The sequence below is a fragment of the Arvicola amphibius genome, chromosome 3 (genome assembly GCF_903992535.2).
Source record: "Arvicola amphibius chromosome 3, mArvAmp1.2, whole genome shotgun sequence".
NCBI lineage: Eukaryota > Metazoa > Chordata > Mammalia > Rodentia > Cricetidae > Arvicola > Arvicola amphibius.
The window spans coordinates 70,246,516-70,368,411 of NC_052049.1; the positions used below are offsets into that span (position 1 = coordinate 70,246,516).

The 121,896-nt window shown below is 41.2% G+C and overlaps 1 protein-coding gene and 2 pseudogenes across 1 annotated transcript; 2 read left to right on the forward strand and 1 right to left on the reverse strand.

The window, feature by feature from the left end:
• LOC119809245 overlaps positions 1 to 2,980 on the forward strand; it is an 11,564-nt pseudogene extending 8,584 nt beyond the window's left edge.
• Positions 2,981 to 34,540: 31,560 nt separating this feature from the next.
• Fam81b (family with sequence similarity 81 member B) lies at positions 34,541 to 120,714 on the forward strand. Its single transcript, XM_038323904.1, has 10 exons — positions 34,541 to 34,550; positions 34,954 to 35,051; positions 38,158 to 38,222; positions 58,461 to 58,704; positions 68,253 to 68,371; positions 75,210 to 75,339; positions 97,162 to 97,268; positions 114,346 to 114,481; positions 116,055 to 116,250; positions 120,581 to 120,714. The coding sequence occupies exons 1-10, from the start codon at positions 34,541 to 34,543 to the stop codon at positions 120,712 to 120,714; spliced, it is 1,239 nt and encodes a 412-aa protein (XP_038179832.1).
• LOC119810437 lies at positions 76,302 to 77,176 on the reverse strand (annotated as a pseudogene).
• Positions 120,715 to 121,896: the final 1,182 nt, after the last annotated feature.

Below are 121,896 nucleotides of genomic sequence, written 5' to 3' on the forward strand. Positions count from 1 at the left end.
TGTTCAACTATGTTCATAGTAGCATTATTTGTAATAGCCAGAACCTGGAAACAACCTAGATGCCCCTCAATGGAAGAATGGATAAAGAAAGTGTGGAACATATACACATTAGAGTACTACTCAGTGGCAAAAAGTAATGACATCTTGAATTTTGCATGCAAATAGATGGAAGTAGTAAACACTATCCTGAGTCAGATAACTTAGACCCAAAAATATGAATATAGTATGTACTCACTCATTAGTGAATTCTAGCCATAAACAAAGAACATTGAGCCTATAGTTTGCAATCCTAGAAAACCTAAGTAATAAGGTGAACTCAAACAGAAACATATATAGATCCTCCTGGAGGAAGCAGACAAGATTGCCAAGCAAAATTTGGGTGCATGGGGGTGGGGATGAGATGGGGGAAGGAGAGAAGGGGAGAGAGAAAGAAGAATGGGAAGGTTGGGGAGATCTTGGGGGAGTGGGATGGTTGAGATGGAGGAAGGGTAGATATGGGAGCAGGGAAGAAGATATCTTAATTAAGGGAGGCATTGTGGGGTTGGCAAGAGGCTGGACTCTAGAGTGGGTCCCAGATATCTACAGGGATGTTCCCTGCTAGAACCCTGAAAGTAGAGGAGAGGGCGCCTGAAGTGGCCTTGTCCCATAGTCAGACTGATGACTATCTTGAATTTCACCATAGAACCTTTGTCCGGTGACAGATGGAGAAAGACAGAATCCCACATTGGAGCACTGGCCTAAGTTCCCAAGGTCCAGTTGAAGAGCAGAAGGAGGGAGAATATGACTAAGGATGTCAGGACTATGAGGGGTTGATCCACCCACTGAGACAGTGTGCCTGAACTAATGGGAGCTCACCAAAGCCAGCTGGAATGGGACTGAATGAGCATGGGATCAAACTTAATGTGGCTGACAATTCGGGCAGACTGAGAAGACAATGATAATGGCACTGGGATTTGTCTCTATGGCATGTACTGACTTTTTGGGATCCTAGTCTATTTGGATGCACACCTTCCTAGGTCTGGATGGAGGCGGGGAGGCATTGGACTTCCCACAGGGCAGGGTACCCTGCCCTCTCTTAGTACTGGAGGCGGAGGGGAGGAGGGGGAGTGGAGGAGCGGGAGGGAAGTGGGTGGAGGGGAGGAAGTGAAAATTTTGACTCCTAGTGTTAATAAAGTAAAAAAAAAAAGAAAAATATAATACTCTCTATTGGTCAATATTGGAAATATGTATCAATATCTTCACAAATATTTCCAATTTTTAGACCATTATTTCCTTAGAAAGCAACCAGATACAGGTGAAATGGTTTGCCTTATGTTACTGCAGTATTTTTCTCATCACCCAAAAGTTGGCCATAATTCAAGTGTTCAAAAATGGAAAAGCAGTTAAACAACATTGTTATTCAGTGAGCATACTTAAAACATCATTAAAATGAGATCTAAAATATGTTAATAGCAGTCCAAAGGTCAGAATATGATATACATAATTCAAGTTGTATGTATATTCATATTTATAAATGTGTTTAGTTGTGTGTTTATAGAAAAGGGCTAGGAAGAAGCATATCAAATGTGTGCACCCTCTTCTGTATTCCAACACCCTCCCTCCACTAAGAGTCCCTCACCCCTGACAATGGCCCCTGTTCTGGTTTCCTGTCTTCTCCAACTATTCCAAATTAAATATACAAATCTAATAATTCAACATTAGTGTCCACATTCTAGTGAGAGAGCATAAAGTAGAAACTTCCTACCATGTCTCACTGAATGCCACAATAAACTGTTTTCCATACATTTACTTTCCAATTTCACTTTTCTTTACAGCTGAATAAAATTCCATTGTGTATATATGCCACATTTTCATTACATAATTTCAATTCTGATATGCTACTTCCTAATCTTTTTCTATAAACATGTGCATGCATAAATTTATAGTTTGGGTTATTTCATACATATAATTTGGGGCTTGGACCTTTTCTTAGTGGTATACCATATTATGAAGTTGTATATTGCCAAATAAAAATCCCAATGTCAAGTGTGGGCTATTTCTCCTCAGGTTGTTGATTGGAAGTTCCAAGAGACACAATAGAAATAAATCATAAAGCTGCAGAGAAACCCTGTCTCGAAAAACCAAAAAAAAAAAAAAGAAAAAAAAAGAAAGAAAGAAATCATGCATGTATATCATTTTAAGGAATAGTATAATAAAAAAGAGCACATAATTTTTTGAAAAGCTAATGTGTACAGTGCTTATCCCAAAGGAGATCATTTCAAAACTCAGAACAGTGCAGGCTATTGCTGGTGCTCTTGCTTGTCCACCATAACTCAATAGTAAGACCCTGTTGCTGAACTCATAGGACACAGAGAAATCAAGCATGTAATAAACCTGTAAGTCCTTCCTGCTGGCTCACTTTCATAACATCAAAAGGCATTATGCTGGCTGTGGAAGGAGAAAAATCATCAACAGCTCTACCCAGTTGTGAACCTTGCAAACTCCAATAGTGACTGGTGTGACACGACACGCCCATAGGTAAAATAGTGTCCATTCATTTTGTAATGTGATTGAAGGCCCACTGGACAGCAGGAAACTTGCTCCTGGTGCTATAAATCTGCCTGAGACCACGAGGTGGAGGAACCCATGGACCCAAGGGTGAACTTACTACTAAATGGACATGCTACCAAACTGCCTTCTAAATATGTCTTTGTACTCACAAATTATCACAACTCTCTGAACACAGTAGAGAACCACGTTTGTACGGTGAATCACAGTCAAGACAAGAGACTTGTGACTCATCAAAGTGAGAGAGTGTCAGCAGTGTGTTCAGTCATCATTAGGACAACTATATCTTACACTTTCACCCAAAGGGTCAGAGAAGACGTGGAAGAAGGAGCATGAGGACTGCAGCAGTCAGAAGCTGGGTACCTGGGCGAAGCAGTGCACTCAGGACCACTGTGCCCATGAACTTACAGCAGTTATGGTGGCCTGCACATGACCTACAGAAAATTAACCCAGTCAATATTGCAGCATGGGTAAAGGAGAGCACATAAGGCCCTATGCCGAGCTCTTGACAGCTCATAGAAATTCCTCAGTCAAAACGCCATAACACCTGAGCAGTGACAGATATTACCCAGTGTGAGAAAGGACACAAGATAAACAACAGAACCCACATTAGGAGTTTTATTAACAGAGAGAAAGGGGAACGAGGGGAGTGCACAGGCCTGTCTGAAAGTAATGTGGTGAGAGAGAGTGGAGTGGGCATATCTGCTTTTTTTTCTTTTTTTCCTTTTTTTGGTTTTTCAAGACAGGGTTTCTCTGTAGCTTTGGAGCCTGTCCTGGAACTAGCTCTTGTAGACCAGGCTGGTCTCGAACTCACAGAGATCCGCCTGCCTCTGCCTCCCGAGTGCTTTTTTAAAGGCCGTCTAGCACATGCACAGAGGGGCTCATGCAGCTACATCAGGCAAAGATTAAGGACCACACAGTGCATAGATTCAGTAGGGCCTAAGGCCGTGGGGTGACTAAGCATTCTGCCTGAATGCTGATGGCCATGGGACTCCAGATGTGATAGAAATAACAGCCCACCCTTTTGTTTATTATAAAAATTGGGGGGGGGGTTAAGGATAGCAGGTGGGCAAGAACGGGGTCTCTCAAAACTGCTTCAAGCTCACTTGTTGGGTGTTGGTCATGTCTGAGGACTTGTCCTGAGGTGGCTGAGTTTCCTCATTGTTTAAGCTCTGTGGAATCATCTGGCTGATTGCTTAGATCTGACAAGATGTTGCTGAAGCAGAAGATGAACTTTAGAAAATTTTCTTTAGATCCTGGTAACTGAGAGAGGAGGGTCCCAAGATGGAGGGGGTTTCCCCGGGGGTCTCAAGATGAAGGAAGGAAGTCCTAATACCAGGGAAGAGTTGAATGGTACTTACCTTGGGTGATTCTGATCTGTTCAGATGGGTCCAATTTGACTCCCTGAAGCTTATAAGAATTTTTAAGTTTGTAAAAGAGATAGGTTTTAGACATTAAGAAGCGAACAAAGGGAATTTAAAATTATGAGCTTATGGTTAGTGTTTAGTACTCTGCTAGAGTTGGGTGATTAGCTTATCAGAATTTTATTGGTTAGTGTTGAGGTCCTGGACAGTCACATAGTGAGAAAGAGAGGAGGAGGGGAGAGAAGGAGAGAAGGAGAGAGAGACGGATTATTAATTTAACCTTTTAATTTTCACCTGAAACAAACTTTAAGGCACCTGCTTTTTTTTCCCAACACCATGATATCACCTAATGTCCAGGAGACACAGGTGACTAATTGCTGAGGGCCTTCAATAATAAACATGTTATATTAAAATCTGTTTTGTGAGTCTCCCTTTTGAGACTGGGGTGTGAATGTCTCTGGAGTGTTACTGTTTCTTACCACCTGGGTATCTCTGATAGCCTTTGTTTCTCCGGCTCTGTGGCTAATGGTGGTCCCTGTAACAACAGCTGAATAATTAATTGGAAATTTGAATATGTCATTGGAGACATGGGGAAATTGGTAAAGCAGACAGGAGAAAGTGGAGGTGGGGATCAGGAAGGAAAACATATAGGGATCCCAATCCAGGAGAGTTGAGTACGGCTGTGGAGTTCATCCTTCTGGAACTGGAGACAGAGCAGTTGATCTTGGAGTCCTCTGGAACTTAAGGGAACAGGTTTGAGCTGCTGGATATGAAAAGAGATTATCCTGAGGTGGAGGATTAAAGGGTTTGAGGTGAGATAGGTGAGGGAGGCCCTCCAGTTTAGCAGCTGTGGGGGTTACAAGAATTACTTTAAAGGGGCCCTGTCATTTAGGGGGAAGGAGTCAGAACTGTTGTGGAGGAGAGAGAAGGACCTGATCTCCATGTTGACTGGAGATGGGCAAGGGTTGGCACATGGTTGAGGTACAGAGTGGTCGATAAAGTTCCATAGGAGGGGATGAAGGTGATACAATAATGAGATAATAAGTGATCAGGGAGGGGTGAGGGTTTAGATGAGGGGCCAGGGATCAGAACTAGATGCCCATACATGAGTATAAAGGGCAAAATGGAAAAGGATCTTTTGGGGAGAGCCTGGGGCCTGAAAAAAGCCAGAGGCAAGAGCTTTAACCAGTTAAGTTTAAGTTCCTGTGACATTTTAACAAGAATGTATTTTAAAGAGTGGTTAGCTCATTCTATGTTCCCTGAGAATTAAGGACGATATGGGATATGAAAATGCCAAGGGAAGTTTAGAGCTTTAGTTAGAATTTTAGAGATCTGAGAGGTGAATTCAGGACCATTGTCTGACTGAAAAGAGGCTGCAATTCCAAGTCAGGGAATAAATTTTCAGAGAAGGACGTCAGAAGCTGTGTGGGCCCTCTTGTTAGAGGTTGGAAAAGCTTCAACCTGTAGGAGGGAGAGAGGCTGCTTGTTGGTTCCCAGCTGCCCGGCTAGGTTAGACCCAAAATAATGGCACAGAAACTGTATTAATTAAATCACTGCTTAGCTCTATTTCTTATTGGCTAACTCTTATATTAATTTAACCCATTTTTACTAATCTGTATATCTCCACATTGCTCTGGCTTACCCAGTAAAGTTCCCAGTGTTTATCTCCAGCGGCTCCATGGCTTCTCTCTGACTCTGCCCTCCTTTCTCCCAGCGTACAGCCTAGCTTTTCCCACCTACTTCTGTTCTGCCCTTGCCATAAGCTCAAAGCAGTTCTTTATTGGTTAACCAATAAAAGCAACACATAGACAAAAGGACCTCCCACACCATCAACCCATCTGGACAGAGTATTTACTAAGGCCAGGAGATATTTAACCCATCTGATTATGGGAACATGAGTAAAATCAAGTACCAGAAAAAAAGGGAAGGGAAGGAAAGACAAAAATGAAATGGAAAGAGTCCATTGTAAAGACCTTGGTAAGGAAAGAGTATAGGTTCTTTTAGAATAAGGAATTTCTTCCCTTTGTTCCTATAAAATGGAACAATATGCATTTTGAACTGCTGTGAGGATTAATGAACTGTAAATACATTAATATGCACACATAAAATGATTTGCATACATTACTCATATTTGAAAATGTCAAAATGATATTCCAAAAAATATTTAAACAAAATCTTAGAAAGAAGTCAATCGAATTTCTAGGGAACAATACACTGACAAAATTTATAATTTATTTATAGTAATATAAACAAAATTTATTTATATTTATATATAAATAATATTTATATATTTAAATAATATTTATATATAAACATTACTTTATGATTCTATATTTATATTTTTACTGTGATTTTTTCCCTCATGGTTTATTTTTTTATATTTAAAAATTTCCATCTCCTCCCTTCCTCCTCCCCCTCTCCCTCTCCTCCGCCTCCCCCTTCCCTTCTCTCCTTTTCCCCCTTTCCTCCCCTCCCCTCCACCCATACCTCCCCTTCCTCACTCTCAAGGCCAAGGAGCTATCAGGGTTCCCTACTCTATGCTAAGACCAAGGTCCTCACAACTCCCCCCAGGTCCAGGAAGGTGATCGACCAAGCTGAGAAGGCTCCCACAGAGCCCGTCCATGCAGAAGAATCAGAGCCCAGCGCCATTGTCCTTTGCTTCTCAGTCAGCCCCCGCTGTTGGCCACATTCAGAGAGACGGGTTTGGTCGCATGATCCATCAGTCCCATTCCAACTGGAGTTGGTGATCTCCCATTAGTTCTGTCCCACCGTCTCCATGAGTGAACGCACCCCTCACGTTCCTGACTTTCTCCCTCATGTTCTCTCTCCTTCTGCTCCTCATCAGGACCTTGGGAGCTCAGTCCAGTGCTCCAATGTGGGGCTCAGTCATTTTCCCCATCTATCGCCAGATGGAGGTTCCCTCACAGTCCTGACTTTCTTTCTCATGTTCTCTCTCCTTCTGCTCCTTATCAGGACCTTGGGAGCTCAGTCCGGTGCTCCAATGTGGGGCTCTGTCATTTTCTTCATCTATCGTCAGGTGGAGGTTCTATGGTGATATGCAAGAAATTCATCAGTATGGCTATAGGAACTGGCCTTTTCAGGCTCCCTCTCCTCAGCTGCCCAATGAACTAACTGGGGGCGCGTCCCTGGAAACCTGGGAACCCCTCTAGGGTCAAGCCTCAGGTGGCTCCTAAAATTAAGATATATGCTTCCCTGCTCCCATATCCACCCTTCCTGTATCCCAAGCACCCCATTCCTCCGAGCTCCCCCCATTCTCCCCTTCACACTTTTCTCTCCCCATCTTCCCTTGGCCCAGTCTCGCCCAACCCTCAAGTTCCCAATTTTGCCTGGCGATCGTGTCTACTTCCAATATCCAGGAGGATTACTATATCTTTTTTTGGGAGTTTACCTTCTTATTATCTTCTCAAGGATCCCAAATTTATAGGCTCGATTTATAGGCCTTTAATTATGGCTAGAAACCGATTTGAGATATCATCTTACACCTATCAGATTGGCTAAAATCCAAAACACCAATAATAACCTTTGCTGGAGAGGTTGTGGGGTAAGGGGTACACTCATCCATTGCTGGTGGGAATGCACACTTGTGCAACCACTTTGGAAAGCAGTGTGGCGGTTTCTCAGGAAATTCGGGATCAACCTACCCCAGGACCCAGCAATTCCACTATTGGGAATCTACCCAAGAGATGCCCAATCATATTACAAAAGCATTTGCTCAACTATATTCATAGCAGCATTATTTGTAATAGCCAGATCCTGGAAACAACCTAGATGCCCTTCAGTGGAAGAATGGATGAAGAAACTGTGGAATATATACATGCTAGAATACTACTCAGCGGTAAAAAACAATGACATCTTGAATTTTGCAGGCAAATGGATGGAAATAAAAAACACTATTCTGAGTGAGGTAACCCAGACCCAAAAAGATGAACATGGGATGTACTCACTCATAATCGGTTTTTACTGTGATTTTTAAATAATGTGCCATGCTGAGGACAGCTGTACAAAAGTAATATGCTGAAACTCTTTTCATGTTTGTTTGGTTTTGGATTTTTGGTTTGCTTGGTTGGTTTTTTGTTTGTTTGTTTGTTTTTGTTTTGTTTTGAGACATGGTTTCTCTGTATATCTCTGGCTGTCTTGGAACTCACTCTGTAGACAAGAATGGTCTCAAACTCACAGAGATTCACCTGTAACTGTCTTCCAGGTGCTGGAATTGAAGACATGTGCCACCAGGCTGCTGAAATTCTTAAAAGGCTGGAAATCATGGGACTGGAGAGATTGCTCAGAGATTAATGTACTTGTTCTCACAGAAAACCTGTGTTTAGCTCCCAGCCTTATGTGATGGTTTACAATCCTCTGTAATCACATTTTAGAGGATCTTGTGCCTTCTTCCTTCCATGAACTGAGCATACACCGAATGCACAGATATACATACAGGCAAAATAATCATACACAAAGTAAAAATAAAAAGATCTTTTTAAAAAGATAAAAAAATGTGGCCATAAAGATATGTCCTGACAACTCTAAAAAAATTCTTAATAAAGTGGAAATTTTATTTATAAAGCAGTTTCTTCAGTTACATTAAAATGTCTTAAAGACTTGATAATTATTTGTCTCAAATTTTTTAAACATAGAAGTTGAACATGCTGTTGGCAAAAAATATGAAATAATTGAAAAGGCCTTAAGGAAATATTCTTTATCCTCATCCCATTTTCTACATTGCTTATACATTCTTCCATACATGTTTATACTCATAAAACATACAATGAAACAAATAATGGAATTATGATAAACAGATTTTACTATGCCTGATTATTTTTATTATCCATCTTAACAATCATTATCTTCTATTTTATTACTTTATGATTTTATTCTATTATTATTATCTCTTATTTTAAAATTAAATTATCTTCAGTAAAGAAGAGAAAGCTGTGTCCTGAAACCAGTCTCTTTTTGGAAGAGAGGGTTCTACAGGAATCCATTCTGTAGAGAATAAAATCTCATGAGTTTTAGTAATGGACACAAGGGTATCCCACTAGCACAAAACACTCTCCAGGGCTTTCATTGCCCTTCCTATTGATAAGACAGAGCACATAAAATATTAAAATCTGTCCTACAGGCATTTGGCTAAATGTATAGCTGTCTAGGGCCAAAAGTGCATTCATTGATTTCAAAATTAGAATCTATTTTTATGCTTTTCAACTTTCTGAGGTGACCTTGAAATACAAGTGTTTGATTTAAGCATAATGGTTGTGGCCACTGATCTCGTGATTCAACAAAAACAAGTTCCTCAACTCCTAAGAATAGCAAGTTGGGAAGGCCACCCACAACCAGCTAGCTTGTCCCTTGGGCTGCCACTGTTGGGGAGGGGCGGGGGACTAGTGATTTGAAGGTTCATCTAGAAGTATGCTTAGTGCATCTCTGATTCAGCAAGAAACCTGCACAAATGAAGAGATTTTTCCAGCTAGACACAGTCCTTCTGCAGCCAGTGTCATAAATATCTTATACACTAATTTAAAAACAAGCACGGGCTCAGTAATCACCGCAATAAAGGCCTGTGGGTCCTGTGGCTCATGGCAAAGTTGCTACTCTAGGTACTGAGTGATCTAGGACTGAGTCTGTAGTTTCCTAACCTTTATGCTGCATGGCCTTTCATGTGGCATTTGTCCTTTGTTTGGTGCTGTGTGCAAATTGAAATGTGACCAGTAATTTCTAGATCTATCTACAACATTAATTATAGTTCCCCTGAGAATGTTTTCCCCTTGGCACCTTTATTTCATCACAAGTTATCAAAATCCTATACTTTAGTGCATTCGTTAATCAAAAGGTTTAGCTGATGTTATAGTCAAAGCCTGTAGGGTCCAAGGAAACACTAAGAAAGACCCCAGACTCAAATAGTATACAAGAACAAAGTGATTAATATTACAGTATGCACATGTACAAAATGATGACAACTCTGAGAGGAACATGCAAGCTCCTCTGAAACACAGCTAAGGGAAGCTTAGTGGATAGAAGTTACATTTGTATATTTCTAATTGGCTGAGGTTATTCGTACCACTTTTGGATACATCTGCACAAGCTTGGACATGACTCAGAAGGGGGCTGCTGGGTTTCCTTGAAGTACTGTGAAGTTGGCTTAGGCCCTCTGTGTTTGTTCTTTTCCTCGACCCTAACTATAAGGGCCTTGTAGGTAAATGACGCTTTGTTGATATGGAAGCATTTAATTTCTTCAAACCAAGTAAAGTGTCTTGGAGACAGCAGAGACAGCAGTGGGGATTTGCCATAGCAGCTTCACTGCAACTAAGTGTTTGGAAGAGAAGTTCTTTGCTCAAAAAGAAAAAGAAAGAAAGAAAAGAAAAGAAGGGAGAAGAAAGGAAAGAAGAAAAAATAGAAAAGCAGAGAACAGAAAAAGAGCCCCAACAAAGGTTGGAAGAAAGAGAAAGAGCAGGGATAAACACATGATAGGATTAAAAGCAAATTGCTGGTTGGTCCCTGAGGGTGGATTTCTCAGAGGTTATGGCTTGACCCTGGGAGCAGGGCAGGATGTTTTGAAAGCAGAAAGTACCTCCAACTGTGGCCAGAGTGCTTGAACATTCAGTCAAATGCACAAAGGTGGGAGAGATGCTATTCCAGTAATATGTAACAATGTTAGGGGTACCAGAGTCATCCAATGACCAAATGAAGCTTGAGCAATGGAGGTTTTCAGTGTGTGACCCTTGGATCTCTGACAACAACCTTGTGCTGAAACTCCTGGGCTGAGCCAATGTCCCTATAGTTTAAAAAGTCCTCCGCACATTTGTGTTCTAATGTCTCAGATACCTGGACTACGATGCTGTCCCTTTTCATGTGCCAAGTATACTTAACAGATAGGAACTTTGTAATCAATAGCAGGATAAAGTCAGGCAGGAATAGAATGGGACAACCAAGTTGGTGGAGGAGGAGGAGGTCTTCTCTCTTCCTTATTGTCAATGGAAGAGGTTAAGCATTAAGAGCCCCAGCCCACACTCCATCCAACCAGTTCTTGGAGCTATTATGTTTTGTTGGAGAGAAAGGTCAGATAACATTGTGAGTGACACTCAGACATAGGGACTTCTAAGTCTCCATATTTTTGTTTGTAGGCTGAGGCTGCTCATTTGTTTCACAGCCACCAGACCCAAATAATAACACAGAAACTAATTACAACACTGTTTGACCTATAGCTCAGGCTTCTTATTAACTAACACATCTTAAATTAACCTGTTTCTATTCATATATGTATTACCCTAAGGCTGTGGCTTACTTGTAGAAGGAAGCGGCGGGCTGTGTCCCGCCACCCGGCCGCCGGCTAGCTTTACACCTGAAATAATTACATGGAAACTGTATTCTTTTAAACACTACCTGGCCCATTATCTGTAGCCTCTTATTGGCTAATTCTCACATCTTCCTTTAACCCATATTTAGTATCTGTATAGCACCACGAGATGTGGCTTACCAGGAGAGATCTTAACCTGCGTCCATCTCAGAGAGGAGAAGCATGGAGACTCACTATGGTGACTGAAGCGTCTCCCCACTCCTGCTACCCAGCATTCTGTTCTGTCTACTCCGCCTACCTAATTTTCTGTTCTCTTAAAGGGCCAAGGCAGTTCTTTATTAATAATGAAAGTAACACATAGATACTCCTCCATCATTTCCCCTTTTTCTGTTTAAACAAAAAAGAAAGGCTTCAACTTTAACATAGCAAAATTACATATAACAAAACAGTTATCAAGCAAGTATTACAGTTACAATATTTAAATATATTTTATCTTTTATCATAATTAAGGAAAGCTATAACTATCTATTTATTCTTCAACTCCATCAAAGACTCCAGAAGGATATAATGCTACCTAAGTAAACAAGAAATAAGTAACTTATAAAACTCTAGAAATGACAGAGACAACTCGCTGCCTGGACAGTCACCCAAAGTTCCTCTGTACCGTTGGGGCATCCATCTTCGGGCTTCAGGCCCACAGTATCCAGCAGACATTTCCATGAAGCAGAAAAATTCCAAAGACAGTTCAGTCACTTTCTGCTGTGTCCTGCAGAACGTCTCGCAGACTCTTTCACGAATCAGGAACCCTGAGAGACCATCTCACCTTTAGGCAAGTTCAGCAGTCCTCTCTCTGCGGGTTCTTTGTGTCCAGTTTATGCAACAGTCCAGGCAAGAGCAGTTTCTTGCCCAAATGGCTATTAAACTCCATAAGGAGCCTCTTCGATGCCCATCTTCCTCTTGAAGTAGATTGGTGCTTCCAGGAGCAGGCGTGTCTCATTGTCATGAAAAACCCTAAGTTATTAAAACATTAAATGCCATATTCTGCAGTCTTTGAAAGATATGAAGAATGTCTATCTGAAATATATCTATGCACATCTAGAAAATCTAACTAACATGACTACAAGTTTGACTATTATCAATGATTATCCATTAACAACCTATATTTCCTAATTATACATTACATTTTTAAATGAACTACACAATCACAATACCTTAATCAAGATCAGAAATACATATACATATAACAAATTGACCTTAAAATCCATACCATTGCAAATTATTCATCTCTATACCATATCCACCTTTAAATGTAAAAGAACATTTATAAACAATATTTGGGAAAATGGGCGCAGTTATTTCTCTCCAAACTGCTTCCTGCTGAATGGGGGCGCTGTTATTTAGGTCTTTCATGGTGTAACCTGTGTGCTAGGTTCCTCTCAGTTGGCAGTTGAGTGAAGTAATTTTTTGAAGATGGTCACAGCAACCTTTCAGGAGGGCGTGGTCTATCATACCATATTGGGATAGAAGCAATCCAGAGTCTCGTCCTCTGTGAAAACAAAAGAAGAAACTCTTTTCCAAAGCATCATGTTCTTAGATCCAAATCCTGAAGTCATACCGTTAAGATGTCCATTCTGGTCTAGCCTGGAAGCCCATATAATGAAATGTCTCTCTGTATTTAGCTCCTTTACAGTCAAAAATTTCAAAGAAAACACAATAAAATACATAATCCAGACTCTCTGTGAATTTTCCATTTTTACGTGGCTTATTTTCACTCTATCACTTTACTTTATTCTGTCTCTTTAAAGACTTTACCCTTTTTTTAGGCATTAACTTTATTTTTTATATTTTCTTCTTTTCTCTCTCTCAAGCCTACATAAATTCATCCAACATTGTGACTCATTTAAAAGTCTTTTATGTCTGAATCTGTCCTATTGTGAATCTGTAATTTTTCTACTGTCGAGAAACATGTTTGATTTGCGCCTTTACATCGCTAAGCACTTAAGACTCTAAGCTGTGACATTCCTAGGTCAAAAACAGGTACTGCGGGCTTGCCACGCCCAGTCCAACATGGCTGAGCCGCTTGTGACTTTTAATCGGTTGTACCTCTGAGCTGCAGAGCTGCTGGGCTGTTCTAGATGTTGGCTCCACCTCTCTCCAAATTCAAAATGGAGGATGTACCATTTTCTGCTAGCTCTGGGGCCTCCAGGTAGGAGCCACACTCAGCACTTTAACTCTGAGACTGAGCATGCGGCACAGAAACTCTTTTCATCCAAGTAACAGCCAAATCTGACGCACAGAGCACCGCGCAGCCTGGAAACATCTCTTTGTATGGAGACAGAAATCCGCCATGCTCTCCCACTCACCTAAGCCTGATTCCGCCATCTGCCCAGGTACAGGCAGGGAGCAGAGAGCCATCGGCATGGTCTCAGAGCATTCTCCTTCCGATCCCGAACACAAACATCCAGTCCATAAAAGCCATTGAAATGCTTTATAGCCAGAGTTTGCACTGGCGGCACAGCACCAGGAAGCCGCGTTTTAAAATGACTCAGCTTTTTCTCTGCCGCTATTGCCGAAACAGGAAATCTCTCTACAGCATGTCCAGGCAAACAGCAAAAAGCTGTGTTAAACTCTCTCTCTCCTTTATTTAAAGCTTTTTCAGGTTTTTACGTGGATTTAGTCAACACGTTGGAGCGCCAATCTGTAGAAGGAAGCAGCGGGCTGTGTCCCGCCACCCGGCCGCTGGCTAGCTTTACACCCGAAATAATTACATGGAAACTGTATTCTTTTAAACACTGCCTGGCCCATTATCTGTAGCCTCTTATTGGCTAAGTCTCACATCTTCCTTTAACCCATATTTAGTATCTGTATAGCACCACGAGGTGTGGCTTACCAGGAGAGATCTTAACCTGCGTCCATCTCAGAGAGGAGAAGCATGGAGACTCACTATGGTGACTGAAGCGTCTCCCCACTCCTGCTACCCAGCATTCTGTTCTGTCTACTCTGCCTACCTAATTTTCTGTTCTCTTAAAGGGCCAAGGCAGTTCTTTATTAATAATGAAAGTAACACATAGATACTCCTCCATCACTTACTGGTAAGGATCTGGCATCTGTCTCCTTTGGCAGTAACATGGCATCGCTTTGACTCTGCCTACTTTCTCTATACATCTCTGTTCAGATTTCCTGCCTGGTTTTACTCTACGAAGCCATTGGCCAAAACAGCTTATTTAATAACCAATGGTAATAAAACATATTCATAGCATAGAGGGGAATCATGTATAATTTGTTGTTCTTTTTAATTTAATGTAAAAAACTCATGAAATTTCTTAGAACTCAGTGACAAAAACACCAACTCAACAATTATATGACTGAAATTTAAAAATGAAATAAAAGTCATGATTCTTAGAGCTAATGCATGGTTCCTCTGCATTCCATAATCACTTGTATTTTCAGCATTGTCTATTAAATAATGAAGTTCCTAAAAATGTCTGAGCTTTTTCCCTCACAGATTATAAACTTTCTCTAAGGAAAGACTTTGTGTCATTTTTTTCAGTTAATTAAAATGTCAAAGCTTTCATAAGTCTCACCACCTTCACCTGCCTCCTGAACTTTGTGAGTCCTCAGTAGAATTCTCTCACTGTTTTCTGCTCTTAATTTATTCAGCTAAACATTCTTGAGAACCTGTGTATATAGCTCAATTTTGATTTATTGTTTAGTATGCCAATGTCTTTGGGTTTCATTCTCAATACTACAAATATAATTATTTAGTTTAACATATTGAACCAGGCAGTGGTGACACACATCTTCAATCCCAGCACTTGGTAGGCAGAGGCAGGTGGATCTCAATGAGTTCAAGGACAGGCTGGTCTACAAAGTGAGTTCCAGGACAGCCAGGACTGTTACACAGAGAAACCCTGTCTTGAAAGAAAACATATTGAGAGAGCACCTACCATGTGCTAAATACCACTTGAGGCTCTGAAGCAAGGTAGTAAACCAAAGAGAAAAATCATTTTATCCTATAGAGCTTAGATTATTATACAAAATATTCAGTATATGCTAAAAGATAAGTAGATGGCAGATAAATAATAGATAGATAGATATATAGATAGATAGATAGGTAGATAAATAGATAGATGCCATTTCTAACAAGAAACAATAATAGGAAGTGTTTATATGGAGAAAACTATGATTTTAGATAGTTAGGAAAGTGACATTCAATACATACCAGAAGAAAGTGACATTTAATACATACCAGAAAAAGACCCAAGGCTAAACAGGGAGTTTATCTAGTCAAATTGCATTTAAGAGGCAAGTGAAGGTTAAAGGCCCTGTTGATATAGTCAAAAGTCATGAGGTAACAATGGTGGCTGGCGGAAGGTAATCCACAGGCAGAGCTGAGAACCACGGGCAGACCTGTGGCACAGCCTCATAGGCTTCAGAGTCTAGGATAGTTCCAGCCTTTTCTCTAAGCAGCATGAGAAACTATTGAAGTAGATAATTTTCATGACCAGTGTTTTAGTTAGGGTTTCTCTTGCTGTGAAGAGACACCATAACCACAACAACTCTTACAAAGGAAAACATTTAAATGGGGCTTGCTTGTAGTTCAGAGGTTTAGTCCATTATCATCATGGCAGCATGTAGGCAGATATGGTGCCAGAGAAGAAGCTGAGAGTTTTATAACTTGATATGTAGGTAACAGAAAGTGAACTATCTCACTGCTTGTAGCTTGAGCATGGGAGACTTCAAAACCCACACCAACAGTGACACACTTCCTCCAACAAGACCACACCTTCTCCAACAAGACCACACCTGCTTCAACAAGGCCACACCTACTCCAACAAGGCCACACCTACTCCAACAAGACCACACCCACTCCAACAAGACCACACCTGCTTCAACAAGACCACACCTATTCCAACAAGATCTCACCTATTCCACCAAGACCACACCTATTCCAACAAGGCCACACCTATTCCACCAAGACCACACTTACTCCAACAAGATCACACCTACTCCAACAAGACCACACCTACTCCAAGGCCACACCTACTCCAACAAGGCCACACCTACTCCAACAAGACCACACCTACTCCAACAAGGCCACACCCACTCCATCAAGGCCACACCTACTCCATCAAGGCCACACCTACCCCAACAAGACCACCCCTACTCCAACAAGGACACCCCTACTCCAACAAGGAAACCCCTACTCCAACAAGACCACACCTACTCCAACAAGACCACACCCACTCCAACAAGACCACACCTCCCATTAGTGTCACTCCTTTTGGGGACCATTTTCTTTCAAACCACTCCATTCTACTCCCTAGCCCCCAAAGACTTGAAGTCATATCATAATGCAAAAATTCATTCAGTATAACTTCAAAAGTTCCCTTAGTCTATAATAGTCTCCAACCTATTTATAAATCTTAATTCAACGTATCTTCTGAGATGCATGCAATTCCATAACTGCAATCTCCTGTAAAATTAAAATTAAAAAGATCATATACTTCTAACATATAACGGAATGGGATATACATTACCATTCAAAAACATAGGAAGGTTTAGGAAGCCTTTTAGGTTTTCACCTTTAAGACTCCCTTTCTGGTTTAATTAAAGACACTACAGATAGCTAAAGGGGGCTAGAAATCTGAGGGTAAAGAGCTGAGGGGTAAGAAATCTACTCACAATGGGAATCCTCTGTCCATGTTTTTTATTCTTCTCTTTAATCTCTTTTACAATATATTCCTGGTAATATATATCATTAAAACTAGTAATTCCCCAACTCTAACAGGTTCCAGAACTAGAATTCTTTTGCCCCATAGAAAATCAGATAAGGGTTTCTACACACACACACACACACACACACACACACACACACACACACACAAGTCCCGTGAACTCCTTAGCAGAGAAAGTTAAGAAAGGAATTAAATCATCAGGGAATCCTAGAGGGGAGGTTAGTGTGCTACGCCGCATTTCAGGTGGTTAGTAAGGAGCTAAAATGCTTATTTCTAGCGCGCTGCTCTTTTCCTCTCCCAGCATGCATGGAATCAGGTCACCAAGCAATCCATGTGAATAGTCAGGTAGAACCATGGCTCTTGATCAGACAACACGTATACCAGACACAGCAGTTTCTATGGGCCTACAGATGTGGAGTACACATCTAAATGGTAAGGACAAGGGCGAGAGCCAGGCCTCTAAAATTATCAGTTCCAGGATATTCTGTTATCAGCCATTCTGGTCGGTAGGTGATTGTGTGTCTGTAGCACCAGCAGGAAAGAAATTTTTCTCTGGTAGTGGTTAATTATCTCTTCTGCTGTCCTTAAGAGGAAAACAGGAACTATATATTTCCTGAATTAAAATCATCAGTAAACTGAGATGAAAGTGAGCATAAGGAGTTAAGAATTTTTTAAGTGGGGTAAACCCGGAACAGAAACTTGGGCAGGTGGTAATTCTATGTCTTTGGATACCTGTGAGTGGGGTACTCTATGCCTGGATGCTAAACACTGACCAAATGCCTGCTGATAAAGATAATCGCAGGAAGGCAGATCTCTGCACTCTCCTAGGAGAGAGGAGCAAGGCCTGGCAGTAGGAAACTGTTTTCACTAAACAGTTCTGAACTGTGTGAATTAATTCTCGAATATGGAACAGAAAGGAAGTTAGCAACATCAAAAAATCTACAGCAAAGGACAGCCACATTATTCACAAAACAATAATGCCAAAAACCCATGCCTTTTGGTTTAACCTTTACCAGATCCCTTAGTTCTGATAAGTCACTTTTGAAAAGATGGCTGAGCAATTACTGTATAATGTTGCAGCTTGCTGCAGGAAGGGAACATAGGGAGGAAATACTGGACCAAAGCAAGACTGAAATCCAGCTGGGCAAACTCCAAACTCAGTATCTTTATGTCTGATGTCAAAACTTTTCAGATCTCCAACTCATTTCAGCTTTGCTGACTGCAACACACTTCTTGCTCCAGGGCTGGTTCCACTCCCTGTCAGCAGATCTTCTTGGCAGGTGTCCCAAAGCTCTGGCTTCTCCAACATCTTGGGGTCTCCAAGGCAGTCCAGGCCTCAACTTCACAGTTTCACACAATGGCCTCTCTAGGCCTCCATTCAGAGTCACCCCTAACACATGTCTAGCCTCAGTGACTTTCCATAATTGCAGAGGGAGAAACCTTAATTTTTTCCCTTTAGAGAACCATGGTCCAATCAAATGTGGATCTCACCATATAGCCTCACTCAACCCTAGTTCTCTCATGAAGACTATCTCCAAATGTCATCAACTTGGGGATTAGAGCTTCAACATGAGAATTTGGAGCAGAGAAAAGTATAATTCAAGCCATAGCAAAGAGTAGATTCCAAACAAAAAGAAAAAAAAAACTCAAAGAACTATCAACAACAGTTTCAGGGTTTTCCTGAGGAAGAAGAAATTGAGTGGTAGCTGGAAAGTGACAGAATGGAGAGAAGATTATTTGCTTCAAAATGAGCAGGAAGCACTAAAGATTTATTTATTTCCATGTAAATAATATGGTAAAGAAAGTGAAGATATCCCTGGTGTGATGTTCTCTAATATATGAATTTGTATGGGCAGTACAAACAGTTAGCTGATTGTCTTTACTGTGATCACAGATGTCTTAGCTACAGAAGCAGGCGGGGAGGCAGACAGGCACACAGAGGTATACTCATGTAGTAGAGGTAGTGGGGAGGGGAGCCTGACAAAATTTCTTTCTAATTGCTTCTGTTTTCCTGATGAAACAAACAGCAAACCGATCATTTCAGAGAGAAAGTGATGGCAGTTAAAGGCCAAAGAAAAGAGGACAGAAACCCTCCAGCAGATCAGTATAGTCTTTCCTACAGAGGAACTAAACTTTTTTTTAGCACAGTTGGCTTCTTTTCTTTTCCCATTCTTTTATTTCCAGTGATCCCAGAACAATTATTCCCTTATATACAAAGTATTCAGAATCCTAAACAGAGGATTCCAAAAGTACAAGAAGCTCTCAGAATGCTGTGGTACTTGGTAGCAGTCTGTGTGTAAATGATGGGACAGACCCTCTTATTCTGAAAAAACTTAGGGCATTTATGAGATGAACCATGCAGAAGAGTGATCCCATTCCTCACATAGCATCTCTCCAATTCTTAATGGCCTAAACACAAATTCCTTCATTCATTCAATCAACATATATTGAGGCTCTGAATAAGAAACTACACCTAGAAAAATCTATATAATTGGCAAAATTGAACCTAAGAAAACATGAACATTTTATTGAGTAATTACTGTGTTCAATGAACTATTTCCTAGAACTTAATATATCTGATTATTATATGAAAATTTCAATACTTTGCTATTATCTGATTTTGTAAGTAGAATGAAAAATTGCACAATTTACTCAGATTGTCTACTGTGGACATACTGCTGCACAATAAATGCAGTGTATATCCTACCTCCAGCATTTTGCTAAGCAGAAAAAAACTCAAAGCATTTCCCCTAATAACAGAAACAAAACAAGGTTATCCATCTTCCCTGTTCCTGTTCAATGTAATCCTTGAAGTCTTAGCAATAAGACTTCAATAAGACAAATGAGAGAGATAAGGATGTATGAAGAGGAAATGAAGTATCCATATTTGATGATGATATGTTTGGATATATAAAAGACACTAAAGACTCTGTCAGAAAACTCCTATAGTTTATAAACACATTTAGCAAAATAGCAGTATATAAAATTAACACCAAAAACTAGTAGCATTCACATATACACAGAACAAACATACAAAGAACGAAATCAGGGGACCAATAATCTTATACATGATAGCCTCAAATATATATTCATAGATATGCATGTATATATGTGTGTTTGTGTAGGTATATATATATATGTATATATAATATTGGAGTAAATATAACTAGGGAAGTGAAAGACTTGTGTAATAAAAATGTCAAGTCATTTAAGAAAGAAACTGGGGCCCAGGGAAGGTAGAAGTCCTCCGAGAGCAGTCAGGGCCCCTCAGGCCCATTGAGGGGTGAGTGCCACTATGATAAATAAGTCTGTGATTGAGAAAGACAGAAAAAAATGAGAGGTAGAACTGGAGACAGAATGGCATTAAAGCTGGAGACAGGATAGCAGTGGTAGCTGGAGACAGACAGGATGGCAGTGGCAGCTGGAGACAGGATGGCAGTGACAGCTGGAGACAGGATGGCAGTGACAGCTGGAGACAGGATAGCAGTGACAGCTGGAGACAGACAGGATAGCAGTGACAGCTGGAGACAGACAGGATAGCACTAGCAGCTGGAGACAGGATAGCAGTGACAGCTGGAGACAAGATAGCAGTGACAGCTAGAGACAGACAGGATAGCAGTGACAGCTGGAGACAGGATAGCAGTGACAGCTGGAGACAGGATGGTACTGACAGCTGGAGACAGACAGGATGGCAATGACAGCTGGAGACAGACAGGATAGCAGTGCCAGCTGGAGACAGGATAACAGTGACAGCTGGAGACAGACAGGATGGCAATGACAGCTGGAGACAGGATATCAGTGACAGCTGGAGACAGACAGGATAGCAGTGACAGCTGGAGACAGACAGGATAGCAATGACAGCTGGAGACAGGATAGCAGTGACAGCTGGAGACAGGATGGTAGTGACAGCTAGAGACAGACAGGATAGCACTGGCAGCTGGAGACAGGATAACAGTGACAGCTGGAGACAGACAGGATGGCACTGGCAGCTGGAGACAGGATAACAGTGACAGCTGGAGACAGACAGGATAGCAATGACAGCTGGAGACATACAGGATAGCAGTGACAGCTGGAGACAGGATGGCAATGACAGCTGGAGAAAGGATAGCAGTGGCAGCTGGAGACAGGATGGCAGTGACAGCTGGAGACAGACAGGATGGCAATGACAGCTGGAGACAGGATGGCAGTGACAGCTGGAGACAGGATGGTAGTGACAGCTGGAGACAGACAGGATGGCAATGACAGCTGGAGACAGACAGGATAGCAGTGCCAGCTGGAGACAGGATAGCAATGACAGCTGGAGACAGGATGGTAGTGACAGCTGGAGACAGGATGGCAGTGACAACTGGAGACAGGATGGCAGTGACAGCTAGAGCCAGACAGGATAGCACTGGCAGCTGGAGACAGGATAACAGTGACAGCTGGAGACAGACAGGATGGCACTGGCAGCTGGAGACAGGATGGCAGTGACAGCTGGAGACAGGATGGCAGTGGTAGCTGGAGACAGGATGGCAGTGACAGCTGGAGACAGGATGGCAGTGACAGCTGGAGACAGGATGGCAGTGGCAGCTGGACACAGGATGGCAGTGACAGCTGGAGACAGGATGGCAGTGACAGCTGGAGACAGGATGGCAGTGGCAGGTGAATAAGAGGGCTGAGGTCAGCATGTTGTTATTGAATAGTAAAGTCTGCTATACATCTGACAGATAGTATCTAGAATATGCAAAGAAAAAGTTGTGTATCAAGAAAACAACATAAAAATGGGGCATGGAACTAAACAGAGAATTCTCCATAAAAGAGATACAAAATGCAAATTCAAACTGCGTTTAGATTTTATCTTACCACAAATAGCAAGGCAAAGATTTTTTAAAGGGACAACAAATAATGGTGGATGTTGAGAAAAGGAAATACTCTATCCACTGCTGGTGGGAGTGAAACCTGAGGCAGATACTACTGAAATCAGCATGGGTGATCAAAATGCTAGAAATGTATCTACTATATACTACTATTGGACACAGACCCAAAAGATGATATCCTATTGCAAAGACACTTGTTCATCCATGTTCACTGTGCTCTGTTCACAATAGCCAAGAAAGGAAGTAGCCTACATGTCATTCAGCTGATGAGTGGATAGTGGAAATATGATGCACTTACACAGTAGAATATTAAAGGTAAGTAGATGGAACTGGAAAACTAATTCATCCTGAATTAGTGTGATGGTCTGAATTTAAATACTTGGTCCCCAATTGGTGGCATTGTTTGGGGAGGTATAGAAGGTGTGGTCTTGCTGGAGGTAGTATGTCACTAGGGGCAAGCTTTGAAGTTTAAAAGCCTTGTGCCATTCCCAGTGTGCTTTCTCAGTTTTCTGCTTCTGGTTCAAGATGTGAGCTCTCAGATGTTCCTGCTTGCATTTCTACCTGTAGCCATTCTTCCTACCACAATGGTGATAGACTCTTGTCCCTCTGGAACTCTGGAATCCCAAATAAGCACTTCCTTCTTGCCATAAGCTATCTTTGTCATTGTGTTTTACAGCAATAGAAAAGTAACAAAGTTCAGTAACCCAGATCCAGTAAGACAAGCAATTCAAATGTTTGTCACATGTGCATGCTATCTTTGAGACTTCAGACATGTGTGTTTCATTTGAAATACCCTTTGCAGTTAGGAAATTAGGAATGAGTCATGGGAGAGAAAGAAATTTTTTAAAGCAGGGGCAATAGAATACAATGACATAAAGAGGAAAGGGGGAACATGGGAAGGGATAGCTAATGCTAAAGACCTTTTTAAAAAGCCATATAGAAACCTACTACTGTAGAAATTTCCTAAAATATGTACATATACATACACAAGAGTTTGAGTAACCCTATAATAGGAGTATAAGACCCCAACTAGACACCACATGCTATCCTAGTACAAAGAATATGTTGCCTCTGCTGTTGAGTTGCTGGCCAGTGAGATTCAATAAACCCCAAAACATAACAGGGTACTGCTATTTCTCTTAGTTACCCTCTAGAACTTGCCAGTAAGGTCCTATTGCTAAAGACACCATATATTTGAGTGATAGAACATGAAGAAATCAAGCTTGTACTGTCCTAGAATGTCCATCGGTGATTAGCTTTCCTAGTGCTGGAAGGTGCTACACAAAGTACTAAAAGAGTAATGCAACCATTAACCTCACCCAGCTGCAAACTCAATGAGCTATAACAGTAAGTCTCCTGGAAAAACATGCCCACGGGTGCAGTAATGACATGGACATCTTGAAAGTAATCAACAACTTTCCAGTTAAATTTAAGACCTGCTCCATGAAATGGTATCAACACCTGGTATTATCGCTGCAGGCAAAAACTTGTGACTAGATAGTCATAGGTCTGAGAAAAGAACTGACTATTCTTATTCTGCTAAAAGGACATACCTGGAATCTGATTGCTATATACGTAGATTCAGTGCATTTCTCAACTCTCATTAGAGAAACTTCCTTTTGTAGTAGATGGCAATTAAAACAGAGATTCACAAGTGGTAACATGTAGAGAAAAAGAAACTGTGGAGTAGTCATCCCTAATTGGGACATAAAAGTCATACCCCTCCCCACAAGGCTCCTGGATGTTTGTAGGAGAGGGGGACAAAAAGACATAAGAGTCCAGAAGTATTGGATAACCAGAGGAAAAGTGTTTTCTAGACATACTCTGGCAGTTTTATATGTGAACACATAAATGATTGCGACAGTATGCACACCTGTGCAAGCTCAAGCTAAACAAAATTCCAACATATGGGGGTGGCTGGGCACAAAGTCCTACCCAAGCTAAAGGTCTGTTGGCATTTGGTAGCTTCGGGGAGTAGAGGAGTCAGTTTTCTTTAAGGGTGTGATCCTGGGTAGGGCAACCACAATCTAGGACAGGCCTGATACCCAAGAGTATTTGCACAGTAGAAATTGGACTTGGAGGATGGATATCAGAGGAGTTGAAAATTGGGGTGAATATGATCTAAATACATTGTGTTAAATTCTTAAAGGATTAATAAAAATAGTTTTTAAAAAGATTATCCTGTGATGAGTAGCCAAAAAGGGAGCCAAATGTGCTCATTCACCAAACACTCTGCTAGGTGATCCGTATGTTCTGAAACTAGAGGTCATTTCATTTCAGACATGTTATAGAATGAAACACAAGACTAAGGTTTAGAAACAAGAGTTAGTTGGCTTCATCATGAACTCACATGAGTCATGCAACATCTGAACTACTTTGTACTTTTACTTGTAGTGTTTGGATAGTTGTAATTAAACTACCTTCCTTATCAAATAGTCATGATGTGGACCATGAGAAATAATTTATAAATACTAAATGGTAAACACATCAGAGGTTATTATAAGACCAAAGCATGTAAAATCAGAATAGCAAAGAAAAGATACTAGACCCAAAGAAATACTCCAGATTCAAATGAGTCTCTCCAGGCGTGGTGGCCTAGAAGTGCTGAGACAACTGGTGGAGGCAAAAGGGAAAATATAGGGAAAAAAAGGAAAGTGAAGACTTTGCCAATAATAGCTTCCTGCTTAGGCCTAGGTTAGAGGCTAGTTCAGCTGAGGGCATAGAACCTGGCAGATAACTCAATCTGCCACTGCCCACATGCACTCCTTATGTGAGTTAAAAATACTTGTCTCTTTCCCAAGACTCTTTGATTCTACCCATCAGAAGATTTACTTTGTGTACCGGCGGTCTGAGGAGTTTGGAAATAACCAAAAATAGTCCTTTTATAATAAATCAGTTTTAATAAAAGGAGAAATAAGGGAACTTACAGAGCCAAGGGTCCAGCGAAGCAGAGGGTAACACGGGGGACAAAAACAGGGGAGTCCTTCTGGGACCCGGTCCTTTTTAAAGGACCTTACTCCCCTGGGGCAGCCACGCCCCTGAATGCAGGGATTGGGCCAGCTGCCCCAACATCTCCCCCTTTTGTCTAAATAAGGCAGATTCAGAAACCAAATACAACTATATACAATGGGAACAGATCATATAAAATTACAAGAAGTAAACAATATTAGGCGAGGAACATATAACAAAAAATTTTACTAGTCATTCTACTTTGGGAAGTCTAAATAATGTAGAAGGTAGCTACAATTATCTAATCTTCAACCCCATCAAAGATCTGAGAAGGAAAGTAATATTACTAAAGCAACCAGGAAGCACAAACGAGAAACTTCCAAAATGTTTCAGAGACAATTGACTACCTGGGCAACCACACGAAATCTTGATAGCAATGTTGAGGCAACCAACTTTGGCTGAGGCCTGATAAAACCTGACATACCATTATACAATGGCAAGGAACCTTTAGTAGAACTATCATTATCCTGTCTTGGCAAGATAAGACAATTCCGTTTTATCCACTTATGGATATTTCGTAGTTTAGTCAGTAATGGAGGTATGGGCTTTTCTTTGCCCAAAGGCCAGTTCTGCCAAGAAGAAGACAAACTCCCAGTGGAGTGTCTTTGGTGCTCAACGTTCTCTCGGGAGTAGAGCATTGTTGCCAGGAGTGATTGTGTCTCATAATTACAAAACTCTAGGTTAGATTAAAGGCCATGTTCTACAGCTCTTCAAAGAAGTTGAAGATTATGCTATCTATACTAAATACAACCTCTATGTGTCTAAAAAACCTGATTATCCTAAATATAAATATGACAAACATATAATTCTCAACACTTATCTAACTGTATGACTAATAGAATAGACAACTGTGCAATAAATGAAGACAATGATTTCCAAATGCAAACAGGGTCATTACATAAATAATATCTGAGGTAGAAATGTACATTGCAATATAGTAAACAATGTCATTACATAAATAATATCAGAGGTAGAGATGTACATTGCAATATGGTATACAATGTCAATATAACAATTGTTTTAAACAGAGGTAGTATCATACTCTCATACAATGTTCAATATATCAATATACAAGAATCAACACTCATATAGTTTTCAAAAAACAATAACTCACAAAAATCAAAAAACAGGCCAAATATTAGCACTACAAAAACATGACGTCATAATAACCAGTTGGAGTTGATGTTGCGGGGCCCCATCTTCATCCTGGAAACTGCAAAGATTACTGAAGAAAAAATTTGTCGTTTGTTGCGAGAAAGATAAGCATTATCTACAAAGACACATACAGACATATACATGCATATCTTCAATGAAAGGTGCATTAAAGACAAACATAGATATGAGGGAAGGCAAAGAAGGCAAATATATTGGTACCATTATCAACATATTGTTATTATTCTGTCTCATAACATGACTCCTAACCTGAGACAGAAACTCTGAGAAATCTTTTATAAACAAGCTTGGAATTGGAGAGGGACTGGGCCAGAGTCCAACTCCAAGAAACCAGCTCTAAATAACTATAAAGAAATGCATATTGACACACATTCAAAAAATTGTTTTTTATACTCACGGAGCTTACCCAGTGTTAATGTTGATCCTTGATGGGTTGCAACTGGTTTCCATCCATCAGAATTCAAGATATCCAGGGTCCCTCAGATCCTTTGAAGGTGAGCGTCTTCCTGTGGAGATAAGAAAAGAACCTTGCCCCCGAACTATAGGTCTCTTACCATCAGTATGTTCACCATCCTTGTGCATGAATTGTTATTTTTCTTTTCCAAGGGGCTTCTCCTCTTCAAACCGAACCTTTATTAACTTTGATGGTATCCACGATTTTTCTTCTCCTGTGGAGACAAGAGCAAAACCCCTTCCCCAACGCAGCACATCTCCTGGCTTCCATTGCGAGGTCAGCACATCCTTGAAATAAACTGGTTGATTTAATTCAGCAGACTTTTCCATTATCCAATGTCTTTCTGCAGCCGTTGTCCCCTTCTCATTAGCGTTGAGAAAATTCAAGGTTAGTAAAGCATTATGTAATCTATTTCTGGGGGTATTTTCCACCCCCTTTTGTTTGTTCAACATATCCTTTATAGTCCTATTTGATCTTTCAATGACTGTTTGACCTGTAGGATTGTAGGGTATACCTGTAGCATGCTTAATGTTGTAATAAGCAAAAAACCGTTTCATTTTCCTAGAGACATAAGCTGGACCATTATCCGTCTTTATTTGTGCAGGTATACCCATGATGGCCATAACTTCTAACAAGTGAGTGATTACTGAATCAGCCTTTTCTGAGCTTAAAGCAGTTGCCCATTGGAATCCTGAATAAGTGTCAATGGTATGGTGTACATATTTTAATTTTCCAAATTCTGCGAAGTGGAACACATCCATCTGCCAGATTTCATTCCTTTTAGTGCCCTTTGGGTTAGTCCCTGCAGGCAATGGTGCTTGGTTATAGAAAGAGCAAGTAGGGCATTTCTTTACAATCTCCTTAGCTTGTTGCCATGTAATAGAAAACTCTTTCTTCAAGCTTTTGCTATTGACATGATGCTTTTCATGAAATTCGGAAGCCTGCAGCACACTACCAATCAATAACTGATCAATATCTGCATTACCTTGTGCTAAAGGACCTGGCAGACCTGTATGGGATCTGATGTGTGTTATATACATAGGGCAAAGTCTGTTCCTGATCATTTCTTGTACCTGGATAAACAATAAGGTTAGTTCGATATCATCGGGTATGAATTCAGCAGTTTCAATATGTAAGATAACTCTTTCTGCATATTGTGAGTCAGTAATAATGTTAAGAGGTTCCTTAAAATCCCTTAGCACCATAAGAATGGCAAATAACTCTGCCTTTTGGACAGAATCGTAAGGACTTTGTTCCACCTTACTCAAGTCTTCTGATTTGTAGCCTGCCTTCCCTGATTTATTAGCATCAGTATAAAATGTGCAGGCTCCAGTTATTGGAGCATCACGGACGATTCGAGGAAGAATCCAAGAAGTTCTCTTTATAAAGTTAAGCCTTTTGCTTTTTGGATAGTTGCTATTAGTTTCTCCTAAAAAGTTAGCACAAGCTCTTTGCCATGGTTCATTATCTTCCCATAGTTTTCGTATCTCATCAGCGGTGAAAGGCACTATGATTTCTGCTGGGTCCGTGCCTGCTAGTTGACGAAGTCTCAATTTGCCTTTTATGATTAGTTCAGAAACCTTTTCCACATAGGTTTGTAATTTCTTACTTGGCTTATGAGGTAGAAAGATCCACTCTAAGATAATGTCATCTCTTTGCATTAAAATTCCTGTAGGAGAAATTTTTGAAGGCAATATAACGAGAATACAACTGAGTTCTGGATTCACCCTATCCACATGTGCTTCCTGCAATCTTTCTTCAACCACTGTCAGTTCTTTTTCTGCTTCAGCTGTTAATTCTCTGGAACTGTTTAGGTCTCTTTCCCCATCTAAGGTTTTGTTTAAGTGAATTATCATATCAGGTGTTATCCCAACAGCCGGTCGAAGGCTGGAAATGTCTCCCAACAACCTTTGAAAGTCATTAAGAGTTTGTAGTTGATCTCTCCTAATTTGTGCCTTTTGTGTCTTAATTTTTTGCAAGCCTATTCTATAACCTAGATAATCAACAGAATCTCCTCTCTGAATTTTTTCAGGAGCAATCTGTAATCCCCATTTAGGTAGAACTATTTTCACCTCTTCAAACAGACTTTCTAAGGTATCCACGTTTGAATCAGACAATAAAATGTCATCCACATAATGATAGATGATAGATTTGGGAAACATCTTGCGTATTATTTGTAATGGTTGATTTACAAAGTATTGGCACAGGGTGGGAGAGTTCAACATGCCCTGTGGGAGGACGGTCCACTGGTATCTCTTGGTAGGTTGAGAGTTATTATAAGTAGGCACTGTGAAGGCAAACTTTTCTCTATCTTTTTCTTGTAAAGTTATGGTGACGAAACAGTCCTTCAAATCAATAACTATGAGAGGCCACCCTTTTGGTAATAAATAAGGCAGAGGAAGTCCAGATTGCAGAGAGCCCATAGGCTGAATAACCTTGTTAATAGCTCTGAGATCCGTCACCATTCTCCATTTACCAGATTTTTTCTTAACCATAAATACAGGAGAATTCTAAGGGCTGGTAGATTCTTCTATATGCTGAGCATCCAATTGCTCTTGTACTAGCTGTTCTAAAGCTTGCAACTTTTCCTCAGATAAAGGCCATTGTTTTGTCCATATCGGTTTCTTAGTCAACCATTTTAGAGGTAGGGCCGTTGGTGATTCTGGAGGGGCATCCTTTGGTTTGTGTGCTTGTACAGCCCGAATGGCTCGTTTTCGCCATCTGTAATACCTTTTGATGTTTTCCTCAGAAATATATGCTCTAGAGGCAGCAGGAATGTTAATTTGAGTATTCCATTGCTGCAATAGGTCACGACCCCATAAATTTACTGCAATATTAGCTACATGTGGCCTTAATTTTCCTATTTGTCCTTCAGGACCAATGCAGTTAACCCATCTCATGCTTTGTCTTACTCGAGATAGGGTCCCAATTCCCAAGAGTCGAACATTTACATCCTGTAGAGGCCAATACGGATGCCAAGATTCTGGAGTAATGATACTAACATCCACTCCTGTGTCCAGCAGGCCAGTAATGAAAATGCCATTTACACACACTCTTAACTTCGGTCTTTGATCACTTATAGAAGTTTGCCAAAATACACGTAATTCATCTTTCTGGCTATTTTTGCTTCTAACAGCAGACATGGGGATTTCTAATTGTCCTGACAAGGCATGTTCTCCGTTGTAACAGGAAATGACTGGACCACATTCGCCATGGGGGCCTGCAAGAGGCCCCCCATGGCGTTTCCTGCTTGCAGCGGATTTCCTTGTCTATCTCTTGACTATCTGCATTCACTGTCCCAGTGTCTACCTTTCCCACATCTCCTACATAAACCTGAAGGCTGAGGCCTCCTATTCCTGTTAGTCCTGGAAAAGGCATTATTATTATTATTTCTGTAAATCCTTTGTCTGCAATTCTGTTTCATATATCCCATTCTGCCACAATTAAAACATTTGGTATTTTGATGTCTCCTTTTACCATTGGCAATGGCTTCTTCTACCCAGGTCTCCGTGTGAAACTCAGCCGATTCAATATTCATTGTATGTAAGACCCATTCCTCCAGAGGTGCTGATCTGATCTTTAGAGGCTTCAAAACCCTTTTGCACTCTACATTGGCCAAGGACTCAATTATTACCTGCCTTGCTTCTGGGTCAGATATCCCTATTTGTACAGCTTTAGTTAGTCTATGTAAAAAGTCAACAAATGGTTCTCTCGGACCCTGTTTAACTCTGATATATGATTCCGTTCTCTGTCTTGGGTCTTGAACCCTGTCCCAAGCCTTCAAGGCTGCGGTAGTACATATGGATAAAGTGTGTTCATCATAATTAGCTTGTTCTAGAGGATCAGAATAAAGTCCTTCACCCATAATTTGATCTAGGGTGATGTCAACTCCCTTTGATCTTTCCTGCTGTTCTAAAAGCCTAGCCTCTTGTCTGAACATACACTTCCAGCTCAATTGAGGTCCGTTCTCTAGAACTGCCGAGACTAGGTCCAACCAGTCCCTTGGTGTTGGGTTCATGGTTATGGACCAAGACTTTAGCATCTCCTTAATAAAGGAGCTATGTATCCCAAAATTCATAACAGCTTGTTTAATTTCTTTCAGATAATTCATACGGATGGGTTCCCATGTATATTCCTTGGTGACCTTAGGGTTTTTAGAACCAGTTACCTTTTCTGTAGTTATCACTGGGAATATAGGCAGAGTTCTGTTAAAGCTATCCCGGAGAGTTCTATTTATCGATGGGGTTGGGACATTCTTTTGTACTATTTGCTCCTGTTCATGAGAGTCCATAATTTCCTCGATCTTTTCAAATCTATTTACCATTGCCTTCTGCAATGCCTCAATCTCTTGCCCAGTATTATGTTCCAAGGCTTTCATAGAGGATTCAAAGGTATGAAGTTTGTTCCACACCGACCGATAACATCTCATCCTTGGACAGAATTTTTATGGCATGAATGGTGCCATCTTATATCGAAATTCTGTCCAGTAATCTTTCATAGCCCTTTGATAAAGTCTTGTTAATACATTCAACAGTTCAAATCTTCTCAGATAATGTTTCAGTTCCTACCGACAGGGATTGCAACTTATGATTCAAATCAGCTGTTCCTGCCTCCATATCTTGCATTTTCCTCTCAAGTGATAAAGCCATCTCAGAGAAAGATCTGTTATTCCTTTCCTCACGAGATTCAAACTTCTCCTCGAAAGCTTCAAACCGTTTACAAAACTCTTGCATATTTTTCTCAATTGACAAAGCCATCTCAGAGGAAACTCTACTATTCCTTTCCTCGAGAGCTGCAACCGTCTTTTCAAGCTGTTTATTGGTGTTTTCCAAACCAGTTATATCCTTGTTTAGTTTTTTTAACTCCTGCCTGTAAGGACTCTATCACTTTTCTATCTTCCAACCACGTTGTAATGAAAAAAAATAAAAATAAAGAAGATACCAAGCCCTGTAAATATCCAGCCAAAGGAAACCACATCTGTATCGCTCAAAAATTCAGTCATCGTGTAATTAAACAAATTATAGAATCCTTTAATAGTGATATTATCAGACATTTTCAATCTGAATGCTTAATTTCAATCAAATGAAAAATTACCTGTAATTACCGTTGTCTGCCAATAGATGGCACAGTGCACCTAGGTTCACGTGTTTTTGGGAAACCAAAGATGGCGTCCTGGACCAGGGCGCTCAGAGCAGAGCTCACAGCGGCTGGAGAAATGGCTGCGACAGGGAGGCTCGGGCAGGATGATCCACTAGCTTAAAATCAACGTTGAATCTCTGCAAAAGCTGCACAAACAGCTGGCAGGCGAGCGGGCAGCCGGGGCTGAGCGCGTTGGTGGCTACAGGGATGTGCCGGGAGCCGAGGGAAGGGGGGAGGGGAAATACAATCTCGGCTCGGCTCAGATCGGGGCGCCCGTGGTTGATTTCCCACACTAAGATGCAGGCAGCTCAAAGAAAAGGAAAAAGGAAAGGAAAAAACTGCCACGGAGGAACTCCCGCGTGGCTACGGGGACGCGTGGAGAGGCAGGAGGGCAGGAGCAGCAGCGCTGAATGAGGCCAGGGGTGTTGCGTGGAAATAAAAAAAAAATGTGTCGAGGTGCGCGCATGCGCGCCCCGGGGCTCCCAGGGGGCTGGACGGGGCTCTGGACCGGCGTGCGGTGACACTGTGGGGCAGGAACAGGTCTGAGTTCTCAGCCTAAGCAAACACGGGCAAACAGCTCCTGGGCAGAGCAAAGCGGCAGGCCGGGCACCGGCGATCGGCTTCGGACGGTCTCCGTATGGAGACGTGGAAATAAAAAAAAGTGCGTGCCCTGGCTCAATCCGCTGAATTAGAATTGAGCCGGTTCAGCCCGCCTGCGAAGGGTAAGAGTGGTCCCCAGCGGCTACTGCCCCCGGGGTTCTGCCCCACGTGGAGGGCGCCAAGTGTACCGGGGGTCTGAGGAGTTTGGAAATAACCAAAAATAGTCCTTTTATAATAAATCAGTTTTAATAAAAGGAGAAATAAGGGAATTTACAGAGCCAAGGGTCCAGCGAAGCAGAGGGTAACGCGGGGGACAAAAACAGGGGAGTCCTTCCGGGACCCGGTCCTTTTTAAAGGACCTTACTCCCCTGGGGCAGCCACGCCCCTGAACACAGGGATTGGGCCAGCTGCCCCAACAACTTTGTTAAAATATTCCCTGGCATGTACCTGAGAAATCGTAGTAAATACAAGAGATCTACAGACTGGCAATCCCTAAGGTGAGACATACACCATGGTTTTGTCTTGGAATATCCTAAATACTGATTACTCCAACTCAGGAGTATTTATGTGCTTATTGATGATCAGCATACAGTCATTTAAAAATATTTTTAGGTTGAGTTTGAGCATTTTGAAACTTTGTATTTTAAATTATATTTTACTAACTCTAAATAAACAAGAATCATAGATTATTGATGTCCAGGAAGGACTTCACATTCATAGGTCAAAGTCAATAGTATGCATGTGTGTGTGTGTGTGTGTGTGTGTGTGTACACACTCATTATTCATAGCTAGAATAACAAATCAGTTATTCATAGCTAGAGTCCAAAGCAGTTAAACTATCCGTATTTCCAGCATTACGGAGGCTGAGACAGAAGGATCACAAGTTGAAGGCCAGCCTGAGCTACATAGCAAATAGAGCCTATCTCAGAAAAAAAAATGAACTTAAGAAGGAAAATTATCCCAAAGGTTTGGTGAGCAAGATCAGATTTAGTTGTTTGTCCAAGAAAGACCTTGCTTGAATCCATTTCTTAGATAATTGTTGCCTTCTGAAATAACTAGTAATGGTTACCTTTTAGTAGCTTGATACTTGGATGAGAGATGTAAGTATATAACTGAATTTCGTATATGTTGCATTCAGTCAGCCATGTGGTAGAATCATTATTAATTCCTTTTATAGGAGAGAAAGCTAAAGCTTGAAGAAGTGATGCAATTTAATCCATAAAGAGTTGGTGTTTCCAGACACTCTCTTGGAATCTGAACCATCGAATTTCACTCAGTAACTGATTTCAATGTCAGCTGGTCCTGGATACGGGGATAACTGATTGATTGGGCTGGGAGTCACTCAGTAACTGATTTCAATGTCAGCTGGTCCTGGATACGGGGATAACCGATTGGGCTGGGAGTCATAGTCTGCTTGTAACCCAGACAAGACTCTAGTCTGAAGCTCTAAAGCTTAGCTTAGCGTTGCAGGACACAATATTGGAGTCAAATTCATGGGCCATCTTTATTTCTGGGTTGAGGTTTATCACTTACCACCACGAACATCCTAAGTCTTTGGAGCAGGCAAATCCAGAACCATTTCTAGCCAATAACTTCATTTCTACATATGAAAGCCAAGTGAATAATAACATATGCAAATTCTAATTTTAAAACTGAGAAAAAACATTTTTAAATTAAAATAATTCACTTCATTTTGCAATAATTTAATAAACTTTCTTCTAAGTAGAACCCTGGTATTGCCATCCTGACCCACGCCCTCTGCCACCACACCTGAACTCCAGTATTTCAGTCCTGACCCATGCTCCCTGCCACCGCTCCTGAGCTCCAGTATTTCAGTCCTGACCCGTGCCCTCTGCCATGGCTACTGATCTCTCCATGGTCCTCTAAAGGCAAAGAGCGAGCTTCCTCAACCAGTATACATGGACAAAGATTAAGGAATAAAGTGACTTTTTTCTTTTCTCTGTTTGTAACTTGATGAAAATTGTACTCTCATCAATCTTATCAATGAACTCTAGAGTAGGGTTTGAAGTACTGAGTCCCTTCTCCCTCGTTTAGACAAAGGGAATGAGCAATAAGAATCAAGGAAACCCACTATAGACTCATAAATCCGAGAGACTTAAGGACTGGAGGTGGGAGAGGGACCCCGCTCACATCACAGATCTCTCCTAGGTCACAATGCTCTTGAACTACCCTTGGAAAGATGCTTCAGGAGTGTGAGGAATGCAGTCTGGATGCAGTCAGGATGCCTTAGAATTTTGGCTTTTTAAGAAGGAAAGCCTATGTCTGTTCCCTTTGAAAGATAAAAAGCAAGTCAACAAAAGTCCTAATAATATAGCTGAGGAATCAGCTTTATGACTTCAGGTATTTACCCATGGACAATGCCTCAAAAATTTACATTTCTCATATTTCCCTTACATTTCTTAATTTATATAAACGAAGTAAAAAAATTCAAAGACCCTCAGCTCTTCTCTTTGGGCACAATAGGATGTATCTGCAATATTTGAGGACATTTTGACCTCAGTGACATTCCTGAATGCTTTTTAGAAGCACCTGTGGGGATGTGTTCTGCTCAGCAGCCGCAGATGTGCAGCTGGCAGGGGCAGGACCTGGGGTGGCAGAGGGAAGAGGCACGTATCGAGCACTTTGGAAGATTCTCTTGACATTTTGCCACCTGTACAGAAACTAGTTTCAATTTTTAAAATGCCATCATGCAAAAATTTACTTGCCCTAGTTCCTGATTGGATTCTACATTCTGGTTGCTTAGATACAGACGTAAACAAAAGTGCCTCCTTGCCTGCCGAAGAACAGCCAGAGCCTCCTGATGGCCCCCTTCCTGGCTCGGCCAGAGACCAAGAGAAGAAAGCAAGTACTTTCAAATATTTGTATTAAGAATGGGATAGTTGGTTCCGCTCCTCTGAAGCTCAGGGTTGTGCAGAGTTTGAAGGAATCCCAGAAGCATAGCTTTCTTTTGTGTTTGCTTGCAGTTCTCGTCTGCTCTGTCTTGATAAAGTGGCTGAGCACAGGAAAGCTGCCTTGAAAACAGATGATCTCGGCTTGTAAATATATTAACGGGATTGATTTTTAATATGGAGCTAAGTTTTTAAATTTGATAATGATTATTTATTGTGATAAAGATTCTTTAAGAAAAAGAATAGTTATATACAAGGTTCCTTTTCAGTACTTCTCATATTTTCCATTAATGACAGAGGCCATACAAAGCAAGTTGTGCTTTTGCATTTGGTGGTTCTAATAACATCTGAGCAATATATACAGTCTCTTCATAGAAAACAGGTACCAGAAAGTCAGAATGACATCAAGCACTGACTTTGAGTTTCTCTTTACTTTGGTGATTGTTTAACCACAATTCCCTCTTATATAACATAGGCTAGTTAGACCTTCCTTTTGCCATGGGTTTTGATGAACTATGTAAATAAAGTATTAGCAAGCAAAACAAACTTAGTTATATAATAATGCAGTTATTATTACATGACCCATTACTTCCCAATCCTTAAGTTCCTCATGTAAAATGATTCATCTTAAATTAGTTATTTAAAGGAACTTTTGTCATATATGATGAAGAAACAATGATACTGATCTAATAGAGCTATTAGAAAAATGAAATTATAATATATATGAAGAGATTCTATAGTATAAGAATTATCACATTTTAAAATGTTTTTGTGAGCAGATGAAAACTGACACGTGAAAAATCCCATAATAATAATTTGTGAAGTAGTTTTTACATATAATCCCATCTTAGCCTCTAAGTATATCCCCAAAGTAGAAGGGGTGAGAATATCCTAGTAATTTATTCTCTTTGGACACATTCATTCCACAAATATTCACACAGCATTATTAGTTGTCAAATGCATAAGGCAAATACCAGCCAGTTGATAAGGAAGTACCAAGCCCAGACGTTCCATGGAGAGGTGAAAAGGCAATATCTGGCCTGAAGTATTAAGTCCAGGACCCACAGCTTTTTTCCATTCAAAAATTTCCACTTTCTCCCCTCCTCTTATTCTCCTTCCACTCCCCCACTCCCCCTCTTCCCCCTCCAGTCTTGAGAGGGCTGGGTACCCTGCCCTGTTGGAAGTCCAAGCCCACCCCCTCCATCTGGGCCTAGGAAGGTGTGCATCCAAATAGACTAGGAGGACCCACAGCTTTTGCAGTAGGAAAGCGTAGAGAGAAGTGGTGCTAGGCTGACATCTGTTCAGGTCCTCTGGAGATAGAAAATGGTATCCAGAACACAAACACATGAATATCCAGTGGGGCTTTTCTCGGGCAGTGGTCCTCAGCCTTCCTAATGCTGTGACCCCTTAACATGGTTCCCCATGTTGTGGTGATGGCCAATCATGAAATTATTTCATTACAACTTCATAACTGTAATTTTGCTACTTTTATGAATTGTAATATAAATACCTAATATGTAGGATATCCCATATGGAACCCCAAGGATTTGAGACCCACAAGTTGAGAACCACTGATGAAGGGTAAGCCCAGGCATATCCAACCTTTTGCAGACTCTACTCCATAATATGCCCAGGGCCAATGCACTGACGCAAAAGTTCACTGCCCTCATCCTGACCAGTTGGGAGCTTGTTTTGACAGCCTCTTGCCAGCTAGACTGGGTCAAGCCAGCATGACCAGTATCAACTTCCTGGATAATAGAGTTGCTTGGTTTTCAGATTTTGTTCAGAGGAGATGTATTTGCAGGTAAGTGTCTTAGAATTTTGATGGAATCAACTATTTCTTCGTTGATTCCATTAAAACTTCTTTAAAAACTAATTTCTGAACAAAAATTTTAATGTTTAATCCCATTGTCTTAATTAGGGTTTCTACTGCTGTGAAGAGACATCACAGTCATGGTAACTCTTACAAAGGAAATCATTTGATTGGGTCTAGCTTAGAGTTTCAGAGGTTTAGTCCATTATCAACAAGGTGGGACATGGCAGCAGGCAGACATGGTATTGGAGAAAGGGCTGGGTGCTCTACATCTTAAACACAGGCAGCAGGAGTCTGTGTCCACACTGGCTGTATCTTGAGCATGAGACCTCAAAGCCCTCCCCTACAGTAACACAGTTCCTCCAAAAAGGCCACACCCCCTAATAGTGCCAGTCCCTAAGGAGGCCATTTTCTTTCAAACCGCCACACCCATCATTCTACTATGCAGTGGCATAACCCCCCCAAAAAAAGTCCAACAAATATATCTTGTTCAATGTGTTAACTTAGAATACAAGTTACATTCTCTCCCTTGAATCCAATTCAGTGATTGGCTATGAAAATTAAAATAAAACTTGCTTTGTTTTTAAGCTTTTAAAAAGACTTTGGTTGTTTTCAGTATATGGAAATAGTGAATGTATTTGACATCTTTTATCTCATAGGAATGTTACCAAATTATCGACCTTTATGGAAAAAGCACCTTCTAGAAGTAGCAAAATAGTGAATTTTGAGATTTTTCAGCTAAATGTTCATACAGATAACTTGTTGCATGCTACTAAATTAACATACAGTTGTTCTGTGCTTTTATTTCTCATCTATAATCTGACATCTAGGGTTTTTTAGAATTAAAAAGTATTGGATTGGTTAGCATTCTGGTTTGGGGCTGTTTTGAAAATAGCTGATTCCCCTAGGAAATGACTCTGTCAGGAGTAAATCGCTGTCGTTGGACTTCATTCAAAACTCAGCCAATAATCACTGGAGTCTCCATTTAGAAGCTTTTGTCTTGGATTGATGTATGGCTCTAACTTCTGACAAGCTTTTCCTGGTGTGTTATCAAACTCATGAAACAAGGTCTTTAGGAGTGTTCCAGGGCTTAACTTCAGTCTTAGTCACCAACAACACAAATGGCATGTGTAAGGTGCTATATATTTTGTTTAAAATAAAAGCATTGATTTAAGTACAAGATGGATAAAGAGTAGGCCACCTAAGCATCACATGATGCATTTTGAATCTCTCACCTCTGTTTTAGGTGAGATTATCTCCAGCCAAAATGTCAACCAAGAACTCTACAGATCTAGTTGAATATGTTGACAAGTAAGTACAAAAACTAATGGTCCTAACTATTTACTGCATTCAATGGCTCAGTAGTGGTTAGAGTGGCTGAATGAATAGTTCTCTGCTTCCAGAAAAGCCTGAAACTCAAGCCTCATTATCTCTAGATAGATGTTACTGCCTCCTCCTTAGGCAACTTCAATAAATTCCTGTAGATTTGTGGGGAAAATAATACAACTGGGGCAAAAGTTAACACATAATACAACGTAATATATAGATAACTATAACTTTAAAATTAAACCAAGTGGGTCTGTTGACACTATAGTAAAAACCCAGGGAAACTTGAAACACATTAATAATCAGAAAAAAATCTTACTTTTTGAAAAACTGAATTCCTCTACATTTCTACAATTACAGTGCTATACTTGGAGCCTGTTTGGGGTGGTCCACAGGCATGGGACCTTGGTGTCACAGCTCTGGTAATTAGAGCACAGTATTGGTAGATTCATTTTGCCCAAAGATCCCAGAATTCTAGATTTTGAAGGGTGGGTTTGGGATGTGATGCATATGTTTGGAGCTGTCTTCTGCTCAGCACACAAAAGGGGTGTTATCTGCACTCCTATAACTTCAAAGCAGTTGGGATTTGGTCTTAGTCCTTCCGCTGTTGCTGTCAACCCTGCATTTGGGGAATTTAGTTTTTTCTTTTCAATTGCAAAACAAGAAGGTTGGACTAGAAGTTTCTGGTGCCTTCTACAGCTTTAAAAATCATTCTAATTCTATAATACGCATCCTAACCACAGAAGAAATGTGGCCAAACAAATGAGTCAATGTGAAGAAAAACCATAAAGAGTAAGCTCATTTTGAAAGTAATCTTTGACAATGAAAATGATGAAATTTTAAATTCTGCCTTTTATTGCAATAGTTACAGCTAAGAATTTCCCTGTCCTCAGCCAAATGAATTTGTTCATTTCAGCAATCCAGAGATTCACTTCGTCTCGTGCTTTGCTTCTACAATTGCTTACATGGGTTTGGATTACAATTTACAGAAGCAGGGGAGGATCAAATCATGAGCAATGATTTTTCATTTAAAACTACCATTTACTGACTGAGCTGTTTAGCCCAGTTGGGCAGTAGTGGCGCACACCTTTAATCCCAGCACTCAGGAGGCAGAGACAGGTGGATTTCTGTGAGTTCGTCAGCCTAGTCTAAAGAGTGAGTTCCAAGACAGACTCCATAGCGTCAGAGAAACCCTGTCTTGAGAAATTAAATAAATAAATAGAAAATAAAAATGTACTAGATAAATAATTTTTCCTGAGTTAGGAACAATGAATGTAGACTGCCCCAAACTGATGAAGAAGGGCATATTAATTTACTTTAAGCATCCTAGGAGAAGGGAGAAATGTTTCCACCTGTGTGCATAGGACAAATGGAAATTAGAATTCATTTCTCTGACCTATTAAGAAAATTCCAGTTTGGAGCCAGAATTATCTACATTCCAGAGGACAAAAGAATAAACTCCTAAAGAACGATAATGAACATTACCTTGGACTTCAGCCCAATAAAGAGTCAGTTACATTGTTTATGTATTATGGACATTGTGCACATGTGAGGGCAGAGGACCACCTTTGGGAGCTGGTTCTGCCCTTGCCTGTGTGAGTTAGGCCATCAGGCATAGCAGCAAGCACTTTATTTGCTCAGCTATCTCATGCAGTTGGATTTTGGCAAAACGAAGTTAAGACAAAGATTGACTGGCCCTGGGATCCATTTCTTCCTTAGTTACACTCAAATCCCATCTCCCAAGGCCTAAGCCATGTGTCTATTTTATACAGCATTCTAGATGCTTAGATATACTGTGCTATTCACTTTGGTTCTCTCAGGTTGCAGCCCCAAAATGCAGGGGCTCTGTGCTAAGTATTTTCTTTCTTGGCCAACAAACCTCTCCACCAACACAAATAATCCCAGTCAAATGAAACTGAAAGATGCCCATGTTTAATAGATGACAATGCTCCTGGGTGGCCCTGGGAAAACATGGAGAGGGGAAGAGAGAGAAGGAAAGACCATCGGTAACCTAGATACCATTCTCTGGGGGTGGGGCACTTAAATAGCCTGCGGGAGTGGTTTTGACCTTCCCTGGGGAGGGTCACCATTTGGCGGGCTTTCTTGGAGATGAAGTTTGGACTGAGGCAACTCCCAAGGGAGAGAGCTTATGCCAGGAGCTGGGTGAAGCCCCCAGCAAAATATTCCAGACTTTTTATATAAAGGGGTGCCAGGGAGCTGAGATGTTGCTTCCAACCAAACATTCCTAACTTTCTTTGGATAAAGGGGCACCATCTCAAGTCTGGCTGCTTCCTGCAGGCATGGGGTGATGTGGGATGGGGAGAGCTGGGAGCTAGTGGGCTCCACTCAGTGAGTGGTGTGGCTGGAGCAGCATCTGGTTTACTGTCATCCTGGAGACCTCAACCAGCTGTTCCTTGAGGAAAATGAGAAGGCAGGTGGCTAGGAGAAAAAATATATTGTTATTATTGGCCCTATGAATGGGGCTAGCCATGGGAAGAGTCACTGAGTCACTAACTGCCAGAAAGAATGGGACAGAGAAGTGCCCTGGTTGTACAGGTGAGGCTTGGGTGTATAAGTGTGACACAACAGCAGATAAAACAGACAGATTTTAGTTGGTCGGTGTCCTTGATCCAGGAGAGTTGGTACCAATGGTGAAGTCCCATGAGCGGGTGCATTGTCTGGAGAGTGCTTTGTAAGTTGGTCTTGGCCCAGACAGCAGGAGTGACCTGTAAATTAGGCTTGAAAATGGGTGGAGTTAAATAGGCTCTGGAGACTATTAGTTTTTACTAGACCTGATTTTTGATACAGCAGCAGAACTTTTTCCCAGAAACCTGTAGGTATCTAAGACAGCTGGAACAGATTTATATCTTGGTGTCATAGCAAAAGGCTGTTGCTTTAGGTTAAAAGGTATGAACATTTTAGAAAATAATTAAAGGGAACTGGGAACTCTGAATCTTTTAAGGTACATCTGAAACCTGTTAATCCTGGACTATGAAGCCTGTTAAAGAGGCACACCCGTCTGTATTTTAGCAGAAAACTTAACAAATAAAGTAATGAGCTATCAGTACCTTTAGTCATCAAATACCATTAGACAGATCTGACAGATCTGGGGGGGGGGGCAAATGAGCAGAAATGAGACAGCTTTTTAGCTACACAGGCAATCCCAAGTCTCTCCGTAATCTTTGGAGAATACCAGCCTTAGAAAGCAGTGCTTGCTGTTAGCTACTGAGGACAAGAGGCCCAAAGATTTTTCTATGGGATGTGGGGGGGGAGATTTAGTCTACCTGTCTTGGCAGGGTGAGAAGATCAAATCCCCTGGTGTAGCATCCAGGAAGCTGAAGAGGTAGAAGGCCACTTTTTGCTGTGCGGGTGGTTTTGCTATACCCAAAGACGGGATCAAGGCAGAAGATCTTTTGTAACCATGCATCTTCTTGGAGGAGCTATAAGATGCTGCAGGAGCTGGCATGTCTTTGTGTTAGAAGCTCTTTTGTTAAATGCCATACTCTCAGACCTGTGAAGACACTTGAGAATTGGGTACCATAACCTGTTATATTTAAACTAGACATATATGTTAAATTTAGACATTTATTTTACCCAATTAGTTACAGCTTACCAATGCTAGTAAGTATAAGAAGATTAAAAGACATATTTTAATAAGTCAAGGAATGCAAGCACAGCACACGTGTAGAAGGAACAGCGGGCTGTGTCCCGCCACCCGGCTAGCTTTACCCAAAATAATTACACGGAAACTGTATTTATTTAAATATTGCCTGGCCCATAGTTTTAGCCTCTTATTGTCTAATTCTCACATCTTCCTTTAACCCATATTTAGTAATCTGTGTAGCACCACGAGGTGTGGCTTACCAGGAGAGACCTTAACCTGCGTCCATCTCGGAGAGGAGAAGCATGGAGACTCACTATGGTGACTCCCTGAAGCATCTCGCCACTCCTGCTATCCAGCATTCTGTTCTGTCTACTCCACCTACCTAATTTTCTGTCTCTTAAAGGGTCAAGGCAGTTTTCTTTATTAATTAACCAATGAAAGTAACATAGACAACTCTCCTCCATCATTTCCCCTTTTTCTGTTTAAACAAAAAAGAAAGGCTTTAACTTTAACATAGCAAAGTTACATATAACAAAACAGTTATCAAGCAAGTATTACAGTTACAATATTTAAATCTATTTTATCTTTTATCATAACTAAGGAAAGCTATAACTATCTATTTATTCTTTAACTCCATCAAAGACTCCAGAAGGATATAATATTACCTAAGTAAACAAGTCATATGCAACTTTCAAACTCTAGAAATGACAGAGACAACTCGCTGCCTGGACAGTCACCCAAAGTTCCTCTGTACCGTTGGGGCATCCATCTTCAGCCTACAGGCCCATAAGTATCCAGCAGACATTTCCATGAAGCAGGAAATTCCAAAGACAGTTTAGTCACTTTCTGCTGTGTCCTGCAGAATGTCTCGCAGACTCTTTCACGAATCAGGAACCCTGAGAGACCATCTCACCTTTAGGCAAGTTCAGCAGTCCTCTTTCTGTGGGTTCCTTGTGTCCAGTATATGCAACAGTCCAGCCAAGAGCAGTTTCTTGCCCAAATGGCTATCAAACTCCATAAGGAAGCTCTTTGATGCCCATCCTCTTGAAGTAGATTGGTGCTGCCAGGAGCAGATGTGTCTCATTGTCATGAAAAACCCTAAGTTATTAAAACATTAAATGCCATATTCTACAGTCTTTGAAAGATATGAAGAATGTCTATCTAACTGAAATATATTTCTACATATCTAGAAAATCTAATAACATGACTATAAGCTTAACTATTATCAATGATTATTCATTAACAACCTATATTTTTTAATTATACATTACATTTTTAAATGAACTACACAATCACAATACCTTAATCAAGATCAGAAATACATATACATATAACAAATTGACCTTAAAATCCATACCATTGCAAATTATTCATCTCTATATCATCTCCCCTTTAAATGTAAAAGAACATTTATAAACAATATTTGGGAAAATGGGCGCAGTTATTTTTCTCCAAACTGCTTCCTGCTGAATGGGGGCATTGTTATTTAGGTCTTTTATGGTATAACCTGTCTGCTAGGTTCATCTCAGTCAGCAGTTGAGCGAAGTAATTTTTTGAGGGTTCACAGCAACCTTTTAGGAGGGCATGGTCTATCATACCATATTGGAATAGAAGCAATCCACAGAGTCTCATCTTCTGTGAAAACAAAAGAAGAAACTCTTTTCCAAAGCATCATGTTCTTAGATCCAAATTCTGAAGTCACCATTAAGATGTCCATTCTGGTCTAGCCTGGCAGCCCATATAATGAAATGTCTCTCTGTACTTAGCTCCTTTACAGTCAAAAATTTCAAAGAAAACACAATAAAATACATAATCCAGACTCTCTGTGAATTTTCCATTTTTACGTGGCTTATTTTTACTCTATCACTTTACTTTATTTTGTCTCTTTAAAGACTTTACCCTTTTTTTAGGCATTAACTTTATTTTCTATATATTTATTTTTTCTCTCTCTCAAGCCAATCTGTAGAAGGAACGGCGGGGCTGTGTCCTGCCACCCGGCTAGCTTTATCCAAAATAATTACATGGAAACTGTATTTATTTAAATATTGCCTGGCCCATAGTTTTAGCCTCTTATTGTCTAATTCTCACATCTTCTTTTAACCCATATTTAGTAATCTGTGTAGCACCATGAGGTGTGGCTTACCAAGAGAGATCTTAACCTGCGTCCATCTCGGAGAGGAGAAGCATGGAGACTCACTATGGTGACTGCCTGAAGCGTCTCACCACTCCTGCTACCCAGCATTCTGTTCTGTCTACTCCACCTACCTAATTTTCTGTCTCTTAAAGGGCCAAGGCAGTTTTCTTTATTAATTAACCAATAAAAGTAACATAGACAGATAACTCTCCTCCATCACACACATGCATACTCTTGCGCAAGGTGGTGATGAGGTCAAAATGGAGGTTACCCACATGTTTGTATTTTTCCAGAGCTGCTGTAATCTGGAGTCATAAGTTTTACAGATCTCAAAACATGCACACATACACACAAACATAAAACAAGCATACTGTGGAAACAATCATACATACTCACACAGACATAAAACAAGCAGACTGTAGCCACATTATTTTAACAGACAGACAAATAAAACTCTTTTATGAACCTGTGTCAGCTGGCCAACTTAAAACTTCTGGTGTAGACAGGCGGCAGAAGCCAGAGAAGCACAGAGGTGGTTTCTTTAAGGGCTGGATTAGCAGATGCTGCAAGAGGGAACAGAAACCAAGGACAGAATATCTACACAGTTTTAGAGTGGAAGGACGGGGGAAACAGATCCAGATCCATTGTAGAGAACGAACAGCTAGAGAAAGCGTGGAGGGGAGTAGGAAATGGGAATGGGGGCGGGAGCATGTATCTAGAAACCATGGGCTTTTGGAGCTTTGTTTGTTTTTATGTTAGATGTTAGCCCCAATTTAAAAGGTTTTTTTTTTTTTTTTTTTTTTTTTTTTTTTTTTGTAAAAGGCAGTCAAAGGGCATTTGGAGATCTGGCTTTGAATCACAAGAGCCCATTTAGAAGTCTATGCCAAATCTTGGGACTCAAGCCTGTCACAATGTTTCTACTGGGACAGGGCTCTTGAGTCAGAAACTGGGTTGTGAGAAAAGAATGGAAGAAGTCTCTACCCACTCAGTCCCACCTCAGCCAGACCTGCCCCACCGCTTGTGTCGGACACCTGGCAAAACTGTGACTCCAACAGGACAGCATGAAAATTGACAAACATAAACAAACGCAAATGGGCCCTGGGCCCTAGCAGCATGTATTAAAGAAGGGAAACTCACCGAGATGAAGCCACTTTTAGCCCGGCGGCAGAGAGCACATGTGAGAAGGGGGTTTCCAACACGAGGCCCTGGGACAATGGGATAAACAGCTCCCCTCAACCAGTGGGACCTCCAAACGTTAAATATTTCCTTTCTTGGCCAACAAACCTTTCAGCCAATGAAAATAATCCCAATGAAACCAAATTAAATCAAATTAAAAGATTCCCATGTTTAATAGATAACTATACTCCCGGGTAGCCCAGGAAAACATGGGAGACAAAGGGTAACCTGGAGACCTCGTATTCATTCCCTGGGGGGCAGTTTAAATAGCCTGTGGGAGTGGTTTTGACCTTCCATGGGGAGGGGTTACCATTTGGCAGTCTTTCTTGACCCTCCCTGGGGAGGGGTCACCATTTGGCAGGCTTTCCCGGATTTGGAGTTTGGACTGAGGCAACACCCAGAGGAGGGGGCTTATGCCAGGAGATGCGGTGAAGGCCCCAGCTAAATACTCTTTAGCTGTGCTTTTTAGTAGCCCGGCAGTAGTCGAGCATGCTCTATTGAACAACTTTTGATGAACTGTAGCTGACAGTTGTAATGGAGAGTAAGGGAGGTTGACGGGGGACTGACTTGTGTAAGCTGTACTTTCAGAAGTGCTTATGGGATGTTGACTAGCGGAAAAACAACACGACATCCAGACATTGCTATTATCACTGCAGAAATTTGAATTGACATATTTAATTTAAAAATGAACTTTTTTTTCTTTAAATAACTAAATCACCAATTGGCAACAGTGTACTGGGGGCAAAGGGGGCACTTAGGCAAGAGAAGGTTATTACACACTCATTAAACCACCCGAGTAGACATTACACAGCTTCAAGGATTTGTCCTCACAGGCATATGTCAATATTTCAAAAGGTAATATTCAGAAAAAGTAATACTAAGACCCTAAAGCAAACCTGAGTAACAAAAGAGATCATGCTATCCTACAGACGAGTTTAGCTTAGAGATGCTTACTGAAGAGGCAGGGACTGACTGTGTTCACGGAACCCTTCCTGGCCTTTCACTTTGGAATAAGACGCACACATTATCAATACTTGTTAAATGTTAGGTCATAGTAAAAGATCCATAAGCGGGGCAGCAGAATTATTGCTAGTCTCTATAGGACAATGGTGTTGGTGCCACCATATTAAAGGTGGCAAATAGCTCTAATGTTCATTTTTTGTTAATTCAAAGTGAGCAGACACACTTACTTTATGACAGTGTGCACATGCTCACCTAAGTTTGGGGAACTGAAAAGCATCAAAGTCTTGTTTCTTACTACTTTTCTCCAGCTGGTAGAAGGAACACTGATGGAGTCCTGGGCTTCCATAGTGAACTCTCGGGTCCACAGCAGGCTGTGACTGAGGAAGAAAGCCCCTCTTCACTTCTCTGGTTAATTTCTGCCTTCTGTAAGAAGGTGAGGTTTCACATGACCAGCGATGAGCACCTAAGGCTTCTTAATTCTGCCCATGATTTTTCGTCCACATCTTCTGATGTAACAAAGTAGGTGCTTAAGATTTTAGAGCACTTAGTATCCTCTCACGGGATTTAATTTTGAATGGAAAACAAATTGTGCTCGTGAATCTCTTATGTTTATTTAACTGGCTTTTCTGAAAGGGGAGAATTTTTTTCTGACCTTGGAATCAAATGGCTTCCTGAGGTCCCTTCTAATCCTTCTGAGGTGTTTATCACTCACTCATGAATTTATGATGCACCTAGTACATATGAGCACTGGGCTAGGCACTCAAAGTCACCAGTGAAAAAATAAGACAAAGATTTTCATGTCAGCTACCTTCCATTCCAGAGAAGGGAGAGGTGCAAAAAAATCTTAGTAAGCCTATCAGGATAATTCTTGCTACCAGGTTGTAGCATGGACAAAGTTTGTCAATCAGGAATTCAGAGGACATGGACCTGTGCAAAGACAAAGTTTGTTAATTAGGAATTCAGAGAGCATGAGGACAGTTGGAGAAAGAAGAAGTATAAGCAAATTTCTAAAACATCAGATAGATTGAATCTCTAGTCTGTCTTGCCTTAGGGGAAAACTCTAAGTTTCCTGAATCAAAATGGGGCCTAAGAAGCGAAGTTGTTTCACACTGAGCACTAGTCTCTGCACATCTCAGCCTCCTTCTTGGGTACATTTTGGGCAGACAGGTCTCGCTGCTAGTCAAATGGAACATAAGACTGAGATAGATAAAACTTTCAGTGTATCAAATGGGTGAGACAACAAAGGATTAAGAAAGTCTTCTTGTGAAAATGTGGCATTCAGGGTCTGAGGACAGCCATTGCCAGGTCTTAGGTCAGTGACAGGCATTCTTTTATGGCGTGCTTCACTATTGGCTACTGAGTGATGGAGACATATCCCACATCATGACATATAAGAATGGAACATGAGGCTCTGCAGCTAAGCTTTGGATGGGGCAGATCAGACTGGGCTGTCACCAACCACAGGAAGTCCCTGGTTTTCTATAATCTGCCCACATTACCTTTGCCCATTATAGGAAAGCTGCTGGAGATAAGGTGGCAGAGTCACGGGCACCTTGTGCTACTCAAAAAGACCCCCAAATCCATCAGAGCAAAGATGCCCAGGAGAAACGCAGTTATCTCTACCTCAGAAGGGTCTAAGAAATGACTAATGAAAGACCCGCTGGAGCATGGGCACACTCAGACTCAGTTCTCTGGAGGAAGACAGTGGGGCTTCAGCAAGAAGAGAACCAAGCAGAGAAAGGTGACTGAGGAAAGCTCCACGGTGTAGGAAGTGAGTTACACACTCGTGAGCAAGAGAGTAAACATGCCTGCCTCTCTGAGGAAGGCGTAACAGCAACAGGAACATTGCAGTGAGGCAGGAAAAAGCAGGAAGCAGGCCCGGCTTCTCAGATGAGACACTGGAAACTTCCGAGTCTCGGTCTCCTGAGTTGGGAAAAGTTGGTGACAAGTCATTGTGGAGATGAAACAAAATGAAAATACAGTCCTATAGTGATATGCTAGCTCTAAGGACTACATAGAAATAAAAGGACATTAATTAAACTGTGCTAGGACCTCCCCTCCAACAACTTACCACCTATGCTAATTCCCAGGACTGCCATGATCACCACCATTCTGTTGTTGCTGAACAGAAATATGTATCTCACAATCTTGGGAGATACAAGTTCAAAAGCAGAGTCTACAGATTCGATGCCTCTATGGGCTCGAGGCGGAGCTGGCCCTTGGGGGTGGGCACTCCGGACAGAACTGTTGCTTGGCTTTCCATAGGCTTCTGGTAATAGCTGGCTGCCCTTGGCACTTCCTGGCTTATAGATGTTTCACTTTAACCTCTCCCTCTCTCTCCTCATTCTGCCTGGGCCCTTCACAAGGCCATCTTTATGTAAGGATACTAGCCATAGTAGTTTAAGGCCACTGATACTCCACTGTGACCCCATCTTAGCGATATTCATGATGAACCAACTTCCAAATGAGGTCACCTTCTGATATGACGCATATTAAGACATCAACATATGTATGTGTTGGTCGCAGTTCAGTTCATTGTACCACTCAAAAATTTTAAGAATTTGAGTTCGTCTTGCAATTCCACATACAATTTTTTTTAACTGAAGTCACATAGACATATGTTATTTACACATACACACATGGAGAGAGAGAGACACAGAGGGGAAGAAGGGGGAAAGGAGAGGGAGGGGAAGAGAGAGCATGTTTTCTCGGACAATGTCTTGATGGGAACTCCAAACATCCTCGACCACTTGCCGCTTCGGGCACACATTTATTTGTATGTGCAACCCAGATGCCCATTCTGTTCCATCCACACAAGGGTTTTCCTAAGAAACTTTACTCCTTCTAACATCTTCTCAAGGAAGAAGCCAGGCATGGCATTAATTTTGCAATTCTCTTAAAACCTCACTGACCATGAGGCCTTCATGCCTTAGAGTCCATAGCTCTTCCTAAAGTCACATAACTGTCTCTCTAGCCTCTTCTTAGATGTGTCACTGTGTGGAACTGTCACTATTGGAATGGTCCCGATGCAGGCTCCGTGCTGGCACCCCCCAGTCCTAGTCATCTTTCTGGACTCTTTGCCCCAAACGTGAATTGCCTCTCTCCCCCTCAGAGGATTCAGACTTACGCTAACCTCAGCAACACAGGCTTGCTTCCACAACCAGCAAAGTCCATCTGCCAGGTCAGTTATAGACAAGCAATGGAGAAACTATTAAATATAGCTCTTTCTAATTCATCATCCCCACACGCTCACAGAATTATTTTTAAACCATCAGAATACTTGCTACAATTTACTTTATATTTCCTTACAGGACTGTGTGCACTCAGAATGTAGTTAGGCCTTAAAATTGATCATGTGAAAACGCAGAGAATCTTCTCAACATGGCCTCTTATGCTCAGAAGAGGGTTGAAGTTTTCCCATTTTTGTCTCTGGCTTTTACAGGTTTCCAAAATGGTTATCAGAAGCTCCTAAGTAAATTTAGTGCTGTCTTCACAGGAACAGACTAGGCAACAAAGTGAGAGACTCATGTACCAGCGCCTTTGCCAGGCACAGCACAGCTGGTGTAAGTCACACCAGCTCGAGAGAGGCAGAACTCAGCCTGGGGAAAATCTGTTCAGATTCAGCTACAGTCAGAGAGGTGTGCAAAGCCGCCTGTGGTGGCTTTGGGGGGGGGGGGGCTTTCTCCTGGGGCTAGCGACTCCATCTGGATCTGTCTGGGATACTCAGTCATTTCTTCCCTTACCAGGAGAAATGTATGTAAACCAAGATCCCAATAGTTTGGCGTATTAGTCAGAGTTAGTTAGTTAGGTTGTGTGTGTGTGTTTATAAAACCAGGTAGCCACAGCTTGCTAGCGAAAGGTCTTGGGTTATATCCCCTCTGATTTGACTAATAGTACTCAATAATAGGAATAACCCAATGATTTGAAGAATACTACAGTCAGGAATTTCCATTACATTACAAAGATTCATAGGCTTGTTCTTCCAGTTACTGCTGAAGAGAAACAAGTGAGGAAAGAATCTTCCTTACAGCAATGGGCAGGGGAAGGAAGGCCTTTGTCATTTGAGAGTCCTGTGAGGAGAACTAATGAAGTGTTGGGTGTGGCTTTGGGGAGCATCATTAGCAAGCATGATAATTATGTTCTAGGTAACAGAAAGCCGTAGGCATGGCAAGCTTTTAGATATCTCCCTAGATGAAAAATGACTTTAAAATAAGCCTAAAAGTCCACAGGATAAAACTAAAGGAGAACATGTACAAGTCCTAGGTGTCTCCGCAGTGTAAGCAAATGCATTTGCATGGAGGTATGTGCTGCCTCCCCAGAGGTTTCGGTCATGTGCTGTATGGAATAGAAACACCACGGGGCTGAAGAGATAGCTCAGCGGTTAAGAGCACTGGAGGCCCTGAGTTCAACTCCCAGCAACCACATGGTGTCTGTCTCACAACCATCTATACTGGGATCTGACGCCCTCTTCTCACATGCAAATAGAGCTCTTCAATGTATAAAATAATTTTTAAAAAAATCTAGAAATACAACTGAGCCAGCTATGACACCAGCGCTGCTCCACTAGTCCCTGCCGGGACAGATCTGCTCTTTATTGCCATTCTAAGAACAGTCTTGACCTCGGCTTAGAGCATCCCTAAGGGACAATGGGTCCCTTAGAGCAAGGACTGCAGCATGACTGCATGGCATTGGTTGGTCTACAGACATTCTTCTCGCTCTAACCAAACAGCCAAGCAGGCCCAAAGGCCCAGTTTGAAGAGCCGGCAACTGCAGTCCTTGGTCTCGAAGTGGTGGCTCTTGCTTTCTAACTCGCCGAGATGCTTCTTGGTGTCTGCAGAGCTTGAGAGGTCAAGTTTCACACTTCAGTAATTTCATGTATACCCTGCTTCCCTCATCCATGGACCACACTACCAGTTTCAAACAAAACTCTGGTGTATGGTCTTCAAAGTACATTTGAATCACATACGTGCTTTCCTTACCCACACATCCTAGCTCTCCTGACCCATTCCAAGATTATGATTTAAGAGGTCTACAGTAAAGACAACAAATCTGAATTTAACAACTTCCCTGTCTTCCTATATCACTAATTCAAAAGCCTTTATGAGAAATACTGAATTACACTAAGTCACAAAGTAGGCGATTTAGGAAATACGTAATAACTGGTATATATTTATTGGTAAATCTTTAAATATCGGGGCTTACAAGGCAGTTCAGCAGGCAAAGAACCAACCAGCAATCTTGAGCACCTTAACTGGATCCCATGATCCACTCCTGTGCTGCAGCTGCTCTGCACCCACCACCCCCACACACTAAATTAATCATAATGTCATTTTTAGGCCACTAGATAAGACACATTGTTTTTACCTGCACATAATAAAAACCGTCAAGCAAAGGTGGCTTAAATATATAATAAATATACTGATTGTAACACCTGCATCTGAGTTACTCTCTTGACACAGTTCGTGCAAAGGCCTGGAGATTGAAAGAACACACAAGAAACCTGGGTCATTTGAAAGGAGATCAGCCGAATGCTGTTTATTCAAATGTAGGGAAAATCTTAAAATACCAAGCTGCTACACAATGGAATACCCCCCAGGCAGGTGAAAAATTACCACGCCCAAGGTGGAATCAACAATGCCCTATAGATAGTCACCAGGCGGGGCAGAGGGAGCACAGGTACAAATAGAAAATGCTGGCTGGCCAGAGACTGTCCTCAAAATGAACCCTGGGAGCAGGGCTCTACAACTGATTAGCATAGATAACAACAATAATGAAAAATCTAGGGTTTGGTTAATTTAGTGGCTTAACAAATTTGTCAAGCTGCCAGAATTTTCTTTTTTTTTGCTTTCCTTTTATTTCATGTTCACAAGATCAATTCAGCAGTCCCCTGAACCACATTAGCATGACAACATCCAGCAGAGAAGGATGCCCTCCCCTTTCTTCAAGGCTGAGATATCTACCCAAGTCTCCTTGCATCTCCTTCTCTGGAGTTGCTTCACACGTGTCTATCTAAACCACACACGTCGCGGGCTAAAACAATACAAGGGACAGGCACGTGAACCAAATCAGGCAGAAGTTTGCCATGCCATTAGGAATATATGAATGTAATCAATAGTGTCTGCCACAATGAAAACACCCGAGAGAATAATCTTAAAATGGGAGAGGGACAGTATCTGTCTAAAACCAAAAACTAGAGCTCCCCTTTATTGGCAGTCCAGACTATAGACCACAAAACAACATTACCTCAGAGGAACTAATGGGCAAATTTACAGATCTCGTCACCATCAGCAGGGCCTGGCAGCCTCTTCTACTCGGCCTCTGACTCACACACCTGATTGAGAACAACACTGCCAGCATGGTAGAGTTTCAGAGGAGTGTGTGTGTGTGTGTGTGTGTGTGTGTGTGTGTGTGTGTGTGTGTTCCACTTGGCAATGTTCCAGGAGAGCACTTAGAGTCAAACGAGCAGTAGGCTGAATCTAACTAATCAAAGCCCTGAGCTACGCCGTTGTTGTCTTCCTCTTCCTCTTCCTCTTCCTCCTCTTCTTTCTTGTATTACAAAATGCACAGAGGAAGGAATAGCGCTAACTGGTCTGAGGTTGTTTCATTTTGTTCCAGAAAGCAAACTTAAGTCCTGAGGTTGCAATGACCTGCAACTTAGTCATTTTTTACTGAGCCTTAGCTGAACAGAGAAATTAGTCAACTATAATCACTTGACCTCCTACTATGTGCTATGGCCTCTTCTGGGTGCTAAGGATACTGTGGGAAATAAAAGGTCTTATTGTAGTGACGGAGGACAGAAAATTAAATGAAGTGTCTAGAGAGAGATGACTTGTGTTTGCAGAGGATCTCCACTCAATTCTGAGCACCCTATGACAGTCAGCAACCAACTGCAACTCCAGTTCCAAAGGATCCCACAGTCTTCTGGCTTCTACAGGTACTACATATACACAGGGCACAGACATACATGCAGGAAAAAAATAGCCATGCATATAAAATAAAAATGAATAAATCTTTGTTTTAAAAGAAAGAAAATCAGCTTAAAGAAGTAAGAACAAGTTTATGTACTCAAAAGCTTGTGGAAAAGATGATCTGGGTGTTGTGATAGTAACTGAGACAAGGGGAAACTGGTGTTAAGACTGGGTGATGGCCAGGAGGCAGTGGTGAAATAAGTAACTGTAGGAAGAATAAATGAAACAGGAGAATCTGCAAGTGTCAAGGCTCTAAGCAAAAGAGCTGCTTGGTGTCAGAGCAAGGCAGGAAAATCCTGTGGGAAATGAGCTGGGATCTTTTCTCAGCTCAGATAAGACACAAGAGAGAGGTGGGAAGTTGGTAAGTGCTGTCGTTCTAGGGCCTGAGAAGATGGATTGGTAGGAACCAGAGCTCAGATTCCCAGCACCCATGCAGTGTGAAAGCCAGGGCTGGTGGCTGCAACCCCAGAGTGGGGACACACAGCCCCAGCGCGTTGACTAGAAGTACAGTCGATGGGACCAGATGAGATCCCGGGCTCTCATGTCCCAGCACACGGAATTGATATACAAATCATGATTAGAAATAGAGACAGTTTATTAAGAAAGAGAAAATGACATCCCCAGATGAGAAGGTAAATGACAGATGTGCCTGGTAACTTCTGATCCTTTGCGGGTTGTTTCTTTGCCATCTGCCTTCTCTGTGTGCCACAGACCTGCTGTTTGTTACAAAGAGTCCTGGAGATGAAGTGTTTCCAGAGGTCTCATCCAGTTATCTTATGTCTCTCCCACACTGTGAGCCCAGAGGCGTCAAGATGTGGACAGAGCACCAAGCTCCAGAAAAACACAGGCAGCCTCTGCCAGGCCTACAAACAACTTTCTGTCAGTTCTTTATGCTGCTTGTGGAGAAGCAAAGTTACAGGGCAGTGGGGCTGGCAGCCCTTTGCAGGGGGAGTCTGTGGAGGACACTGGCCTGAGGGAGTCACTCCTCCTGCATCTTGTTTGTGACTCAGCACTTCATAGAAGCCCTCAGCTCCTCCTATTCAAATTCCCGCGGGAGAGTCTGAAGTCTCCTGTGCCTAGTTTGTTCCAGAAGCCCTCAGCTCCTCCTCCTCAAACTCCCGCGGGAAAGTCTGAGTTTGTTCCAGGGCAGTAGGGAAGCCTACTTCCTCCAAGCTCACCCCCACTGCCAGGCTGGGCTGTCTCTTACCTCAGGCATTAGTGGTTACCTGACTCAGGCTGCAGCTCCGAAGAAAAGGAGACAGCCTGTGAAAGCTATGCTGACTTGGAGCAAAGCCAGGCCTTCACTCTCATACTGCGTGCAAACTGCCGCACTGGATAGGACCTTGAAAAGGTGACTCCACCTTAGGCAGTCCCAGAGCCTCGCTGAGCCACCTGCTGAGATTTGCCTGCTGGCAACCCTTCCTTCCTGAGAGCACAGGTGTCAGGCACACCACATCACAACTCTCCCTCCCTCCCTCTCTCTCTCTCTCTCTCTCTCTCTCTCTCTCTCTCTCTCTCTCTCTCTGACACACACACACACACTCACACACACAACACACTCATATACTCACACGCACTCACGCACACACGCTCACACACACTCACATATGCACACACACTCACATACCACACTTTCACACACTTACACACACACACACACACACACGGCCCCAGAGTTTCTCAGAGGATACATGCTTTCAGGTCTTCCAAGTTCTCATAAGAATTCTCTCAAATTGAGAAGAGGGTAGTTGTGCTAATTCAACATTTTTGTCAAAACTATCAGCAATCAAGAATGTTACCCGAAAGATTTGTTCAGAGGAGCAGGCCCTTTCACCCTGAGCTTTATCTCAGACAATTCATGTTTTTTCAAGGCAGGTGTACATCAGCTGGTGTGGTTGTTAGTGAGAAGGTAGTAAGGAAACCACCGAAAGGTTCTCTCACAGAGATGGAGCATCTACAAGAGTCCAGAGCAGAGGGGAAAGCAGCAGATGCGGCCAGGAATAGAGAAGTGGGCAGTGGAAAAATCATGTGGAAGGGAAGCCTGTGAACTGGAACCGCCTAGGAGTTGAGGGTAGAAGAAGAGGTGAGGAGGGCCAGGATACATAACAGGTAAGGCACATATGAATAGGGACTGAAGAAGTGTAGAGGCTAACATGGTCTTTGTGGCAGGCAGATACCCAATTCACTGGTTCCTGAGATTTGTTTTACTCCAGCTTGAGCTGAGCCTTAGCAAAGACTGTCATGATAGGGTTATCCACTACCTTCAGGGGAGTTGGGGCTCCATTTTAGATCTGACAAAGGTCACACTAGTTCTCAAGCTTCAGGCTCCTTTAAAGTTTCAATTATTTTTCAAGGTGGCTAAAGCTGTATGTGGCCCCGAGTCCCATCTAGAGCTAAGTATAAAATTCTATGGTTTCAGAGCAGCCTCAGCAGGGATTCTAGAGTCACTAGGATGCCTGGGCTGAGTGGAAGGCAACAGGTTCCTTTGAACCAAAAAAGACTGCTGGAGGAGTTTGGATAGATAGATTTCTTTTACCATATTGCAGGCCCTGGGCCTCTAGTCAATAATGGGCAGCACCTAGGATTCAGTAGAGTCAAGCTTGACAAAGGGATAGGATCAAGGCCCAGGTAGACAGTAATGTAGGGTAGGGCCAAGGAAGTCAACAGGATCGGATAGAGACCCAGGTAGACAGTAACACAGTGTAGGGCCAGTGTAGACAATGGGATAGGATTGAGGCCCATGTAGACAGTAATATAGGGTAGGGCCAAGGTAGACAATGGGATAGGATTGAGGCCCAGGTAGACAGTAATGTAGGGTAGGGCCATGGTGAACAATTCAATTCTTTTCTAAGTGATGCTAGTGAGGATGTAATGTTAGCATCTAACCTCTGCAGCAGCTGCCTCACCCCATTTCAGACACCTACTAACACACTGTACATCTCTAGCTGACAGGCAATCCCAGCAGAGTGCCTATAAGTGCCTGGCATCCATGGGATTGTGGAGAAATGTGATGTGGTTAACTCTTAGCTTAAACTCAGTGTGTTAAACAAAAGCTCCAAGGAGAAAGACTCCTTTACTGGACCACAGTATAATGGAAGTCCCCCAGGAAATTCTGTGGGAACTGCAGCCCTGAGTTATGAGATCCCTGCCCCCATTTGAGGTGCTTATCTGCAAAGAAAACATAATAAATTCCCTCTGCTCCTGGAGCGGGGAAAGGAAGGAATTTTGAGTGCATGGTGACCGTGCCTTGATCCCTGCCAGGGTCAGCTTACAGTCCTTTCACAGCCCCCTCCTCATTTGGTGCCATGGTATAAAAGCCAGCCCCAGCAGGACAATAAAGAAGCTGTTCCACCTCAACCTCGTGCTCTGTGCATTCATTCAATCTGGACACCCTCCGCCGAGATTCTTGGTTCCAGCCCGCGCTGGCGGGGCAAAATTCAATATCATTGCAGACTAGTTGAAAATTAATATAATTCTACCCAAATCTAATGAAATTGTAGCCTTTTAAGAGGTCAGAAATCTGCACTCAAGCACTAGAAGGGGCCTAAACTGGGATAAAATAATCAAGTGCTTTAGCCATGTCTGGAATGACCTCAGACCAGTTCTTTACCTAGTCTACATAATCTATTTTCCTTCCTTGTGAAATTAATATAATACCGTTAAACACTGATAGAATAATGCACAGTGTAAGTCACCAAGAGAAAGATACTGTATACAATGTTTTCCAGCTTTGTACAGCTATGGAATGCTTTTGCAGTGGCTAATTTTACTTACTATTCCAAAAGAGAACCTCATAGAAACTCTCCCAACAGTCACTTTGCACATTCACATAGTGTGTGTGTGTGTGTGTGTGTGTGTGTGTGTGTGTGTGTCCGTGTTTTGGCTAGAGGTTAACATAAAGTATCTTTCTCAATCATCCTCCACATTATATTTTGAGACAGGGTCTTGTAGTAGGAGGCCACTCATTCATTCCTGGCTGCTTAGCCCCGAAATAACCACACAAAAACTATATTATTTGCAATACTGTTTGACCAATAGCTTAAGCATATTTCTGGCTAACTCATATCTTAAATAAACCCATTTCTATTTATCTGTGTATAGCCACATGGCTGTGGCTTACCAGGTAAAGTTCAAGTGTGTCTGCTCCTGGCAGTGGCTACATGGCATCTCACTGACTCTACCTTCTTTCTCCCAGCATTCAGTTTAGTTTTCCTCACCTACCTCTGTTCTGCCCTGCTATAGGCTCAAGCCAGCTTTCTTTATTCAATAATGGTAATCACATCATACTGAGGGAATCCCACATCAGGGTCTCTCACTGATCATGGAACTCACTGAGCTGTCTAAACTGGCTGACCAATAAGCTCCAGGAATCTCCCTGCCTCTGTCCCCCATGGCAGAAGTCACAGGCATACACCACTGTGCCTAATTTTGTGTGGGGGTTCTGGGAATATGAACTCAGGTCCTCATGCTTATACATCAGCCATTTTACCTACTGATCTCTCCAGGTCCCCCATTTGGCATTTCTAAAGTTATATATAAGAACTTGTATTTTTTCAAATTAAAATAAAATTTGTATACAAGGGTATATAAATATATAAGTCATTGAAGAAGGTTTCTGTCATCCTCCCTTAGGTCTACTATAAATTTCTTCACAACTATTACCATTTGGGCTTTAAAATTTGTCATCATTGAGTATGAAATAACTCTAGCTTAAGAAAATCAGAAGATGTATAGGGTTTAAATGCAATCTGTTCCTTAGAGGAGACACAAACCAAACTTCTGAAATGTTTAAATATCCCACAGGAGAAAAAATGAAAAAGTAGTGGTGAGAAAATGAGTTCAGGCTCCCAGCCCCTTGATTTGGATGGAAATGACTCCCATGGGCCATACATACATGCTTATCCCCAGGTGACGAACTGCTTAGAGAGAATTAGCAGTTTTCAACCTGTGTGCTGTGAACCTTTTGGGGTTGCATATCAGATATTTCACATTATGATTCATAACAGTAGCAAAATTACAGTTATTAAGTAGCAATGAAAATAATTTTATGGTTGGGGGTTACTACAACATGAGGAACTATATCAAAGGGTGGATTTACAAAGTTTGTAAACTACTGGATTAGTAGGTGTGGCTTTGAGGTTTTTTCTGCCCACTGCTTGTTAGTTGTTAGTCAGGATATAAAGCTCTCAGCTACTTTGTACTTGTATGCCGCTGCACTTCTCAACATGATGATAATGTACTAAGCCTCTGAAACTGTGAGTCTCTAATTAAATGCTTTCTTTTATAAGAGTTGCCTTGGTCGTGGTGTCTCTTTATAGCCATAAGAGAGCCCTCCTACTCGTTCTTGTAACCCTGCGGTGTTTCTTTCTTTTGACCAGGGGTTCCCCCTTTCTTCCTGTCATTCCAAACAACCAGACAAGTCCTCTGGAAGACAGATTGAATAACCAGGAGCGCACCATAGCTTTCCTTCTTGAGCAGGCCTTCCGCATCAAGGAGGACATCTCCACTTGCCTCCAGGGGGCCCAGGGCTTTCGAAAAGAAGAATCTCTTGCCAGGAAGTTACTAGAAAGTCACATCCAGACCATCACTAACATCGTCAAGAAACTCAACCAGAACATTGAGGTAGGTCTGTTTCCACATGTTGACATCACTGCTGAACAAGGGCTATCAACCACTAGAGTCATTTTCAATTATAGAAATATGTTACTACTGTTCCAGAAAAAGAGTTAAACTTTTTGACTATAAGTTATGATAAAAAATAATAAAACAAAAACCTTTCTTTAGAAAATACTAAACACCTATTTTCTGACAGTAAAAAAAAAATGCTTTTTTAGTATGTCAAACATTGTGCTAAAAGATTTTATTAGTCTAAATCCATAAGACTATGATAGAGTTTTATATACATCAACACACTGAACCCAACGACCCTCTTCCCAGTTCTCTCTTCTGCCAGCCTCTCAGCTGTGCACTGCTATTCTCTACTTAGACCATTGCTGGGGTCCAGCCCCAACATAAATTATCTCTCAGACCAGTGTAGAGGCGTGGAAATAATTGAGGCACAGTCCACACAGCGGTATGGGGGGGGGGGGGGTCCCAGGGTTCATTCAAATCCTGAAGATCATTTTAGTTTATTATCCAAACAGCTTTTATATCAAAGGGTAAACTGAGGGGGAAGTTCATTAGCATTCTGTTTCCAGGGTAGCAGGACTTAAGTCATGTCCACAACTATGGCAGCTCTGTAACAAAACGTAGCCTGAACTAACACCTCTTCCTAGGCAATGTCCATAATTATAAAAAAGGAGCAAAGCAACATTAGCATATTCTGACCCTTTGTTAGGGATGGTGATACTTTGTCTGGAAAGGCTAGGTGACCTCTTTCTGTGAGGCCAAATGCAAACTATGGCTGAGAGTTTGGCTGCCATACAATGTAGAGACATGGGCCTGTATGATACATGGCCCTACAGACTATCTTCCTGTAGCTGTCCCTATGAATGCTCCTTATTTTGTTCACATTCCTACTCAAATGCTACCCTAGATGATAGCACTTAGTCCCCTCCGGCCTCAACAGTCTCTGCCTCCCTTCTACTCCCCCTTTATCCACAGCTCTCACCACCCAAGAGCCATCACAGTCTGTCTGTCTGCTTTCCTCTTCCTAAATACAATCTCCAGGAGGCAAAGATTTTGTTTAGTTTACTTCACATACCAGACCCCTCAAAAAAGATTTTTAAGATGTTAAAGGAAACAAAGTTTTGCTCAAACAAGATCCCTCCAGTAAACAATGGGAAGCAAATGCTCAGTACAGGCCTTTGGTCAGACTTCTGCCAGTGTTTGCCCACGGTGAGTCTGGGCAGACAGCTCCCAGAGACAGCTCAAACACCTGAAGAACCATCAAAATTGACAGTGTCCTGCACTAGACTTGCCCCCGTCTAGTAACAGTGAAACTTCAGGGCTGATTCTTTTTAGTAGGAAGAAAATCAGACACCATCCATGGGGTTAACTCAGCATAACTGGCTCCTGAACTCGTGTAATGACTGCAGGTATTTATAAACTGGATGTTTGTGTGTAGGTCTAGTAGAATTCATAGTGCAATGGAGAGAATAGACAAAGTTAAAACTCAACATAAAGTTACAAAACTGAATGTGATTACAGTGTTTATGCACCTGGGCATGTTGACATGTGCCTGTAATCTCAGTTCAAGGCAAAACAAGGGAATAACAAGTTCTAGGCCAATTTGAACTACACTATGAGACCCTGCCTTGCAAAATCAAAAGTTGAAGGTAAACTCAGTGGAGAGCACTTGCCTGGCTTGTATAAGTCCTGAGACTGATCCTAAGGGCCATAAAAAAGCATTCAAGATTGTAACAAGAAGGAGACTGCTTGTTGGGGGTTTCTGTAACATGAGGGGCTGGCTTGTTGGGGTTTATGTCCTGCCCAGTTCCCCACAGCTGGCAAGCCCCAAAGAAAATCACACAGAGGTCTCTATAAGTTATAAAGCTGATTGGCCCATTAGGTCAGGCTACTTATTAGCTCTTGTAGCTTATATTAACCCATTGTTCTTATCTATTTTAGCCATGTGGCTCAGTACCTTTTTCAGTGGGGCAGATCATACCCTGCTGCTTCGGTGGCCTGGGCAGGAGTGGGAGGAATCAACTTCCTCCTTCCCAGAATTCTCCTGTTCTCCTTGCATCATTTCTACTTCCTGTCTGGTTTTTCCACCTATACTTCCTGCCTGGCCAATCAGCATTCATTTAAAACATGAATGACAGAATACAGACAATTCTCCAACACCACAGGATGTTAAGATAATTTAATTAACTATAGCAAAACAGAAACTACTAGGCTAGCATTAGTAAGTAACTCAGTTAATGAACATTATATAGGGAAATGAAAGCTATTCCAATATTTTAAAGAAAACTATACACATCAACCCAGTTAGTTCATTTGCACATTGGTCCTAAAAATATATTCAAATATGAAATAAAACTTAACTCAAGTCCTTGAAAGAAATGGGGAGGGTTATTTTACCACAGTTGCAGCAGTTAAGTGGCTTTGCCCTTTTAAAAGTCAAATGGATTTTTGAGACATGCTGGCCTTGAACATGCCTTTTCATTCCAAATGTTAGGGTATGTACAGGCATGTACTTACAGTTAGAAAAAAATAAATTTAACCAGGAATTTACTGGGAGCTCACCAAAGCCAGCTGGACTGGGACTGAAAGAGCACAAGATCACACTGGACCCTCAGAATGTGGCTGACAACTGGGGCAGACTGAGGGGGCAATGATAATGGCACTGGGATTTGTCTCTATGGCATGTACTGGCTTTTTGGGATCCTAGTCTCTTTGGATGCATACCTTCCTAAGCCTGGGTGGAGAGGGGAGGGCCTTGGACTTCCCACAGAGCAGGATACCCTGCCCTCTCTTAGGACTGGAGGGGGAGGGAGGGAGGGGGAGTGGGGGAGTGGGAGGGAAATGGGAGGAGGGGAGAAAGTGGAAATTTTGAATGGTATTATTTATAAAGCAATAAAGAAGTAAATAAAAATAAAAGGAAATCAAAAGAATCAAAACAAAATCACTACAGCTTCCAGCTGGGACCCAGAGAGTTCAGGCTTCTGAAATTATGGCAATGGGGGCAAACTCTGGCATCCTTTTTATAGAAGGAGTAAGCATTAGGTATGGACAAAGAAATTTTACAGTTTTGAAGATAAGCATTTTAAGATTTAAGATTTCTGATAATAAGGTTTTAGCTAAAGTTTTACCCAAACTTGCAGATCATCTTCATAGTTAACAGTGTCTACAAGGATCCTACAACTCTTTCAAGCACAACTGGTTTCACAAAGAGGGAGATATACTAAGCAAATAAAAAAAAAAACAGGAAGGTTTTGGTTAAAGTTTATAGGACAGGATGGTTGTTGAGAGTCATATACAACTCTATTGGGAACCAGCCTTCCTATGTTCCAGGATAGGAGCATGAAGATTAGAATTACTAAGCAAAAGGAATAGAGATATAAGAGAAATAAGAGACAGAAACACAGAACAGCCTCAGGAGAGATATTCAGTGAATACTGACCCCAGGTATGTTTATTCCCTCAAAAAATAGATGCAATAGACTTCATTAACATGATAGAAGGAATAGCCTTGAATTCCGTGACCCTTGGTCCAGGTGCTGTGGACGCACCTCTGTACTCAAAATACTAATTAACCTCACCCAAGGTCAGGACCTCTTTGTAGCCACAGCTGTCGATAGCAATTTTGAAAGACCAAGAATAAGCTCAAACTCTGACCTTTACTCAAGGTGGAACAGGCTCACGTCTGAGGACCCCCACACAACTTTCTATTAAAAGTAAACTTTGGTTCACGGCAATTGTCAATAACAAGTGAAAGGCAGGTTATTGTAAAAACTACCTTTAGCTATAGAGAGCTATAGTAACAGAAACTAAGCTTTGGTTGCAGCCAGAGCTGCTGGTGAAAGCAAGGAAGACCCCTGGGAGCCTAAGAAAACTCTTAGCACGACAGGCTGCTCCTGTTTTCCTAGACTACAACTGTACACACTCAATTTTACTCTTGGATTCTTCAGGATTACCCCACAACATATATTCTTGGAAGTGGACTTACTAGGGTGTAGACATGATAAAATTATACATGTTGCTAAGTTGGCTCCACAAGCTTTGCACTAATTTACACCTCACTAACGTTCTGTGCAGTGCTTCACACTGGGCTTCACACTGGGCTTTACACTGGGTTTATACCATCATCTAGATTTATTGTTTCAATCCTTGCTAATGTACAGAAATTAGGTTTTGGATTTTTTTTCCTTGAAGATGTCGAGTTCACTTGTTAATCTGACTATGATAATTTGTATTTCCTCTGCCAATAATCTGTTCGTGTACTTTGCTAATACATCTTTTGGATTTTAGTGTGTTTTAATTAAGTTTAATTTGATAAGCTTGTTTATGTAGTAAGGATGCTAGCCAGTGGTACATTTCTAAACACTTAACAATAAGCAACCACTATTTTTGTGAAAGAAAATCCCTACTCTGTAGCTGTGGCAAGGGGCAGTTTTCAGCCTCCTCTTATAGTGAAACCAAGCCCCAGGTATGGGTCAAAGAGCTTTTACAACCTTGAGGTCAGGCTTAAAGTCACATTATATTGTAAGTTTTACAACTTTTGGTTAATGTATGATGTTTGTGAAAGCCTGTGACTGGTCCAGTCACTTTTTACTGTCCCTGAAAGAATGCAAGACAGAGTGTAGTCACATAGCAGACAGTGAAGAATTAAGAGAATATAAGCAGAGGGTCCCACAGAGGCAATGTCTGCAGTACCTACCAAGCTGGGAAGCCGGGAGCCAGGAGACAAATGTTAAAAGTTTACATCTGGGCGGGTGGTGGTAGTGCACGCCTTTAATCCCCCAGCACTGGGGAGGCAGAGACAGACAGATCTCTGTGAGTTCGAGGCCAGCCTGGTCTACTACAAAGCTAGTTCCAGGTCAGGCTCCAAAGCCACAGAGAAACAAGTTTACCTCTGTACACAGTGGCTGCCAGGATTCTTTTAAGGCAGAAAGTGTTTGTTAAAGATTAACAGTGGCTGCCAGGTTTATTTATTTATTTTTCTCCCAAAATATGTTTGGGATTACAACTTTACATTTCTATATTCCTAGATTGGACCCTTTATTTCTATATTATTTTCCTGGACTCTTCAGCAAGCAAGCAAACAAAAGCAACAACAACAATAGAAAACCTAAAAACAAAACAAAACAAAACCACACACGCACAAAAAAAAAAGTCTCTTTGCTCCTGCATCTTTCCTACTTCTCCAACACCTCGTCATTCGTCCTGGTGGCAGTGGGGGACTGTATGATAAACAACACAAGGCATATAGTACACCTCTTCGTTCCATCAGTTTTACTAGCAAACGTTCATTGCAATGAGTCACTGGTCTGGTTCAAAGCCTATGGATGCTCACTGGGACTCCTGGGATATCCTGTGACTGCTATGAGTCTGGAGATCTGGCGGTTTTCATCCCACCAGACCAGTCCCTCTACCGGCTCTAGTAGGTCCTAGATGGACCAGGTGCTAGGGTGGGTCAACCCAAGGCCTGGCATGAGTTGTAGCCAAGCTGGTCAGTCCAGGCTCCTGGAGCCAACCACCCTGGGCCAGGGGTGGACTCAGCTCCCCTACCTCCATGCCTTCAGAGTCAGTTCACCCTGGCTTGTGGTGAGGGGTGGGGACCATCTCTCCAATGTGCAGGGGCCAGATCTTGTGTTTTAGTTTCCAGTGAGAGTCAAGGCCAGCTTTCCCAGGGCCAGCAAAGGGAGGGACAGTTCAGCATGGCCCTCTGATTTCATCTTGCATGGTTCCTAAGGCCTCCTGAGGTGACACAGGCCACAGATATCCACACTGACCCCAGCTGTAACTGGACCATGGACTCAGACATGGCTCTCAGCAGCAGCTTAGGCCTGGACAACATCCTGGCTCTGGGTGGAAGGAATGACCACTTGGGTGGGAATGGTTCTGGTTGACAGACACCACCAACACCTTAGGCTGTGGCCCTAACCCTGGGTCTCTATGTTCCTTTGGTGGCAATGCAGCATCTGGACTTCAGCACAGGCCCCAGCCCTGGTAGGACCATGGACCCCGATGTGGTCTTTGGCAGCACCTGGGTCTGGATGCCCCAGCAGCTATATGGCCCTGAGACACCAACATGGCTCTGGAAGTCAGGTGTCTGTACAGCCTTGGGAGGTAATAGGAGTCTCAGACATCAGCACAGACCCTGACTTGACTTTCAGCTGCAAGTCTGGTCCAGACACCACCATGACCTTGTGTGGCAATGCAGGCCACTCAGATCTGGGTGTATCCTCGTTCTTGGACACCAACCTGGATTCAGGTGGCTGATCTGACCCTGGGCATCCTAAAGGCACTCAGGGGCAATAGGAGCCACATACATCAATCTGGACCCTGACTGCTATAGGGTCATGGACCCAGACATGGCCTCAGGCAGTAGCTTGGTCTGTCAATATCCTATCTCCACTCAGATCAGGATCTCTCTAGTATCAGCATGGCCCCTGGACAAGCAACAAGGTCACAGGTTGCGGCCCAGAACACAGGCTTCATTTGGCCTTTGGTGGCACCATGGAACTTGGGCATCAACATAGACCTCAGCTACCGTAGGACCATGGACTCAGACATGGTTCTCAGAAGCAGCCTAAGCATGGTTGTCATAATGGTTCCAGGTGGCGGCCAAGGCCACCCAGATCAGTAAGTCCCCAGTGGCAGTGTGGATTAGGGACCCAAACAGGGACCCAAGAGGTGGCCTAGCCCACAACAGCAACAGGAGCTCAACAGCAACAGGAGCCGTGGATATCAACACAGACCCTGGCTACTGTAGGACCAGGGAACCCGACATGGCCCTTGGCAGCAGCCTGGACAGACCTCCCTCTCTGTCTACTCCTCATTGGCCTTCTCCATGGCCCCAGGAAGCAAGCAGCCCTCCCACATCTGTCAACTCCTCACTGTCTTCATTTCTTCCTTTCCGAGTCTTTCCGCAGAACCATTCCCTTTCTCTCTCTCTCTCCATTTCTCCACTATGTATTTCCTTACTAAGGCACCAGGCAGGGCCCTAGCTGGCAGAGCCTTGAGGACCACAGCCAGCTAGACCCGGTCTAGGCAATAAAATTTGTAATGGCTTCCTGTGCGTTTTTTAAATTTTTTTATTGTTTTTTTTGTTATGTATTTTTCTCCCCCTCCTCTTCTGCCCTCTCCAATGATCCCCATGCTCCCAATTTACCCAGGAGAGCTTGTCTTTTTCTACTTCCCATGTAGATTAGATCCTGTGTGTTTTTATCTTGTTTTTAAAGTCCATTTACCTGTTTCATATAAAGTTAAACATTCAAATATTCTGCATTGCAACTACAAGGTAACCAAAATTACTGGCACCTTTTGTCATGGTATGTAAGGTCTTTTTCATTCCTATCGTTCACTTTTTAAAAACTACTTTTGCCTGGTATAATTTATCAAATTTAAACACAGTTCAGGCATTTTTCTTCTCATCTTTGTGTGCTGTGGTCCCATAGGGTTGATGGAAATCATAATGGAAATATTAGTACCATAAGAAGAGTTGTAGTAGGCTTTCTCTGATCACCAATCCCCAAATCATGACACGGAGACTTATTAATTATGAATGCTCGGGCTAATATTATGCTTGTCCTGCTAGCTCTTATATATTATATTAACCTGTTTCTCTTCATCTATATTTTGCCTCGGGGCTTTTAGCTTTTCTTTCGTTTTGTATGTCCTACTCTGTGTCTGGCTGGATCGCTCCAGACATCCACCTCTCTTTCTCCCTTGTTCTCTTTCCCTCTTCTCTCTCGAGCTTCAATTCCTCCTCCTCCTACTTATCCTCTCTGCCTACCGGCCCTACTTATCCCTCTCCTGTCTAGCTATTGGCCATTCAGCTTTTTATTAGACCAGTCAGACCTTTGTGGGCAAGGTAAAACAGCTACATGTTTTATATAATTGAACAAATGCAGCATAAGCAAATACAGCACATCTTTACATAGAGCGATATTCTGCAATATGAACAAATGCAACACATCTTTACATAGAGCGATATTCTGCAATATAAACAAATGCAGCACATCTTTACATAATTAAACTAATATTCCACAACAAGGAGTCAAACACCACAGAGCAGGGATTTTCTCTCAGAAAAAATACTGATTATTTATTGTTAAATGTCTTACTAAACTCAACCATTTCCAGAAATCACAAGTTATTTGTTTTTTCCAAAATATTATGCTCTTTTTTCTCAACTAAATGTTTGTCAATATACACTGAAGTTGTCAACTAAAATATTATTTTTAATGGATATATATTTCTTATTTTTAAGTTAATGGTTACAAATTGATATAAAATATTTTAAAACCACTATTCTCAGCACTGCCAACTTGGTACTACAGGAAAATGCCAGAACACATTTGAGATATGACTAGCAGGGATAAAATCTGAACACAGATAAGAGCTCTTTCACAATCTCTAAGGAATATAGAGTAGACCCTTTTTTTTAGTAGACCCTTTTTAAAATGATGTCTAGTTTGGATTTTATCTCTTCCATTATTTGGTGACTCCTTTTAAATTTCTTTCATATCTGTCAAGAGAGAGAGAGATGGGGGGGAGAGGATACATAGATATCGTAAGAAGCCTCTACTCTAGTAGGTTTCCATATGATCCTTCAAATGGCCCTTAGTTTTAGCTGTTGGCTGGTCCTCCCATGTTTCCTCTCTTTCTCCTTTCCTCCTTGTTTCTGTTCAACCCTCCTGCTCCAATCTACACTATGTCTCTTCATAATCATGTATTTTATTTTCCCTTCCTTGAGAGACCCTTCCCTCGCCCCTAGACCCTTATACCATCCCTAACCTCTGTGTTTATATGGATTGTAGCATGCCTGATGAATATTTAAAAGCTATCATTCACATATAAGAAATATATACCACATTGGTCTTTGGGGAACCATTTCCTCATTGAAGATGACTTTTTTCTAGCTCCATAGAATTTCATGCTCCTGAGAATTTCATGATTTTATTTTTTATTTAACAGCTGAATAATATTCTATTGTGTAAAGGTATTGCATCTTCATTACCCATTCATCTGTTGATGAACATCTTGCCTGTCTCCAGTCTCTGACTATTTAGAATAGAGCAGCAAAGACATGGGGGCAAGTCTCTGTATCAGGATGGAGAGTCCTTTGTGCATGTGCCCAAGAGTAGTGTAGCTCTATCTTGAGGAGGATCTGTTCCCAGCTTCTTAAGGAACAGTCATGCTGATTTTCATAGTAGATGCCAATGTTTTTCGATTGAGAGATTTGACATAAAACCTTGTTTTCTGGCTAGTGTTCAGAAATTATTAAGACTTCATTAGCCCCTGGCAGCACTCAGCTGAAACTACATCAGCCTCCCTTAGTTAATACAACTCTCTCTCTCTCTCTCTCTCTCTCTCTCTCTCTCTCTCTCTCTCTCTCTCTCTCTCTCTCTCTCTCTCTCTTCTCTCTCTCTCTTTCTCCTTTCCTCCCCCTTCTCCCTTCCCCTTTTCCCCATCTGCTTAACCACAATTTACATTTTAGTGATGTTCTCTTATCATGAGTATTGTGAAATTAATGATAGTCTTAACTCAAAATTACAGATCCTAGAAGACCAAATAAGAATTCGAGACCAGGTGGCCACAGGAACTAACTTTGCCATGCAGGATCTAAATATCAAACACCTACAAGGAGTTGGAGACCTTCGAGGAAGAGTAGCCAGGTGAGAAAGTGTGTTTGGCCATCTAACAGCCACAGATGTCCACAGAATTCCTCTCAGCAGAGTTTCCCATTTTAAAAGATGAGCTAAGTGGATGACCTGTAGTTGAGATACTACCTCATAAAACTTTGAAAGTCTGATGCTTGCTTTCAGTTCCATGAATTCTTCTAGAGAATATCCAGTTTGGGGCTAGTGGAAGTAACCAGGGTCTTGTCTTTACAGTCTTCAACTGCCCAGATGTCAACAGTTATACTTGGAACACCCACATAATACAAAATCCCCACATGTATTGTATTAAGAGAAATAATGTATTTAAAGTATGCAATGATTACATACAAATCAGCCAAATACATGAGTTCTGAGTAATATCTTTTGTATGGGACATTTAAATCAAGAGTTAATAATAGTGTACGAAGCAGGAAAAAAAACTGTCTAGATAATGCCAATGGTAGAAACACTGACGGACATACCAGAAGTTAGGTGATGACAATGTCTGGACTGGCCTGACAGACACATGAGAAATTACCTGAGAGTCCATTAGCATGGGTGTCTTCCACCTTACATGCCAGATCTATTTCCTCGTTCTTTGAATTTTCCAACTTCATCGTATTCTTTCCAAAATGTAAATTACCAGATGAGACTCAAATGACTGACACTGAAGTCAAACCTCCCTTATTCTGCTTATGCAGCTGTCACAGGATACCTGAAACTAGGTATTTATAAGAACAAAAACTCAAGGTCTCACAATTGCAGAGGCTGGGATGGGAATCCATACCCCAGGATAGCAAGAGTCATTGTCTTGTAAGGGCTGCATCTTCCAGGGGAAATAAACAGTTTTCTTGTGTGGCAGAAACCTGAAGATGCCCTTGAGGGCCTTAATTTGGCTCATTTGGGAGGCACTCCAGTGGTCTAACGCCTGTCAGTTGCCTCAGCTGATGCTACTGCACTGACAACACTTAGATTTGGAAGGATACAGAGTTAAATCAGAGAATCCTAGGGTATCTAGTCTGCCAATTAAATAAAAATTCATTCATACTCAGAACTCTGGAGAGAGAAGCAGGTGGAGCTGTGAGCTCAAGGACAGCCGTTCTACACAGTGAGCTTCATGACTTCCAGAGTTCCAGTCTCAAAACAACCAAAATCCACAACGCATCCAACTCATTCATCATTTACCATAGGCCAAGCTAAGACTCAGCAGCACAGCCCCTCAGTAGCTCTTTTCTGAGCACCTGGCAGAACCACCTCTGTTGACAGCTTGCCCGCAATGAGGATAACACCATCCTGGATGCCTGGGTTGCCACAACCATGCTGAAACCACACTGGGCAGAAGAGGCTGCCCCAAGGATCCAATACTCAGGATGAGTTTTGAAAGGTCTGCAGTAATGAACTAATAAAGATGGGAAAGACATTTCACACAGGAGGGAAAAATGTGTTGACAAGAAGAAAGGGAGGTGCACTGAGGCATATTGCAAGGCCTGCCTAGGAGGAGAGTATTCTGGTTATGATATTCTGGAGTATGCATCTAAGAAAAGATGGGAGATAATGCTAATGAAACAACCAAAGCTGAAAAACAAGGGACCTTGTGGACTAAAGGAAAGGCTTTGAACTTCATGTGGAAGGTTGTAAATAGAAATCAAGGATTTTTGGAAAGGGGATGGTGTATTTTGTGGCGTTCTAATAATACCTGAATTGGTGGAGTATACAGCAAGAGGATGCAGGATCTGTTCGGCAATGCAGGGTAAAAGTTGTAGGGCCTGAACTAAGTCACTAGTCTTGGATATCTAGTGCAAAAGACAGACACAGGAAAATAGACTCTATGGGATGACTCCATGAATCAACATTAATTAGGACAGAGAAATACATGTTAAAATTTTTAGGAAAAATAACCATTTTTTTTGTCTGGAGTTTGATTGAATACCTGTTTCCCGTTATTCAGCAGAGGCAGTTGGGACAAAGAAGCAGAAGGTCTCAAACATTGTCACAGCTGGGAAGTCTGTGGGCTCTTAACCAGGATGCACAGGTGCTCCAAAGGGCAGTGGAAAGGTAGGGATAGGTGCGGAGCCCAGGACATTTGCTGTCCTCCAGCACAGATAACTGTGTGGCACTAGCAGAGACTCTGCAGTTCAGAAGTATCACTGCATCCCTCTGAAAATTCAGTATTGTCCCAGAAATGAGACTCTCGTTAGAAAGTCATCAAAGAAAAATTAACTGACAACCCAGGGACTGCAGATATTGTATATTATATACAAGTAAAGGAATACAATATTTACATTTCCTTCTATATATTTATTAGACAATATCTGATATGAAAGAACTTTTAGATTTGAATGAGTTATACATGGAATTAATAAGATAATCACCAGTGAACTTAAGGCCCTACTTAAACATTTTTTTGAAAAACATAAGCAGCAAACACTTCCCTTTGAATAAAATATGACTTGGTTCAGTTTGGTGTTGTAATGATAACACTTAAAAGTCTGTTATTTTGTTCTTATAAATTCTGGTTTGCATATAAGTCAAAGAACAAATGGATTCAAAGTAACCAAGGCCTAAGAGATGATTCAATGGGTACAAGTGTCTGCAGTGAAAGCCCAGAGACCTGAGTTCAAGTGCTAAAACCCAGAGTGCAAGGTGAGAACTGACTTCTAAATCTCCACAGGTGAACACACATGCACACACACACACACACACACACACACACACACACACACCACACAGAATTTTCAAAAAGTAACAGAGCCCAGAAGAATAACATCAAGAAGATATGACATTCTTTTTCCTTTGCTCCAATTTTATATTTATTTATTTATTTATTTATTTTGGTGCAGGGGATCAAACCCCAGAGATTTCCCACAGGCTCAACACATGCTCTACTACTGAACTGCTTCCTTTCTTTCTGCCCCCACACATTTCTCTCCCTAGACAGAGTCTTCCTGTGTGTCCCAGGCTGGCTGAAACCACTGATCCCTCACCTCCCCCTCTCAAAGACCTGCATATACAGGTACTTACCAGCCAAACCTATTGGCACCAATATTATCTGAAACTTCCATCTTCAATCTTTAGTAACTTCAGGGCAAGGTCATATTTTTTCTTGAATGTCTAATTTTTATGGAAAATTTCTCAAATCTATTTGGTTATCTGAGAAAAACTCTGGCTAGAAGCCATCAGACATAAATTTACTCTCCCTCTCCTACTTCTTTTCTGTGTTTTTGCCAGAAGCATGACTAATGGATGAGCTAGCTCATCTTGATTATTGTCTTTCCATAAGCACTGATTTTAATTCCAATTAGTATTTTGGCATATGTAAAGTTGTTAATTATTTTAACATAATTCTTAGCAAACACTTTACTATTTCATAAATCAGCCTCAATATTTAATTTTAGTATTTGATACCTAATTACCGTTCCAATCCCTTGAATTTCCCTTCTCCACCACAATGTATTGGTAGTTTAAAAGCTCAATGCTTCTGTTTCTGTTGTATAGCCTCCTCTGATGTTCTCTACCCTGATAGATTAATCTTGAGAGCAAAACAGAGAAGGGGAGTGTGCACAGGACTCACAGAGAAGAGTGGGTGTACACAGGGATCACGGAAAAGGGTGAGTGTGCACAGGGCTCATAGGGAACGGTGAGTGTGCACAGGACTTATGACCTGTAGCAGCACATGTGGGTGGTCATATTTGGCTCTTTAGAACTACAGGGCAAACTTGGATTTTAAAAAATGATAAATCATATTGATTGGTGATTAAAAGCAATAATCACATACTTTGAGAATGAAAGTTGAGAGAAGACAGATTAAAGACATTTTGCTCATGTCTCCATCAATGTCTCAGTGCTAATGGAAAATTTAAAAGGAAAACAACATTTCCACTGAAGAAGGACACTTAAAAGAAATCCCACACTAGCTCAGAATTGAGAATAATAGATGGTTATCTAGGGGTAGACTCACAAATCAGTATCCTCTACTGGAACAAAGAAGAGCAACTGAATCCTGCAGCCAGAAAAGAGGCTGGACACATGCTTTACATCAGCATAAATAGTATAAGGGGCCATGCCCCAGTGGGTGGGTAACTTAAAGGCTACTAAAGATTTCCTACAGCACCTCCCCTTTTTGTTTAAATAAGAGTTCTAAACCTAATACAAAATTATGTACAATAAGAACATATATATTCAATAACTATCCTATCCTAATGAGTTTAAGTCTTGTATAATAAATAACTTGGCCAAGTCGTGAGAAGAAAGTAACTACAACTCTGTAGTCTTCAACCCCATTGAAGATCCAAGAAGGGAAATAATATTACTTGAGTAAGCAGGAAGTGCAATCAAGCAACTTCTAAAACTCTAGAATTGACAGAGACATCTCATTGCCTGCATAGTCACCCAAAGTTGTTCTGTACCATTTTGGAGCATCCATCTTCAGTCTACGGGTCCATAATATCCAGCAGACTTTTCCATGAAGCAGGAAATTTCAAAGACAGTTCTGCCTATATTAGCAGTTTGTCAGTCACCATCTTCTGTATCCTGCAGAATGTCTCGCAGACCCTTTCATGTAGCTGGAACCCCTAAGGATCATCTCACCTTTAGGCAAGTTCAGCAGTCATTTCTCTGCATGTCCTGCATGTCCAGTTAAGCAGTCCAGGCAAGAGCAGTTTCTTGCCCAAATGACTAACCAACTCCACAAGGAGCCTCTTCAATGCTTATCTTCCTCTTGAAGTAGCTTGGTGCTGCAAATGTGTCTCACTGTCATAAAAAGTCCTAAGTTCTTAAACATTTTAAATACCATATTCTGAAGGTGTCTGAAAGATTTGAAGAATAGCCTATCTAACTGAAATATATCTCTAAACATCTAGAAAATCTAACTAACATGACTACAAGTTTGACTATTATAGATTATCTATTAACCTATATTTTTAATTATACATTACATTTTTAAATGAACTACACAATCATAATACCTTAATCAAAAGCAGAAATATGCATACAAAAAAATTGACCTTCAATTTGTAAGCAAGATCCACACAATGTAAATTATTCATCCCCCTTTAAATGTAAACAAACATTTATAGACAATATTTGGGAATATGGATGTAGTTTTTTCTCTCCAAACTTCTTCCTGCTGTTTATTGGGTGAAGTAATTTTTAAGGATACTTTTGGGGTGTTCACAGCAACCTTTCAGGGGGTCTTGGTCCATCATACCCTATTGGTCTGGAAGCAATCCACAGGTTCTCATCTTCTGTAGAAACAAAAGAAGAACTTCTTTTCCAAAGCAACATATCCTTAGCCTGAAATCTGGAAGTCATAATACTTTTACATATATGCTGGAATAACTTAACAGCCCATACAATGAAATGTCTCTCTGTACTTAGCTCCTTCACAGTCAAAAATTCAAAGAAAACACAATGATATACATAATCAATGCCCTCTCTGAATTTTCCATTTTTACTGGCTGATTTTTCTTTACTCCTTTTAATCTATGACTATCTGGACTCTGTCTCTTTACCCTTTTTAAAAACCATTTACTTCTTTTTATAATTCTATATGCTCTTTTTCTTCTCTGTCCCAAGCCTACATACATTTATCTAACACTGTGACCCATTTTGAGTTCTTTTATGTCTGAATCTGTCCTTGCAGTGTTATCTGTAATTCTCTACTGTCTTGAAGAGCTTTTAAAATGGTAAGCAGCTTGGTTGTAGCTGCTCTGGATGCTGACTCCGCCTCTCTCCACTTTTAAAATGGTGAAAGCACCACTACTGCTAGCTCTGGGGCCGCCAGGCAGGAGCTACGCTCAGCACTCCAACCCCGAGAACGAGTGTGCAGCATATAAACCCTTTTTATCTGAGTAATAGCTAAATCTGCCATGCAGCACACTGCGCGGCCTGGAAATATTTCTGTGTGTGATGGCAGGAATCCACCATGCTCTCCTGCTTGGGCACACCTAGTAGACCTGATCCCACTGCCTTCCCAGGCAGGGAGCACTGAGCTGTGGGCATGGTCTCAGCTACTTTCTTCCTGACCCCAAGTGGGCACACAAACACCTGAGCTCACAAATGCCGTTCAAATGCTCCATAGCCAGAGTTCATGCTGGCAGCATGTCCAGGAAGCCACATTTTAAAACCACGTGGCTTTTTTTATGGCTGAATCAGGAAAAACTTTCTTAATGGAGCTGTGACAAGCCACCAGCTGAAAAAAATGTGGCTAAACTTTGATTTTTGTGTCTAGAATTCCTTTTTAAGCCCTCTCAGGTTTTACATGGATTTAGCCCACCACGTTGGCGCCAATCTGTAGGAGGGAAGCAGCTTGTTCATCCCGGTTGCTCCCAACCAAAATAAACGCACAGAAATTGTATTAATTAAATCACTGCTTGGCCCATTAGCTCTACCTTCTTATTAGGTAACTCTTACATATTAATTTAACCCATATATAAAAATATGAACAAAGAAAAACACTCAATTTTAGTCAGGCATTTTGGTGCATGGTTTTAATTCCAGCACTGGGAAGGAAAAGCAGCTATATCTCTCTGATCAGGGCCAGCCTGGTCTACAAAGCATCCAAGAGGTACACAGCCATCCAGAGGTACACAGCGAGATCTTGTCTTAAAAAAAGAAAAAAGAAAAAGAAAATCCCTACAGCTGAAATGTAACATTTCCTCCACTCACTGGAGTGCTCCCACAGCACCTCAGTGTGTACCTGGGCCAGTGTGACCACACTAGCTTCTCAGTCTCTTCATGCCCCCCATCTGCTAGCATGGGGGAATGTGGGTGCTGCGTGAATGCACAGACCCTACTTAAAGTTTATGATCATGTGAGCTTGCTGATCTCACACAGATATTCATCTTGGCACTAGATGTGATTCAAGCATTGTGAAGCTTTCCGGAGACATCCAGTTGATCAGGCACGAGTGCCGACAAGTTGAGAAATCATTCCAAGAGCTCTTTTCTGCCCTAGAAACGCTTTCCAAGAACTTGGATATGAAGGTAATGGAAAGAGTGGGCTTTGTATGGTGACTACTTTGTAACTACTACTTTGTAACTACTGTGTAAGTTTCTACTAGCAATAAATTGACAGACAGCTCATCAAAGGGTCTGGTCAGAAAAGATAACCCTTTACTTCCAGTGAATTTAATCTGAAGCTCATTCACATACATTGAGTTCAATCAGCTGAACCATCAAATAAATGCCCCTGTGTCTCAGGAAAGGCTACCACTGTGAGGATGAGTTCTTTCCATCATGACTGCATTTCCTCATTTCCTGGCTGCCTTCAACACAGTGGAGCTCAGGGTTATACACAAAAGGAGTTCCCATGGAAACTATTCTTTTTTATTGTTTTTATTGAATCATATATTTTTCTCAGCTCTGCTCCCTTTCTCCTCACTCCCTGTCTACCCTCTCCAATGATCTCCACACTCCAAATTTACTCAGGAGATTTTGTCTTTTTCTACTTCACATGTAGATTAGATTTATGTATATCCCTCTAAGGGTCCTTTTTGTTGTCTAGGTTCTCTGGGATTGTGAATTGTAAGCTGGTTTTTCTTAGCTTTATGTCTAAAAGCCACTTAGGAGTGAGTACATATTATATTTATCTTTCTGAGCCTGGGTTACCTCACTCAATCTGATGTTTTCTAGATTCAACCATTTGCCCACAAATTTCAAGATGTCATTATTTTTATCTGCCGTGTAATACTCCATTGTGTAAATGTACCACATTTTCCTTATCCATCCTTCAGTTGAGGAGCATTTAGGTTGTATTCAGGTTCTGGCTATGACAAATAATGCTATTATGAACATAGATGAACACATGTCCTTGTGGTATGATTGAGCATCCTTTGGGTGTATACCCAAAAGTGATATTGCTGGGTCTTGAGATAGGTTATTTTCTAATTCTCTGAGAAATTCTGCTCTCTCCAAAACCTTTATCATGAAGGGATTTTATATTTTTTTGAAGTTTTGTAATTATATTTATGTACAGAAAACTCAGCAGTACATTTAACCCAGTTTAGTGGCGAGTTCTTTGGCCTTTGCCTTTTCCAGCTTGGCAATTCGAGCCACAGATTTAGGACCCAGGACGTTGCCTCCCCAGTGGCGGCGAATCTCATCATATCTGTCATTGTAGTTGTTCCTAATAGCTTCCACCAGCTTGGCCAGAGCACCCTTGTCTTCCAAGTTAACCTGTGTGAAGGCAACACTGGTGCACGTCTTCCTATGGACCAGCCACCCCAGCCTGGCCTTTCCCTTGATGATGCAGTAGGGGACCCCCATCTTCCGACACAGGGCGGGCAGGAAGACCACCAGCTCAATGGAGTCTACATCGTGGGCAATCACCACCAGCTGAGCTGAGCCTTCTTGTTCTCTACCAAAGTGGTGACTGTATTGACGCCCGCTCGAAGGGCATGTGGTCTCTTAGTTGGGACATCCCCTTTGCCAGCAGCTTTCTTCTCAGCACGGGCCAGCAGCCTTTGCTTCTTCTCCTGCTTGGTCTCTGGCCTGTACTTGTGGGCAAGTTTAAGCAACTGGGTAGCTGTTTGCCGGTCCAGGGCCTGGGTGAACTGGTTAATGGCAGGAGGAACTTTGAGCCGCTTATAGAGGATGGCCCTCTGCCGCTGCAGCCTAATGTAGCGGAGCCATTTGACGAAGCGTGTGAGATCTCTCTTGGGCTGGATGTCCTACCCAATCCCGAAGTTCTTAGGCCTCTTCTCAAACAAAGGATTCACCGCCTTCTTCACCTCCTGCTTCTTCACGACGGCGGGAGGTGGGGGGGGGGGACACGGCAGTCTGGGGCCACCTTCTTCCCCTTGGCCTTCTTCCCCTTGGGCATCTTGCCATGGGCTGGAGGAGAGAGAAAGAAAAAGGGGATTGTGGGTAATATGTAAGCAGCTTCGGAGATCGTGAGAGTCAGGGATTTTGTATTTTGTTGAAGGCCTGTTCAGTGTCTAATGAGATGATCATGTGAGGTTTTTTTTTTTCAGTTTGTTTATATGTTGGGTTACATTGACAGATTTTTATATGTTGAACCATCCCAGAAACTCTGAGATGAAATCTACTTGGTCATGATGGATGATTTTTCTGATATATTTTTTGATTTGGTTTGCCAGTATTTTATTGAGTACTTTTGCATCAATGTTAAGGTCCCTGACACCACCAAGAAACATGCTGTTGGCTATTCATAAACACCATTTAATTGTTTAGTGGTGGGACCTCTTGAAAGAGCTACAAGATTTTTGCAGCTAGGAAGCCTCTTTTAAATGAGATGCACTGACCTCTACCAAGCATATTCCATCTGAACAAGTGTTGCTACCAAGAAGCCATGCTTAACCATGTTCTTTTGTGTCTAGTATTACTTCCCAAGCTCTCTCCGGTTTTAAGTGGATTTAGCTGGTGCACGGCATGCCAATCTGTAGTCCTAAACTAACCCATCTCCATTAAACTATGCATTACTATGAGGTTGTGGTCTACTGGCAAAGTTTCCGCAGGCTCCTGTGGAAGCATAAAGAAGCTGCTTTCAGCCAGTGGCTTACCAGACAAAATAGGTGGGAAACCTAAACTGAATGCTGGGAGAAAGAAGGCAGAGTCTGTGAGAAACCATGAAGCTGCCAGAGGAGAAAGACATGAGCCACCAGCTGGGATAGCTTTAGTCATTAACCAATAAAAGCAACACATAGACTGAAGGATTTTCCACATCATTGATGGGTTTTTTTCTATGACTAATATAAAATGTTCTTCTTTGTCTTTTTTGATTGATTTTAGTTTGAATTCTACATCAGCTTGTTTCTTAGGTCCATTTGATTGCAAAATGTTTTTCCAACCCTTTGCTCAGAGGTGATATCTGTCTTTGAGGTTGAGGTGTGTTTCTTGTATGCCGCAAAAGGATTGATTCTGTTTTTGTATCCAGTCTGTTAGCCTGTGCCTTTTTATAGGTAAATTGAGTCAATTTAAATTAAAGGATAATAATGATCAGTGATTACTAGTTCCTGTTAATTTAGTTTTCATTGTTGGTGATATTATTGTGCGTGTTTTCCCCTTCTTTGAGATTTGCTGCTGTGAGATCATCTATTGTCTGTTTTTGTGAATACAGCTAACTTCCTGGGATTGGAGTTTTCATTCTAGTACTTTGCACGGGGCTGGGTTTGTGGTTAGGTATTGGTTAAATCTGGCTCTGTCATGGAATATCTTGTTTTGTCCATTGCTGTTTTTTGAAGCCATGGGGAGGAAGGCCAGTCTCACGAGGGACAGCAGTTTGATGAGGGACAACTGGTTTCACGAAGGGCTGTGGTGGGTCACCTGAGGCCTCAGTGGGTCCTCCAGGCCTCGGTAGGCCCCCTTGGCAGGTTAGAGACAGACAAATATACCATCAAGAGAAAGTTTGGGTATAGAGTTTATAGAGTGGGTTATGGAGGGGAAAAGGGGGAAGAGGAAGAGGGAAAGGGGGAAGAAGAGAAAGAAGCAGAGACAGGGGAGCAGAGGAAGAGAGATAGAGGCAGCAGTTACCTCTTCAGAAGAGGGACAGAAAAGAGAGAAAGCACAGGCTGGAGAAGGTGGGAGATCTGCTTCATGGGCGTTGAGAGTAGGCAGGGATTGTTTCTTAAAGAGAGAGGGTACCCAGGTGACAGGCCAGGTTAGTAGATCATAACAATGGTTATTAAGAGTTTTGTTGGGTATAGTAGTCTGTGCTGGCATCTGTGGTCTCTTGATTTCTGCATAACACTTGACCAGGACCTTCTGGCTTTCATTGCTTCCATTGAGAAGTCAGGTGTAATTCTGATAGGTCTGCCTTTATATGTTTGTTACTTGACCTTTTTCCTTTACAGCTCTTAATATTCTTTCTTTATTCTATATGTTTAGTGTTTTAATTATTATGTGGCAGGGAGACATTTTTTCCATTTACACTTCATTTTATTTATTTTACTTTATTAGATTTTTTTTTAAAAAAAAAAATACCAATCCAGCAGGGCAGTGGTGGCACATGCCTTTAGTCCCAGCACTCAGGAGGCAGAGGCAGGTGGATCTTTCTGAGTTCGAGGCCAGCCTGGTCTACAAGAGCTAGTTCCATGACAGGCTCCACAAGCTACAGAGAAACCCTGTCTTGAAAAACCAAAACAAAAACAAAAAACAATTCAAGTTCCCACTCCCTCCCCTCTTCCCATCCCTTCCACACACCCTCCCACCCCACTTGCATCTAATCCTCAGAGAGAATAAGACACATTGCTTTGTGGAAGGTCCAAGATTCTTCCCACTATATCTAGATATCTAGGCTGAACAAAGTATACATCCAAAGAAAATAGGATACCAAAAAGCCAGTACAAGCAGTAGGGATAAATCCTGGTGCCACTACTAGTAGCCCCTCAGTCTGCCCCAGTCATGCAACTGTCAACCACACTCAGAGGGACGAGTTTGATCTTATGCTTGTTCCTTCCCAGTCCGGCTGGAGTTGGTGAGCTCCCATGAGCTCAGGTAAACTGTTTCAGTGGGTGAATCCATCATGGTCTTGACCTCTTTACTCGTATTCTCATTCCTTCCACTCTTCAACTGGACTTTGGAGGTCAGTCCAGTGCTCCGGTGTGGCTCTCTACCTCTGTTTCATCAGTTGCTGAATGAAGGTTCTGTAGTGATATTTAAGACAATCATCTGTCTGACTACAGGACAAGTCAAGATCGGGCCCCCTCTTCTCTATTGTTTAGGGTCTTAGGTGGGGTTATCCTTGTGGATTCCTGGGAACTTCTCTAGAGCCAGGTTTCTGCTAGCCCCTCTAATGGCTCCCTCCTTAAAGATATCTCTTTCCTTGATGTCTTCTCTGTCCTTCCTCCATTTTGACTATCCTATTCCCTCAAGTTCTCCTCAACCCTACCTTTCTCCCCTCATCTTCCCTGTCTACTCTATGTTCATTTCTCCCCCAGGGGACTTCTTTTTTTTTTAATCCAGTTTATTTGGTGTTATGTAACCTTCTTGTATCTTCATATGCATATCTTTCTTTAGGTTGGGAAAGTTTTCTTCTATGATTTTTGTTGAATATATTTTCTGTGCTTTAGAGTTGGACTTCTATCCCTATTATTCTTAGGTTTGGTGTTTTTATGGTGTCCCATATTTCCCGGATATTTTGTGTTAAGCTTTTGTTAGATTTAATGTAAACTGTGGTTACAAATACTTGTGTTAGTCCAGACCCTTTAAGAAGCAAATACAATGAAGGAATTAGCTGAGCAAGAGACTCACTAAGGGGACATCTGTGAGGAATAGTGGAGAGAGCTGGATGAGACAGGGAAGTAGAAACATCACTTCTGTGCAATAGACAGGGAGGGAAAAACTGGGTGGAGATGCCATGAAGAACATTCCATTGGGTTCCTTGAATGAAAACCACCTACAGGAGGAATGGCACTCAGAAACAGCTGGCACCAGGGTGTGAGAAGGGAACCACACACTGCTGTTTCCTAAGCCCAGCAGTCAAGGATTGGGGTCACATATGCCCCTGTAGTAGCTGTCAGAGGCATGTGAAACATTAAAAACAGTTTCTCTGCCAAGTGGCTGGACTTTGCTTTCTACATGTGTACTCTGCCCCACAAATTTCTGCTTAGCACAGTACATACATGTAGCCTCTGCTTTTATTGCATTTGGAACAGGCTAAAATTCCCTCTAGGGTCCCGGTGCTTATTTGCAAATGTTCACTGTTGCTGAGAAGGAAAGAGCAAGTGCAAGTTGTTTGTGAGTCATGGGCTTGTGCATCTATTAAGTAAAATTTGTGTTTTTCACATCTTGTTGTAATCTTTGTTTTCATTTTATTTATTTGACCAGTAAAGAACAAGTTGTTTTTAAAAATCATTATTAGGACTGGAGAAATGGCTCAGTAGTCAAGAACATTTACTGCTCTTTCAGAGGACTTCAGTTAAGGTCCCCACACAAAACCCATCCGTGTTGGCCAGGTTCACGACTACCTGTAACTCTAGCTTTAGGGGATTTCACATCCTCCTGTGGTTACTTTATGGGACACTACCACACATGACATGCACACACACACACAAACATGCATACACACATATGCACACATACAAATAAAAAATAAAATAAAAACTTTAAATCACTAATATATCCTAAAAGCTATAGCTTCTATGGATATCAGTAGGATTCAAAGTTCTTTAGAGTGGATTTTGTTTATTTGTCACAAATTTATTTGTCCTACTCTTACCTAGGGTGTTTTGAGTGAAGGTTTAGAATAAATATTTTTTGCCTGCTCTCTTTTCCTCATCCCCTGACATGCACATATTAGTCTTTTATTTTTAGTGCTTATGCTTTTACCATATTTTAATTATTAATAACCCTTACCATGGCTTGGTGTTTATCCATGTGAATTCACTCATTATCACTATTTTCTTTGCTAAGGGAACAACTGGTTGGAAGTTGCTGGTCCTCAGTGCTCATCTGTGACAGGAGCTGTGGTTTCATTCTCTGAGATAGGGATATGTTTAGGCTCAATTTTGTGCTATCATTGTGCATTTTTTTTTAATCCAGTTCTTTTACCTAAAGGAATTTTCTCAAAGCTTCTGAAACTTCTTGTTTCCCATCTCATATGCCTTGAGTCATGTCACAAATTATTTCTTTGGTCAAGTAAGGACACTAACTGGAAATCATAAAGATCAAATCTCATACCCACCATGTGTGTTTCCCTTGAAGCCTGGTTGTGCATACAAACACTTATGCAGCAAGTATCTGAGCCCTTACACATTGCCAATTAGGAATCTGAGCTCTGCTATTGGCCATTAGGCTGAGGATACAATGGGGAAAGGATAGACTGTGACTAGGGAGACAGAAATATAATCATAAAATTGACCTAATGGTAATAGTGTGTTTTTGCCCTATCATCAGATAGCCTGTTACCTAAAGACATTACAATGAAAAGACAATGAACTGGAATACTTCCCATTATTCTTTGCAGGACAATAGTATAACTGTAATTGTGAATAATTTTTTTATTTAAAATAGATTCTTCTCTCATACAATACAATCCAACCACAGTTTTCCCTCCTTCACACTCCTCCTAGTCCCCCACCCCCACCTCTCCTCTGTCACAGATCCATTCCCCCTCCATTTTCCTCTTCAGAAGAGAGTAGGCCTCCAAGAGACAACAGCCAAAAGATAAAAACAGCAAAAAAGGCCTCACATCTAGGCTGGACAAGAGGAAAAGATAGGAGGAAAAGAGTCCCAAGAGCAGGAAAAAAGGCCAGAGACACACCCACTCCCACTGTTAGGAATTCCATAAGAACAACACCAAGCTAACAGCCATAACACATGCTCAGAGGGCTGGATGCAGACCCTTGCAAGACCCCTGTTTGCTGCCTCACTCTCTGTGAGCCCATATGAGCCTTCTTAGCTGGTTCAGTAGGCCAGGTTCTCCTGGGGTCCTCCATCCCCTCTGGCTCCCACAGTCTTTCCTCCACCTTCCGTGGGGTTCCCTGATCTTTGAGGGCAGGGACCTAGTAGAGACTTCCAAATTAGACCTTCCATTTAATGTCGAACTGTGGATCTCTGTGCCTGCTCCCATCTGCTGCTAGACATATGATGACACATGGAAAAGGCACTGATCTGTGAGTATAGCAGAATATCATTAGAAATTATTTCATCAACTAGCAGGGAAAGTTGGGTTTTGTTCTGTTCTACCCTAGGTCTCTGGGCGGCTATGCAGTCTCCTGGATCCTGGCCATCCAGGCAGTGTAGGGACATGGACTTCCTCTGATGGTGTGGGTCTCGAGTTAGACCAAACATTGGTTGAAACCCTCAGAAGTCCTGCACCACCATTGGCCCAGCATACAAACAGGACAGGTTGAGGGTGGAGGGTTTTGTGGAAGTGTTGGTGTCCAGCCTCTATTTCCGGAGCCTGCAGATTACCTTTATTCCACACGGAGTAAAATTCAGCCTAGAGGTAGAGGTTTCATGCCCCCACCAGCTCTACCTCTCTACTTTCAGAGAGCTGTGTGAAAATGATCATTAGCAATTGGACCCTGTTGTCAGTTTTCAGACAGTGACCTTGCATCCTAGCAGAAGCCTGGGTTGTTTAGGGATCTCAAGATGACCATTTCAGCTAACAATTTGACCAAATGGGAAGCCTTGTCTGATTACAAAAGATGGCCAGTTCACACTCCACATCTTCTATAACTAGGAGTCCTCTCTAGGGTCACGTTCATAGATTCCAGGAAGTTTACATTGTAATAGGTTTCCTGCCAAGTCCCCAAATGTCCCCTAGCTGTCTCTCCCTACATTCTAACCCTCCATCCTTCCCCACCTGATCCCTCCTTCTCCCATCCCCACCTGCCCCGAGTCCAACCAAGAATTTTCCCAGAGAGATCCATACCCCCATACCTCTCCTCTTTATCTAACCTCTCTGGGTCTGGATTGTAGTTTGACTATCAGTTCCTTAACAGATAAAATGCACATATAAGTGAATACATACCATAATTGTCTTCCTAAATCTGGGTTACCTCACTCAGGATGATTTCTTTTTCTAGTAGCATCCATTTGCCTGTAAATTTCATGTCATTTTTAACATCTGAGTAATACTCCATTGTGTAAATGTACCATTTTTAAAAATACATTCTTTGGTTAAATGATACCTAGGTAGTTTCCAGTTTCTGGTTATTATTAATAGAGTAGTGGTGAACATGGTTGAGCAAGTGTACTTGTGGTAGGATGGAGTGTCCTTTGGGTATATACCCAAGAGTCATATAGCTGGGTCTTGACATAGATCAGTTGCCAATTTTCTAAGAACTACCATACTGATTTTCACAGTGGCTGTACAAATTTGCACCAGGAATGGAGGATGTTTCCCATTGTTCCACTCCCTTGCCAGCATGAGCTGTCATTTGTGTTTTTGATCTTAGCCATTCTGACAAGTGTAAAATAGAATCTCAAATAAATTTTGCTATGAATTTCCCTGATGACTAAGTGTTGGGTGGAGGCAGTTTGTTTGTTCCCAGCTGCATTTGTTGAGGGAGGCTGTTCGTTCATTCCCAGCTGCCCAGACCTGAAATAATCACTCAGAAACCATATTATTTGCAATATTGCTTGGGCAGTAGCTTAAGTGTATTTCTGGCTAACTCTTATATCTTAAATTAACCCAATTCTATTATTTTATATTTTATCATGAGGCTCATGGCCTACCATCAAGTTCTGGTGGCTGGCATCTTTCTTCTCTGGTGGCTTCATGGCTTCTACCTAATTCTGCCTCCTCTCTCTCTCCCTCTCTCTCTCTCTCTAAATTATATATAACATATATATATATATATATATATATATATATATATATATATATATTTCTGCCTGGCTTTACTCTGTTAAGCCATTGGCCAAAAGCAGTTTCTTTATTAACCAATGGCAATAAAACATATTCACAGGATACAGAACCTCCCATATCAACTAAGGATGTTGAACATGCCATTAAGTGTTTCTCAGCATTTGAGCTTCCTCTACTGAGAATTCTGTTTGTATCTCTACTACATTTTAATTGGATTATTTATATAATATATTATATAATATATTCTTTATATATTTTGGATATTTGCTCTCTATCAGATGTAGAGTTGGTTAAAAAAAGAAATCTTTTCCCATTCTATAGGTCGTTGTTTTGTCTGACAGTGTTCTTTCTTTTACAGAAGATTTTCAGTTTCATGAGGTCCCATTTATTAATTGGTGATCTTAGCACCTGTGCTAACAGTGGTTCTATTCAGAAAATCTTTCCTGTGCCTATGAGTTCAAGACTATTCCCCACTTTCTCCTCTATCAGGTTCAGTGTATCTGGTTTTATGTTGAGGTATTTGATCCATCTTGACTTGAGTTTTGTGACAGACATGGCTCTATTCACATTCTTCTACACACAGACATCCAGTTTGATCAGCACCATTTATTGAAGATACTGTCTTTTTCCAGTGTATATTTCTGGCTTCTTTATATAAAAAATCAGGTGTCCATAGATGTGTAAATTTATGGCTGGGTCTTCAACTGGGCTGCATTGATCAACATATCTGTTTTTTTTTCTTTTTTTGGTTTATTTTTTATATTTAAAAATTTCCATCTCCTCCCCTCTTCCTCCCCTTTCCCTCCTCTCCCCTCCCCTCATACCCCCTCCCTCCCTTTTCAGGCCAAGGAACCATCGGGGTTCCCTACTCTATGTTAAGACCAAGGTCCTCCCAACTCCCCCCAGGTCCAGGAAGGTGATCAACCAAGCTGAGAAGGCTCCCACAGAGCCTGTCCATGCAGAAGAGTCAAAGATCAGCACCTTTCCTTGGCTTCTCTGTCAGCCTCCACCGTCGGCCACATTCAGAGAGTCTGGTTTGGTATCATGTTCCATCAGTCCCAATCCAACTGGAGTTGGTGATCTCCCGTTAGTTCTGTCCCACCGTCTCCATGGGTGAACGCACCCCTCATGGTCCTGACTTTCTTTCTCATGTTCTCTCTCCTTCTGCTCCTCATCAGGACCTTGGGAGCTCAGTCCGGTGCTCCAATGTGGGGCTCAGTCATTTTCTTCATCTATCACCAGGTGGAGGTTCTATGGTGATATGCAAGAAATTCATCAGTATGGCTATAGGAACTGGCCTTTTCAGGCTCCCTCTCCTCAGCTGCCCAAGGAACTAACTGGGGGCATCTCGTGAAAACCTGGGAACCCCTCTAGGGTCAAGTCTCTTGACAACCCTCATATGGCTCCCTAAATTAAGATATATGCTTCCCTGCTCCCATATCCACCCTTCCTGTATCCCAAGCATCCCATTCCTCCGAGCTCCCCCCATTCTCCCCTTCACGCTTTTCTCTCCCCATCTTTCCTTGGCTGAGTCTCGCCCCACCCTCAAGTTCCCAATTTTGCCTGGTGACCGTGTCTACTTCCAATATCCAGGAGGATTACTATATCTTTTTTTAGGGGGTTCACCTTCTTATTATCTTCTCAAGGATCCCGGATTATAGGCTCGATGTCCTTTAATTATGGCTAGAAACCGATTATGAGTGAGTACATCCCATGTTCATCTTTTTGGGTCTGGGTTACCTCACTCAGAATAGTGTTTTCTATTTCCATCCATTTGCCTGCAAAATTCAAGATGTCATTGTTTTTTACCACTGAGTAGTATTCTAGCATGTATATATTCCACAGTTTCTTCATCCATTCTTCCACTGAAGGGCATCTAGGTTGTTTCCAGGATCTAGCTATTACAAATAATGCTGCTATGAACATATGATGTGGTTTTATTTTTTTTTTTTTTATAAACTGATTGGCCTAGTATCTCAGGCCCTTTTTCTTAACTAATTTTTTTTTTCTCATGGTTTATTTTTTTTTATATTTAAAAATTTCCATCTCCTTCCCTCCTCCTCCCCCCTCCCTCCCCTCCTTCTCCCCTTTCTCTCCCCTCCTTCTCCCCCTTCCCTCCCCTCCCCTCCACCCATACCTCCCCTCCCTCCCTCTCAAGGCCAAGGAGCCATCAGGGTTCCCCACTCTATGCTAAGACCAAGGTCCTCCCAACTCCCCCCAGGTCCAGGAAGGTGATCGACCAAGCTGAGAAGGCTCCCACAGAGCCCGTCCATGAAGAAGAATCAGAGCCCAGAGCCATTGTCCTTTGCTTCTCAGTCAGCCCCCGCTGTTGGCCACACTCAGAGAGACGGGTTTGGTCGCATGATCCATCAGTCCCATTCCAACTGGAGTTGGTGATCTCCCATTAGGTCTGTCCCACCGTCTCCATGAGTGAACGCACCCCTCTCGTTCCTGACTTTCTCCCTCATGTTCTCGCTCCTTCTGCTCCTCATCGGGACCTTGGGAGCTCAGTCCAGTGCTCCAATGTGGGGCTCAGTCACCTTCCCCATCTGTCGCCAGCTGGAGGTTCCCTCACGGTCCTGACTTTCTTTCTCATGTTCTCTCTCCTTCTGCTCCTCATCAGGACCTTGGGAGCTCAGTCCGGTGCTCCAAGGTGGGGCTCTGTCATTTTCTTCATCTATCGTCAGGTGGAGGTTCTATGGTGATATGCAAGAAATTCATCAGTATGGCTATAGGAACTGGCCTTTTCAGGCTCCCTCTCCTCAGCTGCCCAAGGAACTAACTGGGGGCGTCTCCCTGGAAACCTGGGAACCCCTCTAGGGTCAAGTCTCTTGACAACCCTCAGGTAGCTCCTTAAATTCAGATATATGCTTCACTGCTCTCATATCCACCCTTCCTATATCCCAAGCACCCCATTCCTCCGAGCTCCCCCCGCTCTCCCCTTCACACTTTTCTCTCCCCATCTTCCCTTGGCCCAGTCTTGCCCAACCCTCAAGTTCCCAATTTTGCCTGGCGATCGTGTCTACTTCCAATATCCAGGAGGATTACTATATCTTTTTTGGGAGTTCACCTTCTTATTATCTTCTCAAGGATCCCAAACTTATAGGCTCGATGTCCTATAATCATGGCTAGAAACCGAATATGAGTGAGTACATCCCATGTTCATCTTTATGGGTCTGGGTTACCTCACTCAGAATAGTGTTTTCTATTTCCATCCATTTGCCTGCAAAATTCAAGATGTCATTGTTTTTTACCGCTGAGTAGTATTCTAGCATGTATATATTCCACAGTTTCTTCATCCATTCTTCCACTGAAGGGCATCTAGGCTGTCTCCAGGATCTGGCTATTACAAATAATGCTGCTATGAACATAGATGAGCATATGCTTTTGTTGTATGATTGGGCATCTCTTGGGTAGATTCCCAATAGTGGAATTGCTGGGTCCTGGGGTAGGTTGATCCCGAATTTCCTGAGAAACCGCCACACTGCTTTCCAAAGTGGTTGCACAAGTTTGCATTCCCACCAGCAATGGATGAGTGTGCCCCTTACCCCACAACCTCTCCAGCAAAGGTTATTATTGGTGTTTTGGATTTTAGCCAATCTGACAGGTGTGAGATGATATCTCAAAGTTGTTTTGATTTGCATTTCCCTGATAGCTAGGGAGGTTGAGCATGACCTTAAGTGTCTTTTGGCCATTCGAACTTCTTCTGTTGAGAATTCTCTGTTCAGTTCATCGCCCCATTTTTTAATTGGGTTAATTGGCATTTTACCGTCTAGTCTCTTGAGTTCCTTATATATTTTAGAGATCAGACCTTTGTCAGTTGCAGGGTTGGTGAAGATCTTTTCCCAGTCAGTAGGCTGCCTTTGTGTCTTAGTGACAATGTCCTTTGCTTTACAGAAGCTGCTCAACTTCAGGAGGTCCCATTTATTCAATGTTGCCCTTAAAGTCTGTGCAGCTGGGGTTATGCATAGGAAACGGTTCCCTGTGCCCATTTGTTGTAGAGTACTTCCCACTTTCTCCTCTATCAATCTCAATGTGTTCAAATTAATATTGAGGTCTTTAATCCATTTGGACTTGAGTTTTGTGCATGGTGATAGATATGGATCTACTTTCATTCTTCTACAGGTTGACATCCAGTTATGCCAGCACCATTTGTTGAAGATGCCCTCTTTTTTCCATTGTGTACTTTTGGCTCCTTTATCAAAAATCAGGTGTTCATAGGTTTGTGGTTTAAGATCCGGGTCTTCTATACGATTCCATTGGTCAACTTCTCTGTTCTTATGCCAATACCAAGCCGTTTTCAATACTGTAGCTCTGTAATAGAGTTTGAAGTCAGGGATGGTAATGCCTCCAGAAGTACCTTTATTGTATAAGATTTTTTTGGCTATCCTGGGTTTCTTGTTTTTCCATATAAAGTTGATTATTGTCTTCTCAATCTCTGTGAAGAATTTTAATGGGACCTTGATTGGGATTGCATTGAATCTATAGATTGCTTTTGGTAGAATTGCCATTTTTACTATGTTGATTCTCCCAATCCACGAGCAGGGGAGATCCTTCCATTTTCTGGTATCCTCTTCAATTTCTTTCTTCAAAGACTTAAAGTTCTTGTCATATAAATCCTTCACTTCCTTGGTTAGCGATACTCCCAGATATCTTATGCTATTTGTGGCTATTGTGAAAGGTGATACTTCTCTGATTTCCCTCTCTGCTTCCTTATCCTTTGTGTATAGGAGGGCGACTGATTTTTTGGAGTTGATCTTGTATCCTGCCACGTTACTGAAGGAGTTTATCAGCTGTAGGAGTTCTTTGGTGGAGTTTTTGGGGTCGCTTATGTATACTATCATATCATCTGCAAATAATGAAAGTTTAACTTCTTCCTTTCCAAATTGGATCCCCTTGATTCCCTTATGTTGTCTTATTGCTATTGCTAGAACTTCAAGCACTATATTGAAGAGATAAGGAGAGAGTGGACAGCCTTGTCGTGTTCCTGAATTTAGTGGGATAGCCTTGAGTTTCTCTCCGTTTAATTTGATGTTAGCTGTCGGTTTGCTGTAAATAGCTTTTATTATATTTAGGAATGACCCTTGTATCCCTAATCTCTCCAAGACCTTTATCATAAAAGGGTGCTGAATTTTGTCAAATGCTTTTTCAGCATCTAATGAGATGACCATATGGTTTTTTTTCCTTCAGTTTGTTTATATGATGGATTACATTAATAGATTTTCGTATGTTGAACCAGCCCTGCATCTCTGGGATGAAGCCTACTTGATCGTAATGGATAATTTTTCTAATGTGTTCTTGGATTCGGTTTGCCAGTATTTTATTGAGAATTTTTGCGTCCATGTTCATGAGTGAGATTGGCCTGTAATTCTCTTTCTTGGTTGAGTCTTTGTGTGGTTTAGGTATCAGGGTAACTGTAGCTTCATAGAAGGAATTTGGCAGTGACTCTTGTGTTTCTATATTATGAAATACCTTAAGGAGTATAGGTATTAGGTCTTCTTGGAAGTTCTGGTAGAATTCCGCATTGAAACCATCTGGTCCTGGGCTCTTTTTGGTAGGGAGGTTTCTGATAACAGTTTCTAATTCTTCGCGACTAACAGGACGATTTAGAGCATTTACCTGGTCCTGGTTTAACTTTGGTATATGGTATTTATCTAAAAAACTGTCCATTTCTTTTACATTTTCCAATTTTGTGGCATACAGGCTTTTGTAGTAAGATCTAATGATTTTCTGAATTTCCTCTGTGTCTGTGGTTATGTCCCCCTTTTCATTTCTGATCTTGTTAATTTGCGTGTTCTCCCTCTGCCGTTTGATTAGATTGGCTAAGGGTTTGTCAATCTTGTTGATTTTCTCCAAGAACCAGCTTCTTGTTTCATTGATTCTTTGGATTGTTTTCTGTGTTTCTATTTTGTTGATTTCTGCCCTCAGTTTGATTATTTCCAGTCTTCTACTTCTCCTAGGTGAGTCTGCTTCTTTTTTTTCCAGAGCTTTCAGGTGTGCTGTTAAGTCACCAATGAGTGCTTTCTCCGTTTTCTTTAAGTGGGCACTTAGTGCTATGAACTTTCCTCTTAGCACTGCTTTCATTGTGTCCCATAGGTTTGAGTATGTTGTGTCTTTGTTTTCATTAAATTCAAGAAAGACTTTAATTTCTTTCTTTATTTCTTCCTTGACCCAGGTGTGGGTCAGTAGTTGACTGTTCAGTTTCCATGAGTTTGTGGGCCTTCTGGGGGTAGCATTGTTGTTGAATTCTAATTTTAATCCATGGTGATCCGATAAGACACAGGTGGTTACTAATATTTTTTTGTAACTGTGGAAGTTTGCTTTGTTACCAAGTATATGGTCAATTTTCGAAAAGGTTCCATGAGCCGCAGAGAAGAAGGTATATTCTTTCCTATTTGGGTGGAATGTTCTATAGATGTCTGTTAAGTCCATTTGGTTCATTACCTCCATTAAGTCTTTCAATTCTCTGTTAGGTTTCTGTCTGATTGACCTGTCCATTGGTGAGAGAGGAGTGTTGAAGTCTCCAACTATTAGTGTGTGTGGTTTGATGGCTGCCTTGAGTTCTAGAAGTGTTTCTTTTACATAAGTGGGAGCTTTTATATTAGGGGCATAGATATTCAGGATTGAGACTTCATTCTGAAGGATTTTTCCTGTTATGAGTATAAAGTGTCCCTTTCCATCTCTTCTGATTGATTTTAGTTTGAAGTCAACTTTGTTGGAAATTAGTATGGCCACACCCGCTTGTTTCTTAGGGCCATTTGCTTGATACACCTTTTCCCAACCCTTTACTCTGAGTAGGTGCCTGTCTTTGTGGTTGAGGTGTGTTTCTTGTAAACAGCAAAATGTTGGATTCTGTTTTCGTATCCAGTCTCTTAGCCTGTGCCTTTTTATAGGTGAATTGAGTCCATTGATATTAAGTGATATTAATGACCAGTGGTTGTTAACTTCAGTCATTTTTAGTAGTAGAGTTTGTGTGTTTCCCTTCTTCTAGTTGTGCTGGTGAAGGGTCGCTAGATGCCTGAGTTATTGTCGGCATTGTTGGACTCCTTGGTTTGTGATTTTCCTTCTATTACTTTCTGCAAGGCTGGATTTGTGGCTGCGTATTGTTTAAATCTGTTTTTGTCCTGGAATATCTTGTTTTCTCCATCAATGGTGAATGCAAGCTTTGCTGGGTATAATAGTCTAGGCTTGCATCCATGTTCCCTAAGTGTCTGTAGCACATCTATCCAAGCTCTTCTGGCTTTCATGGTTTCCATTGAGAAATCAGGTGTAATTCTGATAGGTTTCCCTTTATATGTTACTTGACCTTTTTCCTTTGCAGCTCTTAATATCTGTTCTTTATTCTGTATGTTTTGTGTTTTGATTATTATATGGCGTGGGGATGCTTTCTTTTGATCCAGTCTATTTGGTGTTCTGTAGGCTTCTTGTACCTTCATAGGAACATCCTTCTTTAGGTTGGGGAAGTTTTCTTCTATAATTTTGTTGAATATGTTTTCTGGGCCTTTGAGTTGTAATTCTTCTCCTTCTTCTACCCCAATTATTCTTAGGTTGGTCTTTTCATGGTGTCCCAGATTTCCTGAATGTTTTGTGTTAAGAATTTGTTAGATTTGTTTAGTTCTTTAATCTGTGCGTTTATTTCTTCTATAGTATCTTCAGAGTCCGAGATTCTTTCTTCCATCTCTTGTATTCGGTTGGAAATACTTGTCTCTGAAGTTTCTGTTCGTTTACTCAGAGTTTCCATTTCCAGTCGTCCCTCAGATTGTGTTTTCTTCAATACCTCCATTTCATTTATCAGGTCTTGTACTGTTTCCCTTACCTGTTTGATTGCTTTTTCTTGTTTTTCTTGTTTTTCTTGGGTATCTTTGAGAGATTTATTTATTTCGTCTACCTTTTTGTTTGTCATCTCCATTTCTTTATGGCAGTTTTTTACCTCCTGTTTAAGGTCCTCTATTATTTTTATAAAGTACTGTTTAATGTCGGTTTCTTCTATATCTTCTGGGGTAGGGTGTTCAATTGTTGTTGTTTCGGGATGTCTGGCTTGTGGTGATGTCATGTTGCCTTTCATGTTGTTGGAGGAGCTCCTGCATTGGCGCCTGCCCATCTCTTCCCCAAAGAATGATGGATCCTTCTGCAGACTGTGAGGTCCCCTTGCAGGCCAAGCAGCTCTCAGACAAAGGCCTACCTTGCTCCGGGCAGTCAAATGAAGGAGGGGACCTCCCACCGGCCTGGGAGCACTCAATTCCAGGTCCCCAGAGCCCAAACAGGCTGAGCTGTGGGATTTTGTGGCCCCAAAGACGGGAGGATGAGGAAGGGGGAGGGGGGGAGGATTCTGGGTGCAAGCTGGGAAGGGACAGGGAGAGAGAGGCGGTATCCGGGGAGAATAACCCCTGCAGGAAGAGCAGGAAGTGTGCTGGTGGCAGGGGGAGTTGTGGAGAGTCGGTGGTCCCTCACCGGGCAGCTGCCGAGGTTCGGGCACTCACTCCTCACTCACCCCAAAGAACGATGGATCCTCCTGCAGACTTTCAGGTCCCCTTGCAGGCCAAGCAGCTCTCAGACAAAGGCCTACCTTGCTCCGGGCAGTCAAATGAAGGAGGGGACCTCCCACCGGCCTGGGTGCACTCAATTCCAGGTCCCCAGAGCCCAAACAGGCTGAGCTGTGGGATTTTGTGGCCCCAAAGACGGGAGGATGAGGAAGGGGGAGGGGGGGAGGATTCTGGGTGCAAGCTGGGAAGGGACAGGGAGAGAGAGGCAGTATCCGGGGAGAATAACCCCCCAAAGAACGATGGATCCTCCTGCAGATTTTCAGGTCCCCTTGCAGGCCAAGCAGCTCTCGGACAAAGGCCTACCTTGCTCCGGGCAGTCAAATGAAGGAGGGGACCTCCCACCGGCCTGGGTGCACTCAATTCCAGGTCCCCAGAGCCCAAACAGGCTGAGCTGTGGGATTTTGTGGCCCCAAAGACGGGAGGATGAGGCAGGGGGAGGGGGGGAGGATTCTGGGTGCGAGCTGGGAAGGGACAGGAAGAGAGAGGCAGTATCCGGGGAGAATAACCCCTGCAGGAAGAGCAGGAAGTGTGCTGGTGGCAGGGGGAGTTGTGGAGAGTCGGTGGTCCCTCACCGGGCAGCTGCCGAGGTTCGGGCACTCACTCCTCACTCACCCCAAAGAACGATGGATCCTCCTGCAGACTTTCAGGTCCCCTTGCAGGCCAAGCAGCTCTCAGACAAAGGCCTACCTTGCTCCGGGCAGTCAAATGAAGGAGGGGACCTCCCACCGGCCTGGGTGCACTCAATTCCAGGTCCCCAGAGCCCAAACAGGCTGAGCTGTGGGATTTTGTGGCCCCAAAGACGGGAGGATGAGGAAGGGGGAGGGGGGGAGGATTCTGGGTGCAAGCTGGGAAGGGACAGGGAGAGAGAGGCGGTATCCGGGGAGAATAACCCCTGCAGGAAGAGCAGGAAGTGTGCTGGTGGCAGGGGGGGTTGTGGAGAGTCGGTGGTCCCTCTCCGGGCAGCTGCCGCGGTTCGGGCACTCACTCCTCACTCACCCCAAAGAACGATGGATCCTCCTGCAGATTTTCAGGTCCCCTTGCAGGCCAAGCAGCTCTCGGACAAAGGCCTACCTTGCTCCGGGCAGTCAAATGAAGGAGGGGACCTCCCACCGGCCTGGGTGCACTCAATTCCAGGTCCCCAGAGCCCAAACAGGCTGAGCTGTGGGATTTTGTGGCCCCAAAGACGGGAGGATGAGGCAGGGGGAGGGGCTATGATGTGGTTTTAATACTACAGCTCTTTAGTAGAGCTTGAAATAAGGGATGGTAATATCTTGGAAGTTCTTTTATTATTCAAGATTGTCTTAACTATCCTGAGTTTTTTGTGTTTCCATATGAAATTGAGAATTGTGTTTTCAAGGTCTATAAAGAACTGTTTTGGAATTTTGATGGGGACTGATTGAATCTGTAGATTGCTTTTGGTGGATGAGCACTTTTACTATGTTAATTCTACGGACTTATTAACATGGGAGATCTTTCTTCAAAGACTTGAAGTTTTTGTCATGCAAGTCTTTCATTTCCTTGGCTGGAGTTACCCCCAAGATATACTATTTGAGGCTATTGTGAAGGGTGTTGTTACCCTGATTTCTTTTTGAGTCCCATGGTCATTTATATATAGAAGCGCTACTGATTTTATGAGTTAATCTTGTATTCCGCCACTTGTTTATCAGCTGTAGGCGTTCCCTGATAGAATTTTTGGGTATATTTGTGTGTGTGTGTGTGTGTGTGTGTGTGTGTGTGTGTGTATGTATGCTATCATGTCATGTGGTAACTGCCTGAGATGTCTGCCTGACTCTGCTTTCTTTCTCCCACAATTCTGTTCTGTCTACTCTGCCTACCTAATTTTCTGTCCTATTAAAGGCCTAAGGCAATTTCTTTATTAACTAATGAAAATAACACATAGACAGATGACCCTTCTCCATCATTTCCCCTTTTTCTGTTTAAACAAAAAAGAAAGGCTTTAACTTTAACATAATAAAATTACATATAACAAAACAGTTATCAAGCAAGAATTACAGTTACAATATATCTATTTTATTTTTTATCATAACAATGGAAAACTATAACTATAACTATATACCTATTCTTCAACTCCATCAAAGACTCCAGAAGGATTATTCATTTCTTTTGAATTTCCAATTTGTTGGAATGCAGGTTTTTAAAGTATGTCCTTATGATTCCCTGGATTTCTTTGGGGGTCTGTTGCTATAATGCTCTTTTCATTTCTGATTTTATTAATTTGGATGTTCTCTTTGTCTCTTCCAGTTAATTTTGATAAGGGTTGTCTATGTTGTTGATTTTCTCAAAGAACCAACTCTTTGTTTCATTGATTCTTTGTACTGTTATCTCTTTCTATTTTATTGATTTCAGTCCTCAATTTGATAATTTCATTCCATTCAGTGCTCTTGGGTGTAGTTATTTCTTTTTATTTTAGAGTTTTCAGGTCTGCTGTTGAGTTGCTAGTCTGAGCTCTCCAATTTTCTTATGTAGGCATTTAGTGCTAAGAACTTCTTTCTAGCAAGGCTTTTATTATGCCCCATAAGTTTGGGTATGTTTTCTAGTCATTTTCATTGAATTCCAAAAAGTCTTTAATTTCTTTATTTCCATCTTAACCCATTTATCATTCATTAGTGAGTTGTCCAGTTTCTATGAATTTGCAAGTTTTCTGTTCTTGATGATATCCAGCTTTAATCCATGTAGTTTGAAGGATGCAGGGCATTATTTCAGTTTTCTTGTGTCTATTGAGACTTTCTTTGTATGTGGTCAATTTGGGAGGCAGGTTCTGCGCTAAGAAGAATGTATGTTCTTTTGTATTTGAATGAAATATTCTGTAAATATCTGTTAGGTTCATTTGGTTCACAACATGTGTTAGATCCTGCATTTCTCTGATTAGTTTTTGTCTGGAAAACCTGTTCATTGGCAAGAGTGGGAGTATTAAAATCCACCACTGCCAGTGTGTCAGGTCAGTGGTGGTTTAAGCTATAGTAGTGCAGTGTTTTCTTTACAAACATAGCTTTGTATTCAGGCATAGATGTTGAGAATTGAAATGGATGTTTCCTTTGATGGATATGTAGTGTCATTCCCCATATATTTTGATTAATTTTGGTTTGAAGTCTATTTTGTTGTGTATACTAACTTCCTTCTCAGGTCCATTTGCTTGGAATATATCTTTTCCAATCCTTTAACCTAAGGTAATAATGTCTATCTTTGATATTGAGGTGTGTTTCTTGAATGCAGCAAATGGATGGGTCCTGTTTTCAAATCCATTTTGTTAATCTATGTATTTGGAGTGGGGGAATGAGTCCATTGATATTGTGTGATATCAATGAACAATGACTGATGATTCCTGTTATGTTGCTGTTGTTTTCAGTGGTGGTGGTGGTGGCTGTTCCTTCTTTTGGTTTTGTTGATGTGAAATTATCTATTGCCTGTGTTTTTATGTCTGTAGTTAATCTCCTTGGTTTGGATTTTTTCCTTATAGCACATTCTATAGGACTAGATTTGTAGATATTGTTTAAATTTGACTTTATTGTGGAATATCTTATTTTCTCCATTTATAGTGATTGAAAATTTTGTTGGGTATAGTAGTCTAGGCTTCCATCTGTGGTCTCTTGAGTCTGCAGCATATCGGCCCAAGTCCTTCTGGCTTTTAGAGTCTACATTGAAAAACCAGATGTAATTCTAATAGATCTGCCTTTATATATACTTAGTCGTTTTCCTTTGTAGCTTTTAATATTCTTTCTTTGTTCTGTTTGTTTAGTGTTTTGGTTATTATGTAGCAAGGGGACTTTCTTTTCTACTCCTATTTGGTATTGTGTAGGGTGGCCTACTTGTTCTTCTGACAGGTGGCTCATTTTCTAATGCTATGTGTTCTGGCTTCTTTAGAAAGAAATGGTGTGTGTGTGTGTGTGTGTGTGTGTGTGTGTGTGTGTGTGTGTGTGTGTGTTAATGGCTTTACTCTCACACATAGACATCCTGTACTCCCCTTAGGTAATGCAGCTCTTAGGAAAGATAGAGGCATCCACTTCTGAGCATACGTCAAACTTAAAGATGGTCCAGGGAGATTATCGGCATGAAATGAACCTCTTGGAATTCAAGTAAGTAAATGGATGATTTTTAATTCTGTTCAGTGAATTTCGAAGAGTTTTGCATAATGAAAGAACTGTCAATAAATAAAGCCTATTCCAGGAATTTGAGTCTGGACAAGAAACAAAGTAGCAAATCAACTCAGTAGACATTCTACACTAAGGTAATTTATACAATGTTCATAAGAGAATAAAAGTGAATTTTAACATAATTTAAATTATTTAAGGTTTAAACCATTGCATTTATTTATTTATAGAGGTGTGCATGGCTATCAAACTGATTCTCTCCTTCCATCATGTGGGACTCAGGGGTCAGCTCAGGTCAGGAGACTTTGTGTGAGCTTCCTTTACCCACTGTGGCATCTCAGCAGCCCAGGGTTGTTTGCTTTGACACTGGCTGTTCTGTAAAACTCACTTTAACACTTCCTATAGCACAATTTTAATTTTTTACCAATTTTATATTACAATATATCAATGTAAAGTTCTACTGAACACAAATTGATTACCAAAGAGGATCTGATATGCCTTAGGACAATCTTGGTTTATTTACACTTCGTCTGTGGCTGGGCAATTGCTGCTTTATATTGCCCTTTCAGAAACTGGATTTATCTTACTTGAAAAAGAAAGTAATAAAGAGGATTAAACAAATGTTCCAATGAGACTGTTGTCCTGTTTAAATGACCATTGTGTCCCAAGAATATAACACAAAGGAAAATTGTTACTTGGTTATTGGGTACTATGATCTTGCCATTCTTTATACCTTGTTCTTTTCCCTCTCTGTTCCAAAACACCTGGGAAATACCATGCTTTCTCTATTCTCCACATCTCTTCTGTATCCTCACTGACCATATGCATAGCATTTTGTACTTCAAAATCACAAAGTCAACAAACTATAGTATGCCATAATGTGAACACACTTTATTTTTATCATGCTATGATAGATAAGTTATTGCCAACACCTGGAGACAGAGGTTTCTCAAGTAAAGGGAAAATATCAATTTCTTCATATTTATAACATTTTCAGATTCAGAAGCTCCTGTCCAATTACACTAATCAATAAGCAGCTATGTGGTTGATCTAATACCCTTACTTTCAGAATAAGGAAAAGAAAAATATTTAAAGGAAAAGTGAACGTGCAAATACTTTTAGATATACAATTTAAACTGTAAACTTGCAGTTACTACGAGTGTCAGCATGGAGGCCCCTGAAAACACTAAAGATAGAGCTACCATGCAAACCTGCCATACCACCTAAAGGGCATTCAGTCAAGGTACCACAGAAATGCTTGCACATCTGTGGTTATCCCTGCTTTCTTCACAACAGCTAAAAAATATAATGAGACTAGATGCCTATCAATACATGAAGGATAAGAAAACTATAGTATATGCACAGTGAAAATTCTCTCAGTCATAAAGAAAAAGTGAAATCATGAAATTTATGGGGAAGTGAAATGGAAAATGATTGTGTTAAGTGAAATAAAACACACTCAAGAAGACAAACATTGCATATTTCTGTCATATGCAGAATCTAAGAGTATGTGTGTGCACTTGCATGTGTGCATGTGTGTTGTATGTGTGCGCATGCTCGTGCATGTTGTTCAGGTCAGAAAGTAAGAAGGGAACAATGCAAAAGGAAAAAAAAGATGTTCGGATGGAGAAAGAGAAGATAATGGAATCCTCATAATGTGAAAGCAGAAGGAAGACTGTTGGGACTGAGGAAAGAAACCATAAAGAGGAGAGAGAAAAAGAGTAAAGGGCAGACTTGATTAAGAATAGCACGCCTTTAATCCCAGCACTTGGAAGGCAGAGGCAGGTGGATCTCTTGAGTTTGAGGCCAGCCTGGTCTACAGAGTGTGTTCCAGGACACCAGGGCTCTTGCACAGAGAAACCCTGTCTTGATAAACCACAAAGAAGAACAAAATATAATAACATTTAAGTATGAAAATGCCATAGTAAAATTCATTACTTTGCACATTAACTTTAAATTTTAATCAGCATAGTAAAACAAAAATTTCTAGGTCAAAGGGAATATTTTTTAAATTTTTACTACAAGGAACTCACAAATGAAAACAAAAAGGAGAATGAAATTAAGCAGACCCAAAGTCTACACATCTCATTGAACTTCTACACAGGTAACTAGCTGGTGTAAGTTTCTCTTTAAATAGCATAGGTGTCTGCAGTTTTACCAGCAATGTACACAGAGTCTTTTTTCCATTCCATCAGAATCAAGCATGCTTGCTTCCCTTTGAAGTCTCCCAGATGAAACAGAATGTGTTTTAATGTGCATCCTCCTCACTGCTGAACTTTCCCTTTCTGTGATTTGCCTATTCTTATTTGTCAAATTTTGCATCGAAATTTTTAAATCATTTTCTTAGCCCATAGGATTCCTTCCCATCAGGGCTGCTAACCTTTGACTGAGGTGTGTGTTACAAATGCTTTTGAATCAGTGCAAAGTAAGGTGGGCAGGCTGCCTAAAGTACTTCTCCAGTGGATTAGATTTTAACATTTATCAAAGCTGCTCTAAAACAACAGTCAGTTCTTCTAAACCTCCCCAAAGTATCCACAGCTGACATCAGAATGGTGAGACCCTAAGTTTACATTTTGAGTGAATTGTATGTTTTTTCACTTTAAAAGAAGCATTGTCTCAGAACAAAGGATGTGGCTTCAATAAAAATATTTTAGTGACCTGAAGGCTAAATTTAAAGAGTAATTTCACATTTAGAAACTGTAACAAATTTTTCTGTCAGTTAAATATATTTTACTTGAACTTAAAAGTCTTCCTAGTGATGTATATCATGTTGCCACCTGTTACTATATCTAACAATAGACGTGGGCATTGCAGTTCTCCTCGGAGTCACCTCCTTCTGGAGGCAGCTTAGTCAGCTGCCCAACTAAATAATATCCTAAGTCAACAATTTAATGCTTATACTGTAGAAGGAGTGGTGGGCTGTGTTCCCGCCCGGCTCCTGCATGGCTAGCTTTACACCCAAAATAACAACATACAAATTGTATTCATTTAAACACTGCCTGGCCCATTAGTTTCAGCCTCTTACTGGCTAATTCTCATATCTTGCATTAACCCATATTTAGTAATCTGTGTAGTACCATGAGGGGTGGCTTACCAGGAGAGATCTTAGCCTGCATCCATCTCGGAGAGGAGAGCTATGGCATCTGCCTACCGTGACTGCCTGAAGCATCTGCCTGACTCAGCTTCTTTCTCCCAGCATTCTGTTCAGTGTACTCCGCTTATCTAAATTCTGCCTTATCAGGCCAAGCAGTTTTCTTTATTAATTAACCAATGAAACAACAGATAGACAGATGACACTCCCACATCATTATACCGCAAGACTGTTCCTATCACGAGAAGCAGCTGTCTACTGGTATAGTTTGTCAGGGGCAACCTAGGCCAGTCGCTTTCTGAGTAGTTCTCATGGCTTGGCAGACAGGGGTTTATAAGACAAGAGAAGGCCTGTAGTCAGCATCATAAAGATATGAAGTCCAATCTTATTACCACACTTGGCAAATAATATCATGGTAGAGAACTGACAAGTTCCCAAAACAGCACTGTATGACATCCATCTTTGTCACACACCACATATTCAAACACAAATGGAAGCCAACGAATTAATGGGAGCGCTTTCAGAATTACACGTGGAACTTATCTTAGACACATACATGTGGGAAGAAAGCATAGGTAAATGAAAAGCTAAACACAGGTAAAGCAAGAGTCAAATAGTGTCAAATGACTTAGATAGAAATAAAAACATAGGACTTGTTTACAGAAAACTACCAGTCCCTAAGATCTCAAGACTCACAGTGCACTCCACCCTGCATGGCAACTCTTAACACTACTCAAAGGACAGGGCATTTTGAATTACTATGAGGTGATCCGCCCAGATCACACAAGCAGTGTCTAACATCAAAGCTCAGGTGGCTACTTTTAGTACATGATGCCTCTAAGACATTCATTTAGTTTTTCGTTTGTTTATTTGAGACAGCGCTGGAGATCAAAGCCAGGGCTTTCTACACACTAGACAGACAATCCAGTAATGCATCCCTGTCCCTTAACATAAATGGGTTTACAAAAACTATACTTACAGGAGTTAACTTAGGAGGAAAACTATATTTGTTAGAATTAATTTCTCACTTCTGACATGAAGCTCAAAACTGACTCAGTTTCCAAAGAAATAGCACATAGTCTACCACACACACACATAAAAAATATTACAAAAAGTAGAAATACCTTCTGTGTTTATAGGTTTATTACAATCCATTGCTTTTTTTCTTCTCTTTCCTTGCTTTTTATTTTTATAATTTTACATTCACTTTGCCAAAGTCACAGTCTGATTTTTTTTAGAAAATCTTTAAATCTTCTAAAAACTGTTAATTTGGTGAGTTGTTTAGGGCAAGACATTGTACTGGGGGCATCAGTGGCCCTGGTAACAGTGGCTCAGAACAGAGCTGTGTGGTTTAAATATGCCAACCATAACCAAGGCATTTGCACCAATGGTCTCACCACAGCTCTGACTGGCCTCTGCTGTAACTTCAGGTTCCAATTAAGCCTTCCTAGAATTGCCCTGAGGATGAGTGTTAGCCTTTGTTTCATCTACATACAAATTAAACAAGAACAAAATGAGTCACCTGCATTGTCCTACTGAGGACTCTTACACTATATTTTTAAGTCTGGCTTTTGCCTTATAAGAAAAATTTTAAAAACGCTATCTACCTACCAACCTACCTATAATTTGCCTATCTATATGCATGTCTGTCTATCTATATATGTCTATCTGTCTGTCTGTCTGTCTGTCTACTTATGGCTGAACTACTGCCACACCCAGTACTCTAGATGGTTTGGTAACTAAATTGTAAATGTTATACACATAAATTAACGATACTGCAATTTTTAACTATTAGTTCTGTAATGAGTTAGGGCAAATCATGCTCCTGATGTTAGAGATAATTCTAAGCAAAGATTTACACAAACTTATTTTACACTATCTTTAAAGGAAAATGCTTTTTAAAATGTTTTTCTGTTTTACTATATTAACAGCAGATGTACTCTGATTTCTAGTGTCAATAGGAAAGTCATTCTTTAGTTGAAAGCGGGCGTGTAAGAAAGAGGTCATTATAGTAATGATTTTTTGGGTTTTATTTCAATCAGCAATGCACCCTTTCAGAAGATGCTTCTTGGTGTAGTGTGTTCTTGTTCAGAGAGACATTCCTACTGTGTATATGATAAAGGAACAAAGACTAACATTCATTACAAGCAAAAGTGAGCCGAGATTCTCATTCTCAGTTGTAAGACTATTGATTACCTGGGACTTACTGTCCCTGTAAACTATAATAACTTATTACTTCCCCCAGACAGAGAAAAGAAGATGAAAATCAAAGCATGGAAGATCTCTAAATAGCTTAACAAGCTTTTTTGTCAATTTGTATTTTATTTTTTTATTTTATAAATTTTATTATTGAAAAAAGCTTGGAAAAAAATAAAAATATCACACACCCAAATTAACCAGACCCAAAGTCTATCCATTTCAGTGGACTTTTATACAGTTAAAATAGACAGATGCTGTAACTTCACATTAAATTTCACACACACTTTCAGTATTGAATATATCTTATGCATTTATCTACTACCCAACCCAAAAATTCCGTGACAGAGTTAGAACTAGGAAAACAATGAGCTTCATTCACTTTTTCATAACGTGTGTCCATTGCCTGCATTTTGTCCTCCTTCATCCCCTTATGTTTCTATTCTTCTTGTTCTTCCTTTATATTATGCTCTAGCCATGTACATTTGTTTACAAACATGCATGTATTACTGGTTAAATTCTGCATATGAGAGAGAATATGCAGTTTCTCTCTGAGATCATATGACCTTGCTAAATAATATACATTCTAAGTCCTTTAATCTCCATGAAAAATTTTTAACTTCATTTGTTTAGAGCTCAGTAGCATTCTATTTTATATAAATACCAAATTTTGAAAATATATTTATCTGTTGAAGACAACTCGGCTGATTCTAATTCTATGCTCTAGAGAATAAAGTAGTCATAAACAAGAGGGTGCAAAGTCTTACGATGGAGTATGGCATGTGCTGTGTACAGTCAGGAGTAAATAAATACCTTGGTCATATGGTAGTCCTAGTTTTAATTTTTTGAGAAATTGCCAAATTGATTTCCACAATGGCCATATTAGTTACTCAGCAAAAGTGAGTAAGGGTTCTTATCTCTCTATGTCTTCTCCAGTATTTGTTGTCATATTTGTTGAGGTTAGCCATTCTGACCAGGTGAGGTGGCCTCAAAGGAGTTTACTTCTCATTTCCCTGATGGCAAGGGATATTGAATGTATTAAAATATCTATTGACCATTTATATTTCTTTTTTTAACTGTCTGTTTAGATAATTTGTCTATTTGTTATTTGGCATTTTCATTTCCTTGGTGTCTAACTCTGGTCATTCATTGTAAAAATCTGTATATATTAGCCCCTTGTCTGAAACGTAGCTGGCAAAGGTTTCCTCCCATGCTCTGTTTATTGTTTCCTTTGCTGCATAAAAATTTTTAGTTTCAAAATAAATTTAAACACAAAACTGAGATAATCTCTTGTCTCCTCCCAGACCATATTGTAATAAAACTAGAAATCAACAATAAGAGAAATTACAGAAACCACAAAAGTATTTGGAGAATAAACAACACACTGTGGGTAAGCCACTAAATCAGAGAGGAAATTAAAAACTTCCTAGGGACAAATGGACAGAAAGTGCATCCTATCAGAACCTCTAGGATGCAGCCAAAGCAGGCCTAAAGGAAAAGTGTATAGCAATATGTACTCATATTAAAAAATCAAATAACCTAATGATACACCTCAGTGCTCTCAAAAAACAACAGCTAATTCCAGAGAAGGTAGCAAGAAGTAATAAAAATTAGGGAAGAAATTTAATGAAATTTAGATTAAAAGAATAATACATAAAATGAACCAAGGATTGGTTCTTTGAAAAATTTAGTAAAATAGACAAACCTTTAGTAAATCTGATAAAAAAGGAGATGATGCAAATTAGTAAAATTAGAGATCAAAAGGTGTCATTTTACTGGCTTCTATGAAAGGCAGATCATCATTAGAAATTACCATGAGAACTTAGGCTCTGAAAAGTTGGATAACTCAGAAGAAAGAGAACATTTTCTACAGCATATTACTATGAATATTAAACCTCAAAGATATAAACAACTTAAGCAGATCAATTAATATACAATGAGATAGAAGCTCTTGTTAAAAGCCCAGGACCATATGGATTCTATCAAACTTCTAAGGAAGATTTCAGACCAAATTTCTTAATTTGTTCCATATAATAAAAGTGAAGGAACACTGGCAAATTCATTCTATGAAACCAATATCATCTTTATTTGATGAGAAAAACAACTACAGACCAATTACTCCTTTTATTAAACATAAATTCTTTTCTCATACAATATAATTTGATTACAGTTTCCCTTCCCTCTTTACCCCTGAGTTCCTTCCCACCTCCTCTCCCATCCAAATTCACTCCTTTTCTATCTCTCATTTGGAAAGGACAGGCTTCTAAGAGATAACAAACCAAGCCAACAGAAAGATAAAAGAGCCTCAAGAGCAGGCACAGGAATCAGAGACCCACGCACGCATTCAGGAACCTCATAAAACTACTAAACTGAAAGCTGTAGTGTATATTGAGGGGACCTGAGACAGGCCTGTGTAGGCCCTGTGCTTGCTGCTCCAGTCTCTGTGAGTACATGACCTTTGCCTTCTGCCTCCTGTGAGTTCAAATGAGCTACTCTTTCTGCTTCCTCTTCTAGGGGGTTTCCTGAGTATTAAAGTGAATGATTTGATGGAATCTGTGTGCTCTTGAGGTCTCTTTCTGCATAATGTCTGGCTACAGGACTATAATTGTTCCCACCTGCTGCAGGAGGAAGCCTCACTCATGATTGCTGAATAAGGCACTAATCTATGAGTATAGCAGAATATCATTAGGAGTCACTTTATTGTTACTTTCCACTGTTTTTTAATGCCTTTATCATGTTTAGGTTTTTATTATTATTATTGCTTTGTAGCACAACTTGAGATTAGGAATGGTGATACCTCCAGAAATTCTTTTATTCTTCAGAATTATTTTAGCTATCCTTGGTTTTTTGTATTTTCATATGAAGTTGAAAATTGTCCTTTCAAGGTTTGTAAAGAATTGTGTTGGAATTTTGATGGGGATTGGATTGAATCTATAGGTTTTTTTGGTAGCTGACCATTTTCAATATAGCAGCCCTACCTATCCATGAGCATGGGAGACCTATCTATTATCTGATATCTTCTTCTGCTTTTCTCTTCAAAGACTTGAGGTTTTTTCCATATACATCTTTCATTTACTTGTTTAGAGTTTATCCCAAGATACTTTATATTATGTGTCTATTGTGAAAGGCATTGTTTCCCTGATTTCTTACTCAGTCTCTTTGTCATTTGTATATGGGAGGGCAACTGATTTTTGTGAGTTAATTTTTTTATCCAGTTGTGTAGAGGAAGACCACTTATTCACTTCCAGACCACCCAGACCCGAGATAATCACACTGAAACAATATCAATTTCAACACTCATGCTTATTTCTAGCTAGCTCTTACATCTTAAATTAACCTATTTCTATTATTTAGTATTTTACCATGAGACTAGTCATTTACTGGTAAAGGTTCTGGCATCTATCTCCTTCAGCAGCTACATGGCATTTCCCTGACTCTGCTGCTTGGAATTCCTGCCTTACTCTATTCTGTCCTATCATAGGCTAAAGCAGCTTTATTCATTAACCAATGAAAGCAACATATATACAGAAGGACTTTCCATACCACAGCTACTTTGCTAAAAGTGTTTATCAGCTGTAGGAGTTTCCCAGTGGAATTTTTGGGATCACTTATATATACTATCATATCATCTGCAAATAGAGAAAGTTTGATTTCTACCTTTCCAATTGTATCCCCTTGATCTCTTTTTGATGTCTTATTACTCTAGCTAGCACTTTAAGTACTATATGAGTAGATAAGGAGAGAGTGGACAACCTTGTCTTGTTCCTGATTTTAGTAGAATTGCTTTCAGTTTCTCTCTAATTAATTTGATGTTGGCAATTGGCTTGCTGTAAACTGCCTTTATTGTGTTCAGGTATGTTTCCTGTATCCTCAATGTCTTCAGTACTTTTATCATGTAAGGCTGTCGGAGTTTATCAAAGACCTTTTCTATATCTAATGAAATGATTATATAGGTTTTTTCTTTCGCTTTGTTTATATGATGGATTGCATTTATTGAGTCTCATATATTGAAGCATGTCTGAATCTCTGGGATAAAGCCAAATTGATAATGGTGGATGATCTTTTTGATGTGTTCATTAATATTTTCTTGACCAATGTATTCATTTCTTCTGTCATACTTTCAATGCCTGATTCTCTTTCATCCCTTGTATTCTGTTGGTGAAGCTTGCTTCTATGGTTTCTGTTCAAATTCTGATGGAGGAGTGTCTATGTGTTACTTTCATTATTAATAAAGAAACTGCCTTGGCCCTTTAAGAGACAGAAAATAAGGTAGGCAGAGTAGACAGAACAGAATTGTGGGAAGAAGGAGTTGGGGAGACGCTTCAGGCAGTTGCCATATGCAGTTGCCATGCTTCTCCTCTCTGAAATGGATGCAGGTTAAGATCTCTCTTGGTAAGCCACCCCTTGTGGTACTATACAAATTACTAAATATGGGTTAAAGCAAGATATGAGACTCAACCAATAAGAAGCTACAGATAACGGGCCAGGGGCCAGACAGTATTTAAATGAATACAGTTTCCGTGTAATTATTTTGGGTAAAGCTAGCCGGGTGGCGGGACACAGCCCCACCGCTTCTTTCTACAAAATTTTTAAATTTTTACTTCCAGAAATTCCTTCGTTTGTTTTCTTTATCAATTCTATTTACATGTTCAGATATTGAACAGTTTTATTCATTTCTTTCCATTGTTTTTTGTTTGTGTTTTCTTGGCATTAGTTCCTTAAGGATTTCCTCATTTAACTTTTCTTGTATTTTTTAAAGGGATATATTGTTTTCCTCTTTAAGGACCTCCATCATATTCATATGGTTGGTTTTAAGATCTTTTTCTTGTGCTTCAGTTATGTTGGATTATTCAGGATAGCTGGACTCTAGTGGAGACAAATTTCCCTGGCTGTTTTTGATTGTGTTTTTATGCTGGCATTTAGGCATCTGGGTTTGAGATGATTAAAGGTCAAGCTGCTGATTTCTGAATTCGTCTTTGTTGTATGGATGTTTTGTTCCTTGGTTTCTGTTTCCTCCCTTTGATGCCTGTTGTCTGTTTTCCTGGCCTGCTCAGCTGATGTTCAGAGGTGTTTGAGGCTGGGAGAGTGGGATGAGTTGGAAGAAGAAAGGTTGGAGAGAAAGGTCTTTGTGATACATTGGAGATCTGGTCAAAGAAGGAAGGGAGACACATCAGGTTTTCTGCTGCAGAACTAAGGATGAGACTTGATGAGATTAGATCTAGAGGAGCAGAAGGAGAGGTGCATCTACCATCACCTACTTGTTCCCTGGAAGGAGAAGCCCTTGAGATAGCAGGAGGTCTGGAATTGGGGTTTGAGGCAAAGAAATGAATGTGGGGAGGAAGATTAGAAGGAGAAGATCTGTGGATCCACAGAAGATAGAAACAGAGGTGCAGGGAAATCTGCCACAGGTGTTCTTCTCCAGTGCTGGGAATGATACTGATGTATTGGATCTGGAGGACAGAGGGAGAAGAGAAGATCTGCAGGCAGCCTAATTGGTTTTCTGGCAGGTTTGGTACCTGCTGGAGTTGGAGAAAAGAGGTTAGGAGGGGATGCTCTGTGGGATCCATAGGAAATGGGGGAGGTGGACAAGGAAGGTGCACCTGGTGCTCTGTTTCAGAGCAAGGAATAAGTCTGGAGGATTGGATTTGGAGGGGAGGAGGGCATGGTGAAGGTCCTCGGTTGGCTTACCTGGTTCCCTGACCTGCTTACCTGGTGAATGTCCACTAGTGAAGGAGACTGGGGTAACGGGATGAGTTTGGAAGAAAGGAGGTTAGGGAGAAGATCTTTGTGATCTGCAGGGCATGGGGTCAGAGAGGAAAGAGAGAGACCACTTCAGGTTTTCTGCTAAAGAGCTCAAGATGAGACTGGGGGACATACCTGGAAGAGCAGAAGGAGAGGTATGTATCTACCATCAGCCTATTTGTTTCCATGGCAGGAATGGCCCTTGGGTTAGCCAGGCATCCAGACCAATTTTTTGATGAATACAGATGCAGAAATTCTTAACAGAATATTTGTAAATAGAATTCAGGAAAACGTCGAGAAGGGTACACCTTGTGACCAAATGGGTTCATCCTAGAAAGACAAGGTTGGTTCAACATAATACACCAATCCCAAGGACAGAAAACACAGAATTATCTCAGTTGATGCTAAAAGGGCATTTAACCCAGTTCAACATGCCTTTTTGATAAAAGTTCTGGAAAAGGTAGGAATAGATGGAATGTACCTCAAAATAATAAAGGTTATATGAAACAAACCTGCAGCCAACATTATATCAAATGGAGATGAATTGAGAATATTTTCTCTAAAATCAGAAATGATACAAGGATGTTCATCCACTCTCCCCTGTCATATTTGAAATAGTGCTCAAAGTCTTAGCTATACCAACCAGATAAAAGAAATATATAAAAGGATAACAATAGAGAAGAAAGGAACCATCCCTACTTACAGAGGACATGATTCCTTACTTTAAAAACCCTCTTGAATCTACTAGAAACCTTTGAAGCTTAAAGTAAACATTTTCAGCAAGGTTACTGCAGGATACACAATAAGTATGTACTTAAAAAACAAAACAAAATTACCCTTCATCTATACTAATAGGCTACTCTCTGAGAAAATTAGGGAAAATATATTATTCGAAATAGGACACCCCCCACCAACCAAGTACTGCTGTTCTGCTAAAGGAACAGCAATAAAATGTCTCTGAAAGGCATTTTGCTACCCATAGATCAATGCTTCTTTCAGCCATTACCAGAGAAGCTTGCTCCTGCAGAAAGATAAGAACTAACAGAGAGACACAACTGGGACCTTGGAACATCAGGCCTAAATGGTATGTCTTCATCAAGACTTTGGAGGTCAGGGAATTATGTGGAAGAGGAGGTAGAAAGATTCTGAGTGCCAGAGGGGATGGAAGACTCCAAGGAAACAGTACCTTCCAGACATAACAGAAATGACACACATATAACCTCACAGACACAGGGCAACAGGCACAGGACCTTCACAGGTTCAAGTCAGACTGAGTACCAGCACTGAGGGAGTAAGTGGACATAGCTCCCATGCCTAGCCAAGAAGCCATCTCTATTTGACAACCACTTATGAAGGAAGAAGTAGTTTTCTCCATTGAAGATAACTTACCATGTATATTAACCACATAAAAGTTTAGACCCTATGCCCTGTGGTAGAGGCCAACATGCACACACACACACACAGACACACACACACACACACACACACACACACACACACACCAAAACTAAGTGGCACTGTTTTAGATTTTTTGGCTCATGTTGCTTTATATGGGCATTTTGTTTTGTCTTCATAGCCTTCTGCTTATACAATATGGTTCCCAATTTTGTTTTTATGGAATTTGTTGTTATTGTGTGTATGTGTGTTTGTATATGTTTCATGTGTCTGTGTGTATGTGTGTGCTTTATGTTTTGTTTAGGATATTTTTAAGATACCTGTTTTCTAGAGAGAGAGAGAAAGGGCATGGAATTGGGTGGGTGGAGAAGAGGAAAGGATCTGGGAGGAACTGGGAGAGGGAAACTATGATCAGGATATAACTTCTTTTAGTTAAAAATATTGCCCTCCAAAATTAAGTATTTAGGAAAATATCCAATTAAAGAAGTGAAAGACTTTTACAACAGAGATTTCAAAATGTTGAAAAATAAAATCACAGAAGATAGTAAATATGAAAACCTATTTTATGCTCCTGGGTAGGTAGAATTAATATTGTAAAATGTCTATATTATTCAAATAAATATTAAAAAGACTTAATACTAAACTTATCAGAACCCCATGTCACATTTCAAAGGTATAGGAAAATCAATACAGAATTCATAACAGAACCACAAAAGAACACAAATTGCCAAAACAATCCTTTTTGGAAGTATAATGCCTGACCTCAAATAGTACTTCATAGAGTTATAATGGTAAAGATAGTTTGGTTCTGGCATAAAAATAGACAGATAGACCATTGGAATAAAAAAAGAGAACCTAGAAATAAAATGACAAACCTATTTCTACTTAATTTTTAATAAGGAAGTTCTGGTAGTTTGAATGAGAATGGTCCTAAAAGCTCAGATGTTTCAATGCTTGGCCTCCAGTTAATGGAACTGTTTGAGAAGGATTAGTAGGTGTGGCCTTGTTGGAAGAAATGTGTCACTCGGGGTAGGATTTGAGCTTTCAGAAGCATTCTCTCTCTCTCTCTCTCTCTCTCTCTCTCTCTCTCTCTCTCTCTCTCTCTCTCTGCCTATGGATCAGGATGTGGCTCTCAGCTACTGCTCCAATGGCATGTGTACCACCATGCTCCCTACCATGATGATAATGAACTAACCTGTGACACTGTAAGCAAGTCCCCAGTTAAATGCTTTCTTATACAACAGTCATGATGTCTTTTCATAGCAATTGAACAGTTAAGACATGGGGTAAGGGAATGTCACAAGAGGTAAAGGGTCCTCTTTGTCAGGGTGGTCAGAAAAGAGACCTCTATTAAAATGGTGTTTACCAACAAATAAATCTGAAAGAATGAGAGCAGGAGGGACGGGTGAAACTTTCCACAAAAAGTTGGCCCAAACAGTGTTGTCCACAACACTTATTGGTCTTATTTCCCTGAGATCTGACAGCAATTAGCCAGTTGTACGGGTGATTGGAAATCATGACACCGTGTAGAAGAGAAACTGATTTCATGTTCTTCAGTGCTGAGTTGAGGGACTCAGCTTAATCAAGCTATATTTTCCAGTATGTCAGAAATTAAAGTGAAAAAATGTAGATACGGTGAAGTTCTGAATGTAATAATCCTACTCTCCCCATCCGTTGTTTGGGATCCAAGTCACGGATTCCAGCCTTTAGCATTGCTGATGATGGCTTGATTGTGTAATTCTTGGCAGTGTGCCACTGGAGGATCCTTAGTAACGTCAATAGTTTCTACCACTAAATGACAATAGTGCCTCCCAGTGCTGACAATGAAAATTTTTGTCAGACATTACTCCCCGTCCTGCAGTTGGCAGCCACTGGTCTATTTAGAAATTATCTTGTAACACCTGTTTTTGGTTGATGTTTTTCTTCCTTTCCATTCACTCGCTTCTCTCCTGTGTTTGGAGACAGTGTCCCATTCCATATCCCCGTCTTTTATCCAGTTTAATATGTAGACTGGCCTTGCCTCGAACTTGAGAACAACCTCCAGGCTCTGCTCCTGAATTGCTAACACTTTCAGCTGATGCTTCTATTTTTTAATTATGAGTCCAAATACTTTTTTGGCAGCCGGAAAGATATAAACATGTCATATGTCCCTCACATCATTTGATTTCTAATGCTTAACACCATAAACTAAGTTGTACCTTAATTTTATCAGAAAAATATCAAATAAATTATTACTTTGTCAATACTACACACTGTGGAGTAGTTTATCTTCAGTGACAAACAGCATAATATTTGGCCTGTTCCAAAAGGGACAGGAGAGGTATCAGGAGATGGAACAAATACCGTGACCCAGGCAGGTGGCTTGTCCTAAGGGTAGTGTAGAAGGGCTGGAAGGAATCAGTGGGAGACACAGGTCCATGCTGTGCTGTGGGAATGGAGTCAACACTTGCTGTGTAGGTGCCACCCAGTTCTGGTTCTTGGCTATGATGCTCTCTGAGGATTAAGGGCTAAGAGTTTGCAGGTTAGGGAGGGCATCAAAGAGCCACCAAACATCCTTGGGATGGCCCCGAAGCTGGCCTGTGGGACTTGTTCTGGATTCTCTTCTGAGGACTTTGGTGGGTTTGGTGTCCTGGACAGGCTTGAAATAGCCTGGTTTCTCTTGGTAGCAATTGTCGGGGATGCTGTGTCCTGGAACACAGGTAGAAGGTCCTGAAGCTGTGGCAGGAATTGTGGGTGGCTCCAGGGGTGTTAGGGAGAAGAGTGGAGTCCCAGGAGGCAGGTAGCTCTTAGTCACTTGCTCAGGCATCCCAGGCCACTCACAGATTCTCAGTGCCCGAATGAAGAACTCTACCCAGCTAAGCCAACGCTGGCGCATAATGAAGAGTTCCCAGAATGTATCATGGCCCCCTAGTTGCTTGTAGGAAGCCTGCAGTCAATCCTGGTAACTGGCTGTGAGGCAGAGCAGGTAAGACAGGATCTCCATAATGTCAAGACAACAAAACTTGCTGTGGTTTGTTGTGCCCAGATTACGACCACCCGAGAGGCCCAGACTGTAATAAGCAAGGTTTAATCAGCATAATACAAACATGTTTGGAACCCATCTCTGACCCTGCTGCATTGAGGTAGAGAGGAGTTGTATCTCCTCTGTGGGATAAGCTTTTAAAGTTGTAACTACAAAGAGGCTTTCTGAAGCTGCTTTTGGCATGGGTGCAAGGTGTTTTGCTCTCTCCATTCTTCTTTGTTAGCGAGCAAGTTCACACCGTCCCTGAGTCAGGCCATCCTTATCACCAGATGGTCCTGTCCTGACTCTATGCTTTGTACTCTCCTGAGTCAGAAGGGGCCACTGTCCTTCCTGGGAGCATGAAGCTAGCCTGGGGTTTCTAATTTTAAAACATTTTGCTAGGAATGTTTTTCTCGCCCCTTTGAGAATAAGGGGTGAGGGTCCCACATGGTTGTCACAGATATACTTGTAGGTCTTGACCTCAACAGATGTCATGGCTGCTCAGCTTCTGTAGTAGACTCCAGCCCTGGGAAGGATAGGATGGACTGAGAGAGATGGATGAAAAGAAACCAGATTAGCTAACCGACAAATCTTTACAGTGTACAAAAGCATTGTCCCACAACTCAAGTTTCCATGCTTCCTCTCCGTCCTTCTCAGATCCTCATGTCCCCTGTGTGCCCCTCAGCCACTCTATAGTGACTTTTTAATTAAATTTACCTGCTTACAATGCTTTTAACCTCTGAAACAACGTTCACTTCCAGTTTTTAAAATCTTCTGTTGTTTGTTAATGTTCTTACAGTTCACAGTGTCAGCAGCCCTTTCTATAAGTCTGCTGCTTCAGGCTTGTTGGTTTGTTTGTTTTGTTACATGACCAACACACAAATGATGCCTCCAGCAGCCTCATATCCATCCACCCAGATCCAATGGGCAGAGAACACGCTCGCTAAGCCAAACCTCAGACATTTCTCTCCAAGCTATGCTTGGGGCTCCCACCCCTTCCTCTACCGAACATCGCGGGTTCTTTTTGTTCTTCCCATGCCTCAGAGTGGGGCTCACAAAGCAATGGTCAGCAAACTCGGGCAGCTGAACTGCCCAGAGGTGATGCATTTCACATTTCTGAATAATGTTTGTAAGAATTATACAGCATGACCTGAAAATATTCTGTGGGATTCGACTCTGGGTATACACAAACACAGCTTGATCAGAGCACTGCTATGCACTTTGTTTGTGTTGCTTCTGGCTACTCTGCTACCACAGTGGCAGCATTGATTGACACAAAACAAAAGGCTACAGGCCTGAAACACTTACTTTCTGGCTCTTTACAGAAAAGATCTGTCACCTCCACCATGAAATGACCTGAGTATTTCTTTCCCTCACACAGTAAACTCAAGCCTTGAGTGGAGATCCACGCAGATGATACCAACGTGCATTTCTATGTGAGAATGTTACCAGTGAGCTTACAATATACCTATCACCATGTAATTTATATTATGGGGTATATGAAGGACAGAGGCTGGACTGGACCCCCATGTCCCAAGTTATCCTATAATTACTTACCCAGGCACGTAGGACCATTATCTTACTGTATCATTTTAATGCTAAATTTTTAATTCACTCATCAAAATTGTTTTCCTTAGATTTAGCTCACTTTCTACAAATGTGTATGAAGAAATTGAAAATAATCAAAAATGGACAGAAAATCAGTTTATCAAGTACAGAAAAGACCACCTGGGTCATATAAATGAATGTCTGAAGGTTGTGCAGGAAAAGCTGGTAAGGGGCTCCGCTATTTCATGGTTGCTGTCCTCTTGGTGGTCTGGGTGGCTGCCCCCATCCTTGACATTAATCTGTGCTGCATGGGAGCATATTTGAATTTTAATATCTCTGTAGGAGCCCGGTGCCTGCCTTTGGTCAAGGAAGCACCTCTGCAGATGTAGGAGCCTAGGTTTCCCAAAGTATGCTCTCCCTGGTATAGAAAAAACAAACAACATGAAAACCTTCCTCAGCCCAAACCCAAGAATCCGTGTCCTGGGGTCCTCCATCAGGAATCAGTGGCTCCGGACAAGTTCCCTAGGTGAAATTTGGCCTCATGACAGCTTGAGAGCTTCTGACAGACAAGAAGTTTATGCTACCTTGAGCAGATGCAAAATTTTTTTTTTTTTTTATTCTTGAGATAGGATCTTACTATGTAGCTTTGGTTGGCATGGAGCTCATCATGTAGACTGAGCTGGCCCAGAGTTCACTGGGATCTGCTTATCTCTACCTTTGGCTGCTGGATCATGCCTGGAATGGATTCAAAGTTTTAAGAACTCTTTGCCATATCAGATGATGAGAAGAAACTCCCAATGTTTAGAGTGAGTAACAAGGCATTTGAGTGACATACCTTTGTCCAGGCTTCTTTCTCCCACTCAGGCTGGCACTCCCTGTCTGCAGAGGACAGCAAAAGGTCTGTGTGGGCCTGTGGCTGCCTGCCTACTGACTGTATAAATCCAGTTCTGAGAAGTTCATTAGTGGGACACCAGCAGCGTAGTAAACAATGTCCTTAGCCCACACCTGAGTCTGCACATAATCGAGCGAGGTAGGGGCCAGGAACTGCACGAAATCTACAGCTTATTACCGCTGTGACTATCAACTCCTATGTAGCAGATTCAGGGCTGCTGAGTGAGCCTGCTCGTTCAACTCCAAAAGCACCCAGATCCCTCTAGAAGGTGTCTCTAGGTCATCTTATGAGGAAGAGAAAGACTGAGCCCACCATTCCTGGAGCACGTAGCAGGAAACAGATTCAGAGGAGCCATGCCATTTGTGCTCAGTCCCTCCTCCCTGACTCTCTATGGCTGCTGCTGTGCCCCCACTCACGTGGGCTAAGCTTCCCTACTATACTAACTCCTGAGCTCCATCATGATCAATTAAGTCAGAACTTCTTGGGGGAGGGTATGACCTACGGGTTGTAGAAAAATGAACAGCTGGAGTGGAAAGTCACCCCTTCCCACTGATTGGGGTCCACATGGGATGCAGACTCCTATGGAGTAGGGGTTAGCTCACTTAGGAGCATTTCCAAGGAGCTCGGAGAAGGCAGTATCTACTGTCTTCCTTGTGATACTACTTTAAATACCAGACTACAGTTCCAAACCTTCCAGGCACTTCAGCAACTCCAAGCGTTCTACGTGTGTAGCACAAAGCCCAGAAACAATCAAGTCAAACAAAGGAATTAACTCACACTCATGACCACGGTTTGAGACCAAGTGTTGGTGTTTTCCATGGGAAACCAGCACTGTCTATAAACTGAGGCATAAGCCCAAGCTGTTCCTCTTTTCCCAAGAGGTATATCACATGATCTCTCTTTTAGGAAAAGTCCGAGATGAAAACAGAAGAAAAAATGTTGCAGCTTTCAAGCAACTTGGATAATTATATTAACTCCCAGAAACAGGAAGCAGAAGTAAACAAAATAAAACTCATAGAAAATAAACTATCCAAGAGGATGAACCAGATGGAAAAACGAATCTGGGGCGAATTAGAGAGGATGCAAAGTGACTATCAATCAGGTGAGCAGGGAAGAGTGGGCCTTCCTTTCCCGCCTCAGTTTCTCCTAAGTTCCTACTTTCAGCCGGTCTTGTCATTAGCCACATGGTCCCATATTCAATCCGGCTTCCCTAACCTTCTTACGGAAGGCCGGCAGAGCACTGGAAGGTACGGAAATGAGCAGACGGTCTTCATTTCCACTTGGCGCTGTCACATGCCTACCATTGCTCTGAGAACATTTACTTTCTAAGATCTCTGAACTACAGAACTTGTGAGAGCAAGTTCTGGAGCTCACAAAGACCTGACTTGTGGTCCATTGTGAACTTAGAAGAAAATATTTTAAATATCTCCCACAGATAAAATTATTTCATTAGCCAGTAAGTTTACAGAGAAGGGTGTTCTGTGAACACCCCTTAAAGTGTCTCAAGGGACTTATTTAGGTATAAAATGGGGATACAGAACAGATTACATGCCTCTGCAATCCAGTTGCTATATCCTGCTGTGCTGTCCAGGGGAGCTGGGGCCCAACCACCTGAGCAAGAAAGCAAGAACATGTGACTCCTCTCCCTCAGCTTTTAAATGGCAAATATGCAGACAAGACCACTGTTACCATTCATGGGTGACCTGAGGAAGCAGCAGGTGGGAGATACACCATGCAGAGAGAGTTTGGGTATAGAAATTAGTTAGTGAGTATTGGGGAGGGTATAAGAATAAAGAGTTATGGAGTGGGAGAAAGCAGGGGGGCAGAGAAAGAGGGAGTGGGGCAAGGCAGAGACTGACTCTTCAGAAGGACGGACAGAGAGAAAGAGATGGAGAGGAGGCAGGAGATCCCCTTGCCTAGGAGGGAAAGGGAAGGTTGGGAATAGGCAGGGCTTGTCTCTTAAGGGGAGAGGGTACACAGGTGACAGGGCAGGCCAGCAGATTTACTACAACAACCATGCCCTAGGGCTTGCTGCCCCAAAGGTCATTGACTAAACTTTTTGAGGAAGACCCTCTGAAAAATCTCCAATAGAACTGGATGGCCCAGATGATCCAACGTTTTAGAGGACCTCTGTTGCAGCTTCCTCTGAGTTCTACATCCAGAACAGCTTCAAGACTGCTGGCTGAGATGATCCAGCCTTGCAGACTATTCCAGTCAGGACTTGATCATAATCCTAAATTTTCTTCGGGTCCCCATAAGATTATCAGCACCCCCAGTCAGCATGAAGTAGCCTAGAAAACTATACCCACATTTCCCCCAAAAATAGATTATGAATGTTTGTCTTTGTTTAGTATGTTGATTACAAGTTGTTATGGATAAAGGTCAGGAAAAAAGCTAAACAAAGGAAATTAGATTCAAAGTTCTTGTTTTGAAATGAAAAAAGGGGGGAGATTAGATACAATAGGATAAAAGGATAGATTATTGAATCTACTCTGAAAAGAAAAAAGGGAAGATATAGATTTAATATAAAATGGTAGATTATTGAATCTATTCTTTAAAAGCAACTATTGGTTTTATATGTTTTACATTGGATTGGACTTTTGTATATTGTATACAAATTTTGTATATTGATACAAATTTGAGATTAATTATTGTTAGAACATACTCTACATACATTTCTATTCTTGTTTCTAGTATTGTACCTATAGAACTCATTTAACAATGTAACATAAGTTTCTAGTAGTTGAAAATTATTATTATTATTTAGAATATTAAGAAAATATAGATTAGTAGTTAATCACCTAGGATAAATGAACTTGTAGTCACATTAGGTATTTTTTCAAGGTCAAACAAAAATACATTTTAGATAGACATGTATTTTCAAACACTTCAGAGTTCTATAGAATATGGCATTTAAGATTCTTTAATAACCTAGGCTCTAGTTTTTTATGACAATGAGACATGTCTGCTCCTGGCAGCCCCAATCTACTTCAGAGAAGATGATGGGTATCGAAGAAACTTCACATGGAGTTTACTTTCTTTGTGGCAAAAGTAAGCCACTAGGCAAGAAAGTGACCCTGCCTCAACTTCTGACAGTATGCTGTCCTAATTAGACAAGCAGGACACAAAATATCCTGCTTCACAGAGAGTCAGTCTGTCAAATATGCTAGGTCTATAGGATGAAGATGGATGATGCCCCAATGTTGTAGAGTAACTTCGGGTGACTGTCCAGGCAGCCAGCTGCTTCTGTCATTACTCACATTTTTTGGAAGTCACTTGCTTGCACTTTCTGCTTACTCAGTTAATATTATTTCCTTCTTGGGTTTCTGAGGTAGTTAAAGACTAGATAGTTATAGTCTCCCTTGTTTATGAGACACAGAAAAGAAATTCACTAAAGAAATGTAAAGTATGTAAGGTTGAAAGATATCAAAAGATAGGTTTGGATGGTAATGCAAGTTATGATAGAAAGTAAATTAGGTATAAAACTTTGGACTCACCAAGATAGGAAAGATATGGAGTATTTTCTCTGAATTTGTCAAATGCAAATGGACTAGACATTGTTGCTATATTCATTGCCTGTATAGATTATACAGTTATTGTGCTTATTGTATATAGTTTTTCTTGTATTAGTTATAGCCTTCCTTTTTGCTTTAGACAAAAAGGGAAAATGTAGCAGTATTTCATTTGTACTTTAATAAATAAAGCTTGACTGAAGATTAGGGAGTAAAACAGCCCCACTGAACAGTCTTACAGCAGGCAGTGGTAACACATACCTTTAATCCCAGTAGCCACATTAGTTGCCATAGAAACTGGGTGATCCATGGTTTTTATCCCAGTGGTGCACATCTTTAATCCTAGAGAGGATTATAAAACAGGAGGAGACAGTCTCTCAGGCACAGTCTCATTCTGAGACTCCTGGAGGCAGGATCGCCACTCCAGACTGAGGTTGAGGTGAGAGCCAATGACTGGCTATTTTGCTTTTCAGATCTTCAGGTTGAACCCCAATTTCTCTCTCTGAGTTTTTAATTAATCATGCTTGAGGATCAAAATCCTATAACACTTCCTCCTTTTATCTAAATAAGGTTTTTACCCTAACATAAAACAATCTACAATAACAACAACTATCAAGCATTGTGTAGAAGAAAGGTAATAATATAAGCAAAAATGAAACCAAAACCAAGAACAACATAAGCAAGAAACACATTCTAAATATCCAGGCCATAGTAATTAGCAAAAAAAAAAAAAAAAGATGATGTTCTAACCTGGAGAGTCTAAGTCTTAGCTAAGATATGAGATGATTGGACTGTAACTATCTAATCTTCAACCCCATCAAAAACCTGAGAAGGAAAATAATATTACCTAAGAAGGAAAATAATATTACTTGAGCAAGCAAGAATTGCAAAATGCAAGAACTGACAAAAACAGCTAGCTGCCTGGTCAGTCAACCAATGTCTTTCTGCAATGTTACGACAAGGACCTAGAATATCTAACAGGCTATTTTCAGAAGCAGGAAAATTGGAAAGACTGTCCTACCCTCTCTTGGCAAGGTTCAGCAGTTGGGTTTCCGTGTGTCCTTGACTGGTTTGAAGAGCATGCTTACTGTCAGCAGTCAAGTCAAGGGCAGTTCTTTGCCCAGTAGGCCAGTTTTGCCAAGAAGTGAACAAGCACCACATGGAGTGTCTTTAGTGCCCAGCATCCTCTTGGGAATCGACTGGTGCTGCCAGGAGCAGTAGTGTCTCACATCCACAGAATTCAAAGTTATTAAAACATTTGAATGTCATATTTTGTAGGTCTTTGAAATGTTTGAAGATTACCTATCTATGTCCTTGTACATCTAGAAAACCTAATACAATTATAAGTACAACAAACATGAGTGACCACTATCCTGTAATTCTTAATACCCTATATAGCTTAAAGACTAAAGCTTTACATTGTAAAAATAAACAATCTGTAAACAGATGAATAGCATAAGGAAAATGATCTCAAAATTGTGACAATATATAGAAATATCTATATCAGAAGTAGAAATGTATAGTACAATATGACAAAATCCCTTAATTTGCATCAATATACAAAATATTTTAAACAGAAGTAGAAACATACATACATTATGACAGAAACAATTTTACATTTGTATCAAAATACAAAAATATTGTAAACAGAAGTAAGAACATATACAATATGACAAATATAATTTTAAATTTGTATCAATATATAAATTATCTTAAGACAGTCATGCAAATGTAATTTTACAGAAGGGAAAGAAACCAGTTTTCACAATAAATTCAGATTCCAGCTAAGCTGTTATGAACTAATTTATCTTTGTATTTTTTAGATTTGTCCTAATAGAATTTCATGTGCTTTGAATTAAATGATGAACAATTGAGAAATCCAATGGATTGTTTTAGTATATCTATTCTCTTTTCTTCTAGGATTCAAATCAATTCATGACTCCATCAGCTCTCTCCAACAAATACAGAAAACAAAAATGGATTTAGAGAAATATAAAGTACAGAAAGACCTGAAGAAATTACAGCGTAAAATTGTGGAACTCCAGGAAGTATAACTTTGAAGTTACTTTCTTTTCCACTAGGTAGTTGTGAAGAAGAAAATTAAGATCTTTAGGATGTTGACTTCTTCTAGTGTTTTTTATCACCTCCTAAAGAAATTGATATACAAGGAAAAATGCACAATAAATCAAAAAGCTTCATGATGTCTTTAATTTATTAATGAAATATTAAGTAATGTCTTTACATGCACATTGTTAAATTTTTATTTGCCCACAAACAAGGGAGGAGCAATCTACATCTAAGTTTAGCTTCATGGCAGAGCAGTGATGAACTAGAGGCTACTGACTCTGCCAGAAAACAGCAGCCAATGCGTGGTTACAATCTGTTGTGCATTACAGCAAACTATATCTTTTTTTTTTTCAAAAGAAACATTTCTATTTTTTAGCACCAGCATTTGAGATACAAATACTTTACACATTTACAATCAAATTACTTCAGAAACTATAAAGGAAACATCTGTGGGATGTATACATCAGAAGGCTAATTCACAACTTCTGACCCAGAAAATGCTCTTTTCTAAGAAAACAAATATCTATAGGAAGTCTAATTTATACATATTTAAAATATATTGTTATTGTACTCAGTATGCGTCAGAATTGTAAGTACTAACCCCTAAAAAACAAAATATACTAGCTTCCACTAAAAATATTCCACAACATTAGGCTATGTGGTAAATTCAGAAGTACCTCAAAAGCATTGATTTCCTATCAACTCAAAACATAGTTTAGGTACAGAGCTGTTATGGTTTCATATCTGTTCCTGTGATAAAACACCCTAATGAAAAAGCTGCTTTAGCGGGGAGAATAGTTTCTTTGGCTTACAGCTCAGTGCAGAGAAACTGAGCAGCATGAGCTTGAAGCAGTCATCCCAGCACACAGTTAGGGATGGAGAGAAACGAACGCACAAACCTTTCACATGCTTTCTTGTGTTCAGCTGTCTCCATTCCTCCACAGCTTAGGACCCCCGCCTAGAGTACCACTTGCTAGCCATAGTCTTCCTACATCAGTTAACTTAAAACAGTTTCCTACAGATATGTCCATGGGCCGACTAAACTATAGATCTCTCCACTGGGGTGCCCTTCCTGGGCAGGCCTAGGTTGTGTCAAGTTAATATTAAAGTTAATCATTACAAGAACCATTGGTATAAAGCATTTATATTTGTGAAAAATAAAAGCAAAA

Bases quoted from the DNA above. Each gene is read 5' to 3' on its own strand.
- Fam81b (XM_038323904.1), top strand. The intron at 38,223-58,460 runs GTAAGTACAAAA...TCTTTTGACCAG, and splicing joins CTAGTTGAATATGTTGACAA to GGGTTCCCCCTTTCTTCCTG. The intron at 114,482-116,054 runs GTAAGGGGCTCC...TCTCTCTTTTAG, and splicing joins AGGTTGTGCAGGAAAAGCTG to GAAAAGTCCGAGATGAAAAC.